Source organism: Plectropomus leopardus, chromosome 5 (genome assembly GCF_008729295.1).
Source record: "Plectropomus leopardus isolate mb chromosome 5, YSFRI_Pleo_2.0, whole genome shotgun sequence".
Classification (NCBI taxonomy): domain Eukaryota; kingdom Metazoa; phylum Chordata; class Actinopteri; order Perciformes; family Serranidae; genus Plectropomus; species Plectropomus leopardus.
In genome coordinates, this window is record NC_056467.1 from 18,674,977 (window position 1) to 18,815,795 (window position 140,819).

A 140,819-nucleotide genomic window follows, 5' to 3' on the forward strand; every position below is an offset into this window, starting at 1 on the left:
ATATGGCTTTTGCAGGTAACAAAGCATTACTATGACTACAGTCTCACCCCTGTCTCACCCCTGCAAGTCAGTCACCTCTTTGAGCTGCATTTTCCTCTTTAAAGCAAACCTCTCATTAGGTTTCTGGTTTGACATTTCAAAAGCAAAACTTGAAGATAGAAATTGTGTGATAGGTCTAAGTTCAAGAGTTGTGAAATGTGCTGACATTTTTAAGATGGTGGGGCTTGTGAAAATTACCTTTCACATCGTCTCTTTTTTCCATGCCTAAGTGTGAAATTGACATGTAGAAAGTGACTTGTGTTGACCTGCAAAACAAACTTGTTTTTCTGACAAGTGACGTTTTAGTCACCTCTGAATGACGCAGAGTGCGAGGGGGAAATCCCAGGGTGAGAGTTGGCTCACCAGACTGCAACAGATAAATTTGCCATGAGAAAAAAAACTTTTCATTTATTTTATTTTTATTTAACCAGGTTGGTCCTACTGAGATGAATAATCTTAGAATTTTAAAACTGCAAAATTCTAATGTAAATATTATTTTATAAATGCATATTTTACCTAATAAAATTAAGGGCAAAATAAAGACAAACTGCACTAGTTAGACATTTAATTTAATTATCCTACAAAATGGTTTTACCTGCTTGGTCCACACAGACAGCATGTCTTTAGCCTTTAACAAACCATTCTGTGAATAGGATACTTTACACTTTCTTCATTTTGGGATCGGTATGATGGTAAGATTTTTATGCTGCACACCAAGTGAACACTGGTGTGATGTGAAAAGAGTTCTCTGACAACTGGAATAGCTCTGCAATTTTCATCAATTTTGCAAATTGTTTTTCACTGTTGAGTTGTTCCCTTTCAAATTCATTAAGAGAGCGCAAGGTCAAGCTCAGCAGCTGGCACAGCCGTTTAATGCACTTGATGGCCAAACTGCAGGTCAATTTTTCTGCACTCACAATGGCTGATGAGGAAAGTGCAATCAGAATTTGCGATCATGTTACACAGTTAAAGAAAAACATTTTCAGAGCTAACAAGGTTTCTCTTTTGTAATCATCAAACACTGACAATATCTCAGGAAGCATGGTGACTGAGCTGAGGTAACTTGATAAGGGCAACATCATGTCAACCCCCCCCCCCCCCCCCTTTTTTTTTCTTTTACTTTTTTCCCACAAGGTTTTCAACAAACTCTATTAATCCAGATTTACAATACTTTCTTGAAGCAAAATCAGATGTTGCTCATGACAACAGAGGAATTTAGTGAGTGATAAAAATCAACTGCTGACTTATTTAATTTCAATATTTTACGTTACTGGTGACACATTTTCTTCAGAAGTTAATATGAAACACTGGCTGTGGAAAAAAAACAAGTAATCAGTTGCTTTTTCTATCTTTAAGCCATGCTAATTTAATACAACTTAACACTAAATGTTTCATTTAAAGTGATTTTTGTTTTGTTTGTTTTTTAAGATTGTTGTGGTGATATTCAATATTTTTCTTATTGTTGACAATAAAACCAACAATGAACTTATCTCATTCACAAGTTGTTTTTGTGTGGGAGCCTGATATATCTTAATCCTCTGTAGCATACAGGTCTATTGTCCCAGTACACTTGAAAACACATCAGTGACTGTTCCTTTATTGCCATGAGCATGGCCACGATAGTTTACTCTGAGTCAATCCCACATAGACTAAAAATATTCTCTAAGGCACCAAGAGTCCTACCTTACACCCAGCATACAGCTCAGTGCAACTTTCATTGCTAGTTTCAGACCGAGGCAGTTGTCATTTTCAAGGCCAGTGCCCATGTTGTTTAAGTAGCAAATGTACTTGCGCTCATCTATGCACAGCACATAGATGAGCACAAGTACATTGGTACACAACACCATACACACAATTATGTGCCCGTGGTTGTGTAGCTTTTAAAATGAGGTATGGTCAGGTGCATTGTTAGCACATCGCTATTTTGAGGCAGCAGAAAGCGATTGTGCCATCGATTGACAAAATCCTGGTCTAGAGGAGATGACATGATGTTTGGTTAGTGTTAGAGTTAGGTTAAGCTCATTTTAAGCCCTCTTCATTTTAAACACACCTCTAAATAAGTAAGGACTAAATGCAAACCCTTTGCTCCACACGTGTTGGTTTATGCAGTTTAAATAGCAAAGGTGGAGCTGAGCATGTCCCACCTGTACTTACAGCATTGCACTTCAGAGCACGTGCTACAGATCACTTAATAGGGTAAGTGGTTATATTTTATATTTAATAGGGTTAGGGTACATATTTGTCACTCACAAGACTGCATACATTTCAGCTTTCAGAGGGAAACTCAAATTTCTTGAGATATTTCCCTCTTCTGGCAAATTAGATGAACATTGCTTTGGCAGAATTAGATTAACACTAAATAGAGACTTAATTGCTGCTGTTAGCCAGGTAGGAGTCTCTCTGAGGTTTGGATCTCTCACTAAGTAAGGGGTCCCCACAGCTTCTTGCCAGTGCAAAGACAGCCTGGGAAAGTGTAGCTGATGAAATGGATAATCCTGCCCAATGCCCACATATGAAAGACAGTAAAGGAGACAGAAAGAGAGAAGAAGTATCATTTTGCATCATTTGGCAACAATGGTGGATGTACTGCAGGATGAAACAAGGATGTGCTTTCAACAGACGAGGTGGCTGAAGTGCACTTATTAAAAAATGGAAAATTCACTCCCTCTGCCTCTATAGCCACAGTGTCCTCTTGAGTGCCACTCAGTCTGTGAGATGTAATATGTGTAAAAGATTCAGGTCTTTGTCCTCTGACAGTTGTGTATTATTTTTTTGTGTTTGTATTCAAACCCATACATAAATCTGTTGTCTCCTATTATGAGCATCTGTTATATTTGCATTAGCCGGCCTCTAATGTCAGTACATTTAAACAGAAATTACAGTCGTCATATCCATTATAGGATCAAATAGGGCCAAATAACAATCTGTCAGACTGTGAGTGGAAGAGTATTTATGCTGCAGAACAAGCCGTTCTTACTCCTAAATCTCGTTATTACAATATTTTTTTCCACTAATGAAAACCTGAAATACAGTAACGGTCATTCGTTACTAAAAATATCATTAAGAATTAAAGCCCCGCAGTTGTATACCTTCACGAACTAGTTAAGATACATTTTACATGTCTGGCCAAACCCCCATGTAGCCACGACAGTTGACAGTGCTTCAAATCTAATTGCTACAACAAAGCTACAAATTCTAAAACATGGATGCGTCACACACACATTCAACCCGGCAGCACAAAGGATCTATACAATGATCACAGTTTCAATGTGGACAACCAAGATTAGTTTCACCAATTCAGTATCTGACCAAATGTCTCTCCTTCTGTTTATGGGTGATGATGCTGAATAATGGCCAGAAAAATGTTTTTGCTGAATATTATGTTGTCAAGGTGGAGCTGACCTTTGACTCTTTGGTCATAAAATGTCATCACTTCATCATTTTACACTATTGAGCATTTGTGCGAAATTCTGTCATAACCGTCAAATGAATTCTTCGGCTATGGCCAAAAACATGTATTGTGAGGTCATGGTGACCTTAACCTTTGACCACAAAATTCTAATCAGTTCATTCTTAAATCCAAGTGGATGTTTGTGCTAAATTTAAGGAAATTCCCCCAAGGCTTCCTTAAGATGTCATATTAACAACAATGGGACAGACATGAGGTTACAGTGATCTCGACTTTTGATCACCAAAATCTAATCGGTTGAGTCCAAGTGAAACTTTGTTTCGAATAGGAAGAAATTCCCTGAAGGTGTTCCTGAGATATAACATTCACAAGAATGAGAAGGTCACAGTGTCCTTGACCTTTGACTTTTGACCACTGAAAACTTTTTACTTCATCATTGAGTCCATGTGGACATTTGCACCCAATTTAAGGCAATTCCCTGAAGTTGTTCTTGAGATATTCTGTTCAAAAGAATGACAGAAATGAGTGATCAGACAGACAGATGCACGTACAGACATACAAACCAAAAACATAACACTTCAAGCCACAGCTGTTGCCGGCACTTCGGCATGATAAACAAATTGTCTGTAAATGGCTGAAAAGTATCCACGGCTGCTCAGTTTTGTGTGTGCATTCTCTCTACTTGAAGGAGCTGAAAATTGCAAATGTTGATGATTTATGTACGGATGAATAAATGAAACATCCAAGACAAAAAAAAAGAATATTGTTTAGGTTTGTATTATCTATTACCAAGGCTGGGATTATCCTTCAAATGTGTGATACATATTTGACAACTGCATAAACTTAAGGTTACACGTGTATTATAGACCATCATAACTACAGTATGCTTTATATTGTATCTAGATAATTCTACTACTTTGCAGAAACATGCAACATATTAACAGGGCAGCTAGTCAATAATCAAACTACATACACTCTCCAATACCTAGTTTAGTAACCCAAACCGACTGTCTATGCACTTAAATCATAGGAAGAGGTCTGCTCTTCTTAACAAGAGTAAACGAGGAACTGTGTTGTTTAAAAGAGGTGTCCGTTTTCCTGCTCAGTTTAAACAGTACTGTCTCCACTGGCAGTATTTGACGCTTATGTACACACACGTGTGAATATATTTTTCACTTCAGAAATGGGTAGGAGTGGCAAACTCAGGCAATGAACAGCCCAATGTTAGAGTTCATTTAAACCCGCAAAGACATCTTTAATCACATATATTTTCTAAGAGTCTATTGTGGCTTAAAAGTTGTGGTAATTACTGGAGGATTTGCTGTCACCAGATCAATAACTTTTCACTACATGACTTCCATTTATGGGGATGCATTTGTGAAAGTAGATGGGTTTGACTCCATGTCTGCACATTAGTAATTACCAGCACAGAGGAAGTTCTTTGTCACCGTAAAGCACAGAAAAGAGACTGAACCGCTCTTTATCAAAGACATAAAAGGGGCTCTAATTTCTGTGAGTCACATTAAATGACATCAATAACAAATGTTGCCTCTTTTTTTTCATGAGAGGTAGTCTCATTTTTAGAAAAACATTCAATTGTCTACGCCATATTCTTATCTGTACTGTGTGTGGTGAGGTGGCATTTCCTGCCCTATTTTGTGGCATCTTGCAGTGAGAGGAGAAGAACATGCTGCTCCTCATTCTTGCATGAAACTCCGATTTAAAGTTTGACTCCAATATCACCTGTTAAGACTGCTCACATCAGCGGCACAAAGGATGTGAAACAGAGAAGAGCAGCCTTTATCATGAAAAGAGTTTGACGTGTCAAAGGATGAAAGAGGGCCAATACCAGCAGAGGTGAAAAAGCAGAAGGGAGTTTTGATGACCTAAGGCTGGAGGAGAGAAAGAGGATTTATTGTTGTAAAAATTGAATGCTGGCAGAGACACGCTGTGCTGTGAAAGTCTTAACAGCTGGACGCTATTCTTATTAGAACCCTAAAACTTTATGTCTCCTTCAGGCTATGGTCGACTATTCCTTCCTCTCCCTGCTTCTTTCCTACCTCCTAAATGGACTCGGTCCATTTAGTCCTCAGTCTCTCTCTGGTCAGAGGATGCTGACCCTCTCGGTGAGACCTTGCACATCTGCATCCTCCCCACCTTCCTCATTATCAGAGGCCGGCGCGGGAGGAGGAGCCACAAGGTGAGCCGGGTAAGGCAAAGTATGTTCATGAGCAAACATTTGCCAGCGGCTGTCATCACTCTCGTGGGTGATGTAACGCCTGCCGAGTTTAGTCTCCAGTTCCCGCAGGTCCAACCACGTCTGATAGTCCTGAGACACGAGAAAAGGGAATAAACACAGAGATGAAATTTCAGTTTTAGTTTCAGGAACCTTTAAATTTGATTAGAGTTAAATTGGCTTTTATGTGTTTAGAACACATCAACCAGTAATCACATTAGACCATGTGTGTGTGTGTCTGTGTGTGTGTAGATAAGTAAGAACTTGAGTGACCCTAGACTAGTCTGACTGCTTCAGAGAAAATGATATGACGCTTTCATTAAAGTTAGGGCCACCATTACAATCAAGCTTAATTCATGCATTGACACTCTTGCAACAAAAACAACAACAGAGAGCAGACTGGTGCCTGTTTTTTCCCACTGCTAACTTTTTAGCGTTGAAATAGACGTTTGAGAAGAATACAGAAGATGAAAACATCACTTTTACCTCTTATCTGTCCTCAATAAAGCTCTTAAATATCAGCTTAGAGCTTATGTCTCACTTTATTTGTGAGTGCAGACTCCTAGTGTTTATATTTGCCAGTTTTTGTAATGGCCACAGATTTTATTGAGGTGTTTACAGTCATAAAAGGTGAAGTTCTTATGAGGTAGCGCTCTGCAAGTAAAGTTACTCGCAGTCGCTGCATTTAAAAAAAACTTCTTTCTGAGATTTAAATTGAGGATAAAAAAAGTGTCACACTTGAAACCATTTATGTGCACTTTTGTGTGTGCATTCGAGTGGTTTCTATATGCTACCTGTAAGTATACATGGCTGAGACTCTTGTCCACGCTGTAGCGTTTTCTCATCTTAACTTGCAGCAGGTTGTTTATCAAGTCAGTTGCTGGAAACACAAAAGTATACAAATCAGTGTATTAATTGAAACTTATTGACAGTAATAAGATCATTTGAACTATTCTATCTATGTACAGCATTCTGGTAGAAATACAAAGCAGTGAGCAGGAAACATGTTTCTTGAATAGGTGGCTTATCACAGACCTGAGCATTATTACAACATTAATTGTGAAATATAAACTTAAATTTGTCATGGCTTGTTTTGCTCTGACAGTTTATTTTTAACTTCCTCATTTATACTAAGAGAGATTATGATTCCTCTTTAAGATCATTTTGGAGGATGTAGTTTGTGGTGCTGTTGAACTACACAAAACTACATCCTCCAAAAAGATCATTCAGTTAGATCAAAATCTCTCTAACAGAGTTTCAACAAGAATTTGGACACCTTTAACATTGGACACCAGTAACCTTCACACATTAGCTTAAGCTAGGTGTACTTAATAAACTGGCAACTAAGTGCATCCCTAGACGTGTCTGACAATTAAACTCTCCTGTTGTCCCTCCCTCTCTGTGTTTTTACCATCGCTGGAGATCTGTTTCCAAGGGTTGGGAGGGTACATGAATGCTGCGTTGTGAATCTGGTCATTGATATCTTCATCCTCATTAAAGGGGAATGTCCCACTCAGGCTGACATACATAATGACGCCAACCGACCACATGTCCAGTGAGCGGTTGTAGCCCTGGTTCAGCAAGACCTCTGGGGCCAGGTAGGCCGGGGTGCCAACCACCGAGCGACGGAAAGACTTCTCCCCGATGATACGGGCAAAACCAAAGTCACACAACTTGACCTGACAGAAGGGAGCAATGAGTAGTAGGAGCCAGGGAGGCATTTGGGTAGGGTGAAAAAATAGAGAAGTGGTGAAATGACAAATAGGCCTTTAAGAATAATAAATAGATGTGAGGAAACATGCTTGAGCAACTGCAATGTAAGTACTATAATGCACTCATGACAGAGTGTGAAAACTATAACGGCTGCTGCATTAGAATGTGTTTTAGTCCATGTATTTTATGAATATCTGTGTGTGTGTGTGTGTGTGTACCTGGGGAAAGGGATCAGCAGAGGCGAGCAGCACATTCTCAGGTTTCAGATCACAATGAACAATGTTCTTGAAGTGTAGATGTCTCAGAGCCGCAAGAATCTGCACATATGCACACCCACAATCACAAACAGGATATGAATTAACCTGAAGTAACTACAAAGCCTGACACAAACACACACTGTCAAAGATACGTTGTGACGCATAAAATACACATCAAGCAGACCAAAACAAAGGTGCAGCAAGACACTGCAGCATCACTGTCAGTAAGTGACCCACATAAACAACAACAGCAATGCTTTAAATGTCGTAACATATATCTGATATTTGATACACACAACGGATCTCTTCTTTGCTGGGGAGCATACACACCTGTGTGATGAGGAACTTAGTTAGCCTCTCAGGCAGTCTGCCTTTCTCACTGGAGAGGATCATTTCCAGCATGTCACCATGAAGCTTCTCCATCACCACAAACACTTTCTCCGGGGTCTCAAACATGCATTCCAGATTCACAATGCCCAGGTGACGTAAACTCTAGAAGAGGGACCAGTGAAGAAGAAGAGGAGATACAGGATGATATGGAAATGTGAGATTTGTTTAAATAAAGAGGGGGAGGACAGAATAGTAAACAAGAAGAGAGTAGTGAAAGACAAGAATGGCCAGAGACAGAGTGAGAATTGAAAGAGCAGATTAAACAGCGTGAGAGACAGGAACAGCATGAGAGTTTGAGGTGAACAGAAAAAAAGAGACAGAGTTAGCAAAAGATGATAAACCACAGGAGAGAAATGTGAATCACAGCAGGGAGAACAGAAAATGGACTATTATGTAGTTCTGCTTTAAAAATGCCACAAAATGTTCTCCAGAGGGCAAATTTCTATGATTCAGAAAGGCTCTATTTTTAAAGTGTATGTCACTTGGAAGCTGGTGAATGTGGCAGGGCTTTAGTCTGGCAGGCAAAATAAGTGACTGATTTTCAGTGAAGGAGTTGCAATCAAGCTTAGATGGCAACTAGACCGATTAACACAGCTCCTGTCTCCATCTGCTGGTGAACAAAGAACTGGACACTGAAATGCATTTGTGTCTATAAGTTATTAAGCATAGATTATTCTTTTCTATTCTATTCTATTATAAGTTCCTCTTCAGTCATGCTGCCTTTCAGCCTTTTTTCTCAGGAATTTATTTTGTACTAAAATCTACTGTAATAAAAAGCATTTATAAAACTCTAAATTTTAAAGCTTTTGATTAACTGTTTGTTGGTTCTTTACGTGTAGTTCTGTTAGAAATTCTCCACACTTTTAAAGTATGAACAATTAATACCCCCCATATAGTAACTAAAATACAAAAAACAAAAGTGAAGGGCATAAAGTGAGTAAATAAGTCTGATTTAACAAATTCTCCATGACAAAATGAAGTGGAGTAGTTGATCAAGAAAATATGTTCACAAAAGTTGTTTGAATGATCAATCTGTTTCAGTCCAACACTGAATGTAAACACAACATAAGACATAAAATGAATGGACAATCTAAGGTATTTTTGTTAATAATATTAGAGAATATAATGATGATTCATCATTATGCTACAACTGTAGAAGGCAGTTATCAGATATAGGACCTCGTGATCTTTTTAAATGGCAATCTGGCTTTTTTTAACCCTGACTAAAGGGTTACCCTGACTAAAGTTTCCCGAACTGCTCATCTCTGTGCTTTTATACTTTTGTCCTGTTAAAAATAGTATGAGTGTGGGGTTCTCCTTTTTCCAGCGTTCCACAAACCATTGTTGACGTTTTGTTTTGTTTTTGTTTGTTCAGACACTTAATCATCTGTTCCAAACAAAAAAATATAGAGGAAATGGCTAGATGGACTTCCTTTTAGAAATAGTTCCTGATTTCATCTTTGAATGAATTACGCAGGGATTATTTGAGACTTACTGTAAAAATGAGTCAATACAACTCTTATAAATGTCACAGTGAACACCAATATTGGAATGACTGTCAGCCTTTTTCATGCATGGGCAAACATAAACCACAAAATGCAGCGTACAGGGAAGGCACCTGTTACGGTGTCATCATTAAATGACGCCCATTCACAGCTGCAGTGTATTTACCTGCAGTATGGCCACCTCGTTCCTCAGCTGGCTCTCCTGTTTGGTGGGAAAGCGAAGTTTGTCGATGACTTTGACAGCCACATCCCTCCCTGTCTTTCTGTGCTTTCCTGATGAATAAATGTGAAGTGTTAGTAACAGATGTGGCCATGAGCTTTACCTCACACATGTGGATGTATGATATATATGATATTGGACCCTGTCTTTTAGAGTGTGTGCACTTAAAAAAACAGTCCACTGATTTAACATCAAACTCTTACAACATTGTCTGACTCCGACTGTGTGAAATCTGTGGAGTTCCCCTTTTGAAGACACACAAAGGAACCAGTATAGTCCATACTTTCAGTTTGTGATGTATTTTTCTGTGTTGTGTTTGCCACATAAGAAAGATGTGGAAACAGACAACTTCTCATTCCCCACAATCAACATTTTCTTCACAAGTTAAAGTGAAAACCTTGTTTATTTCCATTTTAACCTAATCATTTTGACCTTCACAAAATAAGCCAATCTAGAGCTCAATCAGCATCACTGGACATGGATCTACATACCTCCATACACCACTCCAAATTGTCCCGATCCCAGCACTTCATCGGCAAAAATCTGGTATACTGTACCAATATCCTGTAACACAGCAATATTTCAGACAATCACCATCGTCTTCAATGTATAATTTATTTAAATAGAGTAGGAAATTAACAAAAAGTCATACCACATTCTCTTGGATTTGACTGTTGGACACAGATATGCTGATAGAAGCTTGTCCTGAAAATACAGCACCAGGAACAATAAAAAGGTTATACACATTGCACATGTACTGTATAGTATTTTCTTTTAAACTAAAATAAAAACATCTCTGCTTCATCGTAGCAAGACAGAGCATGTAGCAACTTGATTTACTGGTAGACCCTGTTCTTCGTTTGACAGGGCCTCCATCAGGGTGTTTTTGGTAAATAGTTAAATAAAGAGCAGAGCTTCCAGTTAGCTAGAATTGGCATGTTTTTTTTCTTCATATTTGGTCCATTGACTTGTGGCACATAAACTGATCTCAAGCAGTCATGTGCCACTCAGTAGATATCATAAACCAAAAACAAACCACCTGCATTCAACTTACTGTGAGTTGTGTTCCCCTCAGCTGGTGGTGCGTCCTGAAAGATGACTGGCATGAGAGCCTGGCGAATGGCGCTCTCCCATGCCTTTGCCACCTCACGCCCGATGCCGCTGTTGGGAGCTACTTGGCTGGGGGAGGGAGGGGTCTGGGGGAGAGTCTGGGGGTTGCTGGGGGACAGAGGAGGGAGGGTGTTGGGGTCCTCCCCTACAAAGTAGCACATAGTGCCTGTGATGAGCTCGAAGCAGTGAGGATTTGTGCCAGGCGGGACAAGAGCGAAGTTGCCAGCCTGACGCACCTCCAGGATCTCGGACAGAGGGATCTCCTGCAAGAAGACAGGTCAGTGAGGTTGCTCACTTCAAATAAATAACTTGCGATCAAAGCTTTCTATGGAGTAAACGTTATTTACCTTGTAGTATTTGTTGGTGGTATTGTTCTGGAAAAGGATGATGCACTTGCAGTCTAGACGCCAGTAGTGCCTCTTTCTCTGTTGGGGGTTGGAGGAGGATGGGATGGGGCGGAAAAAACAAAGTTGAGGGGTTTAATGGAGAGATGACAGAGGGTGAGGGATGGGGCATGAATCAGGGCAAAGCTCGGGGATCAATATGAATGAATTTCAAGTTTGGCGTTGAACATCCAGAGGAACAGAGAAGACGAGAAGGATGAGCACAAGCTGAAAGATGAGAAGGAGAAAACAAAGAGAAAGAAGACAAACAGAAAGAAAGAAAGGGAGTGTTAGTGAAGCCAGAGAGGAAAAGCAAGCAAGAACAAGACTAAAGAGGCAGCAAAGTTTCCTCGAGGTCAAATATAGAAAACATGTTAGGAGAAAGAAAAGGCAGGAGATTGGCTTTTAGCTTTAATTTACCATCAACTCCTGAGTGCTGTTATGTTTTCAGGAAGACTCAGCCTCATCATTTACTTTTTTTTCATCCATACACACAAACACATGCACATACACACATGCACGCTAAAATATCAGAGGAAAAGGAAGTAATATATTACGTAAACCCAAGTGATTCAGAGTTTAACAGTTGAGAGAGGAGCTACTATACAAGAAGGTCCTTAATGGCCCTGCGTGAGTGGAATGTAAACAAAACAAACCTGCGGCAGTAAATGAGAGAAAAGAAAGCCAAGAAAGTACATCTAGAATGGATTGACCTGTATCTGTATGTCCAGCCCCTACAATAATGACAGACACTTTGCAAGAGAATTGGTTTAGACACCCAGAGAAAAGGCGGCATGGGAATTATGGTAAATGTTTGTACCAGTGTGTCCTTATTGCTGTAGTGAACCATCCATCCCTCCTTGATAGCCGTGCTGGATCGTCGAGTCGTCTGTCTCACCGACTGCACCACCCTCATTAACGGGATGTAAACACTGGAAGAAGAAGGGCAGAACTCAGTGATTACAATGTGTGATTTAGTTTAGAAATTAGGCGGAAGTATTAGTAGAAATCCAATAAGATATAAAGGTATAATGTCTTTAGTGTATAATAACCTAAAAATAAACATCCTTTTTTCATTACCTTAGAAGGAGCTATTTATATCTACAGTAGCCCAGAAAGGACAAACCAAACACTGGCTTTAGATAGGGCCATTTGTGTCTTCACGTTGGCCACTGTTGTAGCAGCCCCACTGCGATGAGCCGAACAGCATTTGGAAAAATACTGCCGCTTATCGTGAAACTGCTTTATTCAGTGTTTTAATCAGTGTTTTCACATGGTCTGTTTGTTCTGGAGAGAAAGAGACCTCTGCAGATTATTCTGCTCCTGTTTAAAACCTCTTGAACAAGGAAAACTAAAAGAAATCTAACCTGGAGAAGTGTGAGTGAGTTGCAATCTGCAATCCTCACCACTAGATGTCACTAATGTCCCCTAAATCTTACACATTGCTCCTTAAGGGGACTTTTTTTCTCCAAATGTTTTCCTCGTACCTCTGGTCTCCACTGGTTCCATCCTGGTTGTTGTCAGGAGAAAAGGATCCAGGGATGCTGCAGGCCTCGTCTGAGTCATCTATGGAAGATTTGTCTGAGGCGTCGTACCCCTCGCTGTAGTCCATGGGCACCTCAGGGTCAGCACTTGAACTCAACATGTCTGGGGCAAAAGAAGAGGAAGAGAGTGGGGTTGAGTGCAACTTAACTTTAAGTGACTGTGTTTAAAAATGCTGTGGAAAAAATACTCCTACTTTCTACTGCTGCTAATAGAAGACTAGCTCCACATGCATCAATACAGAGTAGCAGTTATACTTACCGCAGTTACTTCTGTTGTCTGAGAAGATAAAAACATTAGTGCCAGTGAGTTTCAATCTTGTTAGACAATGTGTTATATCATGTATGGTTATTAAAGTAACCTACTGTAGTTTTGGCAATGGAAACATGCAGATTAAGTAATATGTTTGTCAAATCCATGCAGGGTTAACAGAGTCATAAAAACATTAGATTTCAATATTGTCTCACCTCCGATGGTCTCCCCGAGGCAGTCATTAGGAACTTTGTACACACAGCGTTTATGGCAGTTAAACTTGCAGTCTGAGAGAAATAAAACAAACTCTGATCATGTGAAATCCGATTTTGATTCACCTAATATCCTGCATCACCCTGGATATCCAGAAGTTAATCTCTCTTAGTCTGTACTCACCTTTGCACTGTAGGCCCTGCCTGAACAGTCCACGAAGAAGCCTCTTGCAGTACTGGCACACCGTCGGTCGTGTGTATGAGTGGACTGCGAACGTGTGGGGCACCTTCACCTTGCTCATCAGGATCTTGTCCAAATGAACTGGTCGGCCCGTGTAGAAGCGCCGAGCATCACTAGGGGTCCGTGGCTAGCAGAACAGAAAGAAACAAAGATTTATTAAATTGTGTTTGGGTTAATAAAACACTGTCAACTAATTTTGCAAACATGGGAAATATCTACCAAACTAGTTAATTACTAAAATTTAATTTTTTAATTTAATTTCTCACCTTTATTTTTAGATATATTTGATTGTACTGTTTAGCAGTTGAATGATTAAGTTTGTGAGGGCAGGTGGGCTGTGGTTCATGCTTCGGTTGAGTTTTGTTCAACATGGCAGCCAGATCACAAAATTTCTTATTTCATAGCTGGACAGTACACTAAAATATGCAGAGGAAACATTTGCGATGAGAAATAGGCATTGCGGTAACAGACTCTTGATTCATATTTGATCAGCGCTGCCTAGTTTGACAGTTTGGACGCAGCTTTCCGAGCCTTGATAGACATGATTGACGGTTGCATTAGAGACTCCTCGGTTCCGATTGGCAGTTTTCGGTGTGCCACAACAGATTCTGACAAATGCCATTTAAAGGAAGAGGTACATATTTTGTTGATGTTTTGTTGTACATGTCTGTCTCATATAATATTTTTTGAATGCAGTGATAGTTTCAGCAAATATTTTTTTTAAAAAGTTCTATTCATAAAAGGTACCACCTTAAGCTTGGACACTTTGGGGCAGCGAGAACAAGTTATGAACACAACACTGATATATCATCACTTATATTAATCTTGTTAGCAAACAGGAGCTTACATCTAGCAGTTATGGGGCAATATTGTAATTCACTAGGGGCCCCGTTTCTGTCCACCGCATGGTTGTGAGTCTAATATTCACTCTGTTTTAGCTCTCTATAGGGAAATGATTTGGCTCCTTAGCTACTAAATGCTCCACCAGCTAGTCACTAATAGTATCTGTCTTCTCTTTAATGCTGAGCAGGCAGAGTACTGTGCATTGTTAAAGCTTAACTAAAAACTGCTGCCTGCAGCAACTTCAAATAACACTATTGAGAGCAGTGAGAGTGAAACAAAACAGTAAAGTTTCAGACCAGACAGCTAACAAAGAGCTTAAGTTTAGCTAAGTCCGTACAACTGAGGGAGCTGCAGATTAGGGTAACAATTCTCTGGGTTCATCAATACCAGCGACCCATTTCACATTGTCATTTGAATATAAAAATACCAATTGTTTTGTTTTGAGCATATGTTTCCCCTCTAAATAAATGGTTTACTCTCTGATTTGTATTTAGAGTAAATCAGTAGGAGAAACCAAACAGCAGTAATGTTTCTTGCTGTAAGATGATCAGTTTGCTTTAAGCATTTGTCCAAATAAAACAGCTACATAACATCAAGCAGGCAGTTTTAGTTTGATGAGATATCCATCTCAACACCTCATATGCCCTTCACAGAAAGAACTTCTGATGACAATAATTTAGGAGGATTATCCTGAGTAACCAGGGCATTGTTTCTGGAGGTTGGTAGTGGTTTTGCCGTTACCACAAACATGTTATTCAATATGTTTTCAGTCTTATCTTAAAGTGGGTTTACCCAGTTTTTGCAACATTAAATTAAAGCAAAGCCGTTTGATGTGGTTAAATGAAAGTTATCCTCTGAAGGCCTCCTTAACTTTAAAAGTGACCAGAGTACTGAATGCATGAATCTACCAGTACCATTTGTGTGTGTGAGCGTATGAGGCTGGCGTCCTCTGTGCAGGTGGAGGCCGTCCCTACACTGTACAACGACTCAGTGGTGGAGAGACGCAGGGACTGGCTGCTGCTCAGAGAGGTGGTGGACAGACGCCGTTTCCGAGCTCCACTGCAGTTGTTTGGGATGCTGAAAGCGCAACGCTTGTGGTAGTTCAGTCCACATCCTTTAGGGGGCAGCATGGATCAAAGAACCAGGGAGCAGAAGGGCAGCAGAGCGGGGATGAGGAGGAGATGGAGCACATTGTTAAGTGTTACAATTCATTTCAACATTTTTTTATTTTTTTTTTTTATTCACACTTCATCTCCTTTTTTTTTCCTCACCGTCACACTTGAGTCCTTGTCTGACCAGTCCGAACAGCATCTCTCCACAGTGATCACAGAAAGCTGGGGCCCGGTATGAGTGCACATTGAGTGCGTGTGGCCGAATCTGGAAATCTTCAAAGGTGGCTGCCGCTATAAGAGATAACAGTGTGGTCACAGTGGATGTCAAGATACAATCATAATACTAACTGAACAGAATAAAGAATGATTAGATGGATGAGATGGAAACAGGATGGAAATATAGATCTCTTCCTGACAGTGGAACAATGAAAGATCAGATTAGGCCAGTGTAAGATACCTTTGGTAGTAAAATAAGCAGATAGGGACTTATTTCAAGAGTTGTAATGCACAGTAATGACAGCAATGAAAGGGAAATGGCAGAGAAAAGAAGAAGGAAGGTCATTTAGCTATCTTGGACCTTAATAGCACATGATAACCATAGGAAAAGAGAAAAGAGCTGGTTACTCACCAGAGAGCACCACCTCCACCAGGTCTCCCTCCTGGATGTCACTGGCACCTTTAACCAGTTGCAAGATGTTATTGGTGGCTGTGTCATGCTTGAACAGCAAAATCTTGTCATAAATGCCATAGAAGCCGCACTCTGGGAACTACAACACAGAAAAAAAACAAATGGAAACGCGGGTTAGGATGATCAACAGTACAAAAGGCAGAGGGAAATACATTGAAAGGCTTGTAGTTACATTTCATATAATAAATTAAAGGGTTTATATCAGCTATCAACAAAAAAAAACGTATGTGTGCAGGTGGCCGAGTCAAATTAACAGTTCACTTGGCTTCTGTTAGTGACAGAAAATGATTCATTCCAAATAAAATTAAGAGCAAATACACAATCAGAACCACCCTACAACAACAGAGAACAAGCCATCAAACACATTTAAGGCTGGAACATGACATGAGATTTGTGTTTTTCATTCAGTCTATATATATATATATATATATGTATAAAACAAGAGCCCATACACATACACAACTCTGGGTTTTTTAAAAATATACAAAAAACTCAATCCCGCTAAACAGACTTGCAAAAAAAAAAAACAAAAAAAACAAATTGAAAGGACTCATACTGAAGTAATTCCTTTTAATCATCACTTATGGCCCTCTATAAGTGGGTGCGGTGTATTTTTTACTTTTCTTCTTATTTTGTGCTTGGGATGTTTATGGGCATTTACCCCATGGCACTCAAGTTAGTTTGGGGCTTTATTAAGAGGTAGTGACCAGGTACTAGTACATCAGCAGTGGGCATCCAAGAAACATATAGTGCCGAAAAACACAAATATAGGAAAGCAAAAGGCCAATTGAGAGTGAATCTGCTGTTGGCTCTAATGTTGACTTTCACTCTCATTGGCGAGCATGGTTAGAATCTCTAACTCAGAATGCTTAATAGTATACCTTTAAATTACCAGGACCTTAGACCTTGTCTTTGTTAACTGTGCCGCACCAGCCTAATGTCAAATACTAAAAAAAAAAAAAAACTTAACAATTCTTCCTTATTTTCAAGCTGGGGGTAGAGTGCTTATAACAGGTTGATATTTTAGAACTTCAATAAGAAACTCCACACTATACTCAAAACATCCTAAACAGTCATTTCTCTGCCATTTTCATGTGCAACAACCACCTGCTGTAACATGACAAACGTCATATTTAGAACTGTGAATATGATACATGTGAATACAAAACAGGAATGTTTATATGGAATACATAGCAGCCAACACAAACAGCCACGTGCACGTACGCACACACGAACACACACACACACACACACACACACACACACACACACACACACACACACACACATACACACAAGTGTAACTGCTGATATACAAGAACCACTGGTTGACTTACACAAATCAAGCAACTTGGTCAGTGTGGAAAGCAAGACGGAGAAACTCTATCCTATTTTCCTATCACTCATAAACAAATACACACACACACACACACACACACACACACACACACACACACACACACACACACACACAAACACACACGGGCGTTTCCATGAAGGTCCTCCAAAGAAGATATGAGAGATGAGCGTGTCAGTCAGAAGTCAGTAGAGCAAAGGAGGCTGTCATAGGGAAACCCTGCTCTCCTGAATAGTTAATATCGTCTGGTTCACTTCAGTGGCCACACCACACAGGACACCACAGCAACACACACACACACACACATCTGAAGATGAGAGAGAGAAATAGAGGAAGACATTCACTGAGTTTTAAAACGTGTCTTTTAATAAAAATACAGCGGAAAAACTGAATCAAACCAGAAGGAGAAGGAGAAAATATCCTCTCCATCTATCTTGTTGTTGTTGTTTTTCCCTTAGTGGAGTCAAGATTCACCATCTGGCCGGGCTCTAACAACTTACAGGAAGGGGAACCGTGGTCTCCACCTTGGAACGACACAATGACACACATACACCTCCTCCTCACTACCAACAGACACACCCTCCTCACAAACAGCAACACACACCCCACACCCTTCCCCATTACCCTTCTTTTCTCTAAAAACACACACACAAGCCTCCCTCTCAGTTTCCCAACAAGCTCTCCACATCACCACATCTGAAATCCAGGCCTGGCTTGTACCACTGCCAAGCTACACAATGAGTCCGCCACGCCCCAGCAGCGCCCCAGCAGCGGGCTACTGCTGCTGACCTCACAGTCAACTACAGGACATGAAAAGCACACCGTGGCCTTTTTTCACAATCTGCAGAGGATTCTTAACCTGATAAGCAAATTACATTCATAAAACAAATCCCAGATACAAAGTCACGCTGACCAAAGTGATAATTACAGGAAGGTGTAACGCAAACCATGGCAGAGGTAAAGAGGTGTGAAAGCAAGTCCTCGCAGTGCAACCATTTTAATAATACCCCTGTTTGTTCAGCACACTTATTTTGCAAAGCTGATTCACAAACATGGCAAAGGAAACCCCAAAAGGATAATTACAGACAGTAAAAGGACAGAATTAAATAAAAGAAGTACTATTCTTTTAAATCACTGTCAGTGCAGTATTATCTGTTAGTGATTTACACTTTAAGTTTTATCCAGTGTGTTTTCACAGAACATTTTATAATCTGTGGTGCTCAAGTACAAAAAAAAAAAACAAAACATGATTATTAGTGATTTTAACTTTCTTGTCCATAACACCTCAAGTCATAAAACAACTGGGTTATTAAATATCACAAAGTCCTACAATTTGGTCAAACATGTTTGTGGTCCAACCCTATTTTGTTGAATTCAAGATCGGTCTTGGTCTCGAGACCACTTTTTCAAGATCTCATCTCAGAATCGATCGCCTTTTAACTCAGTTTCATCTCAGCCTCAGACAAAGAAGACTCTGGATTTCAAAACCACTCCTGCTGTGATATCATTAAATTGCCCATGTAGAAAGAAGTGTTGAATAAAGATGTTTAAATTGATTTCAGCTCCTTACTGCTTTTTTTTTGTTTTGTTTTGTTTGCTCATAGAAAACAAAGGAAAATTTCCAAACAAAAAATTCACCTGAAATACCTTTTGGTTATTTTATGAAGACATTTGTCATGACACAATCATGCATACACTCATATTAACAGTTTGACAACATACAACTGTGGGTTTTTATGTTTTTTTATAGGAATTTCAGGAGTGCCTCCTGTATGCATTGGCCTAAATATGTCATTGGTCTTGACTCAGCCTAAACCCTTCACGGTCTTGGTTTCGGCCTTGATACTCTAGTCTTGTTTATGACTTTGTTTACTCTTGGTTTAGGTCTAAACAGTCTCTGCGTTAGAAACGGCACTGTCTCTGACTTGGAGTGGGCTGAGTTGAGCACAGCAGGGAGTGATGACAATTCTTCCACTTGGGGAATGACGACTCAGGGCCTACAGATGGCTGCTGGGGTGGAGATCGGGCTTTTGAAATGCTACATGAACAGCAGCAGCGGTGGCAGCAGCAGTGGCAGCAAGCTTTCATGTCAGTGGTGAAAGATTGAGCAGAGCACAGATGGTTTTAAGTACACTGACATGATTGATAGGGTGCGTTAAATATATTTTTCAGTGAGAGAGTGACATGTAAGTGTAGCAGGGATTTGAGTTGGGTTGCCTGAACTTTGCTTAATTAGTGGTATTCACAGACTTTAAAAAAATCAGCAGCATCACGTCCTTCAAAAATCAGCAACACATCAGTCTGAATAATCCTGAATAACATACCTAAAACATTCATATAAACACATTTCATTTCTTTGATAACAGTTCTGCTGACAACAATTCAGTGAGATTATCCAGAACGGCAATACTTTTTCTGGAGAGAGAGACTGCTGTTAATTTCAGCAATTTTTCAATCCTGTGACCAACACAAATTCCAATACTCCTCATTATACTGGGGTGGAGGCAGAGATGACCAGATAAAACCAAAACTATCTGCATGTCTAAATACCACTAGCGGTTAAAGAGAAAATATGTTTTTTTGGTGAACAATTCCTTTAGCGACAACAGGCATTTACAGAAATGTTTCTGGCTTCGGGTCAATTAGACGATACAGATACTAACAAGAAGAGACTCCAAACTTTACCAAGACCAGACTTGAAAAACCCACAAGCTCTCTGACAGGAGTGAATCATGTAGTGACTGCATGCATTGGTACCTGGGACTGCCACAAATAAGACCGACTGCTGCCACTTGTAATTAGAAAACACCCACAGAGCCCAGATCAGAGGAGACTCCCAGCTCAGCCCAAATCCACAGACAACCCTCGCCTAAGTCATTTGTAAGCCCCACAGCACTGTTTGATGCCAGCCTCTCTGCCATTAACCCCACACTGTTACTGTTAATGCTCACATCTTTCCTGAGCAACTCAAGAAACAAGGCAGGTCATATTATCCTGCGCCTTCTCTCCAAAACATACACAATGTGCCGACCGCAACTGCAGTTGCCACGTCTGTGCAGACCACAAGTCTTTACAGCTCGACTGAAAAGCACAATATCCCAACTCCTCCAAACCACAGTTGCCTCAGAGAAAATGACCATTTTCTGCTTTTCTTCTCTCCATGTTCCAGTTCTCAGAGAAAGTACAGGGTGGGAAGAGCACAAAAGCCACACATCACTTCTGTCTGTATGTCAACATGGTGAAAAATGACATCATTTGTCTTGTAATTACATAAGCACCTCTATATGTTTGTGTGTACACTGTATATGTGTAAAGGGTAGAGGTGAGGGTTATTGTGTGTGTATGTGCAGAGTCTGTGGACAAAGAGCTGGCTGTATTATCATACATACTGTAGTATAGTGTAGGGTGGTTTGCCTGGAGACAGGGCTGTGTCTCCAGCCGGTTTCTTTGGGTTACCAAGGATCAGGTTGCCCCGCGTTGCCTGCACTATTCCTGCAGCGCTTCGGGCCAATGAAGCCATTATTAGTGAAATGAATTATGGACTAGGCTTTCTTTACTCCATCCCCTCCCTCTTTTTCTCCTATCACTCTTAATTTCCTCCTCAGTGCCTTGTTTATCAACCTCTCCTCACTTTTCTTCTTCCGAGCTTTCCTTATCAGATATCAGCGTCTAATTTTGTTCGAGTATATATTTTATGAGCCTCTTTGAAAAAGGAACAATATAAAAAAGGAGACGGATGCAGAAGGGAAAGCATTCTGTCATCTTTTCTGATCTTTACCAACATTGCCCTCTTTGTGGTCTACTCCCTCTCTTGCAAGCTGATGTAATGTTAATGTCAGCCAGCGGCACTTGTCTTTGCCAATGACTTAACTAACCTTTCTTCAAAGGTTCAATGTTTTGTTCTCTTTGGGACATGATGAACTGACTTTTCCGCAGACGTAGACTGCACTGCATACATTTCTTAGTTCTGTTGCACTATGCTCAAGGAGACAAGGACTTTTAAAATTCTCAATTTCTTTTTCCTAAAAAAATATTTCAGTCTCAAGCCACAAACTGGTTTTGTTGTACTTAATTTCCTATATGCATCTTGAATGCAATGATCTTGAATAAACGCATCTCTTCATAAATGGATAGAAATGTCAGGTCATGTATAGAGCCAGTTTTGTGAAATATTTTGCTCACAGACATGATCCACTATGCATGCAAATGTTACACAGCTAGCATGCTACCACTGTTAGTTAAACACGCTGTCAAACTCTTGTGTATTAATGTATATGTATAAAAAATTGAGCAATATTTCATTAGTTTGTTAGGCTTCCTGTTGCACAATGCATACATCCGCCAAAAATCTCACTCAGAAGCTACACTTTTTCACCGCACTCAATGAATAAATTGAAAAAAATTAAATTAAATTAAAAGAAAAACCCAGGAGAAATTTTGCAAGTACACTGAGGTTCTCATAGAAATGAGGGGGGCTTTGGTTGACTCACACATGTAAACAGAGCTATGTGGAAAAAAAACATCAAAGTGTCTTAAAGATATAAATATGGATGTATCAAAGCTGATTAGTTCAAGCAACATATTTTGATATTTCCGACTGATCGCTTCAGTCATTTTTAGGGAAAATTTTCAAATATTATTTCTCAGATTTGAGGATTTGCTGTTATTATTTTGTTGCATATGATAGTACATGAAATATATTTTAGTGCAGGAATGCTGGTTGGAAAAAAACAATTAAATGACATCACATTGGGCTGAAGGAAACTGTGATTTCCTCTTTTTTTTTAGGATTTTTTGACAATTTATTGAAACTAATAGGCACATTATTATTCGATCACAAGAACCAGAGCCAATGACATCTTGACTGATTGTGTGATAAACCACTCGATTCAAGTGCAATCCTCATTTAAAGAGTAGGCGGTACACTGGGACCGATGGGATTAAGGGCCATGAAACATCAAACCGCCAGTTGGCCATTGGTCAATGTCAGGCAGTCTGTGAATATCTGTCACCCAATTTTTTGAGTTGTGTCCCACACCACTGACATTAGTTGGCCCTTGCGAAAAGTGACTAAGCACCTATCTAAGTGATGCTGCATCTCTCATCACCATCTCATCAACTGCCAGTTTTTACTGCTGTGGGTCTCTGTGTGCTGTTGCTACTGTCAATCACATCAGTAAGGTCAAATATTACTCAACCAGTCATTGTTAAAAACACACACTCACACAAAAGGATCCAAACACTCGAAAACAGACAAAACAAGTGACATCACTCTGTGCATACACTGCAAACACAAAAACACCTTTCTCATCATATCAGCGTGATGTCATGGAACAAGGCCTTTGTGAGTGAAATTTGAGCTCAAAAACATTGTATTCAAACACGCAGACACACACGATGCCACAACGCTGGCTGCCATTTCCTCTCCTCTGTGCTCATGATCTGTTGGGTTTTTTTTTGTTTTTTTTTCACCTCTTGAACCACCTCTGGTCATATGATGCAGGTCACAAGAACAGGGTGATTGAGATCATTTGCCCGAAGAGAAGACAAACTGGAACCAGCAGAATCTGAAACGATGACCTAATTCCTCCTTCCTCTTCCAGTTAACTTTGCTGTATGTTTTTGAGAAATTAGATGAACTTCTCTGAAATTTGTGAATGATTGATGGTTTTATTTATCAAAAAGGCAACCGAGACAAAATGTAAGAAATTTAACTGAAAGGACATGAAAGAAAAAGAGCAGAAGTATTCTCAACATTTCTTAGCTCCACCTCAGACAAGCACTGACGCTTACTACACAAGCACCAGCGTCCATGTCCAAATGAGTCGGTTTCACTTCGACCTTGAGGGCTTGTCAAGCGACTGAAGACCAGAGCTTCTAAATATAGACCCTCTTTATATAAAGATGCTGCATGTGTGAAGAACACAAAGACTTTTATGTCCTACTGAGAAAGCCGCTCACTTCTGCTTTTCATCCTCCCCATCACTTCCCCTCCAGCAGCTCAGCAGGAGCCACCTTCGACCACCAAGCCGCACAAAACACACAAGAGTGCATGTACACTTACAAATAATCCGACTGATGCAACAGCTTCAGTGCCATCCAACCAAAGTCTGCCATTTAGGCACGCAACAAATTTGTGTAGTCACTCATCAGTAATGCAGAGAAGGCGGTATTTTGTTGAATGCATTTGTGGCATTCATGCAACCTTACAAATGAATTTTGCTCCTTAGTTTAGTTTTAGTCATTTGTGAAGATACAAAATGGCTAAAATGAACTTTTACAACGTGGAACGTTACGATTCCACAGGCTCATGATAGGGATATAAGTTATACTCTATAAAGTGCTCTATCAGCTATTAGAGGTTGTTGTTGGTTTCTTCAACGTCAACATGTTGACACGTCTTGCCCCACATAAAGTTAAACTGCATGAGGTCCATGAACTGACAAAGAAAGGACTTTTGACCGCCTCAGGAGAAAACAAGGCAAACAAGGCTTTTACTGCTATATTGTTCTGTGTCAGTACCATTCAATACACCGTATACCAATATTTCTACTTAGTGCTAATTGTATTAGTAGCAGTATTTTTTGTAGAGTTGTGATTATCAGTTACCTCCACAACACAGGAAACTGCAACTTTGAGAATGTGGGTTAAGCACTTCTAAGGTGTAAAGTAAGAATACCTATAAGCATACGATGTGGGTCTGCGGAAGAAGAGTAACGGCATGTTAAATATAAGTAACCACAGCAACAGAAAACACACACACACACACACACACACACACACACACACACACACTGTGATGAAAGTATGAAAAACAAAAAACTATAATACTGGCTATTCATGATGTTAATGGAGTTCATTTTTTGGATCAGTGTATGTGTAAAGAAAGAAAGAAGTTTTGGTACAATAACATGGCAGAATAATTTAAATATGGAACTGAAAGCACAGCTCAACTGCCACATCCTAGGTACGTTGACTGAATTATCATTTTATATGTCCAAGTGGTAGTTAAAAGAATAGTTCAGATTTTTTTAAGCAGGTTGTTGGAGGTATTTATCGATAGTCAATGTAGATGCGGTTTGGAGTGCCCCCAGTTTGGAGAAGCAGGCTGGAGTACCACCACAACAGCTAAGCAATGTACTGCTTTGGATGAGGTCGGCAGTAAAAAATATTTTAGACACTTGAAAAGGGCCTAAGAAAACCTTAAGGGCCTAAAAAAGTGTTTTAAAAAAAAAACTTTTCCATCAGACAGCAAATTCTGATGGGGAACAGAAGCTGTTAAATTCCAATCTTCAGAGCCAGGCTCCATTGAAAAAAAAAAACACTTAACTTAACTTAAACACTTATATTGGTTTGCAGACTTTTTACAGTGGGACTTTTTTAGCTGCCTAAAATGTGTTTTGTTGCTGACCCCAATCCACAACACTACATTGCTTACCTTCCATTTTGGCACTACTGCCACTTTTCCAAACTGGGGGCCTGCCAACTGACATCTACAGTATGTTTTTATCCTGCCTATGAATAAGTGCCCTATATAACCCCACTCCAGTAGATCAGAACTATCCCTTTAAGACCCAAATGGCATCAAAAAATGTTCCACTTGTTCTGCACAGTTGCGGCTTTGTTTTTTAATAGTGCAGTGAGGAACAACTGAGGGGCTGACATGTTACAGAATAACAGGACCTGGATTTTTGTTTACACAGTGCACTACTTTACAGAAACACTGCACATCTGTGGAATCACTCAGGACAAATGGCAATGATGACAACACTTGCTGAACAACTGAGAATCTGCATGGATAAAACACAAAACGTGCCGTGTGTGACACTGCAGGCTCAGCTCTGTAAACAGTGTGACCTCTATAGCCCTACATGGTCCTCCACGCTGATGTGTTTCTGCAACAGAAGCTGGTTATCACAACAGGAACCTGATCCAGCCATTTTATAGTCAAGAGGAAACACGCTGCATCCCTTCAAACAACAGACATTGTTTAAACATCCACGTCTTACTGTGTAACAAATCACACAGCCTCCTGCACACACATTCAAAAGGATCATGCTGGACGGTTGTATTGCACCTGCACATTACTTTATGTGTGTGTGTGTGTGTGTGTGTGTGTGTGTGTGTGTGTCTGTGTCTGTGTGCTTCCTCACCTACTTTCTCCTTAAGACACAAACCCTGATTGTCGCACCATAATTCCCTCTATCCCAGTTAAAATGTCAGGCACGAGACTCAGAAAGAACCACTCCACCTTTCTGAAAGTGATGAGGTGTTTAATGAGGGGTTGTCATGGCAACGGGCATGTAAAGACGTCAACCATCTGCCCTCATTAGCTCCTGACAACAACTTGGCGCAACGCAGGAATTTTTCCTTTTGTGCTGACAGTGTCAGCGATGGAACAAACATGTTACAGATCCGACGTTCTATTTTTAGCCCCAGTGAGGTCACACTCTGACGAAGAGAGGGAGCAGACGACACATATGACAGCCTTCCCTGCCCTCCCTGTGCCGTCACTCACCTGTAGAGTCTGTGCTCATGCTGGCTTTGAGAAAATAGGGCATGATATTTTCATTTATATAACACTTTTTATAACACAATGCATGAAATCACAGCAGTTGAGTGACAGCTCTGTGCCAAGAGCACAAGGAATTGGGTAATACCCATGATGTCAGCGAAGCGCTGGGCTGGGCAGTCACAAAGAAGGAAAACACAATGACGATGAATCAACTCAGAAAGTGTGTACACAAGGAACGACAGCTGAAAAGCTGTGTGACATGCAGTTTACCACACTTTCACATGTCACAAACCATAACTGGTTCACTCAACTGAGGGTTGATTAACTTAGTGAGTTCACTTTATACTAAACACATCGGCAGTTAGAGGTGGATGTTCTGAGCCTTCTTGTTTCTCGTGGCTGTTCATCATCGTCAACTCCTTTAACAAAGACGTACGCAAACTTGTACACAACAACCGCATAGGAGACATAAGTCACAAATGTGGTGAGAGGTTCAAAAGAAGATTAAGAGCCCGTGCAGCATCAGGATATAATTTGTCAATGGAAATAATGAAAATCCGTAAAGGCCACATGCAAAAGCTTCTTTCTTCCTGGATTTAATGTATTTCCTGTTGAAACCTGATACTGGGGAAGGACATTAAACATGGAAGGGATGCTGTAAAAGTCTAAACCAATGCGACATCCGTTGGGGATATAAAGGCAGTTTTAATTATTAAAATGCAAGTCTTTATGGTTTTCAGGCTTCTGGTTTGCCAGTCTGCATGGTCAAAGACAATGACTTTCCCAGCATGAAAGAGAGATAAAGTAAACAAGTGTTTTTGCATTTCACATCTTGTTGTGTAAAGGTGTAATTCGGGATTTTTTTCGTAATGAGCATGACTACAATACACTTTGCCTTTACATTTTCATGTAAAGGCAATCATTTACATGTTTTCTATGTGTGTGTGTGTGCGTGTGCAGAGACATAATCAGGTTTACATTCCTGACCTGCTAGTTTCTACATACCAGAGATAACTGTGTAAACCTGCGGGACTAAAGCGGGGGTGTAAGACCCATACACACAAAATGCAAAATGAAAAAAAAAAAAAAAAAACCAAACACATGACCCACAGGCACAGAAACATCCAACAGTGATGTGTATGTAAATATGCATGCACAAATAGATTCCTACTAATAACACACAAACATGCATGCATAATTATTTTAACGTGGATAAAGCCACGACCCAAAGAAACAGAAATACACACACAAATATGCATATAAAAAAATACATGGTAAACTGGACATGATTCATGCAAAGAGCCGTTGAATCAAGCATGCATACAAAGAACTGGTCAAAGACAGAGAGTAGTTAACCATACAGTTGATTGCAATGGACAAAGTTCATAGAAAAGAGACAGAAACAAAGAGTCTTGTACAGTGTGTGTGTGTGGGGGGGGGGTGGGGGGGTAGCCGGTAAGTGGAAGAGGCTTAGTCTCAAGCAGCAGCGCAGGGACAAAGCATCTCATTCTGCTCCAAGCATCAAGCAGGACGGGGTGGTAACACGAGAGCCGTGACCAGGCATGAGAGAGGGGTCTGGGGATAAAGGAGACACGCACTGCTATTCTGAAGCAGCCTTTGTTGGTAGTAGCTCCTGTCTCCATCAGCCCCCACCCATCCTACTCCACCGCTCTGTCTTTCCTTGGCTTGCTCCTGAGCAGGTAAGCCGATAGGAACCTTGGATTCAATCCACTCTGGGCAATGAACAAGTCACTGATTCATGACAAGAGTCAGAGACAGAAAACAGGCCTTCATGAGGGAAGAAATGGTACGTCTGAGTGACGAGTAAAGAGGAAATACAGATGGATTGAAACAAAATGCTGATGCTGAAACTACTTGTCTATGAAGTATACTTACAACTCTTCCCCTCAGAAAAACAACACACAGACACTTTAATCACCACCAGCCGATAAGCTAATTTCTTTCTTTCTTCTTGCACTACCATATACATTTGCACTACTATTACTTTGCCTTGTCTATTTTTAATGTGTCATTGTTTGAATTGTACAGTTTTATTTATCTCTTTTTAAATATATATATATTTATGTCTACTCTCTGTCACAGAGAGTTGAGAGTAACGTAATTTCAATCCTCTGTTTGTCTTGTACATACTGCAGAATTGACAATAAAGCTGACTTTGACTTTGACTTTGACATGAACTATACATTATATTAATTTTGTGTCATTAAGTTGAAAAAGCCTATCAAGTTTGCAAAACACATCACCTTGTCTGCTGAAATTATGCTCAGAGGAAATAACAATCCATAGCAGCAGGCAGCGGTAGCCTGTATTCGTCACTCTAAAAGAGAAACTGCAAGACCCACAGGACAGATTCAAAATGCTTGCCAGGTAGCTAGCCAGATAGCACATTAATAACACAACCCGATGTTAAAACAATAAAGGATATTTTCTGTGTACACTTATGAACTGTTACTAATTTTTAACCAACAGACTTCACCGTCTCTAAAGCCAACACGTTAAATAGGCCAACAAAAGCAGACAAGGGCCAATTGGTGCCAACTATGCGGGACACACCGCAAAGACTAGGGCGACAGACATTCACTGACAACCTGACGTTGACCCATTGCCAATTATCACCATGCTGCGTCAGGGCCTTTAAGCCAAAAAAGTTAGAGGAGGTGGAAACGTTCACATACTTGAGCAGTTTTGTGGACACCACCGGAAGGACAGAAGCCAACATGAAGAGCAATAAGGCCAGGGTGATATTTAACATGCTCAGGAAGATAAGGAACTCAAAACACATCTCTATCAACACCAAGATACATATTTAACTCCTGATGTTGCTGTATGGATCAAAGACATACAGAACAACAAAACACACAACAAACGTCTGCTATCATTCACTAACAACTGTCTCAGGAGAATAAGGAACATCTGTTGGGGATACAAAGTAAAGAAAAGAACAAATTCGAAATTCTTGATTTACAAACTCTAAGGAAAAGGTGGAGTCGGACTGGATACATCATCAGAAAACCTGCCACAAGCATCACCAGACAAACCCTGAAATGGAGCCCACAAGAAACAAGACAAGAGGTCGCCCCAAGAACAGCCGGAGTAGAGGTGTCCAGGCAGAAATGTTGAGGAGTGGGCTGAACCAGGGAGACCTAGAAAAAAAACGCGGAGCGACCGAGTGATATTTGTCAATGGCCTATGCTCCCCGGAGGAGCAAAGGGCTTAAGTAAGGTTTAAGTAAGCATCCCAGTTCTAGAAAATACTTGTAAAACTATGCAGTGATGCATGACTAACGTTGAAAACAAGGGCAATGTATTGCAAATTTTTTTCTCATGCAGAGATGAGCACACTGCGTATACCTGCACTACAGTCAAGAGTCAGTCAAAAGATGGTTGTCGACACTGTATGCTACTGTTTGGAAGTCCTAAAGCAGGGTTGCTAATCAATAAATACATGCATACAGATCGGGTAGTTAGAAGAAAAGCAGTAAATGGATTTTTTTGAAGTGATTTTAGGTACATTTTAAACCAAATGTTGTATAAGTTTTCACTTATTATCCAATAAGTCAAAAGAGAAAGTGAAAATCAATACAGCACCACACTGTTATAGAGATGGTCAAGAAGTTGAAGAAATACACAATGCAATGATTAAATGACATAATGGCATGTACTGTATATTCGTTACAATTTTATTTAATCTATTTAATTTATTATGTATATGTTTGCTGTATGGTTTCTGTACCATATGGTGCACCGCAAATACAGGATATAAAAGAAGAAGTGAAAGCAGGTCCCTCATTATCATAATTTATTCCAAAAAATATGTTCCATCTTCCATTTCCATCACATGTTCATTTTATCAGTTCCTCAATTTCATCACTGTAGTGACATGGAAAAAACTTTATCTTAACTTTGATTATTGTAACATGCAACTTCTAAATGCACGTAATTACACATAATGTGCTTACTGCAGCAAAGAAACTGTCAGAGGAAATTCCAGATAAATATCACAGACTAGCTTTGCCAGTTGTACCTTGATTAATATACTGTCTCTGGAGAACTGGCGGAAATTATTGTTTTCATTCGAAGTGACAATCATGCTGAAATATGAGGAAAGGGAGGCAGTCTTTTCTGCATGATTGCTTATAAATTAAACCATGACAATTAATTTCCCAGTGAAGCATCTGCCTCTGTGTTGACATCAGAAAAAGTCCCTGTAGTGGCAATGATGCCCTCAGATCTAATGAAACACCAACAAGAATAATCAAATGAGTGACATTGATAGAAACTGAGAATGACTACTGTAAACCCAGGTGCTTCACAGGCCTGTGGTGACATCTTGGAGCCTTTATTCCAGATATATTAGAGATACATTTTGGCACCAGAAACAGCCCAGTCACCAGAGTAACGTGTTGGCATTGCATGTCTCTGCATTCCATGGTTAAGTTGCACTTCTACATTTCATATGTACCATATCAACATTCCTAAAGTAGTGTTGTTTAGATTACCAGATATTAGGATTATCAAGTAATCTGAACATGAGTTTCTCAAAAGGAGGTGGAGGGAATGGTGGAAGGCACGACACCTATAGCACTAGCTCCAAAACTCGCTTAAAGTCATCAGATGACATTAAACTATCATTAACATCATTACGCATTAACAAAAACTTTAAAACTTTTCTGAATTAGATTAAATAGAAAAATCCTCCATGGAACATCTGAAGCATGAGAGCTTAATTTCTGTACAGGTGTTTTTTACTGACTCAGTGTTTATAGCAAACAAACCAGTTTTTTTTTTTAACGACACATGAAAAGATTTAAACCTATTTGTTTCAAAATTTTAAAAAAAATAAAAATAAAAAATTAACACCACATTTCCAGCAGTGTTTGCTGCAACCATGCCGGACATTTTTTAACAACATGTGAGAACATTTCTATATGTTTGTTACAAAAATTTAAAAAATTAGTTTTTTAACAACATATTCCCAGCTGTGTTTGTGGTAACCAACCGAGCACAACATGATGTTTTTCTAAATCCAACCAAGTAGTTTTTGTGCCACCACACAATGGCCACATCATTGTCACAAGATAAAATTGAAAACTGAGATGTAAAGTTTCAAAATATCCACTACATATGAAGTTTAATATACCAAACATCAAATGTAACATATCTGTGATTTGCAGAAATATACAATGCTTCGATCTATTCTGGTAATTGGGTTGGCAGTTGACACCTTACTGATCCACTCTTTGCACTGCCCTTCATCCCTTTACTGCCAGCGTTAATAATCATCTGCTTTTTCTTTGATATACTGACAAATCTACTTTAAGAAGTTCTCCAATGAGAAGCAAATTCTCCATGCTCCAATGTGTGCCATGGACGCACAAACGCTGCATGCTGAGTGCCACAATAGGTGCATTACTGCACTCTGAGTCATCCCCTTTTCCTTTATGCCCGCTCCACTCTCCTCTCCACATGCTGTTCTTTCTTTCCCTCTTTTCACTCATCTCTCCTACATGTGGCTCTGCTTCAGATCCTAATTGAAAGAAAGGGGGAGTAAAAATGCTGGAGGCTAGACACTGAACTCCGGTCATATGACAAATGTGTGGTTACATTTTTGGAACTGAGTTGCTTCAACTTTTACTTAACCATGGTCCTCTTGAAATTGTAATTTGTAAATCCACTAAAGCATCTTCTTCTGCACAAATACTGCATGCACACAGACACATGCAAAAGAGGCACCACCTTTTTAGTATTCTGCACAACTGCAACCACATCTGCATACATGACTGAGCATTAAAACAACAGTTCCACAATTTGGGAAATGAGCTTATTCTTTTTCTGGCAGAAAGTTAGAAGGAGCTTATTTATGAGCTTTAGGGTTGCTGGCAGATGGATTTTGTTACCATTAAACAGAACCTGGCGAGATGTTTATCTTTTTCTGGTCTTTGTGCTATGCTAAGCTGGAGTCTTCTGGCTCTCACTTCACTTCTAACAGACAAACATGAGAGTGATAGCTAGAGATGTAACGATGCATTGCGTGGCGGTTAAAAATCGATACAAAAAATGTGAGATTCAAACCGGTGAAATAAAAAATGAACCACGATACGCTTTTTGAACAGCAGAGGGTGGAATCTGCTTTTGACTTCGCTTGCTCGATGTGCCACATGTGTTCAACGTCCTATTTCATGGCCCAGACTAGAGACAACTCGCCAACGTGCTGCCCCACTAAATGCAACCTGTCAGTACCCTGAATGTATTACAGTGAAGTCAGTCAGTACCCAATTCGTTCTGTGCGTTCGCAAGCAGTCCGCCATCTTGGACAGCTACTTACAGCAGCCTCACTTAGACAAACAGGTGTTTTATCATGTTTTATACCCTGCCAGATCTGATCTACGCATGCGTGGTCAAACCAGCTTCTTCTGCGGAAACAGAGGAAAAACTATGGACATCAGACCCCTGGCTTGTTCAAATGTTGTACTACCCTTTTGTATATTTTGCATGAATTATTATTGTTATGCATCTTTGGTGTAAATCAAGTTTAGAGAAAAACAAAGAACTTGTCAGTTGTGGAGACAAAGAAGCTGTGTTCGAAACTGTCCTCTCATTCACTCACTCACTATTCACTATGAAGTGTGTATTAAATAGTGCACTTTATAGGGAATAAAGAAACAAGATTTCGGACACTACATTGGATTTTTTTTTCCCCCCGGAAATACACAGCTGTATTACATTGTGGTGTACGGGAGTTAAATGTAGGGTACATCATATGTACACTCAATTTGCTGTGCATTGTGGGTATTTTATAGTGCACTATATAATGGATGAAATTAACAACTGAGAATTTGAACCCCTACAACTGGCGAACACACTATTGCACTATATCTGTGATAGGGGACGGTTTTAGAACACAGCTAGAGACAGACGAAGAAGAAGACTGAAATATAGACTATGTTCTATTCATGGCTATATAAATATAGTAAAGTTTATAACTGATTTGAAGTTATTTCATCTTCTCCATTCACGTCTGCCCTGCCCAACTGGTCGCTTGTATCCATCCACAATCCCCCACCCCATTCTCTACCACGGAAAGTTTGACCTAAGTTATTTTCCTGAATTTACGCAGAGCTGTTCAGAAATTCAGCAACTTGAGTGGCTGTTTTGATGTGAGATACGTTTGAATTTTTGAAATTGTCACTCCTTCTGGTCGCGCCACCAGCTCGGTTCACGTCGCAGGTATCCCAGCATGCTTTATACGGGAAATCAGTCGCTTCCAACTACACAATGAATGGGAGTGGATTTCTGGTCGTGAAAGAAGTAAAGACGAGAAGATAACAGAAAAAGAACAGTCTGGAAATATTGCAAGAGGGTGTTGAACTACACAAATAGTACAGTGAACATGATGCAGCATGTGAACTGGCATCATACTGACGAGTTCCGGTCAGCACCGCCTACACACCTTACTCCTTAACAAAAACTACATGGCCAAACCACACTGATAGGCGCATTTGCAACCCCGCTCACCCAAACGAGTACAAGAGCCAAAGGGTGCTCAACTTCTTACTCATGAGTCGGAAATGGCCAACTTAGTTCTTCAAACTCGCCCACCCTGCTTTCCCCTCTAGCTAAAGCAAACCTTCCATACCAGCCACCTCTGTCTCATATGTAAGGGCTTTTTTCTATTTTTTTTAACAGCAGGGGACATTGTGAATGTCCAGAAATGCATTCATTGCATAGTTTGTGGTTTGCATTTATACCCTACCTCAGAAATAATAAAGGATTCTTTAATATGATACAGAAAAGAAGACAAAGTGCAATATCTTGTAAATTTTTTATTTGAAATAATTGATAGAATATTTTTCTGTAATCTTATTTTGTATTTAAAAGAATCGTTACATCCCTAGTAGTAGTATTTTCCAAATTATCTAACTATTGCTTGAAACTGGGCTTAGAGTGTACGCTGCATTTGAATAATGATCCTTATATTGTATATCATGGGAGTGTGATCACCATATAATGCAGAATTTAAGTCATTATGGTGAATAACACACCCCATGTTAACAACTAAAGGTCTAACAGTATTTTCCAGTTGCTTCTTCCACTGACCAGTCTTCAATATTGATGTCATGTGTTTATCTACTGAGGTAAGACTGTGGTTTTGCCCATTTCCCCTCATAACTGAGTGTCCCCTGCATGCAGACATACACACGTCTGGGCATCACTAACACACACTACACTGCACACTAGTGCCCCAGACCAACCCAACCCACCCTGTTAACCCTCACACTGAGCCCATTGTCTGTTGTCACACTTTCATACAGACATACACACGTTTCACACACCTGCATTATAGCAGCAAATGGTTTCATGCCCTGTAGCAATCCCTGTTTTTCTATGTGGTTGTGCAAGATACCTTACTGTGCATCTATATCGACTTCAGTTGAAATTATTTTTCTCTACAATCTAAACTAAAACCAGGATGCTTTCAGCTTCACTAAATGAGCCCAAAGAAAAAAGTCTTGTCAACTTATAATTCAGTCAGTTTTCAGCTACTTCAGGCAATAAATAACAAGACAGGCCTCACTAACTTCAATCTCTCCGAGTGTCATGAAACTATGCGTGTGTGTGTATGTGTGTGTGTGTGTGTGTGTGTGTGTGTGTTTATCTATCCTTGATCTCCAGTGCTACCCCCTTCTCTCAAAGAACCCTGTGTTGTGCTGTTTCTCTGACATGAGAAGAAATTCTCTCTAACTGGCTGGTACAAACTCTCCACATGCCACCAAATGCTGCTCAGCTCTGCACTGCGGCTCCCAATTGGATTACAGCACAAAACCGTTTTTACCGATGCTAATCGCCAGATTAGTATCATAAGGTCTCCTTGGCTTAGAACAAGAAATGCAGGAGCCCAAAAGGCTGAATGGGCTCTAGAAACACACAAATGACAAAAAAACTGCTTTATTGCAACTTGAGTCTCGTTTTTTTTAAGTTTTGGACATTTCAACTGGCTATGGAAACCAGAAATTATGTATTGTACTCTAAAATTAACTGTTGGGATCCGGGAACACGACAATCAATTTTATTGAAATGAATGGGGGAAGACACAAAGTTCACTCAAGTGTTGGCTAAGCACCTGTTAATTTTGACTGGAAAACTGAAACTTAGAGCACGCAAACCATGTATTAGAATTCCTCATTGCACAGTCAAAACTGTGTGCACTGCAAAGTCCACAAAACTGTGGCAAGCGCTGTGGGTCAAAGGTCAAGTCAAGTCACCTTTATGTATTTAGCCCCAAATCACAAATTTGCCTCTAAAGTCTTGACAATCTGTGCAACATGCAACCTACCAGAGCGCTGTATCACTGAATAGGGCATCCACTGATGTAATCACATGCAAATGACACCAAGCTGTTGCAGAGTAAACCCAAACAATAAAACTGAAATAGCATTTGATGATTGCAGTCATGTAAACGGTTTCATCAGCGTCTTTTATTAGATATTTTACCATTTTAAAATTAACTTTAATGTTCAATGTGTAGGATTTAGGTGGATATATTGGCAGAAATGAAATATAATATGATGAGTATGTATACAATTATCTGAAAATAAGAATCATCATGCTTTTGTTACCTTAGAATGAACCCCCATATCTCAATAAAGAGCGGGTTCTTTTCCACAGAGTCCACCATGTAGCATCACCGTGTTTCTACAGTAACCCAGAACAGGTAAACCAAACACTGGCTCTAAATGAAGACAGCTGCATTTTTGCATTTTTGTGTCAGCCACCATAGTTGGCAGCCCCACCACAACAAGCTGAACAGCATGGGAAAACACTATTTTTTTATAATGAAACTTCTTTATTTAGTATTTTTACTGGTTTAAATCACCTGTTGTTCACGTGTTGTTGTTATTTTGGAAAGAATGAGACCTCTGCTGAGAATTGGGCTCTTAGTAAAACCACCTGAACAATGAACACTGAGGGAATCCTAACCGGAAGTTCATGATTGGCACACGTGAGATGTTTCAGCTGGCTGCAATCTGCAATCTCCTCCGCTAAATGCCACTAAAGTCTACACAAAATCCACAAAAAGGTTCATGGTCAACAGAAAGTCAGTCTCAAAACTTTGATGTCGACTGTGTCTAATATTTTACTGCCAACCTTCTTTTTCTCTTCTAAATAAGTTTGACCAAACAAGGAGTTTGTTTAAAACATGTATAATGATCGCTTCTTTCTCTATCAATCTTGTTTTTAGAGATGCTGTTATGGTCCCAGTTTTTAGTTTTTAGCCGTTTACCTGGTGAGTATAATTTTACCAGTAGAAATGATGGCCAAGTTGCAAAAAACCAAACTCATCCTTTTATACACTCTCCTGTGTTACAGATTCTATCATGTTGTGCATTCAAACAAATGTTCATTTCAGGATCACAATTTCAGCTAATTCAAACAAGATTCAAATCCTTAATATCTCCATCATCCCAATTCCACTACCTGCCTCTCGGGCTGATACACATCCCTGTCGCAGGGCTCCGGACGACTGTGTGTGTTTGAATAATCAAATGTCCTTGTACGGGTTAAGCTTCCCCCTGCAGCCACTAACAGCCAGGAGACACCAGGCAAGGTCAGTCATGCAAAGCTGTTCCGCTACCATGCAAATGTAGCAAAGAGACACACACACACTAGTGAGAGCAAAGTTTATGGGTAAGCAGAAGTGATACATATTGCTGCGGGTCTACCCTTTTTTGAAAATAGACATGATTTTCTTAAGTAGATACACCTACTGTTAAGTTTGGAGTGTTTAACTAACACTGCTGCATTTGGTCAGCAGCGCCTGTGTTATCTTCACTCAATCATCAAATGTCATGCAGATAAAGTGTGGTTTGTTCTTTCACTGGTGTGCCCACCTGCCACTGTCTCACTAATTGACTGGCATTTATTCATTGATCAACAAAGGTTTGAGCTGATAAGCAGAGTGTATTTGCTCAGTAGCTCCGACACATACAGGAGGCTTTTTAATATTTCAAGCAGTGAGACTAAACTCCCTCATGACATTAGATCAGTACAGAGGACAAAAGCATGGCTGAAGGTTGTAATTCAGACCAAAATAAGTCAGTCCTCACCTACAGTGGGACAGCTGAACACAGAACTGTGTTGTTTTCATACAAACACAACCTTGTCTGTCACACTGGGCCTTTATCTGGAAATCAGGGCCAACTGTTACTTTACAAACTGTGTGTTTGTGTATGTAGCATGTGCAGGAGAGTGAGGTAAACAGGAGGTGGTGCGTATGATCCCATTCCCATGCCAAACTGCTTCTCCAGGGAGAGAGATAAAGAAACAGACCCTTCCAAAACGGAGGTGGAAACAATGGCCAGGGAAGGGACCCTCCACTACCACAGCTCTATGTGTGTGTGTGTGTGTGTGTGTGTGTGTGAAATTCCTTTGTGTTTTTTACCACCAAAACTAAAAAACAAAAGAAACTCTGGTCCTATTTCCAACTGTTTAATCATTGTTAAAGAAAACTTGAAAATTAAGTTGCAGGTTGCTGTTACTGTAGACGTTACTCTACTAAAACAAGAAACAGACATCTATTATGAAAGACTGACTGTTCAGCAATTTTTACAATATAAATGAATTCTAAGCACAGTGCCGTGCTGCATGTGCATCCATATGCTGGATTCGACACAGCTCGCTGGCTGTTAAATGTGTCATCACAGATTAGTCTGCAGACATGTTCAACAATCCAGTAATGTGACCACAGTGAGCACTGACAGGACTCAGCAGGTTCTCACTTGTGCTCTCACGGTAACACACACACATTGTAACACACCCAATGACATCAAGACAAATTGTGCATGTCATTAATGATGAAATACAACAACTTGTTAGTGTTGGTAGAATAAAAACCGTTAAGATGACACACCTTTTGGCAAACTAGGCAGGCAAAGAGGGGCAAGGATAAAAAGTCAAACCTTGACCATATAGTATCTTAACTGTACTGTTCTGTAGCTCCTTATGTTTTTAAACTGTGACGCCTGGCTTAAACTGTCATCAATGTGTAATATTCAGTGGAAAACATGATTCATTGTAGTTGAGGTAAGGTAGGTGTATGGGATTTTTGACTCATCACTTACTACTAACACTTATACATACTCCAAACATGTATCGTCCTGCCCTGTACAACCAGGCAAACGTGTGAATTTTGCTATATTTCTCTGCTCACTTGAATGTGTTTAAGAGGAAAAACACCTACAGAAAAGGTGAGGCTGACAGGGAAGGCAGTTGCTCTATAGGTTAATGCGGGCAAAGAGAGGAAAGTGGGAGAATGGTAGGTGTGATGTGAGGAGGAAGAGGACGCAGAGCTTTAGAGGAAGTCAACGATAAGGCGGGCAGAAGGGACCGGAGATGAGCGGATAAAGAGAGGAAGTACAGGATCTAAAGGGGAGGTATAAGGAAAAAGCATGAGAGGAGGAAGAGTAGGCGGTAGTCCTCCAAAAGACAATGAGAAGAAAATAATGTCTGTAGCTTTTTATCCGAAGGAACAAAGAAGAGAGGTGGATAAGGAAATAAAAGGAGACAGTAAAGGACAAGAGAAAGCAGGTGAAAAAAGACAGAACACTGTTACCCAACAGAATTTCTCTTAATATTGATTTTTTCCCAACATTATAATCACTCATTATAATGAAAAATAACCATTTTCAGAATGTATATATTTTCAGGAAACACTAAAGAATGACATCGAAGGCCATATTTTTTAAATTAAAGAATAAGAACATTGTTGATTGGGAAGAACAAGTTTGTGAAATGAGGAAAGGAAATAGCGACAGGAAAAAAAGAAGAGGGTCAGTGAGGCCTGTCCAGCAAAAGAGCAAACACATCAGAGCTACATCACGGTTGAATGGAGACAGACCTCTGGTTTCCAGGCCACACCATTAGTTCTTGTTCCATCAGGAGGAGGGGTGGGTCAGGGCAGCTGGAGCTATAGCCAGCTAAATGGGATTTTGGCAAGCACTAATGCCAGGTATACAGCCAAGCTAGGTTTTAGAGAGGTGTGGGAAGTGTGGAGTCTAGATACTGTTTGTAGCTAAAGGTGGACGTTGACTTCTGATTTGCGAGACTGGGTTTAATGCTCAGACCAGGAGACAAGAGTTGTTGAATGGGCATTCAAGCTGATCTATTATGCTCATTTTCTGGTTCATACTTGTGTTTTTGATCTTTAAGGATGGACTAGAAACCCAAAATAAATTATTTTCCTCATACTATCTGTGCTGAAACACCTACTTTCACCCTCTGTCGGAGACGCTCCATTTTAGTTCCTGTCTCTTTAGCCCTTCCCCCCAAAAAAAACATCTAGCCTGCTCTGATTGGTCAGATCTTCTGGGTCTTCCATAACTCAGCAACTCAGCAACTCCCTATAACATATCTATGCTGCAACTCTGCCAACTTCCCAGGAATAGCGCTGGGCTTTGAGACCAATTTCACATAGTGGCCAAACATAAATTACATCAAGTGATGTCATTGGGCCAAAAAAAGTTTTTTCCATAGACGTCCTTCATAAAAGAAACGTCTATAAATCAACAGATACATTTTTTGAGTGCAAAAACCCCGTTAAAAGAACTCGTTTCACTATTTGGATTTTATCCATTCAGACTGTTAACTTTTCAAAAGTCTAAAGCTGTTCGATGTTATTGCGTTATTCGCAACTTTAAAGAGCGCTAAACAGCAAGTTAGCCATTCAGTCACTGAAAGTCTCGAATGGGCTTCTTTTTTTTAAAAAAAAGATTATTTTGGGGGATTTATTTTGCCTTTATGTGATGAAAGAACAGTTTAAGCATGAAAGGGGGAGAAAGAGGGAATGGCATGCAGCACAGGGCCGAGGCCAGAATTGAACCCGTGGCCTCTGTACATGGAGCGCCCGCTCTTCAAACTGAGCTACCGGGCACCCTGTCTCAAATGGGCTTGCTCTACGTGCCGGACAATGTAAAGTTTCAAAGGAATGGACATGGTCCCGCCTTCAATGCAGTATCCAGATCTCTTTATACATCTATGAGCTCTGCAACATAATTGCAACTGAGGAATGACAGCAACAGAGAATAGTGTTTCTTTCTACTGTGAAAAATATCAATAAAATCCTCAATAAACACAAATTGACAAGTTCCAGCAGGAATAAAACCCCAAATCTGGGAAAAATTAAAAACATCAGCAACCAAGATGAAATGTTTGCCTGGCGTCTACATGAAGCTACATGTAGCAGTGTACTTGCAGCTGAGGAATGACTGCGTATAGCAGTACATTCTCCCCTAAGAAATCACCAATAAAAGCTTCTAAACCCAATCAGACATATTCCAGCAGGAATATGATAATAAATTGGCAGAAACTGACAACATCAGCAACCAAGATTACATGTTTGCCTGATGTTAGCCTGTAGCTACATGTAGCGGTTTAGGGTACTCAGTGTAAATGCAGTGTAGTGTGTCTGGAGCAGATGACCATTAAAAAATCTGTCACCTTGTCTTAAAAGTAGAAAAATAGCAAGAATATTTAGAACTGTAGGAAAACTGAAGTTTTTGCTCACAAGGATTACTTTGTAAGTTTAGGTCATTTTTTGGAACTTTGGCCACATTTAATATGAATATCCAACACTGTAACATTATATATAGGCTATGACAGAAAATTAAAAAAAGCATAATAGGTCCCCTTTAGCTTTGCTGGAAGTTGAAGCCAGAGGAGTGTTTGCTCCTCCACAGAGAAATGAATGGAAAAACGTGTCAATGGAACACAAGAAGGGAGCCTGTGAATAAACAGAATCGGTGACTCACCCTTTCTGGGATGGGAGAGATGGCCGTGGGCGGGGGTGTGGGGTACCAAACTGCCTTCAATACCCCTCTAAACACACCAATGCAGGCATTCATGCGTGCACTCACAGTCCAACTCATGTGTCGCACTCGGCTAGCCAGACAAGGACAAGCTGTCAATTGTCCAAATCTCCCACCTAAAGCTGTTGCGCCTAGCAGGGCAGGAATTCTGTATCCAGGGGATTTTGGGGATTGCCAGGAGTGTGTGTGACTGCCCTAACAAGGCTTGAGAAAGATCAGGCTCTGAGTGTCTTTTTGTTTGTGGGAATAAAGGTTTTCTCCTGCTTGATTTTAAAAATAAGTCAGGGATGGACAAGGAATAAAAATGACTCTGAATATGATCACCTCATCCCTCTGAACTGCTCTCAACAAAAACACTTCTGAATTCCACACCGCAAAGGATTGCATTAGGTTAAATACAAAAATGAGAGTGGAATGAGGGTTCCCACACATTTTTGCCTATACATTTTCAAAAGCTTTCCATAATATTTTACCCCATTTCCATGGCTTTGAGTAATTCTAAATGGCTAAGCCTAGAAACACGCACTTCCGAGGAATTTGCAAATAAGCAAACTGCTCTTATTTTCTATCTTTACTTGAAAGTTAGACATTCCTGCCACTAAATAGTTGCATACGTCAACAGACCAGACCAACACATGCAGGTACTTCACAAAATGTCAAGGCTGCGCCCCTTTTTGGGGGATTAAAAAATGCTAATCCAATCCATGGTCCTGCAGCACAACACTTGTTGTACTACTACAACTTTAAATGCAACATATTTTTCATGATGTTTGATATGCTTTGGGAATTTTATGGACAAAATTTTAACGATAGCCCAAATCCTTTTCCAAAACTTCCTGTTTATTCCAGAGTATTTCCAGGCCTGGAAAACAGCTTTTAAAATTTCACAATTTTTTCATGACCATGGGAAGCCTGTGAAACATCAGCCATTACTGCATATTCAAAAATGTATATTATACTTGAATTCATTCCTTTATGAAAATTCATTCTCTACATTTGACCCATCAATACAATTTAGGAACAGTGGACAGCTATTGTTGGCTAAAGTCAGGGCCTTGGTCAAAATCAAGACTAGCTGGCTAAAGTATCCTAATACAAATCTTTCATATATTCTGGAAGGGGAGGAAACAGGGAGTGCATGCAAATTCCACACAGAAAAGCTGCATGTAGTCAGAGTACAGTTATCTTCAATCAGCTCAGTCTTAATGTTTAATACATTGGTGGGTTACTTTTAATTAAATCAGTCTATGTACATTCAAATAACTGTTAAGTCCCTTAACATTCGGTTTCGTTTCACTTTTCTCATTAAATATATTTCAAGTTGGGAAATTCATATCATTGTACTTTCACTCATTGTTTCACATATAAGGCAGCAACCATTATTTTTATTATTTGATTATTTTATTATCAAATAATCTTGATTATTTCATTATGAAATAATCTGCTGACTATTTACACACTTAATCGATTAGATATTCAGACAATAAAATGTCAAAAAATTGTGAAAAATGCTCATTACGATTTCCCAGAGTTCAAAGTCATGTCGTCAAATAGTTTCTTCTGTTCAAAAACAGTCCAAAAGATTCTTCATATGCTATCATATGGTAAAGAAAAGCAGAAGGTCATCACATTTAAGAAGCTGGAACCAGCAAATGTTTGACTTTTTTGATTGAAACGACTGATATCAAAATAGTTGCCTAATAAATTATTCAACTAATCGTTGCAGATTTGATCAGATATATTCTTTTTTTATCTTGTTCTAGCTCCTCGTTAAAGCTACAATGCATATCCTGAGAGAAATACTCCAAATTATAACCCTTGTTTGTTTTCGTGCATCATTTTATACACATTTCCCCATAATTCAGCCTAACATATTTGGGGTCAGTGTATTGACTGTCCCGTTGCTGAAACAGTGGGACTGAAAATGCTGAGCAGGAAGAACCAAACCATAGCAGAAAGTTTATTTCTCTTCTTTTGCTGACAAGGGTGTCTTTTTCTAAATTAGATGCTGTGGAGCGAGGACCACAAACTGGCGTATATATAGATTTCTGCAGACAAATCAACATTCCATTCTGTGTCTAAAACACTAAAACAGTTAAGTCTAGATGGGTGTCACCATGTTCAAATTTCTATGGGATTGTCACCATTACACTCGACTGTACTGTTGCCTGGGTTGTTTATTAGTTACCCTTAGTGCAACCTGCATGTCAGACTGACCTCTTGACTTTCTGCCCTGCATCCAACTCTTTTTCCTCACAGCAGCATGTCACTGCTAGGGTTAAGTTACTTAAAATCCCTGTATGCACACACACACACACACACACACACAGGCTCCCACATAGTACTGCATCATCGCAAGCTCTACTATACATAAAAATCACAATCAGCCAATTTGTTTAAGCGTGTATCGTGTCATAGAATCATAGACGGGAGCTGTTTTGCCATTGTTTTTCAGAGGTTCAATGAAGTCATTTTCTTTCTTGCAAATTTTCAAAGTGATTCACCAAGGGAAAAAAGGTAGTGAAAGAACTTCAAATCTAAACGTAGAGGCACCTTAGCCCTTGCTGATTAATCATGGTGACCTACGCAAAAACTCCCAGCAGCAGCAGCACATGGCTTTTATTAGCTTTGCAACTTTGTTCTGGTCCCATGTGATTCAAATGTAAAACAAAATCTATGCACTTAAAACAGCAAAAAATCTTTTTTAACATGACTTTTAGCAGCTGCAGGTATTGTTAAATCACAGAGGCAACTGGTTGATTAGGGTTCATGAATCTTTATCTCTACATTTTGTGGTGTTTTTTTTTTTTTAATGGCAATGAGTTGAAAATTATGCAAGGAAGGGACTTTGAACATTATGCTAGCTCTGAAAAAACGAGGGAAATTAAAATAAAAGGCATCAAAATCTTACTGAGTATGAAAAACTCCCAACAACAACATGCTCTTGCATTACACAGGAGAGTTTTTGGTTTGTCACAGAAAATACAAAAAAGAGGAAGAGAAGAAGATGAAGCTGTGAGAGGACTGGACAGGCAGAGACATGCAGCTGCTGTTTACATTTTGTTAAGCAACACCTCTTATTTGTTCAAACCGCATCTGTTCAAATCATATGGAAACATAGCTGGGAGCATGCCACACTAAAGCTAGTGATGTCAGAGATCCAGCATCACATGCTCAGTGCACCTGCATTATCTCACCAAATTAAACCAGAGAGCCACTTGCTGTATATGAGAGGGGGAAACAAAGACTGCTGTGCACAGGAACAGATTAGCAGAGAGGGTAAGCTGGCTGGAGACAGCAGTATTTCCTGGAAGATTTGCAACTGTGGGGAGTTTTACAAAGCTGCTCTGAGCAGGCTGTGGAAATCTGCTAATCAAAACAGCCTAACTGGCGTATAACATCACATGGCCTTCTCAAACTACCACAACAATGTTGAATAATGTTATCCTCTTTGTGTTTTCTACTTTGCATATATATGGAGACCATTTGTTGCCCTATATAGTTGAATGACTGGTGGTTCTCAAATACTGTGAAGACCATATTTCCCATAGCACTCATTGCTTCCTGTTGCAAAGAGGGTGTCACTTTTTCACCCCTCTTCCCCAACCCTGCACATGTTTGTTTTGAAGTTTTCAGTTTAGTACAGAATTAGTTTGAAGTCATTATTTCCGTACATCTTTTACTCATTCGACCTTATAAAAACCTCTCATGGAGACTCAGCAGTTTGTGCAGGAGAACCGGTAATGTTGAACACAGCCGAGAGGCTGCAAAGCATTTGAATGATAGCCTTGCTCATTTTTGGAAAATACGCTTACGTATCAATTTCAATCATTATTTTATAAAGTTGGAATGCTGAATGCCACATTTTCAATACAGGTGCATCATTTTGAGTAGAAATGTTATACTGCAGTTGACAAAACAAAGTGACAGCATTGCGAATGTAGAAAACAGAACAACTTCAAGTTGTAGAATACTTGACAAAATTATGCAATCACAGGAGGGCTGAAAATCACAAGAGGCCCCCGGAAATTATCACAATACTTAGGTGATGATACAATATTGTGATTTCAAAAAATTTGCAATATACTGAGTATTGCAAAAACATATATTGAGATTTATTTACATTTTTTATGAACTGCGAATAATCGCCCCAAAGGAAAACTTTGTCAACATCTGTTTTATCTAATAAGATAATGTTTTCAATCTGGATATCTAACTTCAGTTATTTTTATTGCAGCAAAATTTGTCTAAAGGACTGAAAAAGCTGTTGATTATTGTTTTCGTAGGTGATCAAAACTTTAATTTGAATTTGTAAAAAAAATCATTCATTTACATAATGAAAAAATCAATACTTGGTGTCCTTGTATCGATACAATATTGCCATGCAAAATATCATACAATGCTGTATTAATTTTTCCCCCCAACCCTTGTGTACACACACTCACACACACACACACACACACAAGTAAAAGCAAGGCGGTAAAGTTTCTCCCCAAGGACTGAAAAACTGATTTTAGTATTCACATCGCACTGAGGAGAAGTGAAAGGAGCTTTTGACCATCACAAAGACAGGTCACAGGCACCGAGGATTTTGTTGGGAGCACACTGGGATTACATATATCAAATTCAGATCTCACATCTGCGTTTTCTCTGTAGCTCATGTTTGCACCTTGCTTTTACTGATCGAAAAGAAAGTTACAGTGCTCCTAAGCAATTGGACATTGCTGCATGTTGAGACATGGTATAAGGTAAAAAGTCATGTTAATTGCTGCAATTATGGACTTACATTTCCTGTTTCATGTTCAGCAGATGTGTTGGCCCATGTGACCAGAGCCAGATCCAACTGTCTCAAAAACTGAGCCCATCAAACATCCATCTGCTAGTCTGCAGTGCTGGATGTGACATAACAAAGCCTAATTGAACACAGTGTTCACTTCCAACTGTGCGACAGGAGAAAAAATGCTAATTGCTGTGATTAGAGCAGAGCAAACTGTGACATTTTGTACTTTTTCTCAGTCTGTCACAGCTTTCTGTTCAAATACTTTATGTGCTTGAATGTGTAGAATCCCTTCGTTTACTTGTGAGAATAGCAGAGCGTAAACAAAGGCTTTTGTGCAAGACTGAGACACAGAAAAGGAGAGCGAAAGAGAAGAAAAAAAACAAACAGATATGAAAGTGTGGCATGAGAGCCTTGTACATCAACAGCTTCCATCTGGAGACAACTTACTCTCAGTTTTACCTGACATGCCACCCTCCCCGGTTCACACATATGACCCCACATACACAAAACCACATGTCCTACCTTGGTGTCAACAATGGAACAGGCGATTTGCTTCACATAGGCCAGGTCAGCGCTCTGGGGCATCAAGACAGACTCTCTGGTCAGGCCGATCTGGATGATGAAGGAAACTCCTGCTGGAGTGGGAGGCAGTGAAGGTATCAAAGTCCCGCCAGGACCCTGTCCAGGTGTCAAGTCCATCATAGGAAAACCACCCTGAGCAGCGGGCATGGAGGGCATGGATATGGGGGTCCCCTGCTGCATCACAGCTGAGCCCGGTGGTGAGGAGCCCCCAGGAGGAAAGAACACCTGGGCCATGGCCCCTGAAGACATACAAGGGCTAGCGTTAGCCATTCAGAGTCCTGTTTGTTAGCTGCCTGGAGCTCTCAGAATACACGCTCAGAAACACACAGCCAGGTGCAGTCTCAGAAATCTCATTTGAACTGTCTCAGTGGAGGAGATAGGGGCACACACACTGACACATGGACACACACTGAGCAAAGAGCCCCTGGTTCCTCTGTGTCCTGTGTCCACCCCCTCCCAGTGGATCAAGGACGAAATCCTTATCCAGGAAGTGGTGTTTCTGTCCTCCCTTCTGCCTCTTCTTTTGTGCTCTCTAGTCTTCACACTCCTGGCATGACAAGCATGTGCAATGTTTGTGACAGACGCAGAAAAGAAAGACACAGTGAGAGGGAGCAAACTTCTCTCGTGCTTCTTGCTTGCCTTCCTCCTTCTTCCTTCCTTCCCCTCTGTCGTCCAAAGAAGTTGCTCTGCAGGGGAGAAAGTCCAAACTCGATTGTGAAACTCCCGGCCGTGGGAGAGAAAAAAATAAAAACAATGCCAAACTTTGTTGTGCCTCTTCTCCAGGCTGAGTTACAAAATGGCCTCCTTAAACAGGAAACTGTGAGAATGAAGGAGAGCAAGAGACTGCACTCCTTTTACGAGTACTTGCCCTGTTTCAGTTTCAGCCCCACTTCAGTCTTTTTTGTGAAAAAGCACAGAGAGAGAGAGAGAGAGAGAGAGAGCTGTGTGAGGGTACCTCCCTCTCCCCCTCCCTCCTGTCCTCTCATCTGTGTTCTTGCCACAGCCAGAGAGGAAGTGAAATGACTGACACTGCCTGAAGCCAATAGCCTCTCAGACACTCCCGCCCTTTTGACTCCCCACTCCATGGCCTCTCCCTCCTCCCTTTTCCTCCTTCTCTGCCTCTCTTCCTTGCTTTGGGGTTATTTGTCTTGTTTGCTGCCTCCCTGATCTCAAGCCAGCATAGATCTTCTTAAACAGCCTGAGGGGGCAGCTCCATGCTCAAAAACCCTCCCATCTCTTCCTTTTTACCACATTAAACTCTATTTCCTGAATTTTTTTTTTTTTTTTAAACTTTTTAACACCTTTTTTCTTTGCATTTTTAGTAGACACACCTCAGGCAGACTGTAGAATAGGATCACACCTACTGCAGAGTTGTTTTGTGCAAAGTTGACTGAAAAATAGGGAACTTTCAGGGCAAGGAGGGTGGTACTTTGCACACACCCGAATATACAGTATACTTAGAATTGAGGCTGGGTTACCACAGTCATCAGCATGACTGTGAGTTTGCTCCAGAAATCTACTCTTATTTTGAAAGCATGCAGATGAGAAGAAAAACGTATTACCCTTGGTCACAAACACCTCCCTGGATAGTTATGCTTAAACTCACTAACCACATTAAGTTCATCTTACTTTCCTCCAAGGGCCATCACATTATGCTTCTCTCTATGAAGCTATTTCACAATTTCCAATTCATTAAAACGAGTTAAGTACAGGCAGCTGCACTATGCTGATATGACAAGAGACCTTCATAACTCAAGCAGCTGCAAATAATGTTTGCCAGAGTTCTGCTTTCCACCACAAGGAGGCGATGTTTGGTGTAAATGGCTCCTGAATGATCCTTTTCCAGGTAGAGGTGAGGCCAAAGTGTAGCTTTTTTTGTCTTTTCACCAGGAGATTCATACAGTAAAACCACAAGTAAAATGATCACATTCAGGAGTAATGTGGTGATGTTAAGCATGTTCCACTAACGGGGAAATAAAATATCAACATTTGGCAAATATTTGTCAGATCTTTTTTGTGTGTGTCAACTGAAAGATAAAGCAGTAGTTAAAAAATAAGATTTTACAAATCTTACTATCCCATGGGATAAAATAACAGCATTTATAAAGTGAAGAGTTTATGATGTTGTGAAGAAAAGGCTCCTTTTGAACTTGAGTGCTGAGTCAACCACAGTGCAGCACAATTAAAGCTGATGGTTGGTTGGATTAATGATTCTTGGTTAGTTGCTGACACAGTGCTTTAGCTGAGACAAACAAAAGAAGGACTAACAAAAAAAACCAAGCTAGACTGTAAAGTATCTTCCTTGCTGACTTCAGTCATTAAATGTGATTTTGGAGGGCTCCATTTAAAGGACTAGTATGTAGAACTTAGCGGCATCTGTTGACAGAAATGGTATATAAAATTCTTCACTATGTTTTCAAAAGTGTATAACCACCTGGAAATAAGAATCACTGTGTTTTAATCACCCTAGAATGAGCTGTTTATACCTACAGATGGAGCAGGGTCTCTCCCCTGGAGTCCGCCATGTTGTTCTACATTAGCCCAGAATGGACAAATCAAGCAGTGGCACTAGATGGGGTAGTTCGTGTTTTTGCGTTAGCCCCTTTACTTCTCATACATGCTTGGCACACAGGAGCTTCAGGAACCTCGACCCCTAGATGCCTAAATCCTACACAGAGGACCTTTAAAGGGGAACCACATTAATTTACTCATCATTAGTTTACTCATCATGGGGAGTACTACTCAGCCTATGAAAACAGCAAGAGGATGTTGGGTGTGAAAGTCAATTTTTGACTTTGGAAAGGGTCTTTTGATGGGTAAAAACAGTCAAAAGAGAAATATTTGCAAGTTCGTGGATTCTGATGTATGTTTTATTAATTTCAACAAGGTAATTTTTGTAGTTTTTTTGTTTTGTTTTGGTTTTTTTGGGAGGGGGGTGTAGCATGTAACAATTTTTAACTTCAACTGAGCAAAGAAAGATTGTGAGATGCAATTGAAAAACCAAAGTGGAAAATAACATTGACTTTATTTAACTATTTGCAACAGGTGCATGTCCTCTGCTGCCATTAGGAACCTTTCATAAGTCTGAGAAAACCATGCTGATAATGCTATAAAGGTTATCTTAGTCTGAGCTACAAACATTTAAAGCCTGTGGCTTTGGAGCTTGACAAATGTGTAAATTTACCCAGCATTAAGGGTCCAACTATGACACTAACAAGTTGTATTATGGGAAGTGCAGCATCCACTTAATCCACCAGTTTTTCTGATGCACCACTTTGTCACCATTTTTTTCTTAACCTGTCTCAACTTAATTTAGAGTATACCCCATATTTAGTAGTATTCCATCAGTGTACCTCTAGGTTTTTTTTATCCAGACATGTTAGAGATGATACTTATTTGTCTTGTTTTTGAAGGCCTATCTCTTAGCAAGAGGCAAGAAAGACAACACAACTCAGAATTCACTGTACAAAATCTTCATTTTTTGTTTTTTCTTCCTTAATGACATACAACAGGGGACCCGTAAACAAAAAGAGAGAGTCATTTGATACAAGCTAGAATGCAGTTCAAAAATATATAATAAAACAAAATTAATAAAAAGCAGGTCTCTTATCCCTTGTAGTTAGAGGAAATAGTTTGAATACAGCTTAATATGATGTACAAAATATCACACAGTGATAAATTGCTAATAAAAAAATAAAAACACAAAGAAATGAGAGTCCTTTACCTTGGCCTCTGACTGGTAACAGATTTTTTTAACGAATTTTCTTCATTTTTCATGTTTTTTAATCGTTTTGCTTTTTTTACAAGTTATACATTGCCATTATCAATCACAAGCAAGTTCTATGCCTAGCAAGGAAGAATGATTCACTTATGATACTACAGTATTCTTACATCTTAATAATCATATTCATAATCAAAGAAAAGAAATGCAAAAAAGAAAACAAGGAAATGATGGACATTTACAGCACGTAATGGCATCTCTAGTCATCATTTACAACCTCTGTTTCGATTTCTTTTTTTCTTTTTTTTTTCCTTTTTTGATGTGTCAAAGTGATTTGTCTTTATTCCCAGAGAGGGAACGTAGTACATCAGAGTGAAAAGAAAGTTGGCCATCAGTAGCTCATAAAGTTGTGAGCCACAACAGGTTTCGCTCCTGTAGTATTTACTTCAGATTGTATAAGAAACACCTGCAAAACATTATTTCTGCACCCTGTCTGTAACCACTCCTCACCAAAAGCTCCTACTATTAGATGTAGTGCAAAGTGGAGCCAAATAGTAGTTAAATGTGATACCAGGACGTTATGTCCAGCAGCAGAACAATAATGTCCACAGTCCACCACCCTGTTTCAGGAGGAAATATCTGAACTATGAATGCTAGTGTCCCCAGTGATGAGGAAAGGTAAAGACTATTTACCTCTAGGCTACTTTGAACCCTTAGATCTGACCTCAGACCCCGAGAGTAACCCTGTAATCTTCAAGAGGTGGAGGGTACCCCTTAACCAACTGATTAAACACCAGATTTTATCTTCTCAGTGTAAAAGATAAAACTACCGGTCAAGTAATTTCAAGTCAGGTCAGCTGTTAAGGGGCAGCTTTTACCCAAATCAATCTAACATGTGTCCTGCAGGTATCAGTGTAAATGCAGGACACAGAGACCTGTCTCTAAGGAACAATGTTTCCACTGAAGCCAATTTTTCTCTGGTTTATGTTCAAAAAAGCAGAACCATAACAAATGGGCATGACAGATTAGGTGCAGAGTCATGTTACGAATACTTCTTAAAGAAATACTTCACCCATAAAATGACAATTTTTTATCAGTTGGTCATGCCATGTTGCCTTGAATTCGTGAATACAAAGTTACTTGCACGCCTCCATGGAAAAGTCAACATATCAACTTAGTAACTGATTGGGGATCATATTCAACAGCAGCAAAACCATATAAAAACATTAGTTTACAAACTCACACAAAACTCGTGCAGTAAGACCGAACTAAAACTTTACTTTTTAAAACTAAACTGAAAATGAAACTTATCTATGCTCTTTTTAAAGCCAGACTCCAATACTAACTGTTTTTAGTGAAAATGCATATTGTTTGGGAAGTACTGAGTGTACAATTGGATAAATACCCCTTGTATCCGTTTTCCAAAATCTAAAATGCGCAGGCATTTTTAACATGGAAAAATCCACTAAAAACAGACAATGACTCCTTTCCTATTACCAGTAGATTAGAGCTGTGTACATGGCTCTGCAGCAGACAAGTGTACCTTTCTGTGTGTGTGGGTTTTGTTTTTTTTTTCTGGAGGATGGTATTATGTGATGGCATGTCATTGCATGTTGCCAGTACAGGGGCTAAAATTAGCATGTTCTCCTAGCTGTTGTATTTCCAACACCGGAGAACAGAGCTGGAGCTGATAAATATCCATGACTACTGCAGTCATTTGCACCAGCAGTGAATGCCGATTGTTACCTTTTCCCTTACAAACAAAAACCAGATATTAGTGGGTGTTAGTGGGGTTTTTCTGCCGTGGGAAAGGGGTTTTTAATGAAGCTGAGTTGTGTAAGAGTTTGGAAGCAGATGTTCTGATGTAATTTTGCTGTTGTTGAACAAGGTTCATAATCAATCAATAAATCAATATGTCTGCTGTATTCCATGGAAGCATGTGAAAAAAAGTTTTTTTTTCATGTATTCAAGGTACCAAATCATGGTCATTTTATGGGGGAACTATTCCTTTAAATGAATTCTGTCTTTTTTTTTTCTTATTGAAATGACAAAAGTGACTTCCTACTTTTTTTTTCTCCCAGCACACATCTGGGTAATGTGCTACTGTGCAACTGATGCACGTCAAAAACAAGATGAAGGATCCTCACCTCATCACATAACTGAATGTTTTGTCAAGCTTTCTTTTTTCAAGCCCGAATAAATAACAAAAAGCCAGAACCGAGCATCGCCTACAAACTGGCACCGACTTAAGGATGAAATGAACAAGACGATCTGAGCAGCTCTCATCTCAGGAAATGTTTTCAGTCCAAGTGGTCCTCACTGTAACATAATTATCATCAGCTCTGTACACTCCTCAAGCCTGAAATGATCAAAGCCCAAAATTATTCACATCCCTCTAATGAGAGAAGTTAACAGTGACCGTTAATTCTGAAATGTGACCACAGTTAATGAAATTATTCAACGATGAAATGTCATTTAAAAAGCAGATTCACTCAGTGGAGATCTGTAGCCTGATGAGTGAGAAACACAGTCTCTCGTTCTCACAAGTACAAACACAAAACGGGTCCCTGATTCTGACTCAAGACTGACAAGGTCTTTCATAGCACCGTGATTTAACTAGTGCATATACAAACACACGCGCACACGTTTTCTGTACAGTAAAAAGCACCAAATGACACATTCAGCATCATTTGTTGATAACATACAGACTGGCCTTACCACCCCTGTAAGTCTACAGACTTTAACTGCACTCTCATGATATCTATCTTTAGCTAGTTAATGTGGTGTGAGAGCATCAGTCTGCAGAGTTTAGACTGTAACATTTGTAAAAATGGACCGTGATTGTGGAAATATGTTCATCTTGTACAGCAGGGTGACAGTTTATCTAACGCATAGACACGCACGCACACACACACACACACACACACACACACACACACACACACACACACACACACACAGAGGCAGAATCAAGGGGACGCTATAATACTCAGACATACAGTGAGACTTGGTGTCTTGGCCATAAAGTTGAAATTAAAGCTATTTGTTCAACACTGGTTTGCAACCTTATAATGCCTCCTCACATCACACACAGTTTAACATTCTCCAACCCCGAATACGACACCACACACTCCACCTGAAGTCTTTGGAATGTAATACACTGATTTCCTACGGAAAGGTTGGTCAGTTTTCTGCCGACACTCGGAAAGTTAACTGCTAATAGTCATGCCTACATATGTATGTTAGCCACAAGCGAGTCGTTAAATGAAAAAAAGATTTAAAATGAAATGCGGTTGTCTGTGTGTTGTGTGAGCGTTTCCTCTGTGGTTTCTCCTTGAAATATGAGTAGTGTGTCAGCAGTTCAGGCGCACAAACACACACATGGTGGTTTGTGATAAGTGTTTGTAGCATGAAAAAAAAGCGGAACAGAATACTGTAGTGTAGAAAAGTGTTACTCCAAACATGATCATTCGAAAACGGAGCAGCCGGGATTTTATAAAAAAGCATTGTGATTAGTATTACAAGAAGTCACTGAGGCATCAGAGAACAGTGAGGAGTTGAGGGGAGGTGACGTCCTGTGGTGGTGACCCAGCCAGTGGGGTGCAGGACAAGTGTTTTTGTGTGTGTGTGTGTGTGTGCAGGTGAAATTTGTCCACTGTAGTCTTCAGTCTCTTTTGGCCCAGTTATTTTTTTAGGACTCTAAAGGACAAAAAAAAAAAGGTTACACCAACAGAAATATTCATGACACTGACATGAAAGGCAAAATATATAAAAGTCCAACTGTATTTTCAGAACATTCCTTACCATGAATCTAATTATGTTTTGTGAGTAATGTGATGTTGTAAATAAATGTAGGCATTTAAGATTGACAAAAGACCTAGATTGACAAAAAAAATTTAGCCTCATAGGATTCAAAAAAAGAGCTAGATTTGAGGTTATTTTGTGAAGCTCACAGGATGCTTAAAATTTTTTAAGAATCTGATAATAGGGGGGATGTATTTAGGTTCACAGCAGATAAAGGCGATACAGATATTTTATTTTGGCCTCTCGTTCACATGCAAACTGTGTTTTCAGTCGCTAAAATGAAGAATTTTAAAACTCCCTCTAAAGTGCAGATCGTTTTTTAAACTCCACTAAATTTGTATCCATGTGGATATGTAAAACAGAGCGTTTGGGGAAATAACGACATCATCTCCTCAATACACGCATGGCCATTTTGCTTTGTGCAATGAGGATTAGCCGGAAACAACAACAGCAGACAACCAGTTTGCTAATGTTTTGTCAGCACTTCTTTTTCTGATGACTACTTAACATTTAAACTTAGTATTGCTGCACCACTTCACGGACGAACGAAGGCCTCTGATCCGCCCAGTCTTATTTGATCCACCTCTGTGTCCACAATTTAAAGTCAGACAGAACTGTGGTTTTGGATCAGACCCAGTCAAAGCAGCACATGGTGGGACCATTTTGAGAGTGTGATTGTTTCGGATGAGGAGTGAAGGGAAAACTTTCACAATTGCAGACCACGGCTTGTATTTCTGATTGAGCTCCTTCGTCTTTATTTTGAAGGGGAACAACAGCTGTCAGATCTCCAGTGGTAGATAGGTAATGGTAGAAGTTTCTACTTTTGTGACAAGGGACAACTGCAGACATGGAGTCATTTTTGCATCCTAGAGTGGAGGGAGATATTTTATAAATTAAGTTTTGAACTTATTTTAAAGAGGCAAAAATCCTTCCTTGATGTGAATGAACGGCATTTAAGATTTAAAGTTTTGGGTGAACTTTTTCTTATTGTTCAAATGGATGAATGTTAGATAGACGGATTAAAAGTGCATTCCAACAATCAGTTCAGTATTACACTTTTATAGGGAGCTTGGAAGAGACAGATATTATAAATGTAAGTAGTTAAAAGAAAAGCAGCAGTATCCTGACTAAAAGTTCTTAGTTCTACAGTTTACCAAAATGAAAGTCTATCATTTAACCCCCCAACTGCCTGTTAAATGTCCTTCTATCAAACTCCACACCCCATTTGACAATACAGACTTTCTGTAAAGATCTTAGGGAAAATAACCCTTCATCTCACCAGAATGTCGACAGCGCTGTCAGACAAAGATCTTGGCAAGTGCATCTGCGCCAGCGCTGGCAATGAAGGGCTGTGAAGAGTGGAAGGCCACGTCATGGATGGCCTCGTCGTGCTTCTTCCTGTGAGCCGTGATCTCCTGCACGCACGTCCTGTTGTCCAGCATCCACAGGCGCACCGAGCAGTCGTGACCTGCAGGGGGCAGAGAGAAGATAGAAACAAAGACAACAGTGTTACGCGGGGCAAGGATCACTGTGGAGTGCAGTGTAAGGGAATCCTCTATAATGTTTTACAATCTAGATTTAATGCACATTTTCTTCTGCACTGCATTGCTGCGTAATTTTATCCAAGACTGCAGATGTACGGAGGTGTTCTGATCATTTCATGCTATTTAAATATGAGTTTGATGGTTTATAACTAACTTTAACCTCACAAAAAAACTGCCATTACCCATTAATTAAATCCTGAAAAATGCCCACCCGAGTACAGAATGAATGCAATATTAAACTGTTTATTCAAAATTCTGTCTGAGTACTATGATGTTATGTGAAAACAGAGTTTGCAGAGGAATTATATCATAGTTTACAGTATTTTGAAAATGATACAAATTGGCTTTATCCAAGAGGAAGCCTGATTCTAAGATATCCAGTTGAGTAAGGACACAGTAAAGCTGAGTGGTACTCACTGCCGGAGATGAGGTAAGTGCCTTTAGGGTCTGTAGTGAGACAGGTGACCGCATCAAGGTGAGCCACCATTGAATGGACAACTTTACCTGAAAAAACACAGAAAGCATGTTTATTTAGATGCATTCAAACAATAAGAAAAGAACAGAGGACAAATAAAAGACTTCCTGAAGATACCTGTTTTGTTGTCTAGGAAGCGGATGGTGCGGTTCTCATGTGCAGTGATGGAGACGGGCTCAGATGGGTGACTGACCACACGGTTGATCAGCTCACTGCCTGCAAAGGAAGACAAAAAAAAACTCCATTTGAATGTACTGTGTTTTATATATTCATTATTAACTTTTCTCATTTAATGTGGTGGAGACTAAAATAGGGTTCAGAACTTACCATCCTTGGTCTGCGTCTCTAGCGCAGTGACGCTCTGCTCTGTGTTGAGGTCGTAGAGCAGCGTCTCGCCAGCGTCAAATGAAACTACCACCTGGTTAGGGTCAGTAGCAACAAAGGCTACTGAGGTGGGTGTTCCATGCTCTGGGACAATACGGGAGACAAAGTTGTGAGGCATGGACGCGATGCGAAAACAAAAAAAAAAGCACATCAACACAGATGACTACCTCTCTCCTTGTTGAAGACAGACAGGCAGGGAGCTGAGTTCTGAGGGTCCCAAATGCGAATGGTGCCATCGGCTGAGCACGAAGCAAGACGATGGTGAACTGCCGAGTAAGTTAGACCCCACACGCTGTCCTCATGGCCGGCGAGTGCGCTGCTCTCGATGCCAGGATCTGCAAATATAAACACTCATATTTAAAAAAAGAAAAAGGAATACATCTCTAAATTGCAATATTATTATTACTCTGCAGCTGAGGATGCCTGACCATAGTTATCATACGGATCCACATTGAGGTCTGGCATCTTCCAACATCTGACAGTTCCATCTAGACCTCCGCTGTAGCAGGAATCTCCGTCCTCGCCCATGGTTAGTGACAGGACAGCTCCACTAGACAGGAGGAAAGAGGTTCAGTGTTTGCTCTGCATCTGTGTCTGGCAAGTTTATGAACAAGGTGTCATTTGGATTTGTTCTTAACTCACCTGTGTGCTCTGAATGTGTAAATGGGCTCAACATCCAGCGCTGCATTCCTGTGGAGGGACGCAGTCTTTTAAATTTGCTCCTTAGTTTTTTTTCTGGTTTCAATTTTACATTTGCAAGTTATCTGTCCTATTACTGCTCTTACAGATTTGAGAATAAGTAACTAGTATAAAAATGCAATATAAGACACATTTCTTGTTCTTCACTTGCTGTGGATAAACAGGTTCTTACTTTTTTGAGTGCATGGCCTTGTTGAGGTTCCACAGCTTTAATGTTCCATCCTCGGAGGCTGTGAGCAGCACCGCCTGGCTGGGGTGAAAGGTCAAAGCGCGGATAGCGTCAAAGTGGCTGCGTAGCGTGAAACGAGGGTTCCATGTCTTCTTAAACTCCTCCCTGTTATCCTGCATCTGACAGAATGAAAAAAGTGTCAGTATTCATGTGTTTTTCATGTAGTTTGGATTACACTCAGACCAAAGCAAATGTGTAATTACATCCATGGAGAGATCGTTGTCATTTGCAACGGTGAGATCAGCCAGTTCACCCAGGTTCATGTCCCCTCCTCCAACAGCATCCATAATGAAGACATCAGAGGAGAAACCCAGGGCGCCACCTGCAGGATGGAGGCGGAAAACACAAGTTACTACAGGACATCATGGCCCCATTAATCCAGGCTGAAACTGTAAAATATAGTTGTGAATCTTAGATCTCCCTGGCAAGAATCATCTTGTTTCCTCACTCCCACACCGTGTACCAGAGGAAATATTTATAGGTGTAGGATGAGTTCTGTAACTTTACCCCTACGCAGGCTTTAAAATTGAACAAAACTGAGACAGCATCTAAATTTGTGATTCTAAGCTTCAATCATGTGTGTGGTATAGTAGGAGGTAGCAGAGGATGGTCTATGGTTTTCTATGAGGCATATTTGGTGGGGGAGTCTTACCTTCCCCAGAGCGAGCCTGTCCCGATACGGAGGGGGGCGGGGTGGGTTTAGGGGGGAAGTCCGACATCATGCCTTGTAACTTGTTCCTGCGGTTCTCTGAACCCAGCAAGAGGAGAGAGACACAAAACATCCAGTCATGCAGAGAGGCGGAGGAGGGACGGAGAGGCCAGCACACGGACAGATGAGAGATAAATGTAGAAATAGGCAAGAAGATAGACTTCATTCTTTAAATACAAACATAAAATTTTAAAGATTCTTTACTTGAGAGGATGGAATAGATAAAAGCACAGCGTTACAGTGTAAATGTGACTTAAAGAATGAAATGTGGACATACAGAAAGAGAAGGCAGCATGCGTGATAACCTCTGAAATGACCCCGCACCAGAGAAATTACATCTACAGACAGAGATGACAGCTACACAGCTCTAAAGAGTCACAGACTGACAGCTCGTGAAACAGGACAGAGAGACAGGTGGTTGGGAAAAGAGGTTGGTTTTATTGACAAGAAGAGATGCCAAGACACAATGAGAAGTAAAAGATAAAAAGGTGAGCAGGGAGGAAGGGGTGGGGTGGGGACCAAAAAAGACAGATACACTGGTGGCAGTGATTCTGGCAGTGCTGATGCTGGTGATGTTGCTATGGCAACAGCGTACCTAACTCCCGTCCGTCCCCCGAGATCCGGGCCTCTCCCGCCCCCTCCCCATCCTCCCCCGAGCCCAGGAAGTCAAATTCACTGAGGGCGTCTTCCGAGTCGTCTTCGTCCTCCTCGTCCTCCGGGTCCAAGTCTGTGGTCATCGGCTCCGAACCCATCTGATCAGACACAGAGCAGAGCAGAGAAAATGGTTCATTATGTGATTAGTCATAAATTAAGTTTGCAGGTTACAGTTTGTGTTCCCAATCGCTAGGGGGTCGACAGATTATCGGTCTGGCCGATATTTGAATGATCATGGTTAAAATTAATTAATTAAAAAGTGCAAAGAAGGTGTCAGCATGGGAGGAATGTTTACTTTGAAAAACCTCAGGGAGCTATTCTTATTTATACATTTTTTTAATTAAAATTTACGCTTGACTTTACAAAAAAAGTTGCTGGGAACTTGCTGTATTTGATGTTGAAAGTTTCAGTTAGATTTAACATTTAACATTTCCTAATCAAAGTTTTGTGTTGGAGTTTGTTATATACCAAATTCTAAATATGGACAGAAAGATTTTAATTTTTAATGTAAATGAATATCGGTTCCAAATATCTGTTATCGGTCTCATTATTGGTATCAGCCGTGAAAAACCAAACTCTGACAAGGGTCAGACAGCTACACATCTGTGCTCCATAGACTAACTCCAAGACTGCAATCGCTTCAGATTTTCTTCATTTTCAGGATGATTTTGCCTGGGGCACGTATAATAATAATGTTAAATACCTGGTAAGGTTAGAAGGAGATATACATTTCTCTGCTTTACAGGACCAGTGAAGGGAAAGAGGGAAACTTTGCAAATATTCAAACAGTTGTGCGTTATCACAGTGTGTGCAGATGAAGGTGTTTGGCTTACTCCAGAGCTCCCAGCCCATCAGCCAGCACAGGTTCAGGCACTGGTGGCACAGTCAGAAGCCAAATATGGTTCAGTTGCACACAATGTGATGACATATAGCTGGTTAAAAATCAGCAAAGTTTCCTTTATTGCCATTATCATCTGTCTTGATTGCCAATGATGCCTGTGATTTGCAGCCTATAGTTAGGCTTAAGCTTCTAATTATCATTATCTTTTTAACCTGTTTTTGCTGCTATGTGAGTATGACATCCTTCAAACAGATATGCTTGACCCTTTTGTCTGGTTCTCCCAAAAACAATTTTTTTTGTTTTTCCAAAAATCTATAACATTTCTTCAGCGAGTGCAGTCAGTGACAGTGTGGGCTCCATGCTAGCTCTGACAGTTTGTCAGACAATCACAAAGGGTCAACGTCATTTTTAATCATTGATCGCACCTTTACACGAGACTTCTTGTTCTTGCGCGGTCCATCGATGCAGTCAGTGGCCATGCCTTGGAAGTCGTCTTCCTCGTCACTGTCGTCTTCATCGTCATCCTCGCAGCCGTGCAGGAAGGGGATCTTATCGAGGACTGAGCCACCCAGACGTTCCTTTGAGCTTTCCTTGCCCGCGTTCCTATGAATTCACGCATGACATGAAAATTATTTTCTCCATTCCAAGTTAAAAGGACAAAAAAATGATTTAGGACAATACCTTGCAGAGGGAGACAGGGTGACCCCAATTATACTTAATATTTATTATACTTAATATAATATCATACTATGAAAATTTTAGCCACGTTACAGCATAGCTATTATTTTTTATCGTTCTAATAAAGTTTCATGACTGCAACAACTATGGGTGCCTTTTTCTTTTTTTTAACTTCTTTTTTGAAATACATTACCATTAAAATTTTGATAAATCTATATTCGCACATTTTATCTTTACAATCCAAAATGTCTGACAGCTACATATTTTCCATGTAATGAAAACTTTAATAGTTTTCTGCAGTTTTTGTTTTTTGTTTTTAAGTCTTACCATGCTCTCATGATGGAGGATGCCCTTCGTTTTGGACATCTTTTCTGCATCTTGTTCTGTTGGCTTTTGAGATTAGGATGTGCTATTGTTTCGCTATCTTTACATTTCTGCTACAGGGAAATAAAACTCACAGAGCAGCCTTAATATAGACATATTGATGATTTTTTGCGATTTGTGACACGTGGCCTCCTGCCTGTTTACAGTCTGCTCTGTGCGTTGTCATGGATGTGTGTTGCACAAACCAACTAGCCATGAATTTGCAAAGGTATGTCATAGAGATGCATGCCCAAAAGAACGGCCAATATTTATGGTCAGAAGGAGAAACGCACCTACTTTTGAACATTATGACAGCCTTGAATATCAACAGGTTTTTGAATAATTGCAAATACGGCAACGCCAACCGTTTCAACAAGGAAGGAATGAAAGAGAGAGTCTGTCTTTGCACAGTCAAACAAGTCTGCCACCAGTGAAAATCTTAATCTCCAATCTCCAAATCTCAAAAAAAATCTCATTTTTATGCATAAAAGCAAATGGCAAAGGCAACCGCTGTGCCTCTTTTCCATATTTGGACGTCAGAAATGACATGTTCGGGCACGTTTTATTAGGTGGAAAAACTTGTGCAGTTTTATAGCTCTAACAGATAAAGAAAAACCCAAAAGTTTAAGTAATTCATTCCAAAGGAGAAAAACAAACTAAAACAAAGTGTTTTATTTGTCATGATTAAGCATATGTTACAAACTGGGGATGTCTTCACTGTGATAATCAGTGGAGCAACAACAGAGAGAGAGCATGTTTGCTTCCGCAGTCTCACCTCTTGATCTGTTCCTCTATCTGTCTGACCAACAACGACTCTCCGCCTGCCCGGGGCTCAGGTTCAGGACAGGTTTCACTGGGTGGAGGCCCGTTAGCTTCGGGGCTGCTCCGCCCGAGCAGGGAGCGCACACGCTTTGACCGCATGTCCAGGATAGTGTCTGAATAACCAACTTCCTCAAGATATCTACATTCAGGGGTAAAAGGATGCAAAGACATATAAATCAATCCCTCTAATCTAGATCACAAGATCTTAATGATGATGGAGCACATTAGTATGATGCTGAGATAAAAAGGAGGTGATGACAGAGAGGCCTTACTTGCGTAGTAGCTGACGTCCCTCCTTCCAGGACATCTGATTGGCTGGCTCGGAGTCTGACTCAGCCGGCCCATTGGGAACTACAGAAAAAAGATTGGTCAATAGTGATGCAACAGCAAGGCATGAGCAGAAAAAGCAGAAACTTTGAGCTGCTCTAAAAGTAAAGCAACAGTAGCAGAGTATGTAATAGCTTGGTTAAACATACGTTGGTCTGCCTCTGTCTCTGGTTTCTTGTCTCCTGGACTCTGGTCGTTTCCTGTCTTCAGCTTCTGGTGCTTAGCCCTGCAACCCCACAAAACACCACATGAGGGAAGCATTATGGATAAATAAAGGAAACGTTTCACTAATCACTATGCCCAAAGCATGCAAAACATTGGGACAGCAGGATGAGTGGATAACAGATGTGAGGACCCAGGGAGAGAAAGGAGTTTTTTCACATTAGTCTTACCTCTCTTGTTTGAGGGCGTACTCCAGCATTTTGATCCGCCTCACCAGGTCCTGTTTCATATTCTCCTGTCCTTTCCTCTCACCCTGTAGGAACGCCACCTGAGCCTGAAACACACATACAGGATGGTAATGAACACAAAGTACCTTGAAAAAAAAAAGGCACACACAAACAGCAACCGCTCACATGCACATATGACCGCAAAATCAATTTATAACTGTAGTGAAATGGATTTAAAAAAACGCATGCACAGCCTCAACTAAAGCTAGTAAAGCATTTGATATCAACAGTGATCACAAGCAGCGACTGTGAAGGGAGAAAAAAAAGTTCGATGTGACAAGCATAGCAAACATGACTTCTGAGAATCCCGAGGAATAAGTAGAGGGTTGTGGAACAGGGCTCTTATTTTTAACTTCTCCTAACCAAGGCCTCACTGCGCATCTGCAGAAGAGGAAAAACAAGGCACACACCGGCCAAATTCAAATATCTTCTTTTAAGACACATCCTTCCTTTGTGCGCTTCCCCTTCTCAGTTTCCGCTTGTTTCCTTCCTCACTGAGCTGATAAAATTCTTACCTTGAGGAAATAGATGTTCACTGCCCATTCTTGCCATATGGCAAACAGTTAAAGAGTTTCGTGAGAAGAAGAAAAAATCGTGATAATGAAGGAATGCAGAGTGATGACGCTGTTAAGATATGAGGACTATCTTCAGACAGGGTCTTCCCTTGGGCAAGGCATCATATGGCAATACAAATACTGTATGTGTAAAGGCTGTCGGAGTGGATGGAAAAGATTTATAACAGAAGACTCAGGCATAATGTCTTTTATACCATTTTTTGAGCAAAATTGTGGTTCACATCTGGCAGCAAACACCCTGCCCTCTATTGGCTGGAGGAGGAAAAATGCCACAGTGAAATAAAAATAGTGATCCTAGTTAGAAATTGGTTAAAATTGCCTACCCTGTTTCTGGATTTGCATGCAGGGGATGTTAGGCACAATAGTTTTGCATTTTCATCCTCTCCCTCTCTGCTGTACCCAGCGGTGCTGGAGCATTAATACCGATTGTCTTACAGTCCATTTCTCCTCTGCACGTCCCTGTCTGTGTCCACGAGTCTGCTCCCACACGCATACGCAGCTCTGTAAAACTAGAACAGTCTAAAAACACTATCTCATGGGGCAGGCACTTGGTCTACTTGAGAGGGTAGTCAATCACCCGGGAAAGTGCACACACACACGTTCACACACACAGACAGTCATGTAACCAGCTAGGAGGGCGAGTGGAGCACAGGATAATCTGCCAAGCAAACCTTACTACTGCTGCTGCTGCTGAGTAATCCTGATTAATGCAATGTGATTTCGTATGCTTACCGGAGAATTTTGGAGATAATTGTCAAAGCTAGCATGTAAACACTGCGGGCATGATCTAAGAGGTTGTTAAATATAGATGACTTCATGTAGTTTAGCTTAACTCAGGAGGAGAAGTTCTGTTCTTAAAATAAGCAAAGTTAAATTTGCAGTGTTTATGTATATGGAGCTCTGGAAGGATAGTTTAAAAAGCACAGCATGCAATTAACAAACCGAAAGACAAGTGTGAAACACAAAAATCAGCTTTGCCTTGTTGAAATAGCTATGTAATAACATGCCATTTGCTGTGGTTACATGGTTGATATAAACAGCTAGCATAGGGTTAGCTGCAACGGCTAGTTGGGAAGCATTTCAAGCGGCCGTCGTGTTATGATGGATGTGCAACTGTATTTGCATATTTCACACAAACAGAGGCTCCATGTTCCATGCGGGACATAATCAGATGTGAATGCTAACATGCTAAAACACAAACCAAGCAGAGCTCAGCTGTTTTGCGAGCTGAGCAGTGTCATACTGTGGGAGGTTTAGATAACAGATAACAGCATGAACATTATATACTATAAATGGCAGAAAACAGATGAACCATGGCTCAAATCCCAGCTCACATAACAATCTCCAAAGTAAAATGGCAAGACAGTTGCTTCTATCAATGAGGCTAATAAGCTTGACCTGCATCCACAAAAATGACAAAGTGCTGCTGTGAAGGCCTGCTGTGGGTCAAGGAGAGCCAATCTAAGTAAAAACTGTCAAATTCAAGAGGAGGCAGAGTAGAATAAGAGGTCCTCCGCTCACAAATCTTAAACAAAGACTCCTCAGTGTACTGACTTGGCTGCTTTTCAGTGAGTGAAAACACCGTTGTCAGCTCAGCACTGATAAATAGTCCTGGTGAAACACTTAAAATATCATGATGTGACGACTAGGTGCAGATAGGTGGATGCTGAGATCTTCAACTTGTGAACAGTTTTTATGTAGGCTCAGGGCTGGTATAGACCGAAACATCAGAAGCAAGTAGTATAGAAACTTCTCCAGTCAAACAATATCTGCATTTAATCCTATTTGTATCAATATGTAGTAAAAAAAATATTTGCATGGTTTTGCATGTTTTTGCTTACAGCCAATCACCGCAGGCATTCTTTGATTTAATGCAACATGTGATTTTAGCCGTTAAAACGCATGCAGTCTGTGGTGTGGTGAAGTCGAGCACAGTGTATTTGACGGTGCTGGCTGTTCAGCTGTTCAGTTGAGAAGCCACTAAAACATTCAAAATTATGGCTATAATACAGTCCTGTGGTGTCTGGTGACATTTTCCACAACTGAGTGATTCCACTCACATAATGAGTATCTAATGAAGTAGATTTAGAAAAAAAAAAAAAAAAAAAGGTATCAAATGAAGTACTCCATTGGTATCCAGGTTTTCCGACACATTCATTTATTTGTGGCAACCCACCACGATCAAAACATCTGCCACGATGTATTGATTTTATATTTTTTCATTGAGAACACTATTTTAAAAATATATATATATATATATATACATATACACGTACAGTTCAGTTATTGATTGCACCATATAGAGTGTACTCTGGGCACAGATGGAGCAGTAGAAAGCCTGATGCAGTGAAAGGGAAACTTAACCATTTATTGTGCTGGGTTTTTAAGTCTACAGAAGCTGCTTCTCTTACCATCTATCTTATCCTATCTGCCCAGATCGACAGTAATCACCCTCAAACTGCTGCTGGGGAAAAAACAGAAGTCATAATGATTCCACCTGTGCTTCATTCACAGACCCCCAAAAATGTACAAATTTAGAGAGGGGACACAGAATGATAAAAAAAGAAGTGACACACCACACACAAACAAGATTTTAAAAAAACAACAACTATGCAATAGATTCTAATCCTTTGAGAAACACTGGTGCTGATATTGGCACTGGCATCACAATTTTTTAAATGATACCCAGCCCCGTATGGCCCTAATTTGTACCAAACTGTTCAAAAGAGCTTGAAGTTTTCACTAAGTTGCTGTTGGCAAAACAGTCACAGTAATGTCGCCCTTTTACGAACAGAGACGCAATAATTAAGATAAACTAACAAAGTCAATGGTCAGTGACCATGAATCCTCCAACAAAATGATTCAAATCAACAATAGTCTTATAATTTCCACCTCTAAAAGGAATGTGTACTTCATCATTTAGGGGCAGGGCGCATGTTTCTACTCCTACTCACACACACGGACGAGCTACGACCTGCTCACATGCAGAGATAACCATCACACCCCTGTGTGTGCGCCAGTGTCACACTGTGTTCCTAGAAGGACAGGTTCCCAAGCCCTGTCCGAAACCTTAAATCCCCAACACTGATTTGTTGGCCCAAGCTAGAGCCAAGGCTGCACGTGTAGCCACATAAAGGTAGCCAAAACAGAGGGATCAGTGTGTCAAAGGGTTTATGGCTGTATGTCATTCTTTATCTATTACTTAACCACTCATTCTTGGCTCTGACCTGGTTGTACTTGCTCTCCCGTTTCACAGTATGTTGCTTTTAAAGTGGAAGGGTAATAGGGTTCAATGGGTAAAATACCATTTAAGAGAAGATTAACCTAACACACATTGGTTGTTATAGGGCAAATGCAGTTTTCAATACAATATAGCTTGTATGTAAAATAAGGTCCCAAAATCAAACGCTCTTATCAAGCGTGAGAATACATTAACAAAAAAAAGCAACCATTTTAATACACACTTGTATTGTTTTGAGCTTTCACTGGTCTGTATTTTTCTGCCCTTTGTCTTATTCAGATTAGGACATACAGTACTTATTTTTACTCGTTTGTGAGACAAGGCAGTCCATTCATAAGCTATTAAAGGTGTTTTTATCACGAGATTAACTCCTCAAATAAGAGCCAAAATGGGGCAGCGGGTCAAAAGACATCATAGTATTTATTAAGGTAAACTCAAGTAAAATTCCATTTGATATAGCCCTGCTAACACTGACACTGCTGATATTTTCTTTTGTATTATTTTTGGTAAACCAACAAATCTAGCAAAGTACAAAGGAACCTTGTCGCGAGCAAACCTGTCGTGCCATCTGATCTCTCTTTCCTGTGGGTGGGTTTTCCTCTGTGTGGCCAACTGCTGCTGACCTTTCCAGAGTTTGTCGTAGCATGGAGAGCTGACACATTTAGCCTTTTCTGTCAGTGCCCCTCTGGTAGCTACAGAACAGGGTCAAGGGCAGCTTTCCTCTTCCACTAGCCACCCTCCATCTTCTCATCCCCTCATCCCCATGGGAGAATCCATGAGCCAACAAGTAGAGCAATGAACTTTTCTGGGACAGTGCGCTTTGATGGAGCATGTCAGAGTGCTTCGAGTGTGTGTGGGAGCTTTTTGGCTAGAGAGTGACATCCTAAAAAGTTGGGCTTGCTGCCTAAGTTTGATTAAAAGATGCGTGATAAGCAACGGAAAGCAAAAATACTGCATGTCATGAATGTCATTTTCATAATATTTTCAAGATTTCAGGGGAAGAACTGAGAAATAAAATAAAAAGGAGTGAATTACATACAAAAAAAAGGACGACGAAATCGCACATAGGACAGGAGCACTGGAAGTGTGCGTGGGTGGGAGACACACACTGTTATAATGCAGTACATATGGATGTCATATGTGTGTCATGGCTGAGAGCGCAGAGCTATTAATTAGAGATGCGTACCCAGGGGCCCCGTGGGCCACACTCAACAGGAAGTGATGTCATCTGGGTCACCAGTAATCTATTCTATATAACTACTGACACTTGTTGATAAAATTAAAGCTGAAACTGAGAATAACACAAAGAGGAACAGCTAAGTGTCTGCCCTTGCCCCTGCACAGTAGTGACTCGGTTCGATGTCCTCTGCACAGTCTGTTTGTCTATTAAATTATAATGAGGACAAGGCAAAAACAAGCTTGTTCTGACACTGTGCAGTAGTAGCGTCATCGGAAACAATACACCAGGAAATGCTTCTTGTGTGTCTAAAGGACAGAGAGACAAGGCCAGTGCCACCTGTCCCCCATGGTCGTGCCGGGATGTCCCACCTGGCCCAGAGTAGGGAGCGCCTTCATTCCTTGCTTGTCACCGGAGACACGACACCACAGGTGGCATTTCACACCAAAAACACACTCACAGAGACAGCACATGTGTTACAGTCTCGCAGATCCGCGCTGTGCTACAAACAGAGATATCCACGCGGTCACAGAAAGAGTCCCACAGTCGTAAGATGATAGCACTGATCTCAAGTATTGGTGATGGTTTTGCTGCTGATTGCATCCAAATATTTTCCGTGCAGTTTCCTTGCTAGCCTTAATGCCACAAAAAATTGTTATGTGTAGTTGACATGTGAGCAGACATGTACAGGACGGTGCCAACTGCACAGGACACGGCCAGGGGGGCATGCTAACTGGCATGTTGAGAGCCCTGCCGGCATTCTGGCAACAAAAGCCAGAGGCCTGTGGCCTGTGGGTGTTAAAATGTAAGCTAGGTCAATTTTTCAGCCTGGCACTCCAGCAATCCTCTCTTTCTCTCAGCGCAGGCCGCAGTGCTAATTGTACCCGTGAAACCAGACCATGTGCAGCAAATACTCAAACAAAGTTCCATAACAAGCACTAATGGTGTGTTGGACATAGCGATGGCCCACTTCTGCCTTCCGCTCCCACTCTATCCCACACACGACTATAAAAGCGGCGAGCACAACCAGTTTGTTATTGTTCATCCATATTTTATCAAGGCTTCTTTTTATAACTACATAGGTTTGAGTCGGGGGGCAAAGTGAGAGGCAGAGTGACAGAGGAGAAGCAATAATAATGTGTTTTCTGTGGTTTTGTGCAGCTCATGAACTCCAGAAGATAGCCCATGATTGCTGATTACAAGCACACTGTGGTTACAGGAGGAAGACCACTTATGGGTTTGGGAATAAAAAGATGAACTGTTCATCACTTCATTCCAAATACAGACTAAAAACATCTTTGAATGTTTTCCTAACCTGGAACAATTAGATGAGTAAGCACAATCTTGCCCAGCAATGCTCGGTCTCACACGGTTACACACATGCATGCAAGGTATGTTGCACAGTACAACCTCTGTCTTCTGCTGTCCGTCTCTGAATAACTGGGACCATTAGGGTACCCATGCCTTGCTCAAGGGCATTTCTATGGCAATGACATTTTCTTGCCATTTCATCAACTCACACTGATGACCTTTAAGGACATACGCTCACGTGTTTGTAAGTGCCGAGTCATGTTTTTTTTACAGTCGGGATTTGCAAGTTTAGCTGGAGGTAGGATTGGCTGATGATAATCTAAGAGTCTAAAAAGTCTGAATGAAAGCGACAAATACAACTTCATCACAAACTTAACAGCCACTATTACGCATCTAACATCTATCTCCTACACCAAGACGTATCCCTCTGTACGACAGACCTCAATTCAAAATGTGGTTTCCTTTAAATGCCACCAGAGACACCGTCACTATAAAACCACAGTTAAATTAGAGTTCAAAGAACTTCCTCTGATGAGATTTTGCGGTAAAATGTGATTTATTACAAAAACTGCTAGCAGACTGGTATGCAAGGCGAGAGTGGAAGTCTGTGAAAAGGTCAACCTGGTCACTTTCTCTCACTGCGCTAATTGTCTTGTAAATAAAATAACATTTACTATTTATTATAGGTGGTGGGGGGAGCAATATAGCATAGTATTGCAATATTTTTGTGTGCCAATATCAAATCATTGAAGAAAAATCAGGTATTTTTTAAATTATTGTATAGATTCTTGGTACAACAAATACAGATTAAACTTTTGGTACTATATATATATATATATATATATATATTTCAGCTGCAATAAAAATTACTGTTTTGAACAGACCGAAAACTTTATCTTTTTAGAGAAAACAGATGTTTGACAAAGTTTTCCTTTGAGGACATAATTTACAGTTGCGAAGAACGTATTAAATCGGCATATTTATTTTATTGCAATAGATATCGCAACATGTTTTAAATTGCAATAACATTGTATTGTGACTTTTGCATCGCGATAACACCGTATCTGGTATCGTATCATAACTCTCTAGCTATTCCCGCCCTTACTATTTAATAAACTAATCCTCATTTTACTGAGGAATCTCCTTAAGTGAAGACACCACTTTGACAATTATATTACTATGATTAGCAAATGCTGTGATTTGAAAGAACGATCACAGCTGGGAGGCACTATCATCATCCATTACCCTCAAAATAACAGCCCCAGATCACTTAATTTGTCCCTGTAGCTCATGAAAACCCAATACTTGTCAACTACTCAAAAAAATAGACCATTCTAGTTACAGTCCATCTTAAACTGCAATATGCTTTTGATGTGCACCTGCTAGGTAGCCACACCTAAACTCTGTTTACCTACCTTTTCTATTTGCAGGACGCTTTGTAGGCTGACATATGCTGATCTTAATCGTCTAACTCTTTGGTGTATAACTCTGTGAGTGTAATGTAACTGGTCACTTGGAGGCCAAAATGCATAGATGAATATCTTGTTGATTTTTTTTGTTTGAGGGTGGCTTTTAGTGATCGTGAGCTGGAGGTCATGGAGTCTCTTCATTGTCATATACTGTCTAGTAATAATACATCCTGGTCAGTACAGTATAATAGGGTGTAATGTTAGCCCGTTAGCATTTGGGCATCCTAAAACTGACTGCTTGTTGGGCATGTGTACTGTCACAAAGCAACACCGAAACAGCTCCTGCATTATCCTTTCTAGCCTTAACGTTGCAAACGCAGGCTAAATGATAAACACATTTACCCTGAGTTCGTCTCTCTCAGCCTCCCAGCGGTATTTCTCGGCCTGGAAACGTCCCCACTCGTACTGGATGAAGTGAAGGATCCCAGGAAGCGTCATGCCCGAGTCCCCGTCCTGTAGCTCCCGAGCCTGCGACGATCCGGGCATGGCCCCGGCCGCTGCCGCCGCCGCCGCTGCCGCCATCGCCCCGGTCGCCGCAGCTGATGTCGCCTGGCCCGGTGCTGCTTTGGGCCCGTTTGGGTTGCGCCCCGCTCCGCTGCCGCTGCTGCCGCCTCCGGAGTTCGGGTTTGGTCCTCCGCCGGATCTATCCGCCTCCATTTTAACCGTTCAACCTTTCGCCAGGATAAGGAGGTGGAAACGGGCAGAGTGCGCGAACAATAATAATAAAAAAAAGTACCTTCTTCCAACCCAGCAGCACCTCGCTATAGGCGACCCTCTTTTCTTCCTTTTCTCACACGCACAGAACAAAATTACTATTCAGCTAGCAAAATACTACACTTCCGCTTTGAAACCTTCAAGATAAAACACCATCAAGATACATATTTTTAACATCGAGGCCTGTTTAGTCGCCAAAGAGCCTTACTTGACATATTTTTTCATTCTCCACGATTTTTCTAAAGTAACATCGACATATGGCCGTTAAATGTCCACCACTTCAAATAAATTTCGAAATGGTGTTTGCGACTCTTATTGTTTAAATCCCGGGTTTGTGTCCTCCCCCCTGTGTTTGCTGCTGGAAATGCCCACTGTGGGTGACAAATAAAGGGCCATGTTTGCAGTAAATACACAATGAACTTGTCGCTAGGGGAGTTCATTTCCTGCCATTTTGTGAGCAGGGATGTTTGAGATTAGTAAAGTCAGCCAGCGTTATCCACAACTCTATTTCCAGTTTAAAGTTTCATTTAAAAATCTGCACGACAAAAGCCGACCGTGAGTTTGTCTGCGACTTCCCTAAAAATATTAATCCATGCATAGGTTCCTCCCCACGGGCGTGTCCCCTCCTTTTTAGCATCAATCACGTAATTTTCTGCATTCAGGTGAATTTTTCTGCACTAGTTTGGGCAGTTGTCTTCATCAGTTGATGGTGGAAATAGTTTTAATTTCAGCAAAGTAAAAGTTCTCTTCTACTTTATTTGTTGGACTATGGACAAATGTACATGTGTGAATATTGAGTCACCTGTGGTCTGCACCTATGCTCCTCCGTATGGAGACAGTAAATTTCCGTTTTTCTGTAGGTCTATAATTAATTGGACTTGCATACAACAAACTTGGATTTAGTTGTCCAAAAACAATTTGTGGTAAACTTTATCGTCTTGTTTTACCAAGATGGGAATAAAGATATGTATGCTTATATGATATGTATAGAATATTTACACAATGCTCTACATAATGAACACAAGATAATATAAAATAAAGGACTACATACATCCACATTTTATGTCTTGATTTGCCGTATGTAATTGCGAATACCTTATTACATATTTCTAATATATTTCGGGCTTTTTCACTTTTTTTTCACAAATAATTTGTGAGAGAGATAAGCGGATATTTCTCAAAATCACAACATTGTATGGTGCATGGCTGGGTTTTTTCTCTTTAAATGGCAGAGATTGATGTAAAAAAAAAATGATTCAAATGTAGTTGATTTAATGTTCGTACTGCCTTTCTGTTCAGGCAGACTTTGGGTATCATGTTGTGTTTTAATCCTGTTTTTTTATCTGCTGTCACTGTATATTTCATCTGGGTTTTATTTTTGATTTATTTGTTTTAATTTGTATTTTATTTTGATTGTGAATCACTTTGTGGCTGGCGTCTGCTAAAAGCGTTATATAAATAATCTTTGCTTGCTTGCTTGCTTGCTAATGTATCGGGTTTTTTTCGTTACAATTTTGAGGGTGGCACTTTTATTCTGAAGTATTCGAGCCGGAAGTCTTTCTGTTGTTTGCGGACAACACAGACGGCAAGCGTGATTTAGCGTAATGGTAAGATCGTGCAGTAAGGTTCATGTTTGGGCTTGTGTTAACTGCATAGTAATGACATATTCTGGTGCGATCTGTGTGGGCTTAGTTTTACATTTCTTCTTAAAATGTTGGAGACTTGATTTCAGCCACAAACCCACAAATATTAGCTAACGATGCAGATTAATGTCTGTGTTTGCTGCTACACCGATTCAGCCAGGTTTGCTCCTGTGCTACCACAGCTGGCTGAGAGGGACCACCATGAAAACCAGATGTAGTACAACAAGGTCACTGGGCTGACACGGCTAATGCATGATGTGACTGGCTGCAAATGTAAAGAAGAAAACAGATGCATCCAAATTAAGGTAAGTTGTGTTCATGAATTTCACCAACTTGTTTTTGTTGATTGGTAATGCAGCTAGTCACATTTATTAATTAAAGGAAACCTTGCTGTTAAAGTAGCATGAGATCGTATTGTATAGTCAAGTATCTTCATACAGTTGTTATGCACGTATAAACTGCATTTTTTTTTCTCTCACTCTCTCTCTCACAGTTTGTCTTCAACTCTTATGCTTGTGTTGTTATGCCAATGGGGACCTAACATCCTTACTGGATTTCTTAATTAAAAGCTTCTCGTGAGAGAAACTGGAAAGTAAGCAGCTGCCATGCGGATCAGTCTCTGCCAGGGCCTGTTAACTGGTGCCATCATCCTGAACCTCCTCATCCTCTACTATGTGTCCCGGGCCCAGCAACAAATGATGGAGAAAAGGAAGGAGCTGGGCAGGGGCACAAGGAGGGCCGCCCTACCAGCCTCTGGTCTGGGGGGAGGCCTGGGGGTACTTGTAGGAGCTGGAGGTGAGCCTGGAGTGGTCGGAGCCGAGGGGCATAGTCGTGGCCCACGTGTGACTGTCCTTCTTCGGGAATTTGAAAACTTTGAGAACTATGTTGGGGACGTGGCTAATTCCTTCCTCCGCCAGAGACCTGAGCTTCCCTTCCTGGCTGTATCTGACACCTCTCCGTACCCTCCCTTGGTGCTTCCAGAGGGAGCGCGCCTTCTAGTGCTCTCCCCAAGTCCTGACCAGCCACCTCAAGCTCACAGGCCAGAGTTTCACGTCCAGACGGAGTTTGTGCTGCTGGTGCCAGATGGGGTGGAGTTGGAGCAGCCTCGGGCGATCGAGAGGCTGATCAGGGAGTTGGAAGGTGAGGGTGGGGGGCCTGTGAGGCTGGTAGCTGCGCCCGTGCTGGCTCGATCTGCTGTGCAGTGTCTCCACTTGCGGGTGAACCTCAGAGAGTGGACAGCCACCTACTCACCAGCTGCGTCTGGGAGCAGCGGGAGTGTGTGTACGGCTTTACAAGGAGACGCAGTTGTCCTCATTCGCACAGAGGATCTTTTTAACCTCTCTGTCCCTCTGGGGCATCCCCTCTTCTCCTCGCTCTTTGTCCAGACAGCCTTGAGAGGCTGGAAGGTCAAGCTGCTGGAGAGCCCTTGTTTCGCTGCAAACCACCGACCCCTCTTCAGCTCCGCTCACAACCAGTGGAAGGCCGACACTCGGCTGAAGGAGGCCACCGGGAAGCTCATGCGGAGCTTTGGACTGAAGCGTCTCCTAATGCCTGATGGGAAGGATCAGTGGTATGGCTGCAGTAAAGAGACGCCTCGCTGCTTTGGCACGGTGCAGGATGACACTCCAGACTACCTTTATCTGGATCGCTGGACTCCTCCCTGCTGTCTGCGTGCTCTCAGGGAAACCACCAAGTATGTTATCAATATCCTGGAGACCTCCGGTGTGCGCTACTGGCTAGAGGGGGGGACTCTTCTGGGCGCTGTGCGCCATCAGGACATCATCCCGTGGGATTATGATGTGGACCTTGGCATCTACCTGGAGGATGTACCCAACTGTGATCACCTGAAGAACTTGGACTCAGGCTCTCTTGTGGATGCTAACGGCTACGTTTGGGAGCGTGCAGTGGAAGGAGACTTCTACAGAGTCCAGTACAGCGAGGCCAACCACCTGCATGTTGACCTGTGGCCGTTCTATCCACGCAATGGCGTCATGACCAAAGACACATGGACAGAGCACAAGCAAGACGTGGAGTTCCCAGAACACTTCCTGCAGCCGCTGGTGCCCATGTCCTTCGCCGGCATCACTGCTTACAGTCCCAACAACCAGCGAGCTTTCTTGGAGCTCAAGTTTGGAGAGGGTGTTATTGAGAACCCTCAGTATCCCAACCCTGCAAAAAAGAGGCTGGACAGAAGCAAATTATGAGGGATGATAGAGACTCTTTTTTTTTTTTTTTTTCCAAAAAGAGCCTAAAAGATGATGCCTGGAATTTGGTGCCAAAACGACTGCATTGGCTGTCACCACAATATCACCAGTGTGATCTTATGCCTGGTCAGAGTTTCTTGGTTGTCAGTATTTGGATGTGAAGTCTAACATTGGACTGCCTTTTTATCCTGTGTCAAAGTATTGACATTTTATTTGCAAGGGGCATGAATGCTTGAAAGATTTATTTCTATAAATTATTGCTTTTTCGTCAAGCATATTTTAACCCTGTGAAACCTGAGCAAATTGCCTTGATTTCTTTTAAAAACATAGGAATAAGGCAAACAGGAACTTAAAAAGAAATGACCCAAAAATTAGCAAGAATTTAGTTCAAGTATTAAAAAAACCTGAAAATTAGAAAAAAAGAGAAAAGAAAACAAGGAAAAGACCTTAAAAAGTGCACACAACATAGCATAATTTAAAAAACGTAATCACAAAAATTAGAAATCAAGTTTTCTGGACATGTTCCCGAGGAACTCATCATATTTCTTATCATACATCATAAGAAATCAACATATTTGCCCAGAGTTCAAAGGAAAAAATACTTAAAGGTGTCTGAAAACAGCACAAGAAAAGTCATGTCAATTCAGATTTCTGAGAGAGAGTCAAAGACTGATTTTACTACATGGTGTACTAAATCTGTATTTATTGTACAGTAGAGTATAAATATGACTGCTATAAAACTGATCAATACTTTAAAATGTTAATGGTTTCTTGTTAGAAGCGACATGATCTTAAGTAGGATTTTTGGGTCTGTACAGAATTATCAGTGTTAAATAAGTAATTTTGCCTGAAGAGGTGTTTCATGAATTTTTTGACTGTTGCATTGGTTTGCACAAGTTTTTTTGTTTGTTTGTTGTTTCAGTTTTACTGTGTATGAATGGATGTTACTGTATATCGATGCCATTTGGTACCTTGCAGCTGTAGCGTGGTGAGCACATTTCCATGAGGTGAAATGAGAAACACACTGTCATTCATCCTGTTCCTGCTGGCATATCAAGAACATGAAATAATGCCTTTAAATTCAGGAAAAAACAAAAGTATATATATATATATAAAACTGTAAATTGACATCAACCTTAAGCTAAATGATGTGTGTTGCTACTGAGCACAAATGATGTATTAACTGAAATGGAATTACAGTTCATCAGATTATTCAAAGACACATTTTAAGAAGAGAAGTTGCACATAAAAACACACGAAATTCACTGGGTACAACATGTTACCTGTAATGTTGTCACTTGTGTGATGTGTCAGTGTATCACTCCAATTCATGAACAGGTGAAATAAAGACACTGTAACAGATGATGATTCTAATAATTTGTTTTGAGGATTGTTGACAAATCCATTGGAAATACAGAACACGTGCACTTTTTGTTGCTATTCTTTTTGAACACTAGGAGGCACAAGAAGCCAATTTATGCTACAGCCTTGTAACTCCTCTAAGCCTATGCACTAAGTTGTGTCAACAGCATTGTGGGAGTTCCTCAGCCATATGGCAGGAGCCCAGGGGGTGGGGGATTTTATGACAAGATGAACAGGAATGCAGCACATGGGCTTCCATATACTACACAAGAAGAAATTACTCTGTTTAACAATAGCCTTCAATCACCTGTAAATGCTGCAGATATTGTACTCCTGAAGGTGTGTCTACATTCTTCTGGCTCACCATTGGATAACTAACATCGTTTATATATGGCTCTGTAGTGAGAGGTTATTTTTAGATGCAAACACATAAAGGATCTCAGTGCATTTTAAACATGTCCTTCCTCTTGCATGCTGCTACAGTTTGGCGTTTGGAGGTCACATGCTGTAACGGGTTTTCTGCAGGTCTTAAAATGTCTGAATATTAGGCCTTAAAGTCTTACATCTGAATTTTGGAAGTCTTAATTATCTTGAAGTATTTTATCTAATTACATTTATCATTTTTTTAAATGTGTTTTTGTCAAAATAAGTCTCTTCTGTGTGAAAGTCTACATTCCTGATGTTAAAAAACTTTAAACCTGCCACTGAACCTAAAACAGTAGACTAACTAATAATCATGTATCTACAGAATAACCTGCCTCTGCAAAGGACTACATATAAATACTTGATATTGATAATAACAAGGTAACTTTATTTATACCTGTAGGTAGATTTAGTTTATAAATAATTATAACTTATAATAACGGTTTATATAGAACAGAGTTTACAAAGTGCTTTGACAAACAAAGCATAGCAGAAGCAGGAAGTATTTCTTGCAGAGGCAACATGACTATAAGAGCTAAAAATTAGCACAGAACTAAGACCAGACAAAATCTAAGGTAGAATTAAACGAGAGATCTGAGGAAAAACACATATCAGAAGGAAGGCAGAAGATAATAATAAAGAGAGGCAGAAACAATTACTAAAAAAACAAAATAACTAGCAACCCATACCAATAAGAGAAAATACAATTCAAAGAATATAAACAGCAAACATGGAATAGCAATAATAACAGATTTTAACACAATCAAGGCAGAGTAAAAGAACACATTAAAATGAAAGAATAAATTAAAAGACAAATTAAAACTTACCCTAATACTTACCTGCAATGCCTGAATAAGATAACAATGCTTTTTGTCGAACAATTGGTCTTAAGTCTGGTTGAATTGTCTAGAAAATCTTGAAAATGTATTAAAAAGCATTCAATTGTCTGATACCTGTAGACACACCGTGTAACATAATGTAACTATGAAGTTCTCATGTAGACAAACTGAACAATGATTCGTACCAACAGCCAAATTATATTTTTTTAAAAAAAAGGTGTTTATTATTTAAACTGTAAAGACAATAAATTCAGATTGTAACCAGGAACGTTTTGAAACATAGCCCCATTGTAAGAAACTCACTACTAACATACTCTGCTTGAACCAAACTGACATCCATATGGTGAAAGGAATGATAACATCTTCCACCATAAAAGCATGAAGTGAAAACATTTTTTAGCAACTACTAATGACAAAAAGAAAGAGATGACGCCTCAGGCCTGCAGTGATTTCATAGACGACTATGGGAAATACCGTAAAAATGAGTACAATGGAGCTGATATAGAAGACAGACTTGGGAATCTTTGTATATAACGTTAGTAGAGTACACCCAGTTATTTGGTAGTGCTTTAAACTGTTCAAGATGATATGGATGGAAGAGATAAACATTCAATAGTACAACTGTATCAGTAACTATATGATGCATAGTATCACTATAACCGTCAGTACCAATCTAGGGTTCAGCCATCTCATCACTGCTATACCGCACAATCTCCAAAGTCTCAAGTCTTGTCGAGTTTCCTAAATGCCCAATGTTCAAACGAAAACTCCAAAATAATCACTGAAACAGAAGTACCTTACACACAGTCTGTTTAAAATAAGAAAAAAATATACATTATAAAAAACTATAACCAACCAATTATTAGAAGACGAGAAACTGGCAAAAAAAAAAAAAATAGGAGTCAATGTCATAACATTGGCTAAAAAGTCTTTGGATTTTGATTAGGGAAATAAATATTACTTGAACAAATAATTATTCGAGGCATCAACAAAAGCATACAAGGAGGGCTAGTGTGTTTATAACTAGCATTTCATGTTTACAGTCGTCAAAGCTGAAACATAAAGGTTTAAATGGAGACAAGCTTACTTTAGCTCAAGTTGTTCAGGCCTAAAAGTGAATAAACAATCTACTGCTGGTGTCCAGTTACCCCTGTTGTGGAAGGACTTTTGGTACTTACACATCACATCGAGTCACACAACACTTTACACAACATCAAACAAATCGTCCTTCTTCTTACAGACTGCTTTAAAAAAACATTACATTTGTCATTCAGTGTTATCAGGAGTTCTCCTTCCTGTTTGCCGAGTCGTGTGATTTTTGGTCTCAGAATATATTTAGGAACAGTTAAAGGACAGTCTTCAAGCCATATTTAAACCTGAGGTTGTGTTGCCCGCCATCGCACTGATGTCCATCAGATGAGGCAGAAATGTTCAGAGGTCGATCTGTACCTATGCATGTCTTTTAGTCCTAGAGAAAAAAGTTCCTTCATTTAGCTCTGGGACGTCAGTGAGAAGGATATCGTTTCTTTAGTGTGCTACTGAGGATATTATTAAATTTGTGCACTATTGCTTTTTCTCACCAGGAGGAAGGCATCATACACAGCTATTGGCAAAGAAAAACTACAGACACACTAAAAGACTAATAAAAGCCATAACCGCCCTAGAATTGTAAAAAGAACAAGTGTTTGTGCTTTTTCCTTTACATTTGACAAATCAAATATAGGTATGTTCGTACTGAGCATGTGATGATACATTTCACAACAAAAATGATCCTTTTCCTGTATGGGAAGACCGAAACCTGAAAAATGAAAATTTTAAAAAAAGGTTACAATAACAAACATTTTTTTAAAAAGCTATTGGATTCCAGATAGAGAATATGAAAACTTTGTTTTTCTGACGCAAATAGATAGAAAAAAAAAACTGTAAATAGTATCTGACGTTAAGTTTTCAGTTTTGCAAGAGTGTCAACATCATTGATGATTCAGCAGCTGGATTACATGACAGACTCCTTTTCATTGGAATGAGCCCTCTTTACTGCTTCTGCACTGTCCCTCCCATCCTGTTTCTCAATGAGTGGTGAGTACTCCGGAGCCGGAAGTGCTGGCTCGCCCTCTAGCCTGACCTCACTCAGCTCTGCTCCATCTTCTCGTTTGGATGTGCGGTCCACAAAGTGCTGCAAGAGCCCAGCTCCAAAGGCGTCGCCCTCTACATTCAGTATTGTGCAGGTACGGTCACTAAAGAAAGACAGAATGGATGGCAACAGTTTTAATATTAGGGTTTTAAAATAACAATAATAATAAGTTTAGTAAATTAAGATGAGATTACGTGGAGTATAGCCAGCGTTGGGCAACTTGGTACTCTTGAAGGTACCGACCAAATCACGTCTACAGAGTACCAATTACATTAAATCATTTGGTGCCAAATTCTGATACCTAAGAGCTCTTCTAGGTGAGAACACTGGCTTCAAACAGTAGGAGGCAATGCGGAGCTTCCTGACGCTGGGCGAGTAAACAGAGTCGCCTGCGTAACTCTTCAGAGCACTTTGCGGCAGAGGTGGGATGAAGTCATTGTTTTGCAAGTCACAATTAAGTCTCAAGTGTTGGCACTCAAGTCCCAAGTCAAGAAAGGCAAGTCCTAAGTCAAGTCTATTATTGAGAACTTTGCGTTTCGGGTTCTACAGAAGCTACAACAAATGTAATGCCATTTCAACAACAGAATAATATGTTATTAAACTTACAATGATAATAAATGTTTTTAAAGATGTGTATCTATTTGTTGAAACAAAGTTGTTGGAAGACGTTATGTCTCTGTAGTTTTTGGCATTTCACATACCGCAGTTTTTTTGTCGTTGTTGACCACCGCATAGTTTTTGTATGCAAACAAAATTATCTGTGATATCACTTTTTTTCCAACTGGCACTCAATTAATGTGTCAGTTCTTCAGGGTTCTCCTGAAACTTGACTGGACGATGTCAGATTGGTTCCAACAAAGTGGATATGGGGAATTAAGTGTTGACTTGGGAGTAAATAGCATTAACATTCACGTATTTAAGAACACACTTTTCAAATTATATACTTTTTGGGCGGTAAGTATCAATTATTTTCAAGTCAAAAAGCTCAAGTCCAGGTGATGTCACGAGACACTGGTGTCAGACACACACACATGCAGACAGAAGGGCAAATGTATGAATAGAAAAGAGGAGCAAAATCACTTTGTGACTGCAGATTGTTTAACTTTACACTTTTACTATTACAGAACAGTTAAAACGGTACCCCGGGGTTCCAGTACCAAATTCCAGTACCAGTACTGGTTCAAATGTAAACAGTACCCAACCCAAAGCGCGTCATTTACGGATACTTGGCTGTCATGCTGTCATGTTTATAAAGCAAACAAAAGTTCTGTACTCACACAAGCCAGTCAACAGCCAAGATAAGAGAGATGTCATTGGTTGGCAGTCCTACTGCCTCCAGGATGATGGCGAGGGTCAACACACCACCAGCAGGTATACCTGCTGCTCCGACACTGGACGCTGTAGCTGTCACACTAACACATTAGGAGGGAAGACAGTGAGATACCGATAAAGCAAATTCAATTTTAAACAGCATATTCACACACATTCAGTTTTATGTCTCATTGTATACCAACTATTTTTGCACTACAGTGTCTGATAAGTGAAGCAATTGTACAATCAAGCACAGAACTAAATCCAGTTGTGTAACTATGGATGTGTTTCGGTGCCCTTAGGACTTACAGGATGGTAATGATTTGGATGAAGTTCAGGGGATAGTTGTTCAGCTGAGCAATGAAAACTGCAGCCACGCACTGGAAGAGAGCAGCTCCGTCCATGTTGACTGTGGCTCCAATAGGCAGGATGAAACGGCTGATGTGCTTGGATACGCCGTTATTTTCCTCCACACACTTCATCATCAGGGGCAGAGTGGCAGAGCTAAGAAAGAAGAAGAATGTGTGAGGGTGCGAAGGTGTAAGGAATATGCACAGGTGTTTGTAGGGAGAGGTAAGTGTGTTTCAGAACAGGAAAACCACAGTATTTATTATTTAACAACCAGAGAGAACAAACAGGTGTGTGTGCAGGAGAGTCAGAGAGGTGAGCAGCTGTGAGTTTATTACCTGGAGCTTGTACCGAAGGCTGTTGCCAGAGCTGTGAATATCCCCCAGAGGAAGGTGTACGGATTCTTCCTTGTAATGATGAAGTAAATGCCAGGCAGCACGAGAAGGCCATGGATGGCATGGCCGATGATGCAGCAAGCTATATATTTTCCAAGACTGGCAAATAGTGTACCAACATCCTCCATCTCAACGATCTTGCCAGCTACAAGGAACATAATACCAAGAGGGGCATACCTGTAGAGAGACAAGTAGTTCAGGAAAGTGATGGGACAGATCGTGAGATAATTATGTTTGTGAAGCACAGGCTCTTGTACTCAATGCTAAGCTCTGGTGTGGAGTATTTAGTAGCATCTAGCAGGAAGGTTGCAGAAGAAAAAAACTTCTCCTGTGTGCCATGTGTGTAGGACAGCGATTGTCAACTGGCGGCCCATGGACCAGCAAAATATTCATGAATTCATAACTTTGGGGGAGGAACACATGGGTTCCGGTAACACATGTTATATAGCACTTTTTTTCTCCATATATTGAAGCAATGCCACAAACAACTGAGATGAAAATAATGTTATTAGGAATGATTTACCAATTTTGAATCAGTGTTGGTGAGGAACTGGTTATAGACATTAAATTGCAAAATAAATGTAATTATAATGAGTTACAGGTACTGAGAAAAAATGTTATTAAATTACAGTTACCAATAAAAATGTTGGTGATTACAAAGGGGTTACTTCTATTTTTTAGGTCTTTTCATCTTTATTGCCCTGTTTAAAACATTGTTTTTTAGAAAAGCACTCAAAATTAATCAAATGTAATAAGTAACTCTACTTTGATTTAAAATAGGTTACAGATTACTGGTTGCCTTCTTTCCCTCCTAACCTAGAAACATGCAGGCCTTTCTTACCACATGATCCAGGAGACCAGCACCATGGTGGCCTCGTTAAAGGAGTTGAAAAACTTGATGAGGATCTCTCCTTCCTCTCCCAGCTTCCTTAAAGCAACACCAAACACAATGGCAAACACCACCAGACCGAGAATATTCATGCCATCCTGGTCTGTTCCAAAGGGCACCTGGAGACATTTGAAAAACACAGTCAGGAAACACAGACTCACAGCAGCTACAAGTGTGTATCCTTACTGCATTTATTGTGTATTTTATGTTGAAAGCTACTCCATTCGCTTTGCTCACCTTCTCCACTGTGATGTTGGGATTTCCATCTGTGCCATTCTTGGTTACCAGCTTGTAGCTGGTTGCATACTGCATGGGAAAGAAAGGTTTGCCCAGTTAGTTCGTTTATTACTCTCTATAAATATTTCTTTTACACATTTTCAGATTATAATTATCTAAAATTATAGATTCAAATTGCAGTACTTACTGACTGAAAAGCAGCAGACACCAGGTTGGAGGGAAATATGTTCCTGTGGAGAGACAAAAATACAAAAATTCAACAATACACTCAACTCCTGTCCTCAGTGAGTATCAGAGGCCTTCCAATGAAAAAAATATGGTTATAACTGGAAGGAGAGAAATTACATTTTTTTGGAACTGAAGAGCACAAAACAAAGGAAGTGTTTGGGCCTCTGCACATACAACAGCATAAAGCAAACCTGACAACTGATACAAAACGACAGACCAAAGACACAGTTTTGACACGGCAAACACATTGTAAAGCCATGAGCTGACCTTTGTTGAGTTGCGTACCACACAGACGAGTAAAAATACAAAGCAAAGTACTACTTTCCTTCTCAAAAAAATGCAGTCCCAAAAAAGGGTAATTCTTTTTTTTGTTGCAGAGACAGCAGCTAGCTATACCCTCCGGTTGTCAGTGGTAGCTTAGACAGATGGAATCACAAGATTGATCACGTGGAAATAGCTGAGAGAATTTAACTATTAATCCCCCTATTTACCTTCTCCCCCCTTCTTTCTAATAGCTGTTGTGTTTGTACATAGGTCCAGCTGTACATTAAATCTCTAAAGAACTCCTGAAACCTGTGTGTCCCCATTACTCCTATATGTACTGGATTTAGAGTTTAATAAGGCATTAACTTCATTAGCTCTTTCCAGACATTCCCTTTACCAATGCATCTGAATTAAACACCATGTGACCGTGTGACAGAAGGGGCAGCATGAAACTGCATGCAGCTGGATCACAGGCTGGTTGTGCTGCAAAGAGCTGTGACAAAGAGGCTGTTTGGCTTATGAGACTTTATTTAAATATTCAAATGGACTGGTATTACTCTTTTGTTCCTCAACTGACTGGTATGACTACAGAAGAGAGAGACACTATTGCATTATGTGTCAGTTTAGTATCATTAGCAATTAATGAAACGGTTCTAAAATTCATTAGGCTCAGACTGGAGCCTGATTTACATACTATCACCCCCCAAATGACACAGGCCTTTAATCCATTTTGTGTCCCCCTGAGTCATGTTTTAAGACTATTTTAAAACCAGGATGTTAAGGGAAGGAAGCACAACATTGTTTTGCATGGTGCATTGCCATCGACTATCAGTTTACATGGAGTCGATAATGCAGAGCTGAAACCTGAGAGGATTCACTTCCACTTCCTCTGAATTCTTTAAACAGGTACAAAATCCAGCTTCCATAAATGAAAATACACATGTAAGCCCTGCGATAGTCTGGTGACCTGTCCAGGGTGTACCCTGCCTCTCGCCCAGTGACAGCTGGGATAGGCTTCAGCCCTCCCGCAACCCTTAAAAGCAGTTATGGACAATAAATGGATGAATGAAATACACGTGTACACTCTTGCTGGCATTCACTGACAGACACAAAGGTTTCACTTAGACAGATGCGCTGGGTGCAAAGACAAATGTGCACCCATAATAGCAATAAATAGATATAGAAACGCTTGTTTGCATACTGATACTTGTGTACCTCCATCTGTCAATGAGAGATATGCTAAAGAAAAATTTCAGTTCAGTCAGTTTCAACAACTATCACATCGTGACGTTCATCAGTGGTGCCAGAGCTGCATTCATTACACACAGCTGTGGATTTCTGCAAACCATAACTGCAGTAAAATGTTAATTATAACTGTGATTAAATGTCAAAAGGATGATCAGTGATTCATTCACAGTGCTCATGTTGAAACCAACTTCGTGGTGGAGTCATTTTTCTCAAGTCAGTACTGTAAGATCGCATCCAAAAATCAGATTTTAAACCCCTCTGAAAAAAGTATGAGTTTTGATGACGTAAATAAACTTGACTTAAGCAGAACCAAGATAATGAATAAAGTGGTGCGACAACAGTCCATGCAAGGTCAACAGCATAAGGTGTGTCTTTCTTTTTAAGAAAGTTTGAGGTGACTTGATTTGGCGTAAGCCAAGAATCTTGTTACACCAGGTCTCAGCAACAAGCAGATAAGACCTCGCGCAGGTCACGGAACAATAAATGTTTAGCCTTACCAAACAGCCATGACTCAGGACACCGGTAAGGGCAGATGGTGGATGCTGTGGGTCATGATTAAGTACAAGTACAATGACATGGGGAAGTTCAGTCAGTCGATCCAATGTTCACATGTGTAATACCTAGTCTCTTTTTCCATGTGTTTAATTCCTGCTACACTGTTGCAAAAATACTTTGTTGCCAACAACACTGATGTGGAATTCTTTAAAATGTAATGTAAGTGGTCTGAAAGGTAAAGCAGCCTATGTAAAAGAAAAAAACTCCACCCGAATATACTCTTACAATGTTTTCAGAAAGCTAAAAAAAACTTGAAAGACCTGATTTCAGCTGAGACAAGAACCAACCTGACAGTCCATTATCTGCCCTTTGTTGAGCTTGAATCAATAAAATAACAAAAATGCTAAAAATGAAGGATAATAAATGATAAAATACAGTCTACAGAGCTATCTAATACCTGATAAAAACAGGCAATATGTGAATTTCTTTTGAAATTACTTAGTGTCATGCTATTAGTACATTCTGTCTCTACTTTCCAGTAACTAAGGGGAAACACCACATGGGGTAATAATTCGCAAGTAACTGTGATGACTGAAAGCTGCCATTTTTGAACGTAAACCACAGTGTGAAACAGAGAAACCAAAAAAGGCGACGGATAGGAAATTTCAACAGAAATGTGTGGGAGTGGTTGCAGCTAGAGTTTAACCCATCGCATACATCCCTATGCCAACATGTGGTCTGTTAGTGTTTTGTGTGGATAACCACGGATATGTATTTAATAGCGAGTGTGTCTTTGAACAATGAGCGGGCCAGTTTTACGCTTTGATGAGCAGCTGTTCAGTCAAAGTCCCACACTGTCTTTGTTATCAAAACTAACTAGGACACCAACTGAGAGGGCTCGCTCTAATGAGAGGCACAGGGTATGCCTGGTGTCCTATTAGGATTGTGTGTGTGTGTGTGTGCGTGTACATGCACATGGGGCTATTTGTCCTGTATGAGATAAACATTATTTTACTGTTTTTTGTTTTTTTTTTCAAACAGCAGCGAGCTACAATAAACAAATCTAGACAAACATACATTCTAGATGCTGCATTCAGGAGCATCAAGTTAACAATAAACTGCACCGCTGTGCTGATTCTAGAAGTAAATCTGCCCTTTTATTATGAGTTCTCTCTTTCATCCTCACCATTAAACAACATGATCCAGACAAAATGCCAAATAGCTCATCATGTAAACCAGAACACTGTGTTCCTACTTCAATACTGCCATGTGATGGGCCTCTGATCAAAAAACAAAGCACAAACAAAAACAAAAATAACCATGCAGGGTAAATGATCATGTGTGAGTGGGTAGGTTTTGCCCTGCTGCTCTTGCATGTCTAATCTGACTGTGGACAGCGTGACATGTTTTTGGAGGTGTTTCCAGGGCTGGGTCAAAGTGCTGGAGGAGGAGAGAGGGTGGAAAACTCTGGCTTTTTTAGAACACAGTTTCATAATTCATGGAGAGCAGCCCTAAACGCTCCGAAGAATGCTCAAAGTAACCAGAAAATTATGCAACAGGGTACCATGAATATAAAGATTTCCTGTGAACAGTGACTCTCTGTTAATGTGAAACACTGACGCAAGTTTATATCTCTTAGTAAACAGACGTAAAGCACATGTCTTACCCGATAATGGACTACTGAAGAGTTATACCCATAAACTCAAAGGAGTTTGTTGATAGTAAATACAGTCTCTTTGTCAGGGAAACACGCCACTTCAGCTCACATCGTCACGCGTGGCAAAGTTTGTACAAAAATGCTATACAATTAAACTTCATGATACACTAATCTACTGAATTGCTGCTCGGATAAGCAAGTCATCTTTGCGTTTTTGGGTAACACAGGACGTGTCTAACAGAAAAACCACGTATCTTGTGCAAAGTGTCGGAAGATATTCACATCTGACCATTTTAGTTTCTGAGTCAATTCTTTGCCCAGTGTGAAAACCCTGTTTCCCTTTACTCCTCAAGCAGATGAGGTGGCACATGTCTCATGAACATCCCATGAGTGTGACATGGATAAAAAAAGACATAGTGTGAGCTACTGGTTCCCAAATAGACAAACCTAGAGCAGTCAGGTGGAAAAAAAAAACACCCTTAGCTCTAAGTGCAAAAAGGTAAACACTGAAATGAAACGTGTCAGCTGTGTGACATTATTAAGATGTTTGACTACATTTTTCTTTACCACGTGTCAGCTTAGACAAAAAAAAACTACGGCCTAGGACGTAGTACATCCTGTAGTCTGTATGAATCAACTCATATGACGTGAACATCCTCTAACGTCATAAGAAAGCGCAGTTACAGGAAAATTAGAAGCGGCAGAGATGTGCTGATTGTACTTAAACAAACAGGGCTGTCCCGGGGGCAAGAAGAGTCATCACACTGAGAAATGTCCCGCACGTGTAGTAAAGACTCCACGTGTTATATGGACAAAATGTGAAATAAAGAGTAATTCAAATGTAGCTTTTCTAAAAAAGTAAATAAAGAGGGCTGTGATGGTTGTATTGCAACAAGCTGTGACATCATGCGCTCTGCCTCGCGGGCAATACACCGACACGCCTGATCTGATGCAACTGCGTGTTGTCGTTACAGCACTTCAGTACACCTAGCTGAAGGTAAATTAAGACAGGTCTAAAATGGCTGCTACAGCAAGACTTAACTCCTTTTAGGCTTTCGTAAAAAAAAAAAAAAAGTCAAAAAGGGGGCTTTATGTTTTATGTCTAACTTTGGCATCCAACTAGTTAAGCTTGTGTTCGCATAAAGGCGCTCACATCATACATACACGTCATCTTTAAACTACTTTTAAAGAGTTTTTTGGGGCTCGGTGGTGGTTGGGATGGTGTGGATGATTTCACTCACCTGATCAAGTCCAAGAATGAGTCTATCACTTCTTTAGCAGCAGGCACATCGTCATCCAAGCCCTGCACCTTTGGTTTGGCTATGGATCCAGAACCTGGCGTCAGGATGTAAGCCATTATAACCCCGATGGAGGACGCAATTAAAGTGGTGACGAGGAAAAACAGCATGGCCCAGCCACCAAGTTTGCCCAGGGCTTTGGGGTCGATGCTGGCCGCCCCGGATACCAGACTGCACACAACCAGAGGGATAATGATCATCTTCAATAGCCGGATAAGCAGCTCGCCAGGGAAACCGATGTAGATGACCTGGGTCCTGGTAAGTTCCGCGTTACGCACGGCAAGTCCAATAAAAACACCGATGATAACACCGGCTACTGTGAGAATAACCAGCAGGTTCGCCATCACTATCTTCTTGACCCGCTCGGACAGCGGCACTTGGTTGCCCTGCTTGGGGCTGTTGGTGCCGTTCGCCAGCGGCTCGTCGAGGTGCGCCTCTCCGTTGGTTGCCTTCCCTCCCTCCATGTCCATCTTCTCTGCCATAGCGCGCTGTTAAAGTTACCCTAGGTGTGTAAATATTCGTTTCAAAACCGCGTGTTATTGTGGTGAGAATGACTTTAGATATTCCTGGCACACTGACAGCTTCCCTCACACTACTACGCTGGGCTCTTCTGTTCGGCTCTGTATACTTATCCGACCGTCCTGGCCACGCCCCATGTGCCATATGGGCTGGGCTTGTTTTCATGAATTAAATCAAATGTTCCATTACACTCATTTAAGCACAACGCAAGATGCAATAAGGCATGCTTCTTTCAAACTTCATTGTTTGTATATCATCTTTTAGGTTGCATCCAGTAGTATGTAGTACCAAAGTAACAATAAGTAAGTATTTTTGGGAGTAGCTGTTCTTGAGTTTTTCTATTTCTGTCGACTTATACTTTTACTCATTTAGTTTAGTTCATTTGTTTCACATAATACAAAGACGGATGGGGCTAAAACATATAGAAAGTAAATGTAAAGATGTAGTAGAAACCTATACAGGCTTACATAAAAACCACATCCTGAAAACACATAAAAAAAAGTGAATCGCAAGCTCTTAAAACATCAATAAATTTAGTTGCTAAAAATCTCAAAATATAAGTACACAATAAATAAAATGTGCAAATAATCATATTGAACGTGTGAACATCAGTTCGTAGAGGGATCATTCTTGATCCAAATAAGATGTTTTCTTCTGTACACAAACAATGACACAGAAGAATCCAGTAAATCAACATTTTCATTCCATAAAGGGGGAAAAACGAACACTGTCAACGCTGATCTACTGCGCCCTTTTTTTTAAGAGTAGTGGTTAAACTGGTTGCATTTCCTGAATAGCAGAGGTTTTAGCTGTACAGCTGTGGATGCTGCCACTGGAATTTGATGAGACCTCCCTCTGCTTTTCAAGTACCAGTTCAACAAATACCATTGCAGTTATATCATCAAAGGGTAATGCATGTGGAACCACAAGCCCAACAATCCAATTAATCTAATAAATCATAAATCATCTGGTGTGTTTGAATGACAATCTTCATTCTGATATAATTTCAGGGAAAAATAAGAATGAAAGTGACTAAGAGTAAAAGTTTGGGATACAAACAACAAAGGAGTGGTTTCAAATTTTCTAGAAAATCATGGTTTCCTGGCTGCCACCCTGCCATTTTTGGCAAGGTGTGTATTAGACTGTAACAAGAGACAGACTCTCATTGTCCAAAATACTGAGGACTACAGTCTGATAGCTTAAAATGTGTCTGTAGGGGTCAAAGAAAGCCTGGGGTTAGCTTACACTCAAACAACAATCAAAGCGCCTTTTAAACAGACTCCCACTGGTAGAAATTTGTGGGAAAAGCACCTTTAAAACCAAATAATGCCCACAGGACCAGAGCTCAGGCCAGTAGGAAGCTGTCCTCTCAGTGTTCAGTTTGTTATCTCAAGCTCTTGTTCTTTGTTCCCTGTGACTGTGTGAATGATTGGAGGAATTGCTGTGATTCTGTGAAATAGTGTATTACTCTCTGAGAAAGGACAATAGCTTAACCCGAAGGCACATGACATGAGAGCCGAAAGAGTTTTTCTAGAGCAGGCCCCATCTATAAAAACACACACTGCACACACACACACACACAAGCTGCACATGCTGACGAGATGAGTTTTTTGCTGAAATCCCAATTTGACTGTTCTTCTTAATGCCGATCTCTTGCAAAAAGAACGACAAAACAATACCGACAAGAGTCCTTAATCAGTTATCTTGACCAGAGGCTGCTGTGCATATGAGCACAGATTCTCATGTCAACAAGTTTGACTTTTGGTTTAAATATTCTCTAGTCGTATTTATGAAGTCTAACTGACCACTCAGTAGCTATGTGGAAAACACACATACTATATCGTATGCTGTAAAGCCCCCTCTGAATTGGTAATCCTTTGACTTTTCATGAAATAATTTGTCCAGACTGTCCAAATATCTGCAAAATCACATTCCCACCAGCCTCTCTGCATTTAGTGCTAATGCGCATTTAAGCATGCTAACATGCAAAACTAATATAGTGTTAGAGTACATCCTGCCCGAATCTCACCAGAAGAAGAAGAAGATGGTGTACATGATAAACACTGCACTCTCTCGACATCAAAATGTTAGCTTTGTCAGGGGCATAGGTTGTCTTTCAACACTGGGGGGGACCAGGGGGCTTCCGGTATCATTCGACCCTCCTCGTCGCCTGCCGGGGCTGGATTTTTCTTCGTGGGCAAGAAAGACGGTTCTCTCAGACCTTGCATCGACTATAGGGTCTGAATGAGATCACGGTAAAGAACCGCTATCCTCTCCCCCTCATCGCCTCTGCTTTCGAGCTGTTGCAGGGGTCCACAATCTTCACCAAACTGGATCTCCACAACGCTTACTACCTGGTCCGCATCCGAGAGGGGGATGAGTGGAAAAATGGCGTTTAACACTCCCACTGGACACTATGAATATCTAGTGATGCCATTTGGACTCACTAACGCTCCAGCCGTTTTCCAAGCCCTCATAAAACGATGTTCTCAGAGACATGCTGAACAAGTTTGTCTTCGTCTATCTTGACGATATTTTGATTTTTTTTTCCCGGTCAAAGCAAGAGCACGTTCATCATGTTCAGAGAGTTCTGCAGCGCCTTTTGGAGAACTCACTGTTTGTAAAGGCTGAAAAGTGTGAGTTTCACACCCCTTCTGTCACCTTCCTGGGTTACATCATCGGCCACAACCGCATGGAGATGGACCCTACCAAAGTGTCCGCGGTGACCTCCTGGCCTGTACCTGACTCACGCAAGCAGCTGCAGCGGTTCCTGGGGTTCGCCAACTTTTACAGACGTTTCATTCAAGGCTACAGCACTGTGGCCACTCCTCTCACTGCCCTCACCTCCTCCAAGATCCAGTTCCGCTGGACCACGGCTGCTGAAGATGCATTCCAGCATCTAAAAGAACGCTTCAGCTCAGCTCCCATCTTACTCATCCCTGACCCAGACAGGCAGTTCGTGGTGGAGGTCGACGCCTCGGATGTGGGGGTAGGGTCTGTGCTCTCCCAACGCTCGGCGGAGGATGAAAAGTTGCACCCCTGTGCCTTCTTCTCCCGATGTTTGTCTCCAGCTGAGAGAAACTATGACATTGGGAACCGGGAACTGCTAGCAGTGAAACTGGCATTGGAAGAGTGGTGGCACTGGCTGGAGGGTACCAGGGATCCCTTCCTCGTCTGGACAGATCACAAGAACCTCGAGTACATCCGCTCTGCCAAAAGATTGAACTCTCGCCAGGCCCGGTGGGCTCTCTTCTTCACCCGATTCAACTTCACGCTCTCCTATCGCCCCGGCTCCCGCAATGTCAAACCCGATGCCTTATCCAGACAGTTTCTGATGGGGGAGGAGGACTCCCCCCGCTCGGACAATATTCTCTCCCCGCCTCCCATCTCCTGGCCGCCCTCACCTGGGATCGAGGAGCGGATTAAATCTGCACTGGAGGACCAGCTGGGGCCCAGCTCATGTCCTCAGGACCGCCTGTTCGTCCCTCAGGAATTCCGGTCGGATGTTCTGCAGCGGGCCCACAACTCCCGACTCACCTGTCACCCGGGGATAGCACGGACCAAGGAGGTCCTACAGCGACTGTTCTGGGTGGCCACCCTGGACGAGGACACCAGAGACTTTGTGAATGCATGTCCCATCTGCAACCAGAACAAGACCCCTCGCCAAGCCCCTGCCAGGCCTCCTACGATCCCTTCCTGTGCCTCATCGTCCGTGGTCCCATATCTCCCTGGACTTTGTTACAGGTCTGCCACTGTCAGGAGGAAACACCACCATCCTGACAGTGGTAGACCGGTTCAGTAAAATGGCACATTTTGTGCCCCTACCTAAGCTCCCATCCACCAAAGAGACCGCTGGACTATTGCTGGACCACGTATTCAGACTCCATGGCCTTCCCACCGACGTGGTGTCTGATCGTGGACCCCAGTTCACGTCGTCGTTCTGGAGAGAATTTTGCCGTCTCCTGGGAGCCTCCACCAGCCTGTCTTCTGGTTACCATCCCCAATCCAATGGTCAATCGGAAAGAATGAACCAGGAAATGGAGACGGCGCTCAGATGCATGGCCTCTACTCATCCTGCCTCCTGGTCCTCACAGCTCATGTGGGTCGAATACGCACACAACACCCATGTCAGCTCTGCCACAGGACTCTCCCCATTCCAGTGTGCTTACAGCTTCCAGCCCCCCCGTTTCCCGCCCAGGAGAGAGAAACTGCGTACCAGTCGGTGGAAGCTTTCATCCGGCGCTGCCGCCAAACCTGGTCACGAGCCAGGACTGCACTGCTGCAGGCCACGGGTCGATATGCGACTGCTGCCAACCGCCACCGTTCCCAAGCTCCCTCCTACCGGGTGGGACAGAAGGTGTGGCTCTCCACCATGGGATTGCCCCCTTAGGGTAGACTCCCGGAAGTTGGCTCCCAAATTTGTGGGCCCGTTTCCCATAGACGGCTTCGTCAATCCGGTGGCTGTCCGGCTCCGGTTGCCCCGCACCATGTGGATCCACCCTATGTTCCACGTCTCTGGGATCAAGCCGGTCAGAGAAAGCCCTCTACAGCCTGTCTCCCAGGCGCCTCCGCCCCCTCGGATCATCGATGGGGCTCCGGCGTACATCGTGCGTCTCCTGCTTCGCTCACGTCGCCGAGGAAGGGGCCTACAGTACCTGGTGGACTGGGAGGGATACGGCCCGGAGGAACGGTCGTGGGTGCCGGCCCGACAGGTGCTGGATGCGCAACTGGTGGAGGAGTTTCACCGTCAGCACCCTGACCAGCCCTCCCGCGCCGCCTTGGGGCGGGGGGCTCGTCCGGCTCTGTTCCTCGTCCTCCTCCTGCTTTCGGGGCTTCTGGTTCTGGGGGCGTCGAGGGGGTTCCTGCGACTCCTCCGAGGGATGATTCTCCTTCCGACGACAGTGAGCCTGCTTCTGACGTCTCCGAGGCGTTCTAGCCCTCCTCCTGGCCCCCCACCGCCCGCCCGGCTTCTGTGGACCTGTGTTGGGACGTTGGGGGCCGTCCCTTGAGGGGGGGGTTCTGTCATGGTGTATGCCTGCCTGCCTGCCTCCTCCTCCCCTGCTGCCAGTACTTTTTCCACCCACCCTCCCTCTGCTCCACTCCACCTGCAAACCCCGCCCACCTCGACAGCCTGCTCACCTCACAGCTGCAACTCGTCACCAATCAACCCAGCATATAAGCCACTCCAGCACACTCACTCACTGCCAGATTGTTCTACTGCACTATGCAAGACTTTCCAGCGTTCTTCTGCCAGACCTTCCGACGCCGACTCTGCCTGTCCCCGACCAACTCTCCTCGCCTGATTCCTCGTGTACCTACCTGCCTTCTGTCCCCGACCAAGTGCTCTGTTTCGGCGTTTCGGAATCCTGACTGCTCTCCTGGTTACGTCTCCTCTGCCTGGCTTCGACAATCCTTCTGCTCTCTCCTCATCGGTACTGCTGCCATCGCGGACTGCTTTCCTGGTAACAGAACTCCTGCCTGCCCTCGACTCTCCCTGTGCTCAACCGACGACGATTCCTCACCACGTGTTGTCGGCTCAACGGGCTACGGGGCTTCCTGCTCACCAGCTGCAGCAGCTGCAAGGTTCGTCTCTTCTCCTCGTGGGATTCCCAGAGACTGTGTTTGGGCTCTCAGCCCGAAGAACGAACTTTCCTCACGATTGACTTTGAGCAGATTAAACTTTAATATTGTTGGTTTAAATAAAGTTTATTACCAACCGTCATTGAGCATCAGAGTACTGCATTTGGGTCCAGAACACACCCGTTTCAGTACAATCTGGCCAGTCATGGACCCAGCAGACTCCACTGCTCTACAGTCCCGCCTAGCCCGTGTGGAGGGAATGCTCCAGCAACACGAGGCTCAGCTCACCTCCAACGTGGCGGAGGCTCGTTAGTCCGCCTCAGCTCTCGAACGGGCGCTAACCTTGTTAGCCAACCAGGTCCAACAGATGGCTACCTCGTTAACACAGCACGCCGTGGTGCCCCCACCACGTGTGGGGGCACCAGAGCACTATGCCGGGGATCCGGAGGGTTGCAATCCATTCCTCACGAACTGCTCGATCCTGTTTGCCCTGCAGCCCCACACATTTGCCACAGAGGGAGCCCGAGTTGCCTTCGCCATCAACCACCTCACGGGTAGAACACGCCTGTGGGGGACGGCGGAGTGGGAGTGGGGCACGCCAGCCTGTGCTTCATTTCAGGCATTTGCAGAGGAGCTGCGCAAGGTATTTGGGCCCGTTCCTGTGGGCCCCGATGCCACAGGGGGACTTCTGAATCAACGGCAGGGGGATCGGTAAGTTGCAGACTTTGCCATTGAGTTCAGAACCCGAGCTCGGCAGAGTGATTGGAATTCGGTCGCCCAGTGTGACGCCTTCCTCAACGGCTAGCCCCGTACATTAAAGATGAACTGGTTTCATTCGATCTACCTCATTCTCTGGATGGTCTCATCGAGATAACCATGAGGTTGGACAGACGCATCCAGGCGAGGAGACAGGAGCGACGCCAAGAGGGAGGGGCTCATCGCTTTTCCGGTTCGTCAGCCGGGCTCTCCTGTGGTCCCCAGTCTTCCTCCAGTTTCCGCTCCAGGGGGGTCGGAGCCCATGCAGGTGGGCCATACCCGGCTGTCTCCTGAGGAGCGGGAGAGACAACAACGGGGAAACCTCTGCCTTTATTATGGCCAGGCCGGCCATTTTGTCTCCAGCTGCCCGGTAAAAGGGAGGGCTCAGCAGTAGAGAGGGGCATCCTGCTGAGCCGTTCCCAGAACTCTGTCCCTAACCCTCGCCCTCTGTTCCACGTCAAGCTCCTGTTGAAAGAGGGATCACACACCCTCGCTACCTTCGTTGACTCTGGGGCCGATGTAAACCTCATCGACGAAGAACTCACCCGTCAGCTGGGGATTTAGCAAGTCCCTCTTCCCGTCCTGTCCCGGCCCGCGCCCTTGATGGACATCTCCTGGGAACAGTTACTCATCAGACCACCCCCCTCTCCATGCTCCTGGCAAGGGAACACCACGAGACCATCAGGTTTCACATCCTGAGGTCTCCCAGCCTACCGCTGATCCTTGGATATCCTTGGCTTCGACGCCACAACCCGCACATAGTCTGGGCCATGGGATCGGTTCTGTCATGGAGTCCGTCTTGCCAGCAGATATGCCTCCAACAGAAGGTCACGCCCACGCCGTCCGCTAACTTCAGTCCCTCTCCAGACCTCTCCAGGGTGCCTTCTGATTACCACGATTTTCGGGAGGTGTTCAACAAGTCTAGAGCCACTTCTCTACCGCCTCATCGACCATATGACTGTGTCATCGATCTCCTGCCTGGGTCAGCTCCTCCCAAGGGTCGCCTCTACTCGCTGTCCGCACCTGAGAGGGAGGCTATGGATACCTACATCTCCGAGTCCTTGGCTTCCGGTATCATTCGACCCTCCTCGTCGCCTGCCGGGGCTGGATTTTTCTTCGTGGGCAAGAAAGACGGTTCTCTCAGACCTTGCATCGACTATAGGGGTCTGAATGAGATCACGGTAAAGAACCGCTATCCTCTCCCCCTCATCGCCTCTGCCTTTGAGCTGGTGCAGGGGTCCACAATCTTCACCAAACTGGATCTCCACAACGCTTACTACCTGGTCCGCATCCGAGAGGGGGATGAGGTGGAAAACGGCGTTTAACACTCCCACTGGACACTATGAATATCTGGTGATGCCATTTGGACTCACTAACGCTCCAGCCGTTTTCCAAGCCCTCATAACGATGTTCTCAGAGACATGCTGAACAAGTTTGTCTTCGTCTATCTTGACGATATTTTGATTTTTTCCCGGTCAAAGCAAGAGCACGTTCATCATGTTCAGAGAGTCCTGCAGCGCCTTTTGGAGAACTCACTGTTTGTAAAGGCTGAAAAGTGTGAGTTTCACACCCCTTCTGTCACCTTCCTGGGTTACATCATACATACATACAACCGCATGGAGATGGACCCCACCAAAGTGTCCATGGTGACCTCCTGGCCTGTACCTGACTCACACAAGCAGCTGCAGCGGTTCCTGGGGTTCGCCAACTTTTACAGACCACCAGATCACCAGGGGCATCGTAGAGAGGGGAAAATAGATCTGATTACCCAGGGCCCCAAGTGGTGTCTTAAAAAACCTGGAATGTAAAGTTTGGTTTGTTTGCCATTTTTTTTAGAGCCATACCTACATTAAATTGTCTGAATAAATTGAAAATGTAACTGCCTCAGGTATCATGAGAACAACAGGTGAAAGACGGAAGGTAACAATAACAAAGAAATTGGAAGGGCAGGGACAGAAATGAAACATAATCTTAATGGTGCCATCCAGTAACTACATTCTACTGTTATCAGGACCGAGGTGCAATACGAAAGGGCTCTCAGTAACTGCAAGGTCACCGTTAAGGGACCGTGTAGATCTCTGATATATAGATCAACACAAAAAACAAAGTTTCTCCAAAAGATAAAATCATAAAAATGCGGGTATATAAACCACATGGTTGACGAGGAATATGCAGGGTCATGTAAACACAGCATGTCTACATTCAGTACCACTGTTATCCCTGTTGTCCAGAAGTGACAAGAAGGCCCCTAAACCCTGTCTGATCTCATAGAGCCTTTGTTGACAAGGAGGGGCCTCCCAAAATTATTTACGGATTTACACTGTGTAATCAGACTCACATGCCCTGCCTGAAACCAGCCTGCCTCACCAGTTTAACTTCATATATAAATGAACTATGATTTCAGTGTAGATCATTTAATTATCTTTATAACATACAACCTTTTTCCTTTAGTATCGCTTGAGCTCATAGAACATATTATTATAATTAGATTCAGAATCCAATATATTACCAAGTAGGTTTTCACATACAGGGAATTTGTGTTAGTGCATAGACAAGAAACTTACATATCGAGCAGAAAAAAGTCCAATAAAAACAAATTTTAAAAAAATGCTGTTTAGAATATGTACAATGTAATGGTTTGCTAAAATGAAACAGCTCGGCAAGAATGTGCAGAAATATATTCTAGTAGATACAACATGCCAATATCAATCATATCAATCACATGCATTTAGCGGCTGAGGTTGCACATTGAAATCATCTGAAATTTCTCATATGCCAAGTGTGTCAGAGAACAACAATGGCTGACACGAAAGTACAAATGGCTCTACCTAGAGCCAGTGTGTAGTTTGCCCTTTCTGGGCTACTGTAGAAACAACATGGCAAGATCTGTAACAGAGGACCCACTTTGTATGTAGATATAAACGGCTCACTCTAAGGCAATCAAATCATAACAATTCTTATTTTCAAGTGATTACACACTAAAGAAAGCATACCTGTTATATTACATTCCATTTCTGCCAATATATGCCCCCTAAATCCTGCACATTGGACCTTTAAAAACATACAATTCCTACACACCCACAATGTCTTAATGAAATATACGAGGGCCTGTTGTTCATCATTTATAGAACAAGTTAGATGCAGAGCTTCATACAGCAATACAGCAGTGCATCTTTTTTTATCATCCCTACGCCCGACACATATTCTGTCTCACTTGACCATCCCCCATTGTCAAACACTTTTAGGTTAATTATCCACACACTGCATACATCCACACGAGGCATCTATTTAAGAGAAACCTGTCTGAACTGAACCATGTGTTAGACAGCTGTTTTTGTATCCCTTGTGTTCTAGCTTTCAGTGTTTATCTCTTGCTGCTCCTCCCCTTCCACCACAAGACCATTTTCCTAGGGTTTGTTTTTGCTCCAAAGCTCAGTTAATGAAATGCTAAAAATGTGTTTTGTACCCATAAGTGATGTATTTTAAGTTTGTCTGGCGGATGTTGGTTAATCCTTACACACAGAGAAGTAATGAGATATGGAACACAGTGTAATTTCACATTATTTCTGACCTCTGAATCAATTTTCATATATATAGAAAATCCTCCTCTCATTTCTCAGTTTTGCTTTTTTATGCCAAAATAACAGACCTATGCAAACAGAAATAATTCCTCCTTTCCCCTGCCACTCCTTAAAGTTAATCATTTGATATTTCTGCATGCTCCCTCTCTGTCTGCAATAGGTGGAATGTGTTACCTAGTGGAGGTCATGTTTAGTCTGTTTAGCCAAGGCTTGGCACCCTGCCTCCGCCTCAGAAGGACACAGATCACCTTTCCCTCTGTGACACTGTTAAATGAGAACAATAAACAATACATGCGCATGCATGTAATTATCACATTGAGTAAACATGCTCATGTTTGTGTCTGTGTGTGTTTGAATAAATGACCTGCTTTAGGCTGAGGTCAATCAATAACACACAGAGAGAAGAACAGAGCAGTCTGCTGGGTCTTGTTGTCCATCTCATAATAAGACTTTACTGCTTTCTGTTTGCATCCTATCCATTTTCAGCTAAATCAGGCGTGGACATTTAGATGGAACTGGAAAAAAATCAAATCAACTACCTTACTCATCTCCACCCTGTAAGTCAAACCCCCCCCCACACACACACACACGGCCACACTAAAGGTCAGACCCAGGGATGAGATACACGCAACATTTAACATTCCTCACATGTACGGACACAAGGACACAAACAGTGCATCGATCCAAGCTCAAGTGTCACCTCTCCCATGCTGAGCCTCAGGAAGAGAAAGGCTCTGGACGACATTGTTACAGTCATGAACAACTGCTGCTTGTATCTTTCCAGTCAGGCAAGTCTGTAGCACTGTCCCACCCAGGGAGTTATTTGGTTTAGTTGAGCAGTCCAGTATGGTAACTCCATTTTATATTTCATCATTTTGATTAACTGTCTGGCTTTCTTTTTCCTACAATTTTATTTGTGTCTTACCTCTGCTGTGTCTGTACAAATTACATGTGTAAATGAAATTGTGCTCATAAATTTATATACCCCTTACAAAATTTATGAAAATTGGAATTTTTTTCCCGATAATGTCACCGGTCATGCAGCCCATAAAGTCATTTGGATGGTGGAGTGATGAGACCAAAAATGAACTTTCTGTCACATACCAAATAAGTTAGCCAGTAGCAAACATGGTTTAAACAAAACATGGTTAAATTCTTGGCGCTATACATTTCATACGCATTCTATCCCTCACTTTATTTTTTTCCCTTCTTCTTCTTTTTGTTTCTTCCATCTTTGTTCTATGAATTTATGCTGTTCCGGGTCACAGTGTGAGGATTGTGGAGCAATGCCTCGGCCACTTCAGGTCTGGTTGAGGGCAGCTTTGCCACCTGAGAAGATTAAGGGTATTGTCCAAGACTATTACAAAAGACTGAAAGTTATCATGGATGCTAAAGAGGGCAACACATACTGTTAAGTAAGGTTATGGAAACTTTTGAATAGGGAAAATCTCAGCATTTGCTTGTTGCAATGTTTTGTTTAATGATTGTGCTTTTCTGCTATACCTCATAGTTTAACCTGACTCCTATAAATATCAAAGAACTGTGTTTTGCCTGATCACTCATATATTCTTCAAAGAATGGTATATAGATGATAAATTCTGCCAGGGTAAGAAAACTTATGAGCAGATTGTAGATAGTTTACCTCTGGAACAACCAGTTTATTTGCCAGAGTATCTCTAGCCACTGAACCAGAAGAGGTAATGTCACAGAGCAGCTTGATAAAAATGAGTGAAATGTGAGGGGTACACAATCTGTGGAATAAACATACACACCGAACACAATCTTACCACAGGAGGTCTACAGGGAACATTCAGGCCTGGGCAGGACAAGGCAGACTGAAGTGAGGGCTCTGATTTGCTGAGAACAACACGCCCTTCTCACCACGCCTCCCCCCTGTTCTGTCTCCTTTACCCACAAGTCCTGCTTTGGATGTCATATGATCCTCTATGGCATGGAGGAGCTCAGAATTTCTTCTTTTCACCAGCCTACTCTCTCTGTCTCTCGATTTCTACCTCCTACTCTGTTCTCGTTCACTGGCTTTCTTTGTGTAGATAAGGACCGGACCAAAAGAACAAAAAGTCGAGGGAAAAGGCGCAATTGTTCTGGATTGGCGTCTTTTTAGTCTTAAATGTCAGTATTAAAAGTATCCTTATAGTACTTTTAAGGTTTTTATTGCTATGGACAGTGCCCTCTATGGGTAGCATATTTGTTATTCGTGATGAATCATGTTACAGTAAGAGCCTATTTTGCTGACTCACTATGAGAGTTGCAAACAGCATTGAAATAGAGACCAGTACTTCTCTGCCCTTGCAGGGTTTACTTGCTCCATGAATAGTGTTTTGTGTGTCTACAAGTTGAGAACACAAAAACATGTGTTCTGCAGATCCTGCTTTTCTACCCATAAAACTGGGGGCTATTAGAGGCCAAATGAAATATTTGGTACATGTCAGGGGAAAGACTAAACTCCTGCCTGGTCAAATGTTTTCCCAATGCTTCATCCATTCAAAACAAGACAACTAAAACAACCTCAGCTGGTGAAGAAGAGGACTCCAAAATGACTGACTGTAGCTGGCATGAGAATGTTGCAGTTTTAATTGTTCTTATTTTTTATTATTGACAGTTTTACATTAAAGTATGACATGTAGAAAAGCCTACACAAAACTAAAACAATATCTAACTGGATTCAGTGAGCACAATATATAATTGGATAAGTTAACCTCAGATTTTTTATTTGATCACCCCGTACAGTAGCTCAACTGTCATTTCCTTGTATGCTCTATGATGTGGCTTCTAGAAAAAACATGCCAGGTGGAGCGATTTGAAACCAGCTGCACTTTAGTTTGAATAACATATCGGGTTCACTGAGTGCAGCTCACATGAAAAGGCTTCTGGACCCATATCAACTCTATTTACATGCCTGCATGTGCAGGGGCCGATTTTCTAATAAACAACATATGCAATTTGGACATTCAACAAAAGCAAACAAAGTGGAAAATGCTCCAAAGATCTAGTGCTAATGATAGGTCAGTAGTTGGGTCACCACGTTTAGTCCTGGCAATGTGATTGACCTTAATGTGTCTATCAGTGGGGGATCATCATTGTCAGAACATGTTAGAGCATTGATAGTACATGGTGGAGTGGGATGTATATGGAGAGCATTAGTGTAATGGTGTGATCACACCCAACAAGCATTCTGTGTTGCAAGTTTACATACAAAGTCAATGCAAAGGAGCAAATAGATGTGAACGACATTGGGCAAGGCAAATGGAAAATTTGTCTCGAAATTCATGCTATTTTACTGTTCAGGCAAATTTTAACTTGAGCAAGTAGCAGCACTGAGACCCTTTTAATGTTACTGAAAAGCAGAAATGGAGGACAATCACTGGCTGGTTGTGTGATCCCTCCCCCTGCCACTTCAAGTGACTACTGCACAGAGACAGATAAAAAAAGGAAAAGAAGCCATAAGACTACATGGTACCTTCTGAAAATATGTATTTATGACTTATGTAAGCTCTTTTGTTGAGTTGCTTCTTAGCAAAATGCTCTAAGTTATTTAAGCTGGTCTTTTACTTTAGAAAGTAAACAATGGAAGGAGTGAAGCAGCAACAAGCCTTCATGACAGTATGAAAAAAAAAGAAAAAAAAAAAGAGTATTGCTGTTTTGTTCCATGATGGTTCAGAGCATGGAGCCTCCGTGTTCACATCACTATATTTCAGGTATCGGTTTCACTTTTGGGTGAATTTTCACCACTTGCATAGTACTCCAAAAAAAAAAAACTCCTGGGTGTTGCAAACGTGCAATTTTAATGCAATGCGAAAAGTCGCAGGTCACAGTACCGGAAAAAAAGAGAAAGACAAAAGAAACATTAAATTTGCACATACAGCATTATTTCATTGTATCTCAGCTACTTGTTAGCTCTTTTTTGTAATAAATATTACAAATATTACAATGATAATAATAACATATATTGAAGGGGGGCTTGCCTAGGGTATTGACTATTCTTGGTCTGGCACTGTGCATGTGCCTGCTTAAGTACATTGTGAGAACAGCATGTGTACTATATGCCTGTTTGTCGGTATAGGAGCATGCACTGTGGATATTCATAGCTCTGTTTACATGAGAAGTAGCTGGTTGGGACTGGTCCTGTCCAGAGTAGGGTTCAGACTTCACATTTAAGATATGAAAGAGTCGGAGGTGTGTTCCCATTGTTTACTTTTCCTCTCACAAGGGTTGTGTTTGGTCAAGCTGTTGCCTGGCCTTCACAAAAGGTATTAACCTAACACAATACAAATGAAGGCACATTAATACTGCAGATAAAAACTAGGAAATATGAACACATTACTCCAGTTCTAAAATCCTTACACTGGCTACCCATCACCCAGAGAATTGATTTTAAAATCTTGCTGCTGCTAAATCATTGTGTGGCTCAACGCCCAAATATATCTCTGACATACTTGTGACATAAGAACCGTCTAGAGCTGTCAGGACATCAGGGGCCTACTGACTGTCCCAAGAGTTAGAACTAAACATAGTGAAGCAGTGTTTTTTTTATCATGCAGCACAGACCTGGAACAACCTACCAAAATTATGATAGACAAGCCCTGACTCTGACCACTTTTAAGTCAAAGCTAAAAACATTCCTTTTATGAACTGCCTACTCCACCCGCTAATAACTACAAACTTATTTTAAACTGGATTTTATATCATTTTACTGCTCTGTAAAGCACTTTGAACTGCCCTGTTGTATGAAATGTGCTATACAAATAAAGCTGCCTTGCCTTGCCTTACTGCATTAAAATACCTTTCAGCTTATACTGTAACATAACAGGCCAAATTGAAACAGTGAAAATGATGACAATATGAGGAACCAGTTTAATCAGTGTTGACTAACCCCTTATTCAGCGGGAAAGTGAAAAGAATTCTAACAGGGGAAGTGTTTGCCCTTGAGGTAAAAATGTCGGTGCTTCTATGACAATGACGACAGCATCAACACCTCTTGGGAGTGCTGGCGTTTGTAGGGAAGAGGTTATGTGTTGCCATAACAACCAAGGATTCTCCGAGTGTGTTGATTACATTACCTTAAAACCTATTCCATTCTATTTCATTGCATATAGGATAAGCCAGGGCTGGGGTCAGTCAGGTTTTATGTTTGATTATCTCCTCTCCTCCTGCCCCCTAATAATTGAAATATTTTCTCATTTTGCTCATACCCTTCTCAATCCTGCAGTACACCCTCAGATACCTCTTCAATATTGAGGATGTAAGGCTGTAAACCAATATGCTGATGGTGACTGCTGAGTCAGTTTATTTTAAGGATTTTCTTCTAAATGAAAACACAGTTGGAGGTAATATGCTGGCATGCTACACAAACACTAGCTATCATTTTCCCAAGCTGGGTTCACCTTTTGCTTGTTTTCACTGGGATTTCATCATTATAGGAAGTACAGTGCAAAAGGAAAAAAAAAATCTCTTAATCTCTGCTCGCTCAATGTCCACATTCACCGCAATTCCTCCCTCATATCACTACCTCTCTCCTCACTCTGCACCCACATTAGAGGCTAATCCCCTTACTGTAGCCGATAATGCCTGTTGGCTCCTGCCGTTAGCTGCAGTAGTAGATTGGATGAGACAGTGCTGCCATGTTGGTTAGATAAACCGCTCTTGTTCCCACTGACACACTTTCCTACTGTCACCTGACAAATGTGTTTTTGCCTGATCTGAAAAGCTGGCACGAAAAAGCTTCTCCCAACTGTAACTAGCCTTCAGATTTAATAGCCATGTGAAGGTGGCTACCGTGTCTGCATTATCTCCTTCCTCTGCCCCAGTTTCTTACTGCCCTAATCCTCCTATTTTGCATGCCTTACACAGCAAACTGCTGCCTAATCAAACATTAGCCTGGCTTAAGAAGAGCCATAGGCTCAAGCAGCAGGAATTTAATTTTTTCATGATCATTTTAACCCTCTCAGACCATCAAATACCAACATTTTGTCACACCCCTTGGTGTCTGTACAAGACACACTGGCTGTCAACTAACTCCAATGTAAACCCATCCACTTTAATATAAGATGCCCAGAGCAACTGATGTAGTATAAAGAGTGAGAAATTCGGCATAAGTAGGAGGTCAGGGTGGATGGAGAGGCAAAAAAAATGACACAAGACTTTCCCAGGACACTGCTGTTTTTGTCCTGTGTAAAAAAAAAAAGTCAACATAATTTCAATCCAAACCATGATCTTTTCCTAAACCCAACCAAGTAGTATTGTTACCTAACCACCCATGTTTCCTGTAAACACAAGCATTTATTTTAAGACACCACATTGCATGTAATGTATGTAATGTATGTATGCATTGCATGTAGAGGGGTGCCTAGAACATCATAGTTTGAATGCATAGGGCTGCAAGCTGAATTAATAAGAACATTAAGATAATTGAAACAGTTGAAAAAGCAGTTTCATCTGACAAATCAGTGTTTCTCCTATGGTGTTCAGCTCATCACAGAAGGGCCGGCAGCCCCATTACCTGCTAATGTTTGCTCATGCTTTTTTGTCTGAGAACTTCAGATCCAGATGTTCAGGAGTTTTTCACTGGAGCAGAATTATTTTCTCCAAAACAAACAGACATGGTGATTTAAGTTTTTTCATCCCACAGGGGCATTTCTGTAACAAGTGCAAAAAAATAGGAAAAAAACCAACAAAAAAGCAAAAACAATATGACACAGAAACATACAACAGCTGACATTAATCTACACACAAGGTGACTTTCCCCTACGCACATTCACATTCAAGCTCCACAGGAGCAGAATGATAAGTGTCCAACATAATTCCATAGAGCCTGTAATAATTCAGTGAGAATTAAATATGACAAAACATATCCAAATAACATGACCATCTCAAGTATCACCTTTAACAGGTCATGACAGTCACAATAATGCAGCATCAGGACCACAACCATAAAGGATGATACTGCAATATAGCAGACAAGTACAATATATTATATTACTTAATCAGCATCATAATGATGATGACATGGTCAATACTACAAGTACTACTGTGGCCGATGCAAAAACATAAATGGTCCTATCTAGAGCCAGTGTTGTCCATTTTGGGCTACTGTAGAAACATGGTGGTGCAACATGATTGACTTCATGCTCCCTATGTAGATATAAGTGACTCATTCTAAGAAAACTAACTTTTTACATTAAATTCCATTCAGTCAATATATCCTCTTTAATCCTACACACCGGACCTTTTACAGGCCCATTTAAAAAGAACCCTGAGTTTACTGGTTTTGACATGCAGAGCCCTGTGCAACATCTGTCTGAGACTACACCCACCAGGATTAAGCTTGGACTGTCCTGGTGGCTGTACAATATTGCACGGCTGATATTACAGTCTTTCAGAAATTGGCACACATGTGACATAACTATCTCCCAGACCTGAAAGAATCTCACTGAGGGTGCTTGCACAGACAGACGCCAGCAGAGGCAGGGCTCGTGGGGCCCGGTGGAGGACTACGCAGAGGTCAGACAGAGGGGTCAGACGATCTAAGCCCCCTGTTCCCCCTGTGTTGGAGATGCCCCTGGGATAGGTGTTCAGACACACCCCATCCCGTGAGAACAGCCACACTGCGCGGCTCCCCTGGGACACAGAGACACATACACACCCATGTATAAAGGGTGTGTAGCCAACCATCCTTAACTATGTCGTTCTGCATGCACACATGCACATACAAACACGGACACCATACACACTCTTGTGAATGCATGTCAACAAAAGTGCCTAGTCAGATCTAAAATGCATACAGGCACATGTGCATGCAAAAACATATACATACACACTAAATACTGCGCCATGTTGTTTGTGCTCTACTAATGCAGATATGTGAAGAGACAGCCTATTGATTTCACCATAGCAAACATACAGCCTATGAGAGATGGTAACAACCATCAGAAATCACTTAATTATTCTGAGGTATGCGTACTAGCAGATCCATCACCATGGCAACTATAGATGTGACCTTAAAGGAGTAGGCTAGAGGACACGTTAAGGGCAGTGCTGTATATATTTTGAATGTGACAGCCATAATCCTGACATTTTTGCAGGTTGATGAATACTTTGTTGTGCCTTGATTTACTGATCTGTTTGTCTTTCCACAGGAGGATATGATCACATCATGGTTTTTTAAGAGTGGCGAGAGTCAGCCATAATAACACATTTTTGCTTTGGGGCCAGAGGAACACAACGTTCCTAACACAAAACTGCAGAGCAAAGAAAAACACTATTTCTATCAATGTCTATTGCCACTGAAGTCTCAAAATGAAACCAATGACATAATTATTACGGGAAGACTCATTTATGAGTCATATATCATTGTCCTCTGACTAAAAGTAAAACTCTTCTCAGCTTTACCCTTCCCTTAAATGTGTCTGTCATTCTCCCAACAGACAATATAAGCAATATAGACAAAACATAGCGAATAGCTACATTAATTTAACTGCAACAGACTCTAAGAAGATGGAAAGATTTGTCACAAGCTCAAATGATGTGCAAATGTCCACCATTCTGCATTCTTTAACTGCCAAGGAAAACACATACAAATGCCAATTTCTGTTATATCATTGTACAGAAACCACCAGCCATATTATTCACTGGAGCTCATTTCTTTCTTTATTTATTGTTTGTTTTTGGTTTGTTTGTCTGTTCCTCTTGTGTTTGTTTTTGTATGGCTTTGGTTTGTTTGTGTTTAGCTCCCCTGCCTGATTAATTTGAAACTTGGGTCAGCATGCCACGGTGTGATTGTCATCAATTCTGTCAAACAAGCACTTTTGTCTCTGTTGGTAACTGTGTCATAAGAAAATGAAAAGCACCAAATCCCTAAATTGAGATAACGGAACCAGGGAACTTACTAAAACGATTATTAGATCGAAGTTGAAGATTTCTGTCACTCAGCTGATCAATTAATAGACGAATCATTGCAGCTCTAATGCTGAGCAGAGCAGAAAGATCATTCATGGTGAGAATGTCTGTAGAACTAATTGTATTCATTAAAACCAGGAACTGAGGAAATGCTACCATGCAATTATTTTAGTTCCTTCCATCTTCTTCTCTTCAAAAATCATGACATCAAATGGCAGCAGATCATTTTCCTTTTTCAAATCTTAAAAGTAGAGTCAAGTCACACTGATGCAATTCTTTCAAACTGTTTTATTACAAATAGTTGATGGTATACAAATATGATGAAGCTATTCTGTTGGATGTGCAAATATTGACTGTGAGTTTAGTGCATGTGTCTGTCCTTCGCTCTGCAGATCCATAAAGCAGGTTTTGCATGAGTGCTTCAGCTTTCTGTGCCACTTTTCCTACAAATTTCTGATTTTCTTCCTCTTCAAAATGTCATCTTTTGGCTCGTCACTATTTTCTTGTAACCCAAGAGTCATAGTTATTTAATTTAGAAATGTTCCAGTACCCTCCCATGCCATTTTTACCCAAAACACATTAACTTTCAATTTCTAAGTTTCATTATGTCGTTTTGGCTTTATTGGGACATAGTTAAGTACTATTCGGCAGTACACTTTTTTTCCATGCAAAATACACTGCACTTGGGTCAAGTTTACTTTCCATTTGACAAAGAGAACATGATCATCATCAGTTGGCTTCATTAATAGCCTTTATCTTGACACAGATTCTTGCAATTAAAGGCAAAATTCTCAGAAAACACTTTTTAAATGCTAATTTAAAAAACTTTTTTTTCAGCAGGGGACTTAAAGATACAGTTGCTAAAACTGTATCAGTTTAAGACAGAGGATGCACACAGGCATATTCTGAAAGATACTCTGAGAAAAATCATGTTTTTTAACATTGAAGCATGTAAACATGTTCACCCAAAATTACAAGTTTGAACCTGAAAATGAGCATAAAATATGACCTTCAAAAAAAAAAAAAAAAAACAGAAGAGAAGAGAGAGAAGAAGAAAAAAGAAACAGGGTGCATTTACAGTTGTGTCTGTGGCATTTAATCCTGTTTTCAGCAGGCACATTGCACCTTACAAAACCAAAACATTGCGTCTTATACATCTACAAAACAAACCTTTTAACTTCACAGATGAACCAAAAAATGTTCACTGAAAGTGTCTACATTCATTGCATACTTTTGTACAGTAGTATACATTGCTCTTGTATTACGGTGCCATTCTTCTCAGGAAACACTGAAAATTCCTGCACTCCATACCTGTTAATGTGACAAAGCTGTTAGAGAAGACAACAGGAAGATGGCAATTTCCCTGCAATGCTAAGTGGATAAACCTTTAGGTCCTCACTGTAGCTGTCTTATGCACAATATAGTCTCTTCTTGAACCACTTTAGCTTGGCCCCTTCAACTGCTGCTGTGATCTGTACATCTGGTCAAATACCAGTAGGTGCTGCAAAGCTCTTGCAACAGACCACTGTGTACTGCAGAGATGAAACTGATTAAACTTAATCAGTTCATATCTTCTCATATGTTTCAGGAGTAAATTATATTCCCTTGGCTGCTGAAGATAGTTTTTAAGAGGTATCAGGGATAAATCTGACAGATCCTTTAGACTGAAGAGAAGATTAGCATGTGAAGGAAAGGTCACAATTCAGTTGTGAGACAGGCGACTCAACCCATATTGATGATGCCTCAATATGACTTTTACCCAGATATAATGGAGAATTTGAGAGAGGGAGCAAAAGAGAGAAGAACATACTGTACAGACATACAATGAGAACATGCACCAAACATAACAGAAGGAGCAGAATTAGTAAATTTTTGTTTTCCTCAACTCCAAGTCTTACTTCTGAACACTTTTTTAGGCATGTGTGTGTTTATGTGTGCGTGATTGATTCTGAATGACGAGTGGGCATTCTTGTCTTTATTGAGGAAATAGCGTTCATATCAAAACTTCAAAGCAAAAAAACATGTTCTGTGTGTGCACGTTGTTTTTTAGTGGACATTGATTCAAGTTGTGTCCAATAAATAGGTTTGCATTGTTTCCTCTCCCTCCTCTGACCTTGTAATTCACGTGCAGGTGGATTCAAAATGAAAACAACACAGGAGATAAGAGACATATCATAACATTTGGGATATGTTCTGTTTGAACACTGTATAGACATTAATGTTTGGTGAAAATCAATTTTAATAATATATTTTTACATATGCAATTCCAATTATATTAGTCATCATGTGTCACAAACCCTAAATCAAAAGGGGGCTTGTGCAGTGTTCTTCTTTAGCATTTTTTGTGCTTTAGCTTCGGGCTATGACAAGAAGCTCTTCCAGCTCCTCGACTGTGTTATGTTGAGTGAACTCAGTCACACAGGCACACACACACACACACACACATACACACACATTTTCAAGAAAGCAACTACTCATTCAGGAAATTTGATGTCTGGTTTCGACTTCACTTTGATGATTTTGGTGTATGTGTGTGCATTTGCTGGTATGTTTTAAGTCCATTTTTATCTGAAGCTGGGTCTCAGAGATACTGTAACTGTACTGATCACACGATCACGAAACATCATTGCTAAACAGTATGGCTACTTCTGACCTGTCTCGTCATCATTAATTTTTGTTCTGTCTTAAAGATGCTATTTTCCTCCTTTGCCTTGCTCTCAGTTTTGTTATTATCTGTTTTTGACAGACTTTCCGTAATTCTATATTTCTGCCCCTCTAACAAGACGACTGTTCACCATTTAGGTTTCACATTGAGACATCAGCACCACATCTGTGATTATTTTCCTCATTTATGTCCTCTGACTTTTGAACTGACCTTTGTGCCAAGTAAAACTGAGTTTTCTTGGTTTTGTTCCTTTTTGGGTAAACTTTTCCTTTTCCTTTAGAGGAGCAGCCTGTTGCCTTGAAGCAGTTTAGACAGGCATAGAAATCCAGCCATGGTGTATCTGTGAGCTGCCACTTGTTTTTAAATGCCCTGATTAACTGTAAGTTGTAAAACATTTACACCAAGCCCATTCAGACTTTTTATTTTTGCAAAGCAGTGCACCTTCGTATATTTTGGTCATGATTTATTGATCACAAGTCTAACATCTTCTGTGTTGGGTCTAAGTTACCTTTTTAGTTTGGGTTTTTAATTGAACTTTTTTTTTTTTTTTTAAATGACCATTTATTTATATATTTAAACAGTTTTTACAGTTTTACTACTTTCTTTATAATTTTAGTAGTTTTAAACATTGCATATTTTACTTATTTACTCATTTATTTTGTGTTTGTTTATTATTTATTTCTATTATTGGGATTATCATGTTATTAATCAATCTGTTTATTTGTTAACTTAATTGCTATTTTATCTTTCTGTTTATTGGTTTTATCCACCCTCTGGTGTTTCTTCACTTATGGTAGCATTTCCTCAGTTCCTGGTTTTAATGAATACAATTAGTTCTACAGACATTCTCACCATGAATGATCTTTCTGCTCTGCTCAGCATTAGAGTTGCAATGATTAGTCTATTAATTGATCAGCTGAGTGACAGAAATCTTCAACTTCGATCTAATAATCCTTTTAGTAAGTTGAAAATTGGAAACGTTCCCTGGTTCCATTATCTCAATGTAGGGATTTGGTGCTTTTCATTTTCTTATGACACAGTTACCAACAGAGACAAAAGTGCTTGTTTGACAGAACTGATGACAATCACACCGTGGCATGCTTACCTAGGTTTCAAATTAATCAGGCAGGGGAGCTAAAACACAAACAAACCAAAGCCATACAAAAACAAACACAAGAGGAACAGACAAACAAACCAAAAACAAACAAACAAACAAACAAAAACAAACAAACAAACAAACAAACAAACAAACAAATAAATAAATAAATAAATATCTGTGTCAAGATAAAGGGCTATTAATGAAGCCAACTGATGATGATCGTGTTCTCTTTGTCAAATGGAAAGTAAACTTGACCCAAGTGCAGTGTATTTTGCATGGAAAAAAGTGTACTGCTGAATAGTACTTAACTATGTCCCAATAAAGCCAAAACGACATAATGAAACTTAGAAATTGAAAGTTAATGTGTTTTGGGTAAAAATGGCATGGGAGGGTACTGGAACATTTCTAAATTAAATAACTATGACTCTTGGGTTACAAGAAAATAGTGACGAGCCAAAAGATGACATTTTGAAGAGGAAGAAAATCAGAAATTTGTAGGAAAAGTGGCACAGAAAGCTGAAGCACTCATGCAAAACCTGCTTTATGGATCTGCAGAGTGAAGGACAGACACATGCACTAAACTCACAGTCAATATTTGCACATCCAACAGAATAGCTTCATCATATTTGTATACCATCAACTATTTGTAATAAAACAGTTTGAAAGATTTGCATCAGTGTGACTTGACTCTACTTGTAAGATTTGAAAAAGCAAAATGATCTGCTGCCATTTGATTTCATGATTTTTGAAGAGAAGATGGAAGGAACTAAAATAATTGCAGTGAGGAAGTTGTTTTCTTTTTAAATGTTGTGTAGTGTGGCAGCCTGGGCTTGCAGTTTTGGTAGAGTGATACAGCTTATCCTGGTTGGGTTTGTTTATGCGCTTTCTTAAAAGTTTCCTCTCTGTATTTTTTTCTCTTTTTTTTGGCCTTTCGGCCTTTTATTTAGAGGGACCTTTTAGTGTGGCACCTTGTTCGCAATTGCATGCTAATGCCAGTTTTGTGTGTATTTGGTATCTTGACTTTTGTGAAGTGAGAGTACTTTGTTGCTTTTAGCTGCAGGTCAAATGTGCTCAGACACCTTCGAGCTTAACATTGTGTGCACTTCGGCTAAAGAGGCCTGTGTTTACTAACTACACCCGTAATTCTGTTTGTCTGTTTTTTGTTTTGTTGTATAACAAAATTAACCAAATGTGGCATAATTAGCAGCCCTTATTAGTTTGTTGATAGTTGAATAGTTCAAAACTTAAAGGGCATGATGTAATATTTTGGCTGATTGTGGTGCAAGGGGGATTGTCGTATTCAACTCTCTTTATGATCCGTTTTTTAACATACAAGCACCTTAGTGGCAGCATTTGCATTCTGTTTTCTGTTAGCCACTACAACTGCAATACTGTATTGAGTTTAAAGAGAAAAAGGAAAAATTAGAGCAAAATCTAATTTTCTAAGAACGGTCCCTTAAAACAGCAATTGAATCCTGGTCAGTGTTGGGAAGGTTGTTTGTGAAATGTGGTAAATTACAGACCAATTACCCTCTTAAAAAAAAAAAACAAGGTAATGAAGCTATCTTAATAACTGCAAAGTAAAAGTAACGTATTACATTTTATTACTCTTTGATTACTTCTCTAACAAATGTTTTCAACCGGGCAATAAAGCTGAAAGATGTCTGGATCTAGGTCATGCTAAAAGAAGGCACTCCACAACAAAAAGATGCACAGCAACAAAACGGGTGTTATACTGTACACTTCAATCGTATACCTTTAAAAATGTACTCAGATGTAACTTCTCACCAACAATTTGATCTGTAACTGTAACCCAATATTTTTTTCTATACCTGTAATTGATTGAAATTAAATATATGTTGTTATTTAATTACATGCAATGAGTAACTCCCCAACACTGATTCTAGTAATGATAAATTAAGCATTGTGTCTCGTTAGTTCATGCAAGACAAAGAAGTCATACACACCAGTTGTAATCAGTTAAAACCCAGCTGATTAAATCATCATTTCTAATGAGTCACACACTTCTCACAGCCCATTCTCACAACAAGGTGGTCCATTTGAATATGACGTCATGCTCACTGATCCCTACGACACCACTGCTGCCCCACACAGCGCCGCTGCTCCTGGCAAAGCTTTGCCTCCACCAACTTTTTAATTCAGAGTCCTAACATTGCTGGCAGGTCAAAATGCTTTTGCTTTGGCTTAGCTTGCAGCTTGTCTAATCAAGGAGGCACCTTAAGAGCGGAGCCATCAGTGCCAAGCATACCTATATGTCCGTTTGTTGCAATAAATGATTAAATGTATAACAAGAGTGTTTCTGACTGTAAAAAAAATACCAATTAAACTACTGGATATAGCCCTTTGAAGTGTGATGATGTTTACTCTAAAAGCTGAAGTCAGATTGAAACTGAGTGGACCCAAATGTATTGTGCATTGTACATGAAAAAAGTGTGTGAGCCAGCCAATTTAGGAGAAAAATGGCCAAAACAAGACATAGTGAACCTTACCCAAAATGAAAGTACTGGAATGTCTGTGGTTAAGTAAAAAAAAGACATTTCAGTATTTACAAAATGGGCAAAACATGTAATATTGTTGGAAAATTGGTGCAGAAAAATGGAGGAGCCATGCCAAACCTCTATTAGAAATCAGAGAGTGACAAGCACTGAACCAACAGTCACTATATACACACCCAGCCACAGGCACAGAACAGCATGGGCCTGGTCAACTATTTATAATAACAGTAATAGTTTGAAAGGATTGCATCATTGTGACTAGAGTGCAAACGAAAAGAAAAAAAACTAAGACCCCTGTCAAGACTCTGGAGAAAATATCGACATTTACCATGTGATGTCATAACAGAGAAGGTAGAAGGTCAAAAATATCATTTACTCCACAGTTATAGGGCACCAAGCAAGAGCAGAGTGTATTTCTGCAACGTGAGTGCACCTGCTAACATGTCACATGCTGTGTGTGTGTGTGTGTGTGTGTGTGTGTGTGTGTCACAGTCACAGTCACAGTCAGAGGCAGAGAGGGTGAGAAATTGCGTGCAAAGCTTACATGAAGCCAAACTCCACAAAGAGCACCATTCACAAACAGTACCATTCACAAACAGTAGTCCACACGTAAAGACTTTTCATATTACACTCTGACCTCTGCTGGTAACTTGCGACACTACAGGCAGAATTACACCTAAACTGCAATGAAGGAAATAAACCACATGGTGGAGAGAGACGACAGCAACAAACAGATATTTGCCATTTAGCTGTCTCAAAAACATACTCTGCAGCCAAATACAAAGGCTTTGAAAAATAATGATAGATTATATGTGGTTAATGCTCCTGATAGCTACTAAAGTATAGGGTGAATTAAATATTAAGCCTATACAGCAAATACACCAGTACAGGAAAGCCACTTCAGTCTCTGCAGCAAAATGATAAGCAAATGGTCATCATTGTACATCTCCTAAGTTATTACAAGAGAGTCTGGGCACAGGCAGAACAGCAGCCACGGTTTACACGCACACAATACATCCTTAATTACGTTGCAATACTTTAAAAAATAGGCATGGCCTTAAAGTAACCAATAGCCCTGTTTATACCGTAACATGACTTTCTCTTTACATGGTTCAGCTTTGTCAACTTTCCATATAGTGGAGAGAAATGTCTTTTCTGTTACTTAACAATCTGGAAAAATTGGATTCACAAAAATAGATTAGTGATGTTTAATATGTGATTGTTTAATGTAATTTATTTGATAGAGTAATAGAAATTTGTTAAAAATCAAATGTTGCCATGTTGCTGTTTTTGAATGTTTTCAATGATTATTTTGCAAAATTTGATAACAATTTTAAACAATAACACATGCACAAAACTCATGCACAAAAGTGTACCAAAAAAAAATCTTTTTTTCTTGAAGTCATGTATTAGTCTATCTTATGACAAAAGAAAACCATTTGTTTTTTGTAGTTTTTTTTTTACCAACTGGCATAATAATGAGTACTGAGGGATATAAAAGACAAAGCAGAAAGGCCAGAAAAAGCCATTGCTTAAAGGAAGCAATAACAACAAATTTGAAGTTCACAAAAAGGCTGGGAGACTCACCAAACATGTGGAAGAAGGGCCCATCCAATAACGCTCAGCTCGGTGGACTGTATGGCTGAAACTGGTTCTATGGACAGATCAGACACTCCAGCCGCTGCCATGGAGCTTTCCAGCCGCTTCAGGGTTATCTTTGGTCTCTTTATTGTCTTTCTGATTAATGTGCTTCTTGCCTGTGAGATCTGGTGGACGGTCTTCTTATGGCAGGTTTGTTGTGGTGCCACATTTCTTCCCAATTTGTAATTATGGATTTAATGGTGCTCAGTTGGATATTCAGAGTTTCAGGTACCTTTGTAGAACCCAGCCCTGATCGGTACTTCTACAGAACTTCTAGGCCTGCTTGAAGAGCTCCTTGATCTTTGTAGTGCTGCCTGCTTGGTGCTGCTGCGGACTCCGAGGCCTGTCAGAACAGGTTAGATCTTGTGACACTTAGATTGCACACAGGTGGACTTTATTTAACTAATTATGTGACTTCTGATGGTAACTGGTGGCACCAGGTCTTATGAAAAATATATGCTATGAACATGCAACATTTCAGCTTTAGATTTTTTCAATACAATTTTTTTTTCAATTGACCAATTTTAAATATTATGTGTAGGTCCATTACAAAAAATAAAAATAAAAATCACAACTCCACAAAATAGCAAAAACATTCGGGGGTGGGAGAGGGGGTTCATTTTGCAAGGCACTGCAATATCATACTGTCTTCAGATGTTTATGTTGTATTCCTTACAAAATACCTTGTAAATTCTGGTAAATTCTGAGTATGTATGTAAAACTGTGAAGTGCTTAAAGCTCTTCCTTTCTTGTTCTTTGAGTAATTTAATTGGCTTAATTTAATCACGTGTAGAAGGTTTTACTCCGTTTTTGACCTTTTTTAGGGCAAACTTCTCATACTGTTGCTGTTTAAGACAATCAGAATTTGAGAAGTTTGAGTCCTTTTTTATTTAAAAAAAAATGATGATTTTCAATGTAAGAAACTGAAAAAAACATGCACCACATGTGACATATTTTAAAAATTTCAGCTGTGCTTTACTTTTACAGTACGATGTGCACAAATAGCCATGTTGCATAGGAACTACAACACAAGAAGATTTGTATCCCAAGTAACAGTTTTTTTTTCCTTGAATTATTACAAAGTGTCTTGTAAGTTCATATTGCCGGTCAGGCTCCGGGAGTGTGCAGCGTAGAGGAGGAAGTTAGAGTTAGTGTGCTGCCAAAATAGTAGCCAGAGTCACAAGATGCAATGCTTAGTGTGTTTGCTTAACACTGTGGTTTATATTTACAGTTTGTTATAGACTGTTTATTAAGAGATGTTCCACCTGGGAATTGACTCCATTGAGATGGTTTATGTGTGTAAATACACTAATAAACACCATCTGTGTTTCTGTGCCATTGGCAGTGTGTCCTGGGAGACTGTTTATTTTAGCAGTATTGTCTGTTGTGTTGATATCACTGCAGTTATGAGGGTGATGACTGAGAGGGTCAGTGTGACATGTTATTTAATCTTCTGTTATTTTTGTATTTGTGATTGTGTAGGTCCCTACATCTGTCTAATCAAAGTGAAATGCCTTTGCTCTTATTACCTGTAGTCTCATAGTCCTAAAACCTTAAATTGGTTTTATATTACCATTATATTAAGTGATTATGAACAGGGCAAAAGCTTGATTTCCTTTATTGATTAATCAGTAATCGCTGTTTAATCATTTTCTCTTTAATGCAGAACTGGGCAAACTGGGCGTACAATACTTTAGGAGTCAGAAAGTCAAATTTAGCTTTATCTATTGGCAAATATTACAGTCACATACAGGTGCTATCTGTGTTTAAATTCACTAGAATCCCCACATTTCTTTGTGTTTTATCTTGAGATAATACAGACTCTTCTTGAATGTTCATTCGAGTTGTTTTTCTACTTTGAAAAATAGGTCTCAACCTGTTTGAGACCACGAGACCTGCACTATACATAGAGCATGACAATATATACACATGCTGTATATTTTTAAGGCATCCAAGGAACAATTCAGAGTAAAATTATTTTTTTATGCCAGTGTATTATTATGATGTTTAAAATTCCTCCTGCACAAAATATCTCAAAGCACAAGGTTTCTTCACCGCGCTACTCATGTTGACTGTTTTAATTAAAAACTAACTCACAGCTTTGATTTGTTTTCATTCTTTGTCTCTCAAATGGGAACTTAATTTCAAGAATTTTCATTCCCAGTGACACTACGAAACACAAATAGTTCGCCAATTTTGGTAAGCTAATAAGCGAAAACTCTTCTGACAGACTTTTTAAAGGGGCTGTCACTGTTTATTTTAGGTATGTCCAAAAAGATGGACAGATTTGGTTCTGCTATTTAAAGCATACCCTGCAATTAGTTTACTGCATTTTAAATCCTCGCACATGACTGAGACTAATTTGATTTTAATTTGAAAATGTGTCTGGTGCGGCTCCCTTGGTCTCCTCTCTCTAGCTGAATAAAACTGGGATACAGATTGGGAGATTTTTCCCAGTAAATCAATTACAAATTCTTTGTGTACAGAAACAGACAGGTTTTAATTAAATATTCCAAAATAAAAAAGGCAAAGAATTTTCATTTGTTCTCATTGTTTTAGTTTCTATTGCATTTGAATGAACACATTTTCCACAGCATAAAGGCATTAATCTACATTTTTAGTTATGTTTTTCTATCATCCACGCAAACAATAAAGTGCTTTTTTAAAATAAACTTCTATTTAACCAGTCTAAAATACACAGAGACAATACCTGCCACCCTCTCTGAGACAGTAGAAATTATCACATACATGTGCAAGCTCACATTTGCACACAGTCAGTCCCACACAAGAGCAGGCAGTAGTTTCACCCTGCAGTTCTCATATAGTGAATGCGTAACTCTGTGCTTTATACTGATGGTCTTTTGTTTGAGCAGTTTTGTCCGACAGTGTCCACACTGCTGATAGAGACCATTTCCATCTTGTTAACAGGATAAGAGTCAAGCTGGATGTGCATACAGGTTAATGAACGCACACACACGCACACGCACACGCACACACACACACACACACACACACACACACACACACACACACACAGAGCTTTTATTGGAAAGCTTGCCTCTTGTCTTAAGGGGAGACACCCCAGGTGTATAGGGTTAACTGTTCACTAATAGATATCACTATGAAACTTCCTCAGTTGATTACTGACGTTTAGACATCATTTTTTTGTATTGCAAATTTTCTGAAATGTTATGTGTAAATATGCAAATGAGATAATATTTAATTAAATTGTCCTACTTTTCCTACATTTCAAAAACAACAAACTGAAAGATTGGATAAAGCATTCATTTTTGTTGACACATTTGTGTGAAAGGTTTTTACACAGGAAATTTTGGATATCTGCGCTCTGTAAAATAAAATACTGACAACACCCATAAAAAAAAAAAAAATGATTCGCTTCAAGTTTTGGGAATTAAATGTTCTATACATGAGGCTAAGAATTATATATAAATAAACCCCTTTGTAAACAAAAGAAAAGAACTGGCAATAGAAAGGGGAAAAAAATTGAAAAGTTTGCAAGTAAGTGTGTATGTGAAGTGGAGATTTCTGGCTCAAAGTATGAAAAAATTGCATTTAGATTATTGTAAAATTCCACACATTTTTACAGAAAAAAAGAAAACACAAAGGTGAAGATAAAGGTATTGATAATTTACATCAATATGGTTATTTTTTATGGTTAAGTTTTCAGAATTGTTCTGTTGTATTATGCAAATTATTATTATTATTATCATTAATTATGCATTACCTAATCAAAAAATCAAATCAAAATCATACTTTTTGCATACATTTCCAGAGCAGAAATCTGAACTTATTTTAGATGATTTCTTGAAGAAGACATGTTATGGCAGAAAAAGAACCCCAAAAATGAACAGTCCTGGGTTGTCTCCCCTCAAGGTGTGAGCCGTGTCATACAGAGAGCACTGCACGTCAGTGACGTAGAAAACCTTTGTGTACTCTTTGTGCAGTCTTGAAAATCAGCATCACACATTGCGAACAACAAAAACAAAACAAAAAAAGAAACGTCCATGCTGGATTATTATTCAGCGATTTTGTGGCTGTTGCCACAAAGTATAATAGAGTAATAGAAAATTGTTCTGATACTGTAATTAAGTCCAGAAATTCTTCTTAAACTCTATTTAGTGTGCTATATAGGATAAAACTACTGAGTTGTCCTCATGCAAGGTTTAAGTCTGTCCCTGTATTGTTTAGGATTAGTGCTTGAGTCTAGACTGAGCACCAAAGGGCAACTTTCCACTGTTTTCTCTTCTCTGTGCCTCTATTTTTTTCATGGACAATGCATTTGCCTACATAATGAGACAAGGGGACCAAGTCACGGACAAGGGGGAACAAGGAACTCCTGGGACAACACCACTGATTTCTTTTCCTTCTTGCTCCCCTCTTTCCTCACCGTCTGCACACAGATTCATAATTTATGCTCTTTGTGTTTGAATGAAAAATGACACCAGATCAGAGTAAATCAATAATTTCTCAATACATCACAACATCACTTCTAATCAAACAGGCAAAACTGCAACAAAACAAAATTACGGAGGTTTTTCCTTTTTTCAGGTTGTCTTCTTCATACATGATTTAGTGAGATGTCGAAGTTATTTCAGTCTTTTTTGTTTTTGCCCCGACGCGTAGCTTTGATCTCACCTTTGCCACACAAATCAGTCTGTTGTGCTCTATATGTGCCACATCTTCGATCAGCAGCCCGATCATGTGGCAGTGACACATTACATCACAGCCCATGACATGAAAGTGACAGCTGACACTGTAACACTGGCATGGAGCTGCATTGATGACCAACACTTTAGCAATGTCTCCCTTTTTCATCGCGACGTCCATCAGCAGTTCAGGAAGGCACATAATACTTTCAGAGTGCTCTCCAGTGATTGGATGAGATTTATGTCCTGCTGTTTTGGGTGACAGGCACTTGAACACCTTTCTGTCCTGTTGCTGCACAAGCGAAAGAGAGAAAGAGCATGTTAGTCACTTACAATATTAAGTTGCATTAAATATAACCACAGGTGATACAGTGCATGCTGACATTGAGCTATGACTGTAAAGAAGCTTACCCAATCTGTACTTCTCTTTAGCTTCAGCTCTCTCTTTGGCATCAAAGTACCAGACTGTGATGGCATAGCTGTAAAACACGAGAAGGACAAGAAAATCTTATTAACACTATGACAAGAGCTCATCTCTTTTGTGAGTACAGCTCAGGTACAGTACAGCTCTGGTGGAAAAACTAACTAAATCTCCTCGATGTTGCTACTATTGCTTGCCATCTTGATGCGCTAAGAGGGTTTGAAAAGTGGCTAAATCTAGCAAAAGGTGTTGGCAACAATTGCTGCAGAAAGCAGAAAGCAAAACCTCCTGCATGCAATGGCTGTTCAGGCCAGATCTAGAATTTCTCAATGAGAGAGAAAGAGTGGATTTGTTTTAGGCCTCTTTTAATTTTTTTTTTCACTTTTTATTAGGAAAAACCATGCTAAACAAAAATACTAATCACAGCTGAGTATTTTTTTAGATAGGCATACTTTAAAATGTGTGTGGATGAGGAAATGGCTATAACATAAGAAATAAAGTCCATATAATATCCGTTTGTTGAAACATCGCCGTTTAGCAGTGGGTAGCAGTGTTTTGTTTTTTTTTTCCAAAAGCTGTCTGAGATAAAAACCAAATTGCCACAGAAAATTACTAAGGAGGAATATTTGGTCTTCGAGGGTTCATTTCTGACACAACGAGAGACAAAAAGTTACAAAACAAATGCCTTTTACTACAGTGAACAGCAGACTGCAGCAGACGTCCAGGGCAGCCGAGGGTTAAATTTTACAGTTTCTTGTCTCTCCGGTGGGGCTGTGTTGTTTATTCCTGTCTCTCATGTCTGTGCCTCTCCAGCACGAGTCCTGCAATCGAACCTTCCTCCCCTCTCCCTCCCACCGACCCCCTCAGGAAACACATACTTCCTGCCTCCGGCTCCACCTCGCCCCCCAGCAGTCAGATGGAGAGGAGAGGAGGAAATGCGGGAGTAAAAGAGGATCACGCGCCTGTGATGGACGCCACTATTTGGCGCTACGATATAAATAACAGTAAGTGCTTACATGAGTGTCAAATGTTGTCTAGTCAAATTCAATTAAGTCACATGTTAACTACTTTGAATTAATTAGAAAACAAGCATCTCTGACAAAATTCAAACAATAGACCTGTGTGTGTGTGTGTGTGTGTGCGCATGTATATTTTGTACTATTTAACTTTCAGGGCTTGTCTGATGTTAAATAAATCTTGTGTTTTCAGTGTAAACTGTGTAAAATAATTTATGAACTCCTTCACAGTTTATTTATATTATATGTCGATTAGAATGTAAATGTATTTAGATTATAGAAGTCACTTAAATCTGCCAGATACACACAACTGACCATATTGGCAGTGTGCCCTCTTTTTTCCCATACGTTATAAAATAATAGCCTAACTTTATATGAGTTTGTGTGCATTTAAGACCCCGATGGCCTTAGAGTTACTGACCGAGTGGCGTAGGCTGGCTTGACTTCGTGTGGGTTCCTGCGGTCCGACCAGAAGATGAGCAACCGGTCAAACAGAGGTTCAATGTTGGCTACCACATTTTTGCCCTCAGGGTAAATCTGCAGCAACCCTCCTTGTTTCTACAAAAACATACACAGAAAAAACACAAAACACAGTTACAAAAGTTTCAGATATTTCAGCCTTCATGTGTTTTTTGACTTCACTGGGAGTACATGATTTTTGTGATGAGCCTCTCCGACATGTTATGTGTTTTTTTAAAATCATTTTCTAATTTAAACTAATATTGATTTCACAGACGTACCTCGACATCCCAGTTCTTGTTGAGATAGTAGATGCACGTGATGCAGCGTCCATCACCGTTAGGGTTGTCAACATGGCGGACATATCCAGCCCCGTTCCCTGGGTAACAAGCAACCATTGCCTGAAACAGAAGAAATGTGACTGTCACCTGAGCATTTGTGTCCACTTTAGACCATAAACAAAATGAATGGATGCAGTATCATAAAAAATGCAGTTATGACCACACCTGTGCTGATTTTCAACCAGCTTTGTATCATAGCAGTGTGGGAGGTACAATATGTATAAATTTAAGTAAACGTCCCTTCGAGGTTTATATTCTCTCTTGCTCGCCCACTGCTTCATATTAAACTGTTTCCAGGTGGACTATTTGCATACTTAATACAATATCCCATGATGCAATTTGTAAAACAGGCACCGTCAGGAGAGATTAGCTGTTCTCAGCTACAAAATGACCTGCAGATAGAGTATCTGTGTTCAAACAATGGTCTTGCGCTGGTATTTCCCCTGCATGACGTCCATGTGTTGGAGGCTGTGAAGCAGGAGAGTGCTGCTTTCTCTGGGGAGTCTGAGGAAACCGAGACCTGCGTGAGAGCTCTTCAGTCAATGTGTATTCCAGACCAGGCGCCCTTCCAGGACCATAGGACTGTAAATGTACTACAATGGGGGTAAATCTGAGCTGAGTCTGTGTCAGTATGATCAGCTCGTGTTACAGGCTGGAGCTGTGTAAATAGTTTCCAAACTGTCTCTAGTGGCTGTAGGAAACATTCAGGCTTTGCTCTGTGACACAGCAGGAAACCCTCTACAGCTGATTCACTGACTGACATCAACCTATGTTGGCAGGAAGAGATTCTAGGTGATGAAAGTTGGCAACGTGAAGGGTAATAACGTCTCTTTTATCTCCCCAGACTGACAACAAAGAAGATGCTGTCACTGTCCAAACATTACAATATCAGGAGTCACTGCATCACTTCAGCTCTGTTCTGAGACACTATCATTCATGACTAACAGGTTCTGCACTGCTGCAGTATTGATCTAACTTGCCTCACACTATCCTTTACGCTCTCACTCTACGTTGTGAGAGTCTTAACCCTGAGGAGATCAAACACACTCACATACATTTCTTAGACAAACGCTCCTGTTCTTGTGTTGTTTGTGAAACTCAAATAAAAGTGTTTTGTGCAGGAGGGCTTTGGGCAGAGAGCACACTGTCCTTCCTCCCTCCCCTTCCACCGCTTTTGGCATTTCCCTCATTGACGGCCAGTTGAGTTTGGTTGTGTTGTGTGTGACTCTGTTCAGCTGCCATTGTCAGCTCTGATTACTGACCAACGCTCGCAGTCGGAGCTCATTAACCTCCAGACCCTTTTGCTGCGGAGCCCCAACTGACAAGCAGACCTGCTGTGTCAAAATTAACATCAAATGCACACAAGAAAAAATGTGTATATGTATAATGATCCTTGGAGACATTAATGTAATCCAGATGCCAGATAATTAAGAAAAAAAACTGTGACATTCTTTTAATTTTGGCACATGCTTTTCATTTAGTATCTTCATTTCTGAGTGAGTGTGTGTGTGTGTGTGTGTGTGTGTGTGTGTGTGTGTGTGTGTGTGCATGTGCATGTGTCTGTGTTTTCACATTGAAGCAGCAACTCATTTAAAGGACTTTTTGACCACTTGAAGCACTTTAAAGCAAAAAGTGTTTTTAAAAGTGTGTCTTGTTTGTTTTTATCTTGTGCATGCAAAACAGAATGCACATGTGCATAGAAATCTCTTATGAAATTTAATAAAATATATACTGTGCACCTGGATGGGTTTTCTTCACACACATGAGGATGATAGTGATTATTATGGGTTACTATGGGTGTGCTTGTATTCTAGTAATTTCCCAGTAAATGACTTTTATCAAACTGCTAACAGTCTTAACAACTGTAATTTACTGTGATTAACATGTAATATGCCACACCAGACAGCTCAGCCCTAGCCTGCAGCATAAACACAACACACGCACAAACACACACTAACATACAAACATACACAATGTTGATTTCAAATCTTGCACAAGACAGGCATATCATTTAAAAGGAGTTTTTTTAAAACCAACACCAGGTATTAAAAACCCATTAAAACAGTATTCAAACGAGTTTTACACACATGTGCATGGTTTCAGTCTCCTGTCAGTAGCTTACACACACACACACACACACACACACACACACACACGCACACCACATGTTCAGTCACACAGCATGACACAGCATGTCTCGATCCTATCTGTCATTCCTGCTCTCCTTGCTCCTTCATCTCTGCCGAGATCTGTGCCCACAGAGTTAAATTCTAATTGGCACCAACCACCTGTCTGCCAGACACCACCGTTAACGGCCTAATGGCATCGCTGGGCAGATACCCGGACTGTCAAAGTGACACGGGCAGAACAGGCTGTCTTGGACAAGAATAAAAATAAGCTGCAACTCTGCACGCATATTTTGATAAGAGGCGTGATGGTGGAGAGACGGGTGAGGGGCTTGATAAGCCTGAACAAACACAACGAGCAAAGCTTTTTAAGGAGAAAAAGTAAGGGGAAGAACACATGCATGTTTTTGAGGGGGGTGGAAGGGATTAAAATGATTATAAAATGCTAAGTAGAATTTTCCTAGCGCAAAGTTTTGTTGGTAGCTCCCTCTCTCTCTTTATACCAATTCCATAAACCTCAATTCAGAGTAAATATGAATATCCAATCTCCAATATCTATACCTCTAATATATCCGCTTGATCTCATCCCTGCTGATCATATTTTGCTGTTTGGGTGAAAGCACAGGGTGTTACTAAAATGAAACCAGGAGCAGCCTTTTGCATTGGATTTTGTCGTTAAGATGTTGGTGGTCAGGTTTAGGCAACAAAACTACTTGGTTTCGGTTAGGGGAAAAGATTGTGGATGTCACTTTGAAAACACACGGCATTAAGTGGCACAAACGTGACGGAGAGAAAGGATTAGTGGTTAGTTTTGGGCAACAAAACAATTTGGTTATGGTTAGGAAAACATTGCGGATGACGCCAAAAACCATCCGTTTTGAGTTAATGTGAGTGATAGCAGAAACAATCAATTTTCTGATGACAATGACAAATAAAATATATTTAATGTTGATTATATGTGCGTATGTATACGTCATACCATGCGACTACTATTGTATTTTCATTTTCCCTTACTATATTAATCTCCAAACTGAGTTGCTCATTTTTAATTAACTAACGGCTATATTGTGATTTTTTAAAAAATCAAATTAGATGAAAACAAATCAGCATGCTTTCAGGGAACAAAGAATAAGACACAATGGTAATTTCTTCATCAAATTATAAAAAGTGTTTCTGGCAGACTTAAAAAGTCAGTGAGAGTCTTCAAAGTCCTCTCAATTTCACAGTGGGACAACCCTGAGCCCTTATGGTGTATCAAAAAACACATCCCAGTCCCTGTTGGGAGTGCTCAAGGGTCTTGCTTAAGGACACTTCAGTACGACCGGTGTTTGCCATCTCTAGAGTTGAAACCATTTGATTCTCTAACTGACAAGCAGTATCACCATGATGCTCAATTTCCACAGCTGATTACTCACAACTTGGATGACACAGAGTATGATAAAAATTAGGATCAGATATTATTTAAAGTTGCTGCCAAATTTGATTTGAAAGAAGTGAATGAGATTCAAGTGTGGGTGAATTATGGTCAACTGCTTTGTCACTCCCTGGTCATACCTGTGCTGGCTCATATCATGCCCACTGGTCAGCTAGATCCTGCTCTTTGTTACTGCTCCTAAAGGCTGGATAACTGTTTCTGAGGACATAACATCTAATCCTGACAGATTTATGGATTTACTGCAACACAAACACAACACAATGGACTGGTTTCGACTTCCAGAGAAAACGTATCTTTGTCTTCTGAAGGTACGTGTACTTGACCGTTTCAAACTTGACAACATAAACACTCTTGTATTGTATTTCCTGTTGGAATGTGTACGTCAATGACACCAGCTGACAGGAAGTAAACACGGACTCAAGCTATTGATGCAATTCCAGTAAAACAGTCTATAAGAGGGTTTCATCGCTGAGGTTACAAAGTATCAGCCTCTTGTTGATGCTGAGTCACATTTACACAGCACCAACAAGAGTGATTACTAAATTGTTTGCACTGTCTCTACACTGAATTCTTGGCAGTCACAATGTTTGGAGAAGGTGCTGCTCTCTGTATTTTTAATGACGAATGGACGGTGGGAGTAGAATATTCAACTGTCATCTAGTTTTATATGGTGGAGGTTTCTTTTTATGTGAACATAAAACTTAAGTTATATAAAGCATAAAACATAAAAGTTGGGAAAATGTGCTCAGCCCTTATGAGTCAGTCCTGCTGTGGCCCTGATGGCACTCATTATGCATGAGTCACCTCTGAACGTTATGATGAAGAAACACAGTGTGTTTATCTGTGGGTGTGACCTCACCCTACATTAATTCTAACCTAAAGTGTGAAGTGCATTTTTGGGCTACAGCAAACATTTTTTTAACTTTAAAGATTAATTTGACAGTTACTTTCTTAATTGATTTAGTTTTTAAATGTCACTGTATCAAAGTGCCGTGCAAATGCACTGCTGACAACAGCTCAGAACAGCATGTATGCTGCTTCAGTGAGTTGCATTCAAAATAAGAAGTTGGTACTGCACCAAAGGAACGCCCAAATTAACACAAATCATGTCATTAGTATCATATTAAAGGCAAATGTTATCTGTGATGATTCAAACAAATATTATATTAATACCAATTTGGAAAATGTATCTAACAGTCCTTCTATTCGTGCATTGAGGCCTGCATTGCGTGTGTTTGTGTCTGACTTTAAGCTCCTGCTTGCATGGTGGCACTGCTGAGCTACTGGAGGGGCATCTGAGGACAAGCTGCTGCAGCAGACATTCTCATTATACCGAAGCATCTGCTGCATTGCCCCTTCTCACTTGCTCAACCCTATCCTCCCACTCCTGACTCCATATCCCCCTGCTCCTTCCACTCTCACTTCCCGTCTTCCCCCACTTCATGTGTCTCTTTTCTTGCACTGAGTTGTTCAGTCTTCATCCCACAAAACAAGACTTCCAAACTGCCTTCACCTTTGACTGTTTTAACTGAGTTACCATTGTAAACACTATGATCCTTTCGGACTGTATGTTGCAGGCAGCTCCTGCTGACTAACGTGAGTCAGGGTGCTGAGATATTACCTGCTGCTGTTGAGGAATTATTTTGGCCATTGCCAGCCCCTCTCTTTCTGTCTACATCTCCTTCATACACAATACAGAACTCAACTCTGTATGGGCCTGTTACCAAGGTAACGACCGGAAAATATTTTGTCCAAGTGACGAACAAGGGGGTTGATAAAATAAGGGAGAGAGAGAGAGAGTAAAGTAAAAGATGGAGGAAAAGAAAAGGAGGTCAGAACAGATGACAAGAAGTCTAGTTTTTTTTTTAAAAAAAGGAGTGGGTAGAAAAAAAATATAACGACAAAAAAGACGCAGTGACCTTCTATCTGGATGTACTCCTCCCTGATACTCTTCATTTACCGTCACTGCCTCTCTCTCTCTATTGCACACTTCGTCATTGTATCTATTGCGACACTGCACTTTTCCACAGAAACACCTAGTCAGGACATTTTGTACTGGATTTAGTTTAGCATTTAGTTGTTTTTTTTTTTTTTTACTGAAGCAAGAGTAAACAGAGAGATCTGGCAGGGAAACAGCTGGAGTTTGGCAATTTTTACCTGAGAATCACAATTAGTCATCGACAAAATTAATAACTTGGTGAGCAACAGATAGCATAAAATTGCATCCTAATAAGCCATGAAGGTATAGAAAGACTTGTAAACAGGCGGAAAAAAATTTAATCTATCAGTTCCTGAAAAGCTTTAACCCAAGAGCCATTAAGAAACTAAACTGCAAATAACCAGGATATAAGGTATGCCCAATAACAACTAAGGAGAAGATCCTGTATATGTGCGTTATATCCTTGCTCTCTTTAATTACCAATTTTTATACCTATTTATTGTTTTTATACTTATGTATATAGTTTTGATGCCTCTGCTTGTCTGTGAATTTCTGTATGTACTACTGGAACCATCCAATTTTGTTAACAATAAAAACAACGGCATTGATTTATTAAATGATTGAAAGCTGGCACCCATCAATGCAAATCTGGCACCCCCAGAATAAACTCTTGTTCTGAAATCCTTTTCCACTTCTTTAACGGTTTCAAGCCTCATACAAGTGCCAATCCGAGTGAAACAGTAAAAGAAACATGTCTAGCAATATGTTTTATATTCACTTCTCTAAAGTAGATGATAAACTTAACTTCAAGCAAGTTGCAATGCTCAAGTGTCTAACCTTTTTAAACTAAACAGAGCCTCCTCTTCAGCCTCAGCTTCGATGCATTGTTGATTTGATTTGTGAGACAGCATTCGTGCACATCAGAGTGCAACTCAGCAGTACATAGATGTATTTTGCACTCTAAACTGAAGGTTTGTTCAATCTTGACAAGTGAGACGTGTGATCACCTTCTCTATTGTAGTCACTCAACTCTCCTGTTTTACTGTCATTTTATCATGGACTAAGCATGGCTTTCACCTAAAAAAACAGCTCGGCTGCCCACGTTTCAGAGAGCATAAGGTGCTGATGTGAGGCCCGACCAAATGCTGTTTAAACTTGACCTCGAACTCATGTAAATGACATGGCCAGCACAGAGGGCAACGTGCTATGTGTCATGTTGCACATATGGAGTGAACGAGGTTGTGGGGCCTATACATTAGGGAGAGAGGGTAAAATATTTTACAGATAAATGATTGAGGAGATGAGAGGCAATAGCAGATAGGAGATTATTTTTGTTGAATTGTTAATCATTAAATAATTAATTGTATCCTTTATATCTTTTCTTTTCACTCTTTTATTCTAAGTCTCTATTCTTTCATATTTTTTTTTATAATTTATTGCTGTGTAAAGCACTTTGAATTGCCCTGCTGTATGAAATGTGCTATACAAATAAAACTGCCTTGTCGTGATCTGAATTATTGCTAGTTTGTTGCAAAAATGCTGTATATCTATTTCTAGACATTTACCAAACAGTCTTGATAACAACTCTGTTCAATAAGCAAAGACTACAAACAATAACTTGAGGTTGTCGGTTTGCGGGTAGCAACTTTTACCTATTTTTCCAAAAGGGAGCAATAATGTGTCATTTCAGATCAAATCAGACATGGTATTTATTACAGGCCCTCTTAGATTTGTTTTCTACTTGAAACAAAACCAGTTTGACACAGTTTAACCTGTGTAAAAAAGCCCAAATTATGTCCTCTGAAAGTATTCAAAACTAAAACTTCAACCTCTCTTTTTGGTCTCTCATTTGGAAATTTGCACTTTAGACTAAGCCTAGTTAACTTTGATTCAGACCTGATACTGACAGACATTTCAAACCACACCAATCTCTACTGTTTAAATCTCTTACAAATCTTCACCGCAGGGAAAAATCTTGAGAACATGTTGAGTAACAGTCTAGACTGGGCATGTAATGGTTAACTCGCAGCTGATAGGGAAACACACCATGACACAAGATCCTCAAATAACACAATCAAACAGAATATGGAGCTGCTGACACCAAAAGACAGGCGATCTCTATTGCACTGTTTTTTCTGTTTCAGGGGAAAAAAGGGGCAACGCTGGACTGCAGAGAGTACAAACAGATCCAGGATGGTGAATAAAGCAGACTACAGTCAGAGCGGGTCGCTGACTTAACCTGGGTCAGATAACCCAGGACTGCATCATGACATGGAGGAGGGGGAGGGAGGTTCCTTTCATGCACACAATGTCCACGGCTGTGTGCTGGACAGAGAAAATGACTGCCTGACAGGCCGTCTGTGGACTATGACTGAGAGGAATGAAAATTGTTACAGGCTCTTTAGTCATTAAGTGGTATGCTGTGGCATTTAAAAAAATATCAATGGAAAAAAGGCCCTGAGGCATGCAGTGTAAGGAGAAAATATTAAAGGAACAAACAAAAAAACTCTCCTACAACCTCAGCGCCATGTTGGCATGGGTGGAAGTGGTGATAGAAAGTTGTCTTCAAAGGCAGAGATACAGTGATGGCAGAGGAGATACAGAGAGTTTTTACTTCTGGGTACAACCGGTATGAAGGCAGGGACAGGGGCAAACCTAGGCAGGCCTAAACACAGGCACAAGGCCAACTTTGGGTGGGGGAGGCTCGGCCCGCAGCCCTCACATAACTAACTTATATGTGCCAGAAACACAGCGAGGCTTATCCTGACATCCTACCTGACTCCCAGCTCGCCGTTCCGCAGTGGTGTGAGTGTGTGTGTGTGTTTCCCTGCCCTGCATGTCAGAGTTAGAGCAGACATGATACAACTAACCACTTACTGGAAAAGTAATGATGTCATCAGACCGACTGACTTCTTTTTAGCCTGTCTCTGTTAAAGAAACACCCCACCCTGACTTCCCGTAACCCCACCTCCTCTCACCTTGGTGCGTCCATTGATGACACAGTCCCCCAGCTGTCCATTGGCAGCGCTGTACATGACAGCTTCATCGATGTAAGCCATCAGCGCCCCGATGCTTTGGCACCCGGGCTCTTGTCCCTCCACCCAGGCGATCTGGTCGCCCCGGATGCTCCGAGAAGGGATGCTCTTCTGGCTCACCAGCTGCCCGCCCCGGAACTTCCCGCTGCGGTTTAGGACCTCCACCTCCTCCAGGACCCTGCCGCCCAGCTGAGGACCCAGGAAGTTGTCCTTCACACAGATGCCGTAATATTTCATGCAGGGGACGATGAACTGCTGGGCTATGTGCTCTGCGGACCAGCCAGCCCCTGCAGGAGGCGGTGGGGTTGGGATGCAGTTGGCCTCAACGGGGGAAGTCTGGCTGGGTGCAGCTGGCGGGCCTGAGGAGGCCACATTAAGTCTGATGTGCTGGTTCGTATGAGGAGTGAAGGGAGACTGGGGGGTGACACAGTGCACGTGATTGATAGTCATTTGGCTGGTGAGTGGGGCGACTGCTCGGGCCACTCTGGAGGCGTCTGAAGATTTGAGAGCAACACTTCCATCCGCAAGCCTTCTCCGCTTACAGTCAGAGTCTCCAGATGCAAAAAGCAGGTCCACAGTACCTCCTAGCCCCACTGTGAGACCATTAAGAGCTCCTGACCCAATGTCCCGGTTCTCCCCGCCTCTCCGTTTCTGTTGTTGCACCTGTCTGGCTTTCAGGTCACCATTGATCCTCCTCATCAATAAAGGGCACTTCTCATGAGCTGTCCGGTCCCCGTTCTCCGGCAGACAGGCTCTGCTGGTGAGGGGGTACATAGGGCCGCCTGCCGCCCCCTTCATTTGTGCCGGGTAACCGTTTGGCGTGTGAGCCACAACGCCTGCGTGGCTCCCCTCCACGGTGGCGGATGGAGACACCACCCCGCCGTTGTAGAGCGGCACGCCGGTTTTGGACAGCTTCGTCGGGGTAGTGATTGCAGGGGAGTCGGTCTGAGAGGCCAGACCCGCGAGTAACTCCGCGGCCGTCGGACTCCCGACCGGCGCCGTGCAGAAGCCGTTCAGCCCCATGTCCGCTCGGTACGTGTGCTGAATCTCCGCCGCTCCAAACACACTCTGCTCCGAGGCTGAAACTGCGACGGAAGAGCTTGGGTTTAAAAGGTCCGTGTGTCCCAAGCTCTCCATTTCATCTCGTCATCTGCTGGATGCGCACGTAGCTCACGTCCTCGCTTCATTTTCTCGCTGAGCCGCTGCTTTCTCTGATGGAGAGGATCTTTGCCGGCACGGACACAAGAAGTTTCATGTCCAAGTCTTTTTCTGCTCGCTTAGATTTGACCAGTTACTCTCATTTACTGCTCTCAATCTGCGTGTTTGTTTGTATCCGCCTTATAAACATTTTGCGGCTGTGCGGATATCTGTGGAGAGTGAAATGATACACTTTAGGCCTATTAATAGCACAGAGCAGATCACTTGTCACAGTGAGCTGAAGTAAATAAATCAAGCCTATAGTATTTATAATGTGCAACGGGACTATTTATATAGACCCACTTGGAAAAAAAAAAACATTTAAAGTAGGTCAAGAAAACACAGAAGAAAATAACAGAATTAAATACATGCTTGTCAAGGCTATTAATTGCAGCTATTTGATCAATAAAAGAAGGATAAATGCAAAAACTCACTTTGACTGACAAGTCAGTTAAATTGAAATTAGACTAAAAATATCAACTGCTCACCGAAAACAAAATATCTGCTTTAAAAGCTAGCCTTTTATAGGTAGATTTTAAATACGGCTGCGTGAAACACCCATTCATATTATTTTGTCCTTTTTCACCTATAGATCACCAACTTAGCAGCCAGGTCGCTCTTTTAAAAATGAGCGAACACATTTCAGTGTAAACTAGCAGTTGTAATGTCATAAAAAAAAGCATGTTCATTTTAACGACAGGACTCCACTGCTTACCTACGGCAGCCTACAGCAATGCAAATCCACAGTGAGCGTACGTGACAGGCTGAGAGTACGCATGTTATTTCCGGGATTGTCTTGCCCGTTTGTGCGTCCCATCCAATTTTCTTGTCGGTTATAAATAAAATCCAGGGGGGCGAGGGAACCCAACGCCGGTCTGGCACATTAAACTCAAGCGAGGGACGGAGGGGGACGCACGTGTGACACGAGGCAGTTTACCCTCAATCACCCACTAAAAGTGCTGCCTGTTGTGTCAGCGTATGCCCCCACTTTCTGCCTGTCTCCTCCACCCCCCCCCGCTCCTCCTCCTCCTCCCACAGTCCTCTCCCTCTCTCTCTCTCTCCTCCCTCCTGTCATTTACATGCACTCAGGCCATGTGACCACATGCTACTACGACCGACCTTCAACTGCACTGTCAGAAACCACCCCACACCACAACAGATAATACTTTTTTAAGTGTTGCGATACAAGGTTATCGGTTCTGCAGTTGCACAACAATGGTATTTGTGAAGCACTCTACCTTTTGTTTTTAATTTTTTTAAAAAAAGTACTAATTTGAAACTAAATATAAGTTAACATGCGGCCCTTGCCAGCACGTTTCTGTAAATGTAACCTACCTTAAATGCTAACAAGTGAACATAATAAAGCAAGGCCTACTGGAATCTATCTATCTATCTATCTATCTATCTATCAAAAGAACTATCTATCTATCTATCTATCTATCTATCAAAAGTAGGCCTACTGTGCAAAAGTCTTAGGCCACCTTAAACTTTGTTATTTTTTTTTTTTAGCAAGGCTTTAATGATTATAATAATAATATTTATTTTTTCTCAGTAGTCTCTTTATGAAAATACAACCAGAACATACAGGATATCTTGAAAACGCAAATATTTCAGAATAAAACAACACCAACAGGCAAAAACTGCAAGTATTTAGTGTGACCTTCCTTTCGACTAAGCATCTCTTCAACACTCTTGGGTAGACAATAAGAGATTTCTAATACCAGTCTTCTGGTGTATTTAAACCATGTTGCATGCAAGACATGTCCAAAGCTCAATATTGCTTTTCTGAGCTACCTTTTGTTATAGATGTATCACATGTTTTTTTGGTGTTATATATACATATATCATTTGCTTTAGTAAAAGTAGCAATGCCACACTGTGAAAATATTCCCTAAAAATCCAAAATTCATGAAATGCAAAATGATCTTGGAGTAGATGAATGGGCTAATGCAGAAAAATAGATCCTGTGACTTTTATGCTATTATTAGCAGATTATATTATATAGTGATGCATCAGTGTAATGTATATGCTGCATTTTATTAATGTTATTGGTTGAAGTGAAGCCAGTTCTATTTTTAAAATTGTTGGGTAGTTAAATATAAAATAACACACATGGGTGGATTACTGGCTGATACAGTGACACAAATCATCAGGCACCCCACTGGCTTTAACCTGCAAAATGTCACTCAGAGAGATATGTATCAACCTTGAAAACACTTAAAATGACCACAAAGAGACACAGATTGACTACAAAGAGAAGCCAAACAACTGAAAGGAGACAAAAAAATTACTACAAAGATAAGTTAACTGGAACAAAGACACTCAAAATGTCTATCAGGCGCCACAAAACCACAAAGAAATGCACAATAACGACAAAGAGATACAAAACAATAACAGATGCTAAACAGCTATTAATTCTCTGTATTTTGCTCTTAGGAGAGGTGGTAGGACCTACTCCATATCTGCAAGGGCCCATTGTCTCATGATACATCGCTGATAATACATCATATTTTATAAACTGATGAATTTTTGTATGTAAAATTTAAATCTGTAAAGTAAGAAGCAATTCTGTAAAATGAATGCAGTGAATTAAAAAGTACTAATTTCCCTCTTAATTGTGATGGAGTAGAAGTAGCATCTAGTAGGCCTCTTTATACTATATGTCAGACACAATACTGGATACACATAAACAGAATGCATATAAATATACTATATATGCAATATATTGTCATTCTGCCCAGTCCTATATGATGTTTTTATCAGAGGACAGTGAGTCGGCTGTTTGTAGCCTTTCATATTAGCATTGGGCGTGAACAAGCTTCAGTGTATCTCTTGCTGAACCCATGATGTCAGACCTTCTCTGACCTCAGCACTAAACTCTAGGTTTGCTTAACTCTGCTTGCATTTGACATATTTTTGTAGCAGGAGGAAGTGAGGTAATGTGCTATTATAAAGCCAGGCCTGGGGTGGTGATGGTGGATTTATCGCCTCACCCTGAGGGATTAGAGACTGAGTGTATTGACACAACACTGGCACGCCACATCCATCTGCTGCCTAACCAGCGCTGCCCTGTCTCAGCCTATAGGTGGACATGGAGAGCAGCCATGTGATGTGATGACATACTGGGAGCCTACCATTCATCATGGTGAGCTGTATATGCAAATAGATGCACATATGGCACAAAATGCATATCCAGAGGTTATTTTCAGTTATCCAAAATTAAGCGTTAGAGCACATAACCTACTACAAACATACTGTGGCAATCACAGGCATTTACAGGTAAGTAATTAAAGTAATGGAGCAAATCCACATGCTGTATACTGTACCCACTAAGATATTCACAGTGCATGTATAAATGTGTGCCATACATGCATGCATAAATGTGACAAACCAAAACCAAAAAAAATCCACATACATACATAGAAAGGCACGCTCGTCTGCTGCAGAGATGCGTTCACAGCTCTGCTCCAACTGGCAATGGAAAAACAGTCTATAGCCTATTTTTAGTGGGTTTACCCCCAAAACACGTGCACAAGCTAATTTTGGTGGTCCCACAAACAAACTTTTGTGCAGGACTCCAGGGTTCATGTCCTGTGTGAGTGTATGTTTTTTCTTCACTTTATCATGTGCCTCCTTTGCCTTCACCTAACTATCTGTGACTTTGGTGCCTAATCCCAACCATTGTGACATTTCGCACATGTGTGAACACAGGGACCGTGCTGCTTCATCCCACCACACGTGCATTTGTTGACATCACAGTAATGGGCTGCGCCATCCTGCATCATAGTTTAATGTGACAAGGATAACTACAATGTCATAGGTTGATGTGGAAGTTCACTGACCAAACCTTGACCAAGTGATGAGTTCGGAGCGAGACTGTGTTGGCTAACAGCTAAGTCTTTAAATATGGATGTAACATTGTCAAAACATTACACCTATGGATCCCATCCTGCCAGTTGTCATGTTCATTTCGGCACAGTTATACCTCCCATGTCGCCTTAAAGGCAAAACCACTCTGTCCCCCAATCCATGATCGTACATCATATAGAAAGGCGAAGTATAATAATGACGTAATATTCCCGCCCTCAACAGGCAATGTAAAATGGGCAAATGATTCATCAGTCATGATTAAACTGTCGCACTGAATAATTTTTTTAAATTTCATGTTAATGAAATTTCATGTTAATCATCTGAGCACATCTGCTACAACAGGTAATCTTAATGAAGGCTGCACCAGGTCAAAGTTCATCTCTTTGCTATTGTATTGTTAAAGTGCAGCATGTGCCGTATGTTTTATTGCTTCTGATTTTTATTGATGTTGACAATGGACAAAAGAAAGAAAATCAAGATGTGACCAGGAAGTTTTGTGTGACTCTTGGGAGAACACAGCTGGTGAAAGGTTGACCCTAATTGAGTTCATTCTCAAGTCATACACCTTACACAAGTGAGCTGACAAGAAAATAACACAATCCCTCCCCACTGCCAAGCAACCAGCAGTCAGATATACTATAAGAATGATACCATTGTTTTCGTTGCAGTGAAACATGAATGATGATTCATTGTTTGGCTCTGATTATAGCAGAGAATAAAAATTCCTGTATTGCTCAAGGTAGTGTCTGAACAGCCCACAACATATTACATGTCTGCCATAGACTTCAACATGATTACAACAGACATAGGTGATATAGAACAAGCACACACACGTGCAAAACATTAGCCTGTGATATATGCTCAAACAACAAACTGAACATAAGAGTTCAGGGAAAACAAGTCGCCTTAATATACATAAATCAAGGCTCCCATGTATGAGGAGATCAGAGGGAAAGCTGCACCATAATTAAAGGAAAAAACAACCTTGGAAACACACACATTCACGCACCTGCAACATTAACCCCGACAGCTTCCCTTCCTGTATCCTGTAATTGGTACATTATGGTATTTTCCCTCAAAATAACTTACAATACACAGTTTACGTAAATAAGTAGGACACAATTGCAAGATAAAAACAGTATACCTATCTCTTTATAAAATGCTTTTGGTATGTTTTAAATTTGTGTTTTATTAGATTCAGTTAGCCTTCTTGTCAAGCGGTAACGTCTCTCCTTTGATTAAAGTCAGTAAATCATTGACCACTTGACACTTGTATTCAACACTTGTTTGTCCCAGAGATTGAAAGACAGTGTACTCTAAGCCAAGGTCAATGCTCCCAACACAGCTGGCTGGAATCCCCCAGACTGAGTAACACAGACTAGTGCAGCTCCGCACGTATACACATGTCCTCCTCCTCCTCCTCCTCCTCCTCCTCCTCTCTGTCCCTCTCTCTATCTGACTTTAACTCCTTCCTTTTTTCTGTTGACGCTGCAGGAATCAAGCAGAGAGGATAACAAAGAGTTAACACACAGTTGAGGCCTATAAGTAAACTTGCTTACTTTCTCTTTGGCTGCGCTTTTGGAGTATTTTAAAAGGCCCATAAAAAATAAAGAATTCTAGTCTTAATGTATGTTTGTTAAAAAAAAAAACAGCTATCATTGTAAACAAAGTATTTTGATTTTTTAACTTAAATTGTATGCATGTTTTTAAAGTATCTGTAAGTGATATCGTGCAGGTTTATCAAACTTGTATGTTCAGATTAGGTCCTATAAGTAGTTAGAAATGTTGTACATTTAAAGGGAATACCTCATCCACAAAATTACCATTTGTAAATCAATTAGTCATGCCGTATGCCTTCAATTCCTGAAGAAAACTTTGCTTTCTTGCATACCTCCACAAAAAAAAGTCAAACATATTGATGTATTGATTTATTGAGGATCACGTTAAACAGCAAAACTATACCAAAACATCCAATTTTAAACTCACACAATTTGTGGAGTATAATCTAAATACTGTCCAAACATGCATTTTCACTAAAACCTTAGTATTGGAGCCTGACTTTAAAGATAGCAGTTAAGTTTCACTTTCAGTACAGCACAAGTTGTCTGAGAGTGTGTAAACAGATGATTTAATATAGCTCTGCTGTAAACTGTGATCGCCAATCGATATGTTTGTTTTTATCCTGTGGAATCACGCAACAAAACAAAGTTTTCTTCAGGAATTCAAGGTAACTTACCTCATAAATTGTTATTTTGTGGGTGGACTATTAGCATGCAACACAAATGACAAAGGTCATGCCAGTTAGATGACCACATTAAAAATAGAAAGCAGCACTTGGACATGGACACTTTGTTTTTCATTTATTTAAGAGGTGGTGGGAGAAACAGGATGTGACAGAGAGAGAGAGAAAGAGAAGAGAAAGATTTGGGGATAGGAAAATGAAAGACAGATCCTAAAAAACAGACACAGGGATGTGTAAAAACTGTAAACTGTAAAAGAAAAGAAAGGATAGGTTTTAAGCCAGTAACGAGTGAGATGGGAATCTGAATTATAAAAACTGTTTCAATTTAGATTTTCATCACCATGAACATAAAAATCAAAAAGAAATATAATCACAAAAAAATACATCAAAAAGAAACATCATGATGACGAAGCCCAGTCTTCCAGACCTGTGACAAAAAGAGGAAGAGGGCTTGGTAACACTGAGGACAGAGTAAAGGGAAAACAATGTGAGCGATAGCAGCGAGGACACAGAGTGATATGGGGTAGTGAAGTAGTGAGGCAGGGTAATTTGAGGCTCAACTGTGACGCTCGCGTCCTTAAAATAGCTCACAGAGATATGAATTTTCTGCCTGCAGTGAAAAAAAACTAAACTGTTCTGTCCATAATACACTTTATGTGAGCATCAGAGGATGCCCTTAGGCACAGTTTGTCCATAGATCTGCAGAAAAATCCATAATTAGAATCAACGCAGTCTTCAAGAATAAGTAAAGCAGGTAAAATCAATACAAGTCAGTGTACATTGTTCAGGATTTGTGCATGTATACACTACAATAGGCATTACTGTACTCTAGTTACCTGGCTCGGGTCCTATTTGTAGAATTATTAAAGGCTGTCGCTTTGCCCAATTAATGCTGCTACATAACTATTTGCACTTCTTTTTTCATCTAAGCAATCACACAGCTAAGCACTAAGATGCCACCACATGTGGTCATTGTTTAAATGTAAAGTTTAGCTCAACGCAGAAAGCAATAATATCTATCTATTCATCAAGGGTTGAGATGGAATAACCAACAACTCAGTGTTGCTAGGAACTTCTGTAGGTGTCAATATCTTCAGAGTTCACTAGCAGTCAAATTGAATAAACTGGCTAAAAATGGACAGCCGACCACAACAGTGTACATGGCTCTCTGCAGCAGATGAGTTATGTCTTTCTGTGTGTGTGTGTGTGTGTGTGTGTGTGTGTGTGTGTGTTGGGGTGGGCGGTGTTTGTATTTGTTTTGATGTGTCACGTTCGACTTCATGGACAGGCCAAAAAAACAAAACGAAACAATACAGAGCAGCATGGAGGACAGTGAAAACTCTGTGGTGGAATGCTTTTTTAATAGGTATCTCTTACTTATTCAGTCTCTCTTTCAAATTCGATACAGATAAATTTGGACTGATGTTTGACTGCTGCCTCGGTGGAGGCGGACAGTATTTTGTGTTGGCGTATCATTGCATGTTACCAGTTAAGGGGTATGTCCACCACGGTTGTGTGTTTCCATAACTGTCAATCAGAGCTTGAGCAGATGAATATCTGTGACTACGACAGCGGTCTAAATGCCGAATGTGGAAAAGTGGCTGAAAAGAACAGAAAAAATGCTATTCCCATGGTGTCGCTAGACAAAACAATGATTATCAGCATTGGGGTCACTCCAGCCACGCTAAATTGATCTGCATTTAAAGCAAATGTCAGCCCAGCAGCGTAAAGTGGAGCGACCAGTTGCCCTCTCCCTACTTCTGGCGCCTCTACTCGGACCACGCTCATCTTAAAATTTGGCCTTTATTTTGATCTGAGCGACACACGTGTAAAGTTTCGTGACCCTGATTTTGTATGGTTGCAACATTATTGCGTTGACAGAATCTGTCCACGGACAGACAGATGTAAATGTAAACATCTGGCAAAATACTTAAAACAGCTTCTGTGGTTGTTACAATTAGTGCCACCAGGACCACATTCTGCTATCACTCTCTCTCACACACACACACACACACACAAAGATTCACGAAGTGTAAACAATAGCAGCTGTCGCCACACTGTCATGGCTAGGAGCATTATGTCTAAACACACTCAACCAAGTTAAGGAATAGATACTTTAGATAATTTCTATTTGAGGACCTTATTAACATTTTGGGTGCATGAACACTCCCGTGGGTGCATGCACAGAATAACACACTTGCTTTATGTGTACATTGAGAGCAATGTATATATATACTTAACCAATAAAGATGATTCTGATTCTGTTTAGGATGATGTCACCCTCTGATAATATGCAGTTAAACCTGGCCTACACTGCCACATGTTCAAAGTTAGAGACAGCCACACCCACAGAGGCTCTTACCAGGAGGAATTTGTTCCTGACGGCATCCCGGAAAGCCTGGGCCATACCCAGTGAACCTGTGTGTGTGGTACAATCATCTTATCACCACAATATGATAAAAACAAATACTTTGGACATATTAAAAAGAAGCATAAAAATCAGAGACTGCTTGACTGATGCACATTCAAAAAAGTGCAGGCATTTACTTTTTTAAAGTTACAGGAATAATGAGTTCGAACCAAAACCACTGTGACTCTCTTCTGGCTTGTGCTGGGACTTTAAGTTCCTTTTGCTTTATAGTCAAGGCATCTTTGTCTAGATGTATGCATTCTGGATTAACACATCCTCTGGTTTACTCTAATGGAGTTATTTTATCTCATTATCAGATTAAATGCTTTTAAATGTTTTATATTTATATTTTGTAATTATACTTGCTCTAGCATATTATTGTTATGCTATTCAGGGCACCAGGGGTCGATTGTTTGCATATATGGAAGAGCTTTGTAAATATTTTGCATTACATGCCAAAACTGTACTGCAAGTGTGGTAAATATGAAAAATAGTTTTGTGATCAACAAACACCTATAGTATTCTAAAAATATAAATCCAAGAATATGAGTGTGCATCATTGAAGGTTAACTAATGCTGCATATGTCAAATGTCACTGAAAAATAATAAACTGTCACAAGCTGGATAACTGTTGTCTGGTGTCTGTGTGTGTGTGTGTGTGTGTGTGTGTGTGTGTGTATGTGTGCGCACAAACATCAGTCTCCCATTGTGTTGGAGACAGTAGCGTGAGAGCGACCAGAGGGTCAGCTGCGCATCACATCAAAGATTTGGCTGTTTTTTAAAAAAAAACAAAAAACACTGTCAACACATACACAAGACACACACACACACACACACACACAATTACAAACTCCGATCTGAAACCCCCCTGCAGCTTTCTGTGCTCCTCACACTAAACAATCAGGTATGACAGGCGTGGCCTCTCTGGGTCCCAGAGGGCCCAAAAAAGACAAAAGACCCTCAGGA

The 140,819-nt window shown here is 40.7% G+C and overlaps 5 protein-coding genes across 6 annotated transcripts; 1 reads left to right on the forward strand and 4 right to left on the reverse strand.

Annotated features, from left to right (window-relative positions):
* Positions 1 to 4,211: 4,211 nt before the first annotated feature.
* On the reverse strand, positions 4,212 to 47,219 carry prkd2 (protein kinase D2). Of its 2 annotated transcripts, XM_042486373.1 has the most exons (19): positions 46,208 to 47,219; positions 16,093 to 16,231; positions 15,624 to 15,755; positions 15,267 to 15,466; positions 13,453 to 13,636; positions 13,272 to 13,343; positions 13,066 to 13,083; positions 12,750 to 12,909; positions 12,083 to 12,194; positions 11,227 to 11,304; positions 10,824 to 11,142; positions 10,422 to 10,474; positions 10,261 to 10,333; positions 9,716 to 9,822; positions 7,985 to 8,146; positions 7,616 to 7,714; positions 7,096 to 7,363; positions 6,479 to 6,564; positions 4,212 to 5,777 (listed from the first exon to the last, which is right to left on the reverse strand). In XM_042486373.1, exons 1-19 carry the CDS (start codon positions 46,535 to 46,537, stop codon positions 5,553 to 5,555), a joined length of 2,817 nt encoding a protein of 938 aa, XP_042342307.1. In that variant the 5' UTR covers positions 46,538 to 47,219; the 3' UTR covers positions 4,212 to 5,552. The 2 variants fall into 2 exon arrangements, with proteins under 2 accessions (XP_042342307.1, XP_042342308.1); XM_042486374.1 differs by lacking the exon at positions 13,066 to 13,083.
* A 2,505-nt stretch (positions 47,220 to 49,724) lies between these two features.
* Positions 49,725 to 70,576, reverse strand: strn4 (striatin, calmodulin binding protein 4). The gene is made up of 18 exons (XM_042486355.1): positions 70,082 to 70,576; positions 61,910 to 62,013; positions 61,667 to 61,743; positions 61,463 to 61,541; positions 61,144 to 61,329; positions 59,753 to 59,930; positions 58,428 to 58,584; positions 57,776 to 57,871; positions 57,327 to 57,445; positions 57,067 to 57,242; positions 56,838 to 56,885; positions 56,624 to 56,745; positions 56,363 to 56,530; positions 56,139 to 56,279; positions 55,929 to 56,027; positions 55,754 to 55,840; positions 55,072 to 55,260; positions 49,725 to 53,687 (listed from the first exon to the last, which is right to left on the reverse strand). The coding sequence occupies exons 1-17, from the start codon at positions 70,394 to 70,396 to the stop codon at positions 55,091 to 55,093; spliced, it is 2,322 nt and encodes a 773-aa protein (XP_042342289.1). The 5' UTR covers positions 70,397 to 70,576; the 3' UTR covers positions 49,725 to 53,687; positions 55,072 to 55,090.
* A 1,003-nt stretch (positions 70,577 to 71,579) lies between these two features.
* LOC121943563 (fukutin related protein) lies at positions 71,580 to 74,651 on the forward strand. Its single transcript, XM_042487112.1, has 2 exons — positions 71,580 to 72,401; positions 72,590 to 74,651. Exon 2 carries the CDS (start codon positions 72,702 to 72,704, stop codon positions 74,298 to 74,300), a length of 1,599 nt encoding a protein of 532 aa, XP_042343046.1. The 5' UTR covers positions 71,580 to 72,401; positions 72,590 to 72,701; the 3' UTR covers positions 74,301 to 74,651.
* A 3,269-nt stretch (positions 74,652 to 77,920) lies between these two features.
* Positions 77,921 to 88,040, reverse strand: slc1a5 (solute carrier family 1 member 5). The gene is made up of 8 exons (XM_042486299.1): positions 87,369 to 88,040; positions 82,423 to 82,465; positions 82,236 to 82,304; positions 81,951 to 82,117; positions 81,053 to 81,286; positions 80,676 to 80,870; positions 80,333 to 80,467; positions 77,921 to 79,158 (listed from the first exon to the last, which is right to left on the reverse strand). Exons 1-8 carry the CDS (start codon positions 87,905 to 87,907, stop codon positions 78,918 to 78,920), a joined length of 1,623 nt encoding a protein of 540 aa, XP_042342233.1. The 5' UTR covers positions 87,908 to 88,040; the 3' UTR covers positions 77,921 to 78,917.
* Positions 88,041 to 118,198: 30,158 nt separating this feature from the next.
* On the reverse strand, positions 118,199 to 132,379 carry egln2 (egl-9 family hypoxia-inducible factor 2). Its single transcript, XM_042486255.1, has 6 exons — positions 132,047 to 132,379; positions 130,078 to 131,501; positions 121,540 to 121,659; positions 121,221 to 121,357; positions 119,774 to 119,841; positions 118,199 to 119,654 (listed from the first exon to the last, which is right to left on the reverse strand). The coding sequence occupies exons 2-6, from the start codon at positions 131,269 to 131,271 to the stop codon at positions 119,602 to 119,604; spliced, it is 1,572 nt and encodes a 523-aa protein (XP_042342189.1). The 5' UTR covers positions 131,272 to 131,501; positions 132,047 to 132,379; the 3' UTR covers positions 118,199 to 119,601.
* Positions 132,380 to 140,819: the final 8,440 nt, after the last annotated feature.

Bases quoted from the DNA above. Each gene is read 5' to 3' on its own strand.
- prkd2 (XM_042486373.1), bottom strand. From the start codon at position 46,537: ATGGCTAACGCTAGCCCTTGTATGTCTTCAGGGGCCATGGCCCAGGTG. The intron at 13,637-15,266 runs GTACTGGTAGAT...CTGTTCTGCTAG, and splicing joins TACGCTCACACACACAAATG to CCACGGACCCCTAGTGATGC. The intron at 10,334-10,421 runs GTATGACTTTTT...GCTGTGTTACAG, and splicing joins GTCAAATCCAAGAGAATGTG to GATATTGGTACAGTATACCA.
- strn4 (XM_042486355.1), bottom strand. From the start codon at position 70,396: ATGGAGGCGGATAGATCCGGCGGAGGACCAAACCCGAACTCCGGAGGC. The intron at 57,243-57,326 runs GTAATTACACAT...TCATTCTGTCAG, and splicing joins ACAACGATCTCTCCATGGAT to ATGCAGGATAACAGGGAGGA. The intron at 56,886-57,066 runs GTAAGAACCTGT...GTCCCTCCACAG, and splicing joins AAGGCCATGCACTCAAAAAA to GAATGCAGCGCTGGATGTTG.
- LOC121943563 (XM_042487112.1), top strand. From the start codon at position 72,702: ATGCGGATCAGTCTCTGCCAGGGCCTGTTAACTGGTGCCATCATCCTG.
- slc1a5 (XM_042486299.1), bottom strand. From the start codon at position 87,907: ATGGCAGAGAAGATGGACATGGAGGGAGGGAAGGCAACCAACGGAGAG. The intron at 82,466-87,368 runs GTGAGTGAAATC...GTCTCTCCACAG, and splicing joins TCATTCTTGGACTTGATCAG to GAACATATTTCCCTCCAACC. The intron at 81,287-81,950 runs GTAAGAAAGGCC...GTCTCTCTACAG, and splicing joins CTGGTCTCCTGGATCATGTG to GTATGCCCCTCTTGGTATTA.
- egln2 (XM_042486255.1), bottom strand. From the start codon at position 131,271: ATGGAGAGCTTGGGACACACGGACCTTTTAAACCCAAGCTCTTCCGTC. The intron at 121,660-130,077 runs GTGAGAGGAGGT...CTTCTGTTTCAG, and splicing joins TCATCAATGGACGCACCAAG to GCAATGGTTGCTTGTTACCC. The intron at 121,358-121,539 runs GTACGTCTGTGA...ATGTTTTTGTAG, and splicing joins ACAAGAACTGGGATGTCGAG to AAACAAGGAGGGTTGCTGCA.